Raw genomic sequence first — 144179 nt, forward strand, 5'->3', positions numbered from 1 at the left:
GCCTTCTTTTTTTTCTGTTGTTGCTGTACTTCACATTTTCATTCTACAGAGGCCTGTCAGATGATTTCCTTCACCTGAAGAGCAACACGATGAAGGGAGCTCAGTGTAACAGATGCAATCCTGCTGTGAATTATAAAAAGGTCTTGAAGTGGTCACTGAAAGCAAAACCTATAGAAAAAATATCCAATAATGAGATTTTTGGAAAATTCAAAAAGTAAGAAAAGAAAGTCATTTGGTTCTTTAGGTCGTCTATGTTGTTTTAAGAATTAGTGTGAGAGTGGAACGTAAAGTGATAGTTCAGCATATTTAACGTGGGGTTGTGTGACGACTTAGTCAGTGTACCTGTAGTAAATTCAGACAGGTGCACTCTCTCGGAGAAACAAACAAGAGAAGAAGCTGCGTGATGAAACAAAAAAAGGTGTTTTAAGCACTTAAGAAGCCCGTTGTACAGTTTAGCTCTTTCCAACAGCAGTGTATGTAATACAGTGTGCACTGTAGGTGTGCTTGTGCATAGGAATACGGTAGTTCCAACGTTGAGAAAATGAAGTTCCAGCTATCACTTTAAGGCCCGAAGATGGCCGAGAAAACAGGTTTTGGAGTACTGTACTGGAGACGTCATGGGAGATCGATCTGCATGTGTTTTAATGATTTAGACAAGACTTATGACTGTGTCCTTAAAGGTGTAATGTTGGGAATACAGAGCCATGTATAACTATAGTAAGAGCTGTGTCTGTATCCTCAGCAAAAAGTCAATCACTTTCTCAGTGGGACTTGGGTTGTGCCGCGCCAGCTTGCTTGTGATTGCTGATGCGACCCTATGGAACTTAGGGAATGTTTCTGACTTCCAATTCTGCAAAATTAGGCATTTGGTTAAAAGGATAAAGAGAGAAACGCCTAATTTCTTGTAGCTGGTTAAAGAGCAGATAGTAGACGTTAGGCCAAATATAGCCAACATGGGATTTTGGATAATAGCTTTTTTATAGGGTTTTGACAGGTAATCAAAAATAAGTAACCAGTAGGGTTTCAGTTTTAGGCAGGAGCAAAACTGGTGGATGAGTGTACCAATTCCCTTTTTACATTTCTCACAGAATGGGGACACTCCCGGCGAAATGGTAGAGTCTGGATTTGGTGTATAGTAAGTTCTATGCACAACTTTGAATTGAATTAAAGCAGCTGGGTTTCCTCCTTTGGAATTCTTCTGCAACCTTGTTTCCCCAGCGATATTCAGTCTGTTGCACAATCACCAGTCCACTCACCCGCGGGTTAAATCTTCCCACTGTTAGTTTATCAAACTAACTGTTAAATCTCTCCATTAAAAGCCAGTTAACTTCTTTAAAACAAAAGCTTGCTTTCCCATTCGCACGTGTTGCTCCTGCCACACATGAATCCAGACCAGCTCTCTCAGTGACATCGTGCTGCTCTGTTTAATGTTGGCAAGGCTCTTGTCTGTTGTACTTGGCTGCGTTTATGGAAAAAAAAAAACACCAACCACACACTAATGAGATTCAACTATTCAGTTATGAAATCCAAGAAGTATGCATTAATTAAGTGTAAGAATGCAATAACATAAAAACAAACTCTGTGCGTGGTGGGGAGGTTCCTTTGCTTCTTCCTCTGCACATTTCATAACACTGAAAGTTTGTTTTATTATTTTATGATCTACATTATATATAATAATTTTATATATATAGGATATAGATATGATCTTTTTATTTGGGATACAACAATGCATATCCAAGTGTTTACCTTCTTTTCTCTTTTTTAACAGGAACATCCCCCCAACACAGTCTCTGTATAGAAAATAACACAAATAATAAATTATAACGTATAAATAAATATATCAATTATATAGAAGATAAAACATTCAAATACTTATGAATATGAATTTGTAATAACTAATATAAATAAATAAAATGTGAAAAAAGGAAACTTATATGAAGAAACCTAAAGAGTAAATAAAGGAAAGAAAAAGAAATAAGTGGGTAAAAGAAATTTGGGCAGGGAGGGAGGGACAGTTTATCTAATGAAGCAGTTGTTGAACAATATTTAAAGGGCTCTTAGAAAGCACAAAATCTTTTGTATCAGTGTGTTAGCATGCTCTTATGTCACATATTTCTGACTAGTGTTAGAATAGAGCGAGTCATCTACATTTTAGTATTTATGTCCTCATTACATAACTGCTGCTTTTCTCTAAAACCCACTTCACGCCTTCGACAGCTCACCGGCGATAATACCTCAGCTTTTACTTTACATGTGAGACCACCTTGCCAGTAAAAACAACACCTCCAATACACAGTGGAGGAGGCCGGTGTTAAAATAATACATCACCCGCCTCCACCAGAGACATCGTTGCTGTGATTTAATTTATAACCTGTCACAGGAGAGAGAGTGTTCATACTGCAGATAGAAATAAACTTATATCTCTACACTACCTACAGTAAAATGATATGGAGAGGAATATTAAAGAAGCTGCCATAAATGTTAAAAACTACAAACTGTGGTGCCATGTTTCTTAAGGAAACTTATTCTGAAAAAACTGAAGCGGTGCAGCTGAAGTCTGGCACCTTAAATGGTCCTTTTGTACAGAACATATCTCTTACACTGAGCAGACACATTCCTTTGACAGAGGACAACCTGCCAGTGCTTTTCATATCTGCTCTAGCCGGGTTAAAACTCAAATTATTTATGTCAGGACGCTGCTGATTTACATTCTGTGATAAGGTGTATAATAGTCAGTATACATGGCAGTGATAATGTAATCATTCATCAGTCCCCCTCAGAGTGAGTCATCATCACACTTGCTTTTATTAGCAAGTGGATAAAGGCCCAAGAGTCTGTTGAGCAAACTCAGTGCCAATCATAAGTGCCTCATCTAAATTGTCTTGAGACATCCAGCTTCTCCTAAAGTCCAGACAGCTGAGTGTCACCAGCGTGAATACCTTTATATATCTATACCATTGTTTCACCTGTTCTCTACCTGTCCTCCAACCTGAGCGGCCATATTGTTTGTTTGTCCCTACCCTCAGATATGACCCATACGAGTGTCTTTTTAAATAGCGCCTCTACAGTCGCAGACGTACTGGACCTTCTTTTAAAGACTGTCCTTATTGAGAAAGCTGAACGTGGACAGATCAATGTTAAAAATGTTTTATTCATCTTTTATTGATTCAGTTTGAACTTTTGCAATGATCTGTTGTTTTAGGAACCTCAGGTTGAGGAAAATGTAGTGCCCATAGACTGTAAATAAAGACGGATGTAGCCTCTGTGATGTCACCCACAGGTTTCTGAAGAGTGGTTTTTCAAGCACAGAGTGAGCCACTCTGCTGTTGCCATCTTGGCAGTGCCTGTCTCCGCCCCTAACTCCCAACTAATCCAAAAATGGATTGGTAGTGTCATAGGAAAATGCTGTTTGAGGGCAAGATAAAGTGGTGAAAATATTAAAAATAGCCTCCAGGACTTAGCCATCTTTTGAGAATTTTGGAAATTATTTTAAAATTCATCCTCTAGTTCGGGTGATACAAAATCATTTTTCGTCATCCTTCCCATTTTGTTGTGTCAAATAAATTTGCAAAAATGTAAAATCATTACAATGTAATCAGTCAATCACTCATCATTTTGAAGATATTTATCAAACCACATGCTCACCATTGTGGATATTACCTGATACCTGCTACTGTTTTTGTTATCACCACAGAGGTTTCTAAGCGATCTGAGGCGATACTAAAACATGACATGAAAACCCTGCAGACTAGTGATTGGTCAGAGAGAATCGTAATTACTGCAGTGTGATTGTGTGAGATGAGACGTTCAGAAAACACTCGCCAAGCGACTGCACACACCTCATTAGACCCTATTACATTTCTGTTAGTTATTGTATTCTGCTTTTAGTATGGCAACCAGCAAAACCACGCCGAGGTCAGTCGAGTAGGTGCAGGTGTTTCTCTGTTTGGTATCACCTCATTGTCCTCCATTGTTCATGTGTGTGTCCCATTGAAGATGACATCATGATAACTGAGTCGGTACCGTGTGGTGGAAAAATGCTAATTACCCACGGTGCCCTGCACTGCAATATGTACTGAGTGAAACAGTTCTAGTATTTTTATAACTGTAATTTTTCCAGTTAAAAATGCTCCAGAATTTGTTCTAATTGGTCTAAAGAGGTAACAATTTATATAATTATACATTAGTTTCGACAAACATGAGACACATTAAACTTTGTATCTAATATCATTAATTCATTCTGAAGTCACAGATACCAAACATGATGTTGTGGGCATTTTCCTTTCACGCTACATTTAGTCTTTGATTCTTTTTGGAAATTATGTAAAATTGGAAGTTGAAATGAAATGATTATAACTTTGGAGAAAAACAGATGAGGTCTCAACAGATGTTCTCCTGAACTTAGGAGACTGTGCTACAGTTGGTGCTGAGAGGACTAAATCCTTGAGGAAATCCTCTCCTCCGTGCAGCACTTTTCCAGGATGATGATGCTGACCCAGAGAAAAGTGGATTCTGGCCGCTCAGCTGTTCTGCTCATCCAGTGTGTTTATAGCTAATAGAAACATGTAGCTTATCAGCACGTTATGTAAAAAGAAGAAAACCAGGGGGCTGCAGGCCTCAGAAATATGCGGTTATGTAACTGATTTACCTGCACATGCATCGGTTCAAGTTGGAATATTGTGGATTTATTATGAATTTAACCTTTTGTTAGTTCAGAATGCAGGCGCTCATTAATTGCTGCTGCCATTATGAACTGAAGCGGGGGATGATGTCTATTGTGGCTATTGTTGTTTCACTCTGTTCCGTTTGTCTTAACACTAAACCATACAGAATGGACGGCTAAAGCAATAATCCATGCTCACTTGTAACTTTATTGTCATGAACGTCTCACAAACATGTCGTACTGGCCAGCTTCACTCTTGTTCAGTGTCACACTCAAATGTGTCCCCTGGCCAACTTAAACTTGGAACAACAATCCTATTGTTACAATTGTCATGTTTCAGATGTCTATGAATTCTTCGCACTTTCCACCAAAGACACATCATCCTCTTATCTCTCACGTGGTTTCATTTCAATAATGTTTGAGGGTCAAACAGTAAAAATGAATAAATACAGCAAAACTTATTTACTTAAATTTTTTCTTCTTTCCAAATTCTTGTGACCCTGTAGGATGGGGACAACTGGACTAAAACTAGCCATTAACTAAAGCACTTAAATCAGTTCCACCTCTGAGACTCATTTTGAGACAGAGGATCTTAATTTCATACTTCCATGTTTTCCTGTTTCCGCCTCCTGAAGCGCCGCCCACCCTCCTCCCACCGCCCAGCCTGCACCCTCGGGCTGCACCGGCTCCTCCAGGCAGCTCATGGGCGCTGACCACGCTGTCTCCTCCCCGGCTCTTCACAGCATGACATCTGAGGGATATTTCCGTGGCGGACGCTAGTCTTGTTTCTACAGCGAACATGAATGACATCAAGATTGCTGTGCTGGGCAGTGAAGGTGTTGGGAAATCAGGTAGTTGAGGAGGGGACCCATGTTGTTGGACATCGGGGATAAACAAGTGTCGCTGTTCACGGAGCTCACCTGTCTGTCTGTCTGTCTCGGTCTGTCTGTCTCTCTGCAGCTCTCATCGTCCGCTTCCTCACCAGGCGCTTCATCGGGGAGTACGCCTCTTCCTCAGGTAATAATCTGTGCACGCGCCGCTTCCCTTTGTATTTTCACACTGTCCTTGAGGGGAAACAGACTTTCACTGTTAAATCCTGACTTCTACTAAACGCACTTTCCTTGGCCTTAAGTTTTCCATTCATTGAAAACACAGCTGTAAATAAACCTACATAAATCTGATTGGAGATCAGAGAAAGAAGAAGCTCCTCAGTCAGTGATCAGTGATAGTTCAGTTCATCAGTGGCTCTCAACAAACAGCAACTTAAAATAGATCATTCACTGCACTTCATTTTCCAACATGTAAACAAACACGGACTATAAAGAAAGTGGGGCTCAAGTTGAAGCCCACAACCTAACTTACTGTATCCATGGCAACATATTTCTATTTGTTGAAAAGTTTAGTTTATATCTGTTGTGTTATCAGAAGAGTTGATATCAGTGCATGTCACCTACAGCCGATCTGATGTAAACTGACAAGTTGTGTTGCTTAAAGTTTGTACTCTGCACCCATGGTTTGTACAGACTGAACCTTTGGGTGAGCTAGTCTAAAACACATGTTGGAGACTCCTGAATTAAACTTACTATTCAAACCTAAAAACATATTTCAACTTGGGGATCTCCATTAGAATTTACAATGAAATTCCACTGGTTTTAACAAAGTTTGACTCTGTTCTGTCGGATTCACTCGTGAGTCAGCTGTGAGGTCTTCCTCCTCAACCTTTATTATCAATCAGATCACATCAGTTTTGTAGCTACTGTTCCACAACTGTATGTCATTTACTTTTACACACTTCCGGAGTCAGTGCAACATTTGTGTTTCAGTTACCAGGTTCTGTCAACTACAAACATCCCATATCTAAATCCCGTATCTACAGTTCAGTTTCAACTCAAATGTGTCTGTAATCAAATATGTCACGTACCAAACATCGGGATTGAATGCCTGGTCAGATTCATAACACTGTTTACTTATCCAGGTAGTTCCTGTTTGACCTCTGCAACTTCATTTTAAGAGCAAGGCCTAAATGTTTGATCCCTCTAATGTTATTTTTTCTAAATTGTTAACCTCCATCCAGCTGTAATGATACTCTGCAGCCGGCTACCTGACCTGTATGGAGAATGACTCACATTAGTCTTAGATAGTGGCTCAATGTGCCATTGTTTTCCTGAGAATAATCTAGTTTCATCTGAGCGTTTGGCTTCTGACCAGGCCAAATCAGCGCTGCCGAGTGGAGCAGCTACATGAGCTACACTTTCCTCTGGCCTTGGTTAGATGATAAAAAATAAAACTTTCTGGCATGTGTAACCTACCTACAGTGAACTTAAGGCACAGAGGCAGTTGTAATGCCACTGTTCTAGGATCAAAGCCCAATTGTTGGTTAGACCTTAACGGCAGAATCAGACATATAAACGTGAATGTCTGTGACTGAGTGAGTGAGTGACAGAGTTGAATAATGCAGTTTCCTCATCAAAATGATTTAGTGGGAACATGCAGTGTTGTCCTAATGCAGGACATATGAAGAGGGGAGAAGGACAATGACAAAAAGCGCCACAGAGACCAGGACTAGTGGAGACCAGGATTAAAGATGTGCTTGAATGTGGGGATGAAATGTGTATATATAGATTTTTAAAAGCAGCCACACTAATTACAAGATGATTAAACCCAGAAGGAGGCAGTGATGCGACATGATGAAGGCCAACTATGGAGGAGCAGGGATTTCACTGGAAATAAACCATTTATAAATACATTTATTCATTCATAGCTAATCAATTAGCTTAGTGATTTAGCTTCTCCTTCTCCAACCAATCAGAGAGCTTGTTACATCCTATGGCCAATTGGGATTGCTTACTTACACTGAAGGCCCAGAGGGTCACAGAAAGGCTACAAGGAGATGCTAAATGACTAAGCTAATTGATTAGTTAATAGGAAAAGGAAAATCAGCTGGAAAAAGGAAAAGGAAATTGAAGAGGGAATTCAAAATTTTTAAATGCATTTACAAATAGTTTTTCAAATTCTATTACTTATTCATGAATTAATACATATATTTATAGAGCAGCAGCTTGGAAGTGACCGCTGGTCAACATTTGTCACTATTTCTGACCTGTTCCATTGTCATGACACAGAAACAGAAACAGAAAAACATACATGTGAATGAGAACAGCTTTATTGTGAATTTCGCTTTATTAAAATACTGTATATGTGAGCACAGAGAGGAGAGAAGCAAACATATAAAGAGCTGAAGCCAGCCGTTACTAGGCGGAATGCAAATAGCTGACAACCTGGTTCAGCCATATACAAGGTTGCGACCTAGTCTTGTTAAATATACATTACAGATTAGATAACAAGTTTATCTTTTACTATAATCACTGACTATTAGTATTGTGCAGTCACCAGAGCTCAGCTGGGCTCCGGTAAACCCAACCCCCACGTGTCAGCTGATCCATGCACATACATTTAACATTTGTTAATAAATATAAAACAACAGTATATATACAATTCAATCAAATATTTTCAGATATGTATATGCACAGGCAAGAAAATGTTAGTATACCTGAGAACTTGAAGTTGGAGATAAAATATGTAAAATACTGATATTTATTCAACTTGGGATGTGTTTATTTATAAAACGGTTTTATATTTGTATAAATTTGTTGGTATTTGTTTATAGATTGGAGATTGAAAATTGTGAACACTATGAATTACTCACAAATCATCATACACATCGGGAAACATTCATTTGTCACCAATACTGAGCATTTTCTGTGACTCACAGCTCATGGAGAACATTTTTTTCATATTTATAATTTTTCCAAAAACAGAAAAAGAAAAAACAGCTTGACATGTACTCTTCCTCGTGCGTTTCTACGGTTACGTATTGTGAAAAGTATAGAGACAAATGTTTAACTGAGAGTAAAAGACATTAAGGTGACACGTAGTGCTGTGATATAGGAAATGAATTGTTGCCATTTCTGTCTAAACCTATTTGTTTTCTTTCATCTCATATAAAGTACTGGAGAACTCTGACAGCCAGGTTGATTTCTCTTGTCTTCCGTCTTGTCTTCCACAGAGTGCATATACAGAAAGTGTCTGTCTGTGGATGGGAGGCAGGTTCATCTGGAGCTCTATGACCCGTGCTCTCAGGTGAGTTTACAGGTAGAGAAAGTAACATAAGAAGACATCACAGATGATCCCTGCTTGGCAACTGGGTGCACTTACCAAGCGGAGGTCAGGTCTTTGCACAGGGAATACACATGGCATCATAATCAAAATTATGTTTTGCAATTATGTAACATGATGAGGATATAGCTTTAGCTGGATCCAGTATATGGCGTCATAATACATCTTATAATGTCACATGTCACACAGTAAAGGGAATGTAAACAATACCAAATATTTAATTTCGTCATATTACATCTTAAAGATCCATATTTTCCTCTTCTCCTGTGTTTTATTTGAAGTGTTGATCCATAAGAAGATATATTTGTGGTTTAAAGAACCAAAAACCATCTCAGTGTAGTTTTACGTCTCCTCTCTCAGGCTTCTCTCTGGAGCTCTAGTAACGACACGTGGGTGAGCCAATCAGAAGAGAGGAGGCTCTGAGCCTCTCTTCTGATTGACTGACTGTTTTCTGAGTGATCCAATAAAAATAAAGCAGATTTCAGGTTCACACTCAGAGAAACCAAATCCTGCAAGGTTGGATGATGGATCCAGGTGGGCGGGGCTTGAGGCATGGCTGACAGGTGACTGCTTAGTTGTGACATCACAAAGTTAAAGTCCTGTTAAAGTGCTTTCTGAAATGTTGTTTGTGGTGTTTTGACCCCTCAGGGCTACTGTATAATTCTTTATGACTCATGGAAACATCCGAAGTTCCTAAAACTTTTGCACAGTCGTGTACATGAACCAAAATAATAGGAGATGTTTCTGCCCATGAAACTCCCGCTTTGGACTTCTTGCACTTGTGTGTTTAAGAACGGGGCCCGGTGAATCTAAAGCTAAAGCCCATTAGTATCATCCATCTTAGTTTGCAGAGCCAGTGGAGCATGTGGCTGTCCTCAGCCGAACCACTGAGTCCAGCCTGAGGATATAACAAGGATATTAAGACCATTTCCAGAGTCACCTCACAACCACAAACTCTAAACCTTATGAACTTAGTTTCATATCTTCCATCCTCTGTCACTTTGACTAATCAAACTCAACTCAAAATAACTTGATTTATTTATTAAGTCGGTTGACCTTCACCCTCCTCACTCTGTGATGTAGAGGGACAGCTGTAGGACCTATAGTCCATATAACACTTTTTTCATGCAGCCAGTTGTGTATGTGCAGTAGAAGGTAGTCTCTTATTTTTGTTAACACTGTGTAAAATAGTGTAACTTTTGTAGCTCTAGTAATATTAATATTGCTGTGATTTTTGATAATGTGTGAAAATGTTAAAACCCTGATAAATGACAAAAATGAATATAATGATAATTGGTCATGTGACCTATGCGTATATATTCATCACACCTGTGAACGCTCTGGTAATTATCACGGTTTTATCCTGGAAACAACAAGTGAATAATACGCATTTAAACATTAACATAATAACATGTCCAACACATGTTTGTCATAAGGGACCAGTAGCAGTTCTGGGTTTGCCTGCTGCCTTGGTAACAGGGCGGCCATGCATGTGCTAAGGGGTCAATCAGCTTTTATTAGTGGGTTTACCCACGTTTAAAAAAAAAACCTGCTTATACCCACTGACTTTGGTGTTAAAGGTATTAGAAGGCTGGTAGATCTCTGGAGGAGCGCTATCGCTTTCCGCCGTATTTATGACTGACACAAAACAAATGCACGTTGCGTCCGGGCGGCTGTTGCAGCGTGATGCCATACAGAACATAACGTGAGTTAAATTAACCTTAACCGTGAGGTGAAGCCCCAGGCGCAAAGCTCGACATGCCCTGCTCGGTCCTGAATGTGTCTGTATGAATTAGAATTTTTTTGATCACTAAATGTAACATTAACCTGTAATCGTCTCTGTCTTCAGGCCTGTGAGGGTAAGTCTGCTCTAAACGACCAGATCCACTGGGCCGATGGTTTCATTTTGGTCTACGACATCAGCGACCGCTCCTCCTTCCTCACTGCCAAAGCCATAGTGCACCTAATCAGAGAGCTACACCTTGGATCCGCCAAAAGGTACGGAACAAGCTCGCTTGTGCATGTAAACAGAACCGGTGAGAACCTGTGTATTTTGAATCTCACAGTCATTTTTTCACCCACAGGGACTCGCTCATCTTTTTGGTGGGCAACAAACAGGACCTGTGCCACATGAGAGAGGTGCAGCGCGAGGAGGGTCAGCGTCTGGCGGCCGAGTATCGCTGCCAGTTCTATGAGCTGTCGGTGGCGGAGCACTACCAGGAGGTGGCGTTCATATTCTCCAAGATGGTGCAGAACGCCAGCCTGGGCGGCAAAGCCAAGGAGCGCAGGAGACGCCCCAGCGGCTCCAAGTCCATGGCCAAGCTCATCAACAACGTCTTCGGCAAGAGGAGGAAATCCGTGTGAGACGAGTCAGACACCGGAACAGCTGTCAAGTCAAGGCTGGACCAATGACGTCGGACTATTCATTCCTCTTGCTTGGCTCTGTATCTTTGATTATGTTTGTGTTGCTGTTGATTAGCATTGGCCTGACATATAAATGCGTAGAAAGGTGTGATAATGCAGTAGTACACAGTACATACTGTCTGAGCCTACTTCCTGCTTCCAGCTGCTAACTCATGCTTTTCCTGTCCGAGCTTATCTAGCAGAAGTTTCACATTCCAGCGATGAAGTGTCACCAGTTTGCTTTGTGTCTTGAAATGTAGTGATTAAACAAGCTGAGTAATCAGCAGGTAGGAGGTGGGTGGGTGTCAGGTATGTGTTGGGTGACATTCAGTGTGAGAGATATGGAAGGTGCAGTTATTTCAAGGAGACATAGATCTGTCTTTCATATCTCACATTCTGTTCAAATGTGTTCTTGAGCAAAAACTACTAAATTCTGAACAGCTTCTACAGAGCTCATTATTGCTTTTTCTTTTTTAAATCAGATTCCCCTTATAAAGGATTATGAACGGTTTATACCTAATTTATTAATAAGCTTGTTAACAATTTATAGATCATTTATAAGCTGTTATAACACATTAGATAAAAAGGGCAACAGTGACCTGTTGCTTAACCAAATAGTGAGCCCACATTTATTTGTACTGGTCATATGCTGTAAATAAAGATGGATGTAGCCTCCGTGACGTCACCCACAGGTTTCTGAAAAGCAGTTTTGAATCTCAGAGTGAGCTGCTCCACCGTCGCCATCTTGGCAGTTACAGACTCCGCCCCTAACTTCTAGCTAATCCAAAAATGGGCATACGCTCACCCGCATGTCACTCAAAAGAGGCCACGCCCTCGATTCTACATAACTTCTTAATAAAATGTAAACAGGTGAATTATATAAACAGGTGTCATGAAGGAGGAAATTAGCTCTAGAGACCAAAAATGTTTTTGTACCAGGCTGTGAACATGTTTATTTCTGCTGTAAAGTTGGACATTTTAACATGGGAGTCTATGGGGATTGACTCACTGTTGGAGCCAGACTCTAGTGGTCATTAGAGGAACTGCAGCTTTTGGTTCTTCAGTTTTGGCTTCATTTTTCAGCCCAGGAGGTTTGATTCTTGGTGCTGTTCAGCCTCATATCTCATTAGTTACTGAGCTTTCTTTGTTTTCTCTATCATCAGCATTTGTACCTGCTGCTTCATCACATGTTTGTCCAGTTACTATCAATGAACCACCGTCGGCATCTTAATGCTCAGAAAGTTTCATCTGGCAGATCAAATTCTGGCAGATCACATGATCATATCACATGACCAGATTCATCCTCTGAGGCCTCGGCAGTGTTGTTGACCTCTACATGCTCTCAGCAGCCGTCCTCATTATAATCACAGCTGTTGATCAGATTGTTATCACAGTGGAGATTAACATGGAGATGCTTTCTGCTGGTCGCTCTCTTCTTTAGGACTTTAGCATTCCAGCTAGAACACAGGTGGTGACCTTCCTTTACCTGGTGAACTGCTCACCCATTCTCTCTCCCACTGTTCACATCTCTCTGATTCTCCCTCCATCATCTTCAGGTTTCTTCATCTCGTTTTTACAATCATTTATTTATCAGTTACAAACATTTATAAAAGTGTAAAACACATCATTTATTAATGAGTTACTATAAGGCTCCTTTTTCCAGTTACAAATGGTAATAACTCATTAGTAAGATTAATGAGTAGTAAGCATTAACTTCATCTTGCCAAATAGTGAGCCTGCATCAATGTATGAAAACTGTGTTTATGATTGTTTATGATTTATAAAGTGTTAACAACAGAATTAATAACCTAATTATAAACCATTATAAATCCTATATAAGGGTTGTCTTATTTTAAAGTGGTACCGATTTATTTTGCTGATTGCTGATAGTTTGAATGGGGAGCCATGTTGTTGTTGTTATTTGGAAAACTCCACTGAGGAAAACGTGCAGGTTGGATCGGGTCATGTTCCAGATTTCAGGTGGATCTGAGCTTTATTCACCAAAGTTGACCAGATAATTCAGTAAACCTGCTTCCTGGAACAAGCCCCCCCCCCCCCCTGATGAAGGGCCCTCGGTGATGTTGTTTGTCACAGCTCTTCCAGCAGCTGAGGTGGCGAGAAGACAAACAGTCCCAGCTGCAGTCTCCACAACAAGCTTCAGATCATGACCCGTGACATACAGCGCGATTCTTCCCATTGAACAGCGTTGTTTATTGTACTGACGGTGCACCAGTACAGTACAAAACATATGCACGCATGTAGGTACAATCAGAAAAGCCTGGGCTCATATCGTTTTATCTACAGAGTCCACCTTGGCATCACATTACTAAAAGCTTTTGTAATGATACAAAACTAATATATGGCAAACAAATTTAAATTTAGATGCATGAAACCGTCTTGAACTTGGTGTAGCATATCTGAATCCCGGCTGGATCCAGGATTAGGTCGGGGGCTGTGTCTGCTTCAGAGGCTAGGAATCTTTTTTGATGTAGCGAGCAGGACGGCGGCGGACACATGGCTCTGGTTAGGGCTTGTTGAGGACTCCACCGGGTCCACCAGCTGACGGCCTCCAGCCCAATCCCTCTGTGTTATGACAGTGGATTTAAAATCAGCATGGTGGTGGGTGGCTTTCTAATCCCTCCGACGTTCCCTCTCACATTACTCCGCAGATCAGCCTGACGGACGGCTCAGTGAAAAAAACACCTTGGGCTTCAGCTTCCCACGCACTCATGTTGTTCTCCCGTCCCTGCGTCCATCAGATCTTCATTGTGACTTAACTAACGTGAAAACATGAGGGGGATCTGCAAATCCTTGAAATATAATACCACCATGTGATGGTTGTGTCAACATGAACATGTCTTCAAGGAATTTAAAAAACACATCAGATCAAGTCTCTGTATTCAAACGTTTAAAAAACAAATCAGAAAATCTTGAAAATGAATTAGAATGTACGTGCATATCAATACAAGATAATAAAGTTGATTATATGGATCATTTATCAGAGTATTTATATGTTGTTTAACCTGTTTTTATGCCGCTGCGCCTCCTCCACCAACCTGCAGGAAATATGGTCGTAATCTCTCCTTCCTGAGCTACAATGTTGAATAACATTATGATGTCACAGTGAAGTTGACCTTTGACCTTTTGGATATAAAATGCCATCACTTCATTTTATCTTCATAGACATTTGAGTTAAATTGTTTCATAATTAGTGAATGAATTTGTGAGTTATGGCCAAAGGTGTGTTTCATGAGGTCACACTCTGACAGAAGTGATGAAATTCCCTCTGGGCGTTCCTGATATATTGCATTCACAAGGAAAAAGCTCAAATAAAAGGACTGATTTTATGTACCGGACGTAAAGTGCCACTTCTGAGAAACAGAATAGACAGAGTAATAAAATTAAATAAATAAAATTTGTATTATTGTAGCAATAAATGGTCAAAACCTCAACTTGAGTGTTCTCATGTACTCAGAACTACTTTCTCTTTCCCTCGCACCACCCTCAGGACAAAGTGCATGTTTCAAGCTTTCAGAAAAGTGAAAACAGACACATTTATAAACATTATTTCCTTTAACTAACTTAGGTTAGCTCTGTTGTTTTTTTTATGCCTCCGTGCCGGCGACAGTCAGAGCTGGAGGCATATTGTTTTCGGGTTGTCTCATCCTCGTGGACTCGTTATCTCAGTAACACCTCGATGGGACGTCTTCAAATCTGGCACAAACATTCACTTGGACTCAAGGATGAACTGATTAGAGTTTAGCAGCTAAATGTCAAAGGTCAAGGTCAGTGTGACCTCACAACACAGAAGATTCAAATCAGCTTCTATAGGCTAAACTCTTTAAATAAAAATGCATAATCATGTTTGTGGGCGTTGGATAGGTGCAGTGTATGATCAGTGATCAATGTCAATCGTCCCTGCTGTTGTGCAGAGTGCAGGTGGGCTCAGTGTAAAGTAGTCCTCTGCCTCCATCTTGTGTTGATAAAGCAGTACTGCAGTTTGGTGTGAGGGATCCGCTGGTCGCTCGTGCGTCTGATCCTCGGCTGTTGGAGGGGAAACTGATGAGTGTGATGAGTTTCACACAGTGTGGAAGTGACCACGTATCATCCGTCTTCTAAAATAGAACCCTAATCACTTTCTCTGCTCTGCGGTCCACATATAGAAGTGTTGAATATTTAAAATATCTTCATCAGCATTACACTGGCCCGCTACTGGAGGAGGACAAATAACCCGAGTCAGAGCCGTGATCCCGTTAAAGACACAGTTTAATATCAGACACCTTCACATTTGTGAAGCCATGTTTAAAACGTGCACCTGCTCGCTCTGCTGTCACTCACTCAGGATTGTTCGCTCGTTATTACGCTGACAAAAAGCAAAAGATGTCATGATTTAATGTGACTTTTTTTCTTTATCTTTTAGACAATACTCTGGCTTTTGTTTTGGATCCATCACTTCGATTTGAAGTGTTTATTGGCCTGTATAAAGGAGGAATGATTACAGCAAGAAAAACCTGTTCATTTAGACACATGACGGTTGTTTTAAGACAGAGTTAAACTAGAATCACCTCCTCGTGGTTGTTTCCTCCATCTACCAACCAAGCTGCAGGAAACATGGTCACAGTCTCTCCTTCCTGAGTTACAACACTGAATAATAATAAAGTGCTCTTACAGAACATTATGATGTCACAGTGAAGTTTTGTGAGGTCACAGTGTGACAGAAGTGATGAAATTCCCTCGACGTCGCATTCACAAGAGCATGAGGTCACTGTGACCTTTGACCCTACACCACCAAAATCGAATCAGTTCTTCCTTGAGTCCAAGTGAATGTCTGTGCCAAATTTGAAGAAGCTCCGTCAAGGTTTTACTGAGATATCGCGTCCACGAGAACGGGACGGACAACCTGAAAACAATATGTCTCCGGCTCTGACCATCACCGACACAGAGGCATAAGAAACGTGAAGCAGTCCTTGAACACAAATCCTTTACACTGGGTCCTGGGGACCAAACTGTCATTACCTGTGAGTAAACACAACCGACCGTGTGTGGGAATTTTTGGATTTCTCTAAGTTGAGTTTTTCATCCTACTTTGCTTTTTTCTAAGCGTCTTTTTTAAAATGCTAAACATTTTGCATTTTAAAAAAAGTCCCTGCGCTGGGTATCTATCTATTGGATGTTTGGTAAGTTGAAGAGCTGAAAAAAACACAAATACACACTGACTTATTTTAGTGTTTTATTGGGAAATTACCATAATTTCCATCCCCATTTATGATTTGTAACCAGTTTTAGCAAAAGAAAAAAAAGGTGTAAAAATATGATTTTAAAATAATCTGTAAAATACACACTCAGTGTTAGTAAAATATATGAAACAAATATCTGTGGATTTGATAAAGGATATAATTATAGGATATAATATAATAATCATCAGCATGGTGAACTTCTGTTAACCAGGTTTTCTTGCCTGGGTGTAAATCATCATAAACACAGGCTGTCATTCTCTAAAATACAGTGCAGCTGATTAAATGCACTCATTTAATTATGACGTAACAAAAGGCACATGTCACCACTGTTTGTCTCTACTGTATATTTGGTGATCAAACAATCACTCAAGTCCCACGCTACCACCACGGTCCACTTGTAATGGGTGAGGGTGATTTTTATGCTGCTTGACTTTGCCCATGTTTCTATAATTTCTTAATATCCAGATCGATTTTTCTACTTTTTTCTGTAAATGCAAAGTCAACTGCGTCTGATTGAAAAGACTAGAGGAGTAGTGGAGTGGAGCGTTCAGGTACACGCCGGGAAAAAAGACTTCCAGGGGCGAACTCATGAATACACTGCTGTATCACAGTGTTGTCTTTGCAACATTATAAGACCAGCAGCAGCAGCAGCAGCAACACACAGCTCACAGTTTAACATTCATCAGAGATTTGGTCTTTCAAAGCAGCTCAAAGATTTAAAGTTTATATTGCACAGGATGAGCAGAAGCTGAAGCTGCTGTTAGTAACAAAATAAACCTGACTTCATGCTGACACGTTAAAAAAAAAGCACACTAAAGAAATAAATGTGTGTGCCACGGTTTGGCAAAAGTGAGTGGAACGCTGAAGTCGGTCTGAAATGAAACTTTCAGACAGAACAAACAGGATCCACCGTCAGGTCAACCTGATCTCCGTCACAGGATCACACAGCCAGAGGAGGACGACTCGGCGCTGCTGGACGCAAAAAAATAAAAAGATTTCACATCACACTCAATCACAAACAAACCACGTTATTCTGAGGCGACAGTCATCACTCTGAAACACGAGCTCTGAATCTGCTGTCGATTGACCTTGTTAAATTACTTAAATATCTCCTTCTCCCTCTCCATATGCAAATAATGTTGATTTCAAACTGCTGAAAACACGTGTCCTACTTCACTGGAGAATCCTTCGTCAGTGGATTACCTGTTCACAGATTCATCTCAGAGTTGCATGTGTTGAACTGAGAGAGGAACTTTCCTCCATCGAGCCTCCTAGTGTTAAAGTGCTCGTACAGACGCTTCACGAACTGTTCAGACCCCTTCACGTTCAGCACACGTCACTGTGTGGATGTGATTTTACATGGATGAAACTGCCATTTCAGGACACTCGGAGACTCTGAAGCCACTCCAAGTTCAATTTGAGTTTTTTCAGAGCAGAGGATCTTTCCCCTCCTGCTCTCAGAGTCCTTTAAAAGCTATTTCAAGCTATTTTCTACCATGAAGACCAGATACACCAAACACAAGTCTTCTCCTTAAGGGTTCCCTTAAAATGTTCACTTAAATATTTAAGGTGTTCTCCTTATCTATTATACTTAAGAAATCACTTAAAGTCAGTCACCTTAGCGACCAAAGTAAGGAAAAAAACTAAAGGTACCTCTGACTCTGTCTTAAGTGCAACATGACAAAGTTTATGGTGATAAGTCAAGAACATGAACACATCCCAAGAGGAGTGAGAGAACCCAGTGCACACCCTTATTGATGAGGAATTAATTCTATATTACGCAAGTGATAAAGCTAACGCCAGCAATCATATGGTCTCCATGGAAACAGTACAACTTTACCACTGTTGCATCACTTTTAATGCTGTAAATTACTTAATTATTTTCCTTAACAAAAGGAAACCTTTTAAGAGATTCTGTTCAACACCCCTCAGCTAAGGAGAAATGAAACCTTAAGTGTTATACTCAAGTAGAAAACCTAAGGTGTTTTGTGGAACTGGACCCTGATTGATGAAGAGCTGCTGAGGTCGTCCTTCTAGCAGGTTCTCTCATCTCTGCATCTCCTGAAGCTGTTAGAGTGACACTGTGTTCTTTGCTCAGTTACTCCAGGAAGAATCCTGTTCTCTAAACTCCTTTTATATCCCAGTTATTGAGGTCACTGTGATCCTGGAACACTCAAAGCTTTAGAAATGGTTTTACACCTTCGCCCAGATCTACGGCTCCTCATAGTTTTATCATGGAGGTCTACAGAGAGAGCCTTGGACTTGACGTCTTGGTTTCCGTCCTGATACTCAGGTACTACGTCCACAATCAATTTTAAGCAGGAAGAAGCAGGAGCAAAGAGGCTGAATACGTTTAAGAGATTTCTGTTTGCTTTCTTATTTTTGTTAAATTGATTGTGCAAAAATTGAAGACATCTGAATACGTTATGAGGTCACTGCCCATCAGTCTGCACAGTGGACTCCAACATCCGGTAAGTAACAAAAAGAAAAACACATATTTGAGCGGAAAGGGATTTGAAAAACACCTCAAATGATCCCACCTCTGCTCTGGAGTGTCACCCTGCTTCATCCTTTTGGGGGCGCTGCTCTCCCACTCAACTGGAGGCTTGTCAGCCTGCCTGTCGCTCTCAGCGCTCACCTGAACGACAGAGGGGCAGAGACACTTTTAAAGCTTGATTATGGATCAAATAATTCTCTGCTGTGTAAAATATTAATGACTAAATAAGCAACCAGCAAACCAGCCTGTGTGTGTGTGACTCACCATGTTCCTCTTCCTGCCGGGGTTGTTGTTGCTGCTGCTGCTGCTGCTCAGTACGTTGTGGCTGTCAGCAGCAGAGTGGCTGGGTCTCTGGTGCAGCTCATCCCTGTGATGGACCACTGTCTGTTTAGATTGCAGCTTCCTGTAAAGTCAACACGAGTTCAATCATACTATACTGTTCATACTGTTTAATGACATTCAATACAACAAGCCGGTTCAGTTAGTGCTGGTGTCACACTGACCTGCTTTATTTTGAAGGGTATTTTTTAATGTTCTCTCCCTGATTTACAAGTTAAAGTTCACACTAAACTCTGAATTAAACTGAACTAAGATAAACCAATGACACCATCCACACACACATACACTACAAAAAATGTAAAATTAAAATTAGTTTTCAATCTCTCACACATCTCAAGGGAAAATCCTGCTCAGTTTTATAAGTTTACAAGCATGTCAGCGTCAGCTCTCTGTGGTGTTTTTCTAAATGACCTCAAACATACAAACATGTCTCTGATACAGTTTTGGAGACACAGACGGAGAAAGAAGACATAATGCAGTGAAATGGCACAACACCTCCATGTAGTCAGTACATTATGTGTTCCCACCTACGGACATCTTGTTATTGTCTAAAGTGCTCACTCATCTCAAAAATCCAAAACAGCTTTCAGTCGAGTTTTGCTGTTTTCACTGTGACAGACGAAACTGTTTTTTATGTCATACAGATTTAAATACACAACATAATGTATGTTTTAAAATGGAGTGTGTACGGTTACATTTATGGCTGATTCTATATTCTCCAATTTTACGTGAGGGCTGAAAGAAATGCAAAAAAACAAAACAAAACAAAATCATATTGTGATTATTGTGGCAGATATTAGGTGATACGAGTCACGATTTCAGCTGGAATAGTCATGTTTGCATTATTCACTTTGTAGCAAAGAGGAAGATTCCTATGAGTCTCTGTAGCTCCACAATGCAGTGACAGTGACACGTTTTACCTTTAAGCTTAGCTAGTTTTAATGTCGACACCTCCTTTATGAAAATGTTTTATTCTTGTTTTACTGAGTCTGTTTTAACCTTGTTTTTTTTCCTGCTGGTTCGGGTCAGTGACCCTGAGAAACAAAAAACAGGTTGGAAGGAACAGTGAGCTGGTGCAGTAAGATCACCTGGACTAATGTCGAGGAAGTCTCGGTGCTGGCAGAGTCAGAGCCATGAAAAAGGCCCAGTCAGTTCTGGCTGAGCGTCGTCACCCTCTGTTCAGTGAGTAGAAGTTCTTCCATATATATTCTGTTTGGATCCAGGACCAGCACACTCAAAAACTCTTTTGTCCCTGCTGCCATTGGTTTTTTGAATAGTCTTAAGTACCTCTTTGTCTTTTGTATAGATTGTTTGATTATTGATTATTGTATTTACTGTATTTCTTTATTGCTGACTGTGCAACGAATTAACAGTCATTTAAAAAAAATTGCAGCTGCTGAGATTCAGATATTACACTTATTGTAATTTCAATAACATTTGAATACATTTTTCAGTCCTGACTTACTACAGTTTAACATTCTGTACATTTACAGCATGCTTAATTTGACATTGTGATCCTGGTTAAAATTACTCTCCACATCACATTTAACATTTTCCGGTATGAAGATATATCAGAATATGGCAAAGTGATTTTTCTGCATTTCTCTCAGAGACCAACCAAACGTTTATATATTAAACTTACATCTGTCTGCTAATGACCCACAGCATTTAAAGATGATTTCATATGACAGTTCATTCACAACATTTATTTTTATGAAGAATTCAGATTCAGTTTCAACTGACCCCAAACCTGGAGACGGTTGTAACACAGATCTAACTCAAACACACTCAATTAACTGCTTTTTGTCTCAATAAGTAAGAAAATATTATTTATGCAATAATATTATAGTATTGATTTATTTAATAATATTTATCAAAGAACAGTTATTGAGTTTTGTTTTGCGTAGAACATACAAAACACCTTGAGTCAAAATAGGCACAATTGATTATTTTATGGCTTCTGATGAACAGAACAAGCAAACATATTATAAGAGGAGGATAGAAGAAGATATGACAGGATCAAAAAAACTTGTTTGTGTTTTCTTATGCATTAAAATGTGCAATTATTTGTGTTTCTGTTTTGCTATGGGAGAAAATTAGCTGCATATTTTTCCTATTTTGAAGTAAAATGTTGAAACACACTGTTGTGTGGTCTGTTGTGATTTGGCTGCTCAGCTTGGCCACAATTACAATAACTTGTTGCAACCGTCTCCACCCAGTAAAGTAACATGATTTCATCACACCGCACAGCTCCACTTAGAGTTAATAAATGATAATAAGGAAATGATGTCCAGCTACATGATTATGAATTTATCTTCTGAGGTCAGTCCGGGGAACCTCTCGTCCTTCTGCACATGAAAAGTAAGTAAGAGTTAAACTGTCTTTAGCCTTCACCACATCCCTGGTGGTCAGGCCTCAGCCTACCTCACCATTCACTTAGTGTCACCAAGCATTGATCTACACGCTAATTAAGTCCCTTGGCTAAGAGCTGTGTGTGTGTGTGTGTGTGTGTGTGTGTGTGTGTGTGTGTGTGTGTGTGTGTGTAGGTATTAACACGATATTTGTTTAACAAAAGGAATCTCTGCACAGAAAAAACTACAATTAAGAGTTAAAGAGTAAAAACTTGGTCACAGACAAAAGAGAGTGGTGAGTAATGTGATTGTGAATGTGAATGTGTGTGAAGAGGGTATTTTGCAATGAAAACCTTGAAACAATGCTCACAAATCTAATATGATTTAACCCCAGTAAACAATAAATGTTTGATAGTCACTGGGAGAAACATCCATTGGATTCAGAGATGTCAGTCCAGATAGTGTGTAGTCTTTGTTAAATCAATAATTCAGCCGCACACACACCCTTCAGCCCTGCACTTCTCCCCAGTGGTGTGAGAGCTGCTGACCCCTGCTCCTCTCAGCCTGTCCCCTCCTCGGTCTTCCACCACCGCTAATTACACTCCCTTCAGTTTAGAGCCATCAGCCTGCAGCCTCGGCCCCCATCTGCTGCGTCGTCTGAGCTCTTTGACAGCCTCCTCTCTCCCCTCTCTGACACAGTGATAAACTAATAAGCCTGGCCGGGCACGCCGGGGTCAGGGCCCTCGGCAGAACCGGCCCCCGCCACATAACGGGGCTGACTCGGACCCTCCTCGGGGGAGCTGGGCCCAGGCGGGCTGGGAGTGGGAGTTACTGAGGTCTGGCTGATCAATGCTGAGAGGCAGACAGGCCTGATGTACAGTATCAGTGTGTGTGAAAGTTTTATTAAGAGTCATTCTACACCGAGAGAGAGTTGAGGCAAAGCACTCTCCACTCACTGCACACTGCTCCAGAAAGGATTATTTACATTAACACAACACACAGGTGACGTTCTGAGCCACACGCTTTTCATCAGACAACGAAAAACAGGAAGACAACATCTCAAATATCCCAGAATACAAACAATAAATGTGCATCATCCAAAATCAAAAATAATGAATCAATTAAACTCTGAAGCTCTCATCGGTCAGAATTAATCCTGTGCAGCTAAAACCCATCGAAATGTATTTCAAAGGTGATATTCTGTATTTTTCTTCCTGTCAATTAAACCCATGTCCAGATCCGAACCAACACTGAACGCAACCTACTGACAAAGACTGTGCCTGTAATCAAGTCTGATACATCTTCTTCCTTTGTGACCATTGCACCAGTTGACATGTTCCTTCAGTAACATGAATGAACACACACACACACACACACACACACACACGCACTGTAGTTTATTTTGACCAAACGTGAATGAATCTGCCTCTGAAAAAACTCCCCAGAAATAAAGGAAGAAACACATTATCAGTACTTCCTTTTGCATATGCCTTTTTTTGTGTCAAAATTTATTTAAAACATTTTTTTTCACAGAGCATTTAGGTATTTCAAATATTCCATATTTTAGTAAATTTATACCTTAAAAAACCTTAAATAACTATATAAATCTGGGAGCTGTTGTTAAGATACCAAACACTGTACGTCAGGCTGAATTTAGACAACACGTATATAAAGTCATGCAAAATATATCTTCAATATTCCATTTGAATGGAAAATTGCAAACATAAAATACACGGCATCTGGGGTGTGAATGCTGCAAATCAGCTTTGCACTCTACAATAATACAGAATACAAAGTGCTGCAACGTGCTGCTGTCAGAAAGTGTAGAAGCTACTTGTGTTCTTTACATTTAAAGAACCTGGGGAATACTGAACGAGGAGATCAAGAGTTTATATTTAGACATGCATCAGCTGTTCTCAGGTGGAGCCGCCAGAGTTGAGGACCTGCCTTATGTGATATGACACCTGAAAGCAGATCCCATTGCAAAGTATGTTCCTCTTACTGTGTGTTAACATGTTTGTGTGTGTGTGTGTGTGTGTGTGTGTGTGTGTGTGTGTGTGTGTGTGTGTGTGTGTGTGTGTGTGTGTGTAGCAGGATCGTACCTGATAGCTGAGCTCAGACTTTGGTACCAGTCATTCAGATCCTCCTGGTTGCTGGACATCAGCAGGAGTTTGGCTCTGGGGAAGGTTAGCTGGAGGAAGAGGGGGGAGAGGAGAATGAGGATGTCTGTTGCTGGGGTGGACAGAAACAAAGTACATTTACTTGAGTACTGTACTTAAATATATTTTTCAGTATCAGTACTTTACTTGAGTATTATTTCTTTTTACAACCTTCCGACTTTTCCTCCACTACACTTAAAGACAAATATTGTACCTTTGACTCTACTACTTTTCTATGAAGTACTCTTACTTTGAAGCAGAGCTTTTAGTCAGAAGAATAAATCTTCTTTTATTTTGAAAATGTGACAGACCGTACACTGTATTCATCACAGGAGAAAAACTAATCACAGCCAACTACTCCACTGTCAGTCATGTTTGAACCTGTCAGTGTCCTAACGATGGCAACGTTAGATAAAGATGAGGCAGAAGATTCTTCACCAGAGACCTGATCTGATCTGAAGTCTGTGAAAGTTTAGAAATAAAGAAAGATTCATTTAGTTGGAAATGTTTGCTGTGTTTACCACGACCAGACTTTGTGTTTTTATGTCCATGTCTTCAGTCTTTGTATCATTTTCTACAGTCTTTTTATTCTAAAGGTTCTACAGTCAGTCAGTCGGTCAGTCAGTCAGTCAGTCAGTCAGTCGGTTGTTTCAGAGTCATCAGTTTCTGTAAATGTGGAACAATACAAGTTCAATCTTCAGTAATTTTAAAATCAAGTACTCCAGTAGATTTAACTAAAAATCTGACAGAACAACTTTCACTTGTATCAGTCATATCTGACCAGGAGGATCTATACTCTGACTCTGTGCCCACCTCTGGCAGTATGGGTGTGCATGATGGGAGTGAGGGACTGTATTATGATGGGTTTTGTGATAGCAGCGCAGCTTCTTCATTCATTTCAATGACAGTTATGTGTTTAAAAGAGACACAAGAAGCACAAACAGTGGATTTCTCAGTGCAGCTGCAGTAACACTATAAAAACAGTAGAGGGTAGACCAAATTAAGCAAAAAAAAAAAAAAAAAAACCTCTTCTCCCTGTCAGCTCATCACACAGCAAAACCTACTGCTGCTCCTCACTGCTCATTCATCACCCGCCAAACTTTGACATGTGAAGGTAAAGAAGGTGGAGGAAGCAGGTCAAGTAAAGAATCTGCTGCATTCAGGTCACATTTACTGCAAAAACTACAGGCGGCTGGACAGAAACCTGTTCTCAGATCTCCGGTGGGCTTGTCTCAGGTCTACGGAGTGACAGGGTCCTCTTCCTTTGAGTCAACAGTAATTATCAACTCTCTCATTCACACTGCCAAAACCAGACTCAGATTGAACTTGTCAAACAAACCAGTGGGAGATGTCTGAGCCCAAACAAAAGGGGCTTTTAGAGCAGCATAATTACACTGGGAAAGCTATTACAGAGGATCAAAATTAGCCCTTCACCATATTAAATGGCCTTTCACATTTACCTGCGGCTGCAGCCTCCACACAGGAAACCGGCTTGTTGAGCAGTGACATATTGATCATTGCCACGTGTGTGTGTGTGTGTGTGTGTGTGGACACAACTTTATGCTGGAACAGAGGAGCATATAGCTCATCAAACATAATGATGTTTTTACACACGGGGAGGGGAGTGTCTCTCATTATACATTAAATAGATTAAGATTTCAAATGTATCATCATCAAAAGTATTATCTAATTACAGAGTTCAGTGAGTGGGGCCGAATTGAGTGGCGCGTGATATTAGGCGCTCGCTACTTTGGGGGACGGCGGTTGATTTATTCACAAATACATTCCACTTCTATTGGAATGTGGTAATTAGGGATTTGTCAGGAAATCTGACCCTCTTAGGTAGAAATTACTTTGTATAATAAGAACGGCAGAGCATGGAGCCTCATCGCTGCACATAATTTAGCTTGATTATTTATACATCAAAGAGAATCTGTCAGGGATGTGGGAAAATATTCAAGTAGCGAGGGAATATTAGCAGGAGGAAGACTGCAGACAGAGAGAGAGAGAGAGAGAGAGAGAGAGAGGGGAGAGAGAGAGGGGAGAGAGAGAGGGGAGAGAATAAGGAAGGTTGAGACAGACAAAAGGAGAGAGGAGAGAAAATAAAGAGGAAAAACGGGGCGAGCCACAAGTAAAAGCCAGCGCTCGGCAAACATGGAGCAGGAGAGGGAGAAAAAAAAAAAAAAGAGAATTTTAATAAAACTGTTTTTTTTGGTTTTTTTTTCCCCCCAAACTTTGCATATAGATTGCCATGGCATTTACAGCTGTCAAATTTAATTTGGCTTTAATTCTTCATGGCCCTGGATGACGAGGGCCCTGGAGTGCTGACAGCCCTTTTCTTTGAGCTTAGGTAGGGGCCCAGGATCAATAATGTGTCCTTATGAGAAATTACATGTAATGCTATTGAGTATGCATCTGGGCCTCGGTGGGATAAGAGGCTAATGAAATGCCATTTCTGCCATTAGATAATGTGCAGCAGGCTGGTGGAGAGCGGCGACAGGCTTGAGGAAGATGTATTTACTGGAGGGCCGGAAGAGATGGATCTGCAGCCTAATCTGATCCAGCAACTGAGAGATTCTGTTGCAGCTGGCAGCCGTCACTACACTCCTCAGTTCTTCACACACATATACACACACACACACACACACACACACACACACACACACACACACTCCAAATAATACAGCGACTAATCTCCCCATCAGCAGCCTTTTCATTAGTCACTTAGGCCTGGTCATGACGATACGTCACTGGGCCTGCGAAGAGACTCGTAAATACATGCTGGACACTGTAGTCTTATACAAACTGCTGCTGCTGAACTAGGATTAACTGAACCGAATTTACCCTCCCATCTGTGTGTTGTGCTGCAGATGCGCACAACATAAATAAATCCTGTGTTTTACTCTCTACATATTCTATACCTAGACAAAATCTCTAGACTAGTGTTGCCCAATAGACCAATCTAAAAGGTATTGCAGTCTCATTAAAGATGGTATTTTCCCTATTTTATTAATGATGGTACTTTAATAATGAAAGTGTTTTAAAAAGAGCTGTATTTCCTATGAGTTGCGTCGATGTCTGACAGCGAGGCAGTGTGTGTGTCTACAGCGCACTGCTTTCACTCAGCATAAACTGAATGTAATTTATTACAACTTTTTATTATTATTATTATTATTAATTAATTAATTTATTACTTTTCCTGATGTTTAGGGTTTCAGTATCACTATCGAGACATTGAGGCTGGTATTGTTTTGAAGTCATAATTTTGGTATCGTGGCAACAGTGCTCTCGACACCACTGAGAGAATCATGAATCAGTCTGTGTGGGCAGGGAAACTAATTTGCACCAACAAGCTATGAAATGACTACACACTAAATCATTTATCATTAATTGTAAAAACAAAAGATCCATAATCAAAAATAGTAATTTGATAATTATAATTGGTTGATTTCCTGTCTAGTTTTATTTGATCACTGTGTCTCAGCCCAGCTGTAAACTACTAGTCCTGTGTGAATCAAGCTTTAGTGTAGAGACAGTTTTTTTTTGACAGACAGCGGGGTAATCAAACCTCTACAAAGCTGCTGTGCATCACAGGGAAGCACGTTACAAACACAACATAAAGAGCTCTTTGAGCAAGAGGGTATCAGCTGAAATGAATATTGATACTATGCAGCACGAGCACTAAACACTTGCAGAATAAACGCTTTGGTTACTTGCTCAATGACGCGCAACTCGTTCTTTTGAATGTTTCATGACAGCAACTGCATCATTTAGACACAATTTGTCAGCCAGCAGCTGTACTGAGACCTGGAAGACAGATCAGACTGAGAGGAAAGACACATTAAAAGTTCAACTTTTGGGCTACTTCAACAAAGGGGTTTGAAGGGATTAGGGGAGAAGAAGAGGCGAGGTAACGCGGGCCTCCTCTGACAAGCTGAACTAAATGACATTTCATTCAGCGGCTGGAAAAGGCTGGAAAACATTCAGGAAACCTTCGTTTGGCACATTATACAACAGAAAGCATCGGGGCCATAAGTAAGACAAATCAAAGCAACATACATCAAAAGTGGAAATTAAATAATGCCTACGCTAAGGATTCACTCATGTGTATACTCAAATCAATGAACAGATGTCTGCCCACCTGCTGCCCAATAAACACTCATTCGCATTTTTCTTTTTCATATTCAACTGCTCAAATTTTTCTACAGTTAGTTAACCAGGAAATCACAAATCCTCTGTCAACTACTGTAGATGGCCCTTGTCTCATAAACATAAGAAGTAACACTCTAAGGTATGGTAACCTGACTGTGGTAAATAAATACAATTTAGATAGGTGTGTTAGAATTAAAGCCGGACCAAAAGAGATGAGGCTCTACAGCATTTCATCAACTCTGAACGGTTCTCCTCGTCAGACTAGTTTCAGGTCACATCCCTGTTTATCCAGAGTCAGAGAAAATATGAACCATTTGTGTGAACTTTTGTCATAATTACTGAGGGAAGTCTTGAGTAATGGCTAAAAAGTGTTTTGTGAGGTCATCATGACCTTGACCTTTGACCATCAAAATCTAATCATCATTCCCTTGAAGAGGTCTCGAGATATCGCGTCCAGAAGGCAAAAATCATGTTTTGTGAGGTCCCTGTGACCATTACCTTTCTCCTTTAGGAAACAAAATGTAATCAGTTCATTACTGACTCCAAATGAATGTCTGTACCGAATTTGAAGAAATTCCATCAAGGCGTTACTGAGATATCATGTCCATGAGAATGGGATGGACGTACGTACAACCTGGAAAAAATATGCCTGTGGCTCTCACTCTCGCTGGCAATGAGGCGTAAAAAATGTACTGTTTTTCTTACACTCAGCACGGTAAAAAAAACAAACTTCAAAAGACTTAAAATTTAAAAACTTAAAATTCAAGAATCTAGCATCTTCTAATCAAGTTAGTGATACAATTTGTCATTTTTACTGTGATTCAGGGACCAATCACCAGACAAACATGACACTAATATAAACTACATGGACATTCTGCTGTGCTGAGGGGTTGAGGAGCTTTCACTGTAAATGTTGTGGCTGCTCTGTGACAGTCATTCCTTGTTCTGACTCATTTATTCTTTTTTGCTGCAAGGGAAAACGGTGTCTGCTCTTCAGTGGGGGGCTGTGCTGCAGCTGTAGAGGCCATAGAAGCTAAAGTAAAACAACACACTGAAAATAATATTAATTTTACTTTGTTATTCAGAATATCAAGTAAATAAATCTCTGGTCTTTTGTATTCACAGTGGACTTAACGTTTCCTGAAGGCCAACTTGTTGTTGCATTGACAGGTCACAGAATCTGATGAATGCGCTGTAACACCAGCGGGCTGAACACTTCTCCTCTCAATTTATCAAAAATGCCACCAGTTCTTACTTTAACATGTTGGACAGTAGATAAATAATTGAACATATGACTCATGCTTCCACTCGCAAATACTGCATTCTGCACTAGTTTTGTTGACTTTCCAATGTTTAAGCTGATCTGTAATGTTTGTCGTTAACAACAGCGTCACTGAGTTATCACCGGTTTATAAAGGTCATGGTAAGAGAGACTTACTAAAATTGAGCAAGCTGTCGTATCATCATTAATAACGGGCCATAAGTAGCAAGACATTAAAGTAATTGAAAGACAAAGAAAGGTGCTTGAGCTATTTTATTACCACTGCCTAGTTTGTCCAACAGAGCACTGTGAATCCACTGTTGGCAACATGGACAGATCAGCTGACTGCTGAAGAGCAGAATGTAGGCTAAACGTTAGATTCAAACACTTGGGAACAGGCAGAGATAGATGGTTAGGGTTAGAGTAAGTCAGGCCAGATATCATTAGATCAGGATGCTTGTTAGGGGAAACGCATCTCCACAGGGAAACTTCACTTCCCCCAATATCTACTTCAGAGTGTTGGAATCCAACGCCGACCCAGAGCGGAGTTGGTGCTTGTGTGAGTGGTGTAGGCAGTTGCCCGTTCACAAACTTGATGTTACCTTCATTTGTGAAACAGACGGTAAAATAGTTCTAGCGAGTAAATGAACAGAGCTATCATTGTTTCCCTCGTCACTGACAGCTACTGTAAAACATATGCTTGTGTTGCTAAATTAGCGACAAAGCTTGCCAATGCCATGGCTTGTAAGCATACGCTCTGTGACGTCACACACAGGTTTGTGAAGAGTGGTTTTGAAGGTCAGAGTGAGCTGCCCCGCCGTCGCCATCTTGGCAGTGTCTGACTCCGCCCCGAACTCCCAACTAATCCAAAAATGGGTAAAGAGGAGGGGCGTGTGTGGAGCTGAGACTTTGGTGCATGACGGTTTGTGGCGCATACTCTCACCCACCTGTCACTCAAACCAGCACACCCTCAAATCTAGATGAAATCTTGATAAAAAGTAAACAGGTGAGTTATATAACCAGTTGTCATGAAGGAGGAAATCAGGTCTAGAAACCAAAACTGCAGTACTTGAGTGACGACTGGCATCTTTCTCCAAATACATTATAATGGTAGTTTGTTTGAAAAGTTTAGAGTTTAGAATTAATGCTAACAATCGTTAATCGTAAAAATCGTTATGTTATGTTATGTTATGTTATGTTATGTGTTTCTGTTAGAAAATTAACATTGGCTGATATATCGTAAACCCTCAAAATCAAAATTGGCATTGGCCTTAAAAACCCTGTATTGCTCTAGCTAGAATAGGTAGGAAAATTATGGGTCACCAAAATAAATCATTAAATGCTACATATAACATTTGAGTTAATACATAATATATAACAATAAGGTATATAATGGATTCTTTGTACCATGTTCAATCAATGGCATGTACATTCTGTCTTCAATCAAGTTAAGGTGGTGCTGATATAAAGCTTCAGCAGTCTGAATAAGACAAATCAAGTAGGTGTCTTCGACCTGGCAGTTGTATGTAGGTTCATTGCTTGTGTTTTGTCTCATCAACAAGCCTGTTTCCAGTTTCCACCATGTATCTCACAGTCTAACACACTGACTAGCTACACACAATAGGGGATTTCATAATAAAAAAAAAACATAATTGTGAAATATGACAACTAAATTTATATCAACTAATTTATATAACTCAAGCCTCACAGCTTCAGCTCTGGAATAAATCCTTGTTCAGAATGGGATCTCTGTCTCTTACTGTGTATGTATGGAGAGGAGGAATGATGATATGGTGTAATCATTAATATGCTGCTGTTTTCCTTATGTATTGTTTCTTCTGAGTTTTCAGCTGCTGTTCATAAATAAATCAGTACTCTGTTAATTATTTTTTCCCTGATTTGTTAATGTTGTTTTTCAGCCTATTTCCCACATGACTGAGATGAACATAATCTAATAGAATATTCCACAATATCCCAGAAGCTCCCTGATCCCTCTAATGTTTTATTACATGACCAAACTCAGGTAGGCAGTTATGTGCCTTGGGAGCTGATACTCACACTGAGCAGGCCTCCTTTGCTCCTGGTGTGCCCGAACACCTTCTCCAAAGTGCAATCCTGCAAGGGGTACATGTGCTGGCCGGTGAACTTGTCTCCATTGGTGGGATGCAGTGGGCTGCAGCGCTTGGCCTGCAGCAGCATGTCAGAGAACAGGAAGAACATCTTGGGCTTAGCCTCTGCACCTTTAGGAGGAACCATGTTCAGCCAGCCCTCACGGATGTACCACCTCCCTGTGAGAAGAGGAGGGAACAGACAGAAACACAAACAGTGGTTTTAACAGGTCCATCCTTATCTGGGTTGCAGGGGAGCTAATGACTTTCCCAGCATACAGTACACTGGGACAGCGGTTACTGTTGTAGCGTATCTGTTTTATCAACGATATTTGCTTGCGCCAACTACAGCATGATGAGATACAGCGTGTTGACTTCAAAGCCACCATCTTTCCCTTAACATTAACCAAGATATCTTTCTAACCTTAAACCTTACCACAGGTAGACTGAGAGCTGGGGTTGAGCGGTTTTCAACACTCGATATAGTCCAGCCCAAATAGCGCAACATTATCGCTGCAAGCATCTAGTCTGACATCAAACTCAACGAGCAGAAGAAGGCAGGCACAGTAAACAATAACAACAATATGTGGAATGGCAGTAGCAAGTTTGGTTGCAGCAAAAGATCAGCCGCGACGGTGGAAAAAAAACGCAGCAAGATTTGTTTTATATTTCATGTGAACCAGGAACAAGTTAAAGACCGACGAAAGACAGAAGCAGTCCAATGAGAAACATCCAGATCTGTACACAGAGTTCAGGCTGAGTGAGTGTTAGTTGTTAACTTTATATTAACATGTCATCAACATGTTCATGTCCTAAAATCTTACTCTTACTGTTTGTGTAGCTGACATCTGTTGTAGCAACGCTCCACACACAGTATTCATAAAGGCTAACATTAGCTTGTTTGCGCTAATGTTAAGTTGTTTAGGCTAATTTTAGCTTGTTTAGGCTAACTTTAGCTTGTTTAGCCTTACATTAACTTGTTTAGCCTAATGTTAGCTTGTTTAGCCTAATGTTAGCTTGTTTAGGCTAACATTGCAACAGCTCATGACGTGGGCTGGGTGCTCACATTAGCGGGCTACGCTCATTACTGTTCAGTCTGTCAAACCCTAACACTGACTTTTTAAATGGACATTTTCACTCCACAGGTCTGTCACCTTGTTAGTCAATTTAAACTACTGCTTGCTGATTGACTATATGGAGGTGTGTGTGTGCGTTTATACACTTCGTGTGCAGAAGTGTTTGTTTTTTTACTGTGGTATTGATTGAAAATCACCTCTTTTTCTTAACAGGTTCCAGAAGTCTCGACTAACCAACATGATTATCGCATGGTGCAGCCAACATTTGACACCCCTTGCTGCTGTAACACTGTCTGGTCAATGTGCTTTCTGCAAACTGTTGCCTGTACACAGCAAAACTAACAGAATGGCAACTATTCTTTAGAGAGAATATCTAGCCTATGGTGTATCTGTGCATCTGTGTGTGGTGAAATTTGAGGTCCCTTGTAAAAGTTTTAACTAGTTTATCAACATTAGGTTGACGCTCAAATCTTTCTTCCATCTTAGCCAGCAAAATGTGATAAGAGATCTTTGAGCTGTAGTTACTTTTAACTTAAAGAATTTGCAAATGCTGAATCTGAACTGGATTTAAATTCACTAAGTGTTTCAAAAGGATTCAGATTCAATAAGTGGATTCAGTACTGTCTTTGGATTGAAAAATGCAGCATGTCTGTGAAAATTCACAGTCATCCAGGTCATGGTGTCTCTAAGAGCTATACGGAGGCAATTGGACTTGGCTTGAGTTGCTTGAAGATGTTTGACCTCTCATCCAAAGGCTTCTTCAGTTCCAACTGAATTTCAAACCAGCACAGGTTTAACTGATGATCACTATGTCAGTGTAACAGTGTTAATAATTGCATTAAATTGCAAAAATAATTAAACTAAGCCATGCTGAATTGAAAAGATAAATGAAGGCTATTGGTATGGATTAAAGAAGACAAGAGAAAATCTAAGACGGACTCAGTGGGAGGTAGGCATATCAGGGTGTGGCTGCAGAAGAAAGCTCTCCTCTCTCCAACCATGATTGGCAGCAGCCTGATGATAGCTAATAAGCAAGAGGCTGACATTTGGATAGATAAAATGAAAATTCAGCCTGGGTCCAGGGTGTTTTTGTAATTGCCCCAGCCAGTAGCCTGTGATTGCAGCTAGCCTGAGTGGCCGGAGCTGTGCCTCTGGGGCTTAGAGAGGACATTTTCAGCTACAGACAAGCCTACTGAGATTAAGTGGCACGGCCAGGCGGGGGTCAAATTGCTTTTAAAATGCCACGGGTCTCAAACGGAAAAACAGTTAAGAGACATGCCATGACTCTCTCAGGTGTTGTGCGGAGATTGGAGCAGTGGTTGTAATCATTCTATTAAATATGATATAAATAAAACCCTGCCTGAGCCTTATACAACCCTTTGAAGACACATTTACTCAAGAGTAAGTGGTCAATAACCACTCAGTCACACTCACTTAAGGACATTTTACATTTTTTAGGCTGAAGACAATGAGGGGGAGGGAAATGTCCTCATGAAACACAGCCCTCACACCCTTAGCTCTTCCACAATTAACCGACGGACCTGACTTTTATCATAGTGTAACTGACATGATAGCAGACTGGGCTATTTACTATTTGCAAAGATGATTTCTGACCTCATAACTGCACACAGAGGTTGTTTCGTTAAATTGAATGACATGGTTTAAGTATATTTTTTCTAAATATAATTTCTGATTTATAAAGAGGCACGAGGACTCCGCTGGGAAACACGTGGGCTGTGTTGCTGTCTTTGTTTTTGGTGTCTTTCCTCTGCAGCAGTGTACGGTGGCCATGCGAGCTCAATGCACTGCAACTTAACACGTGTAAACAGACGTGTGTTGTCAAGCTGATGAAGACGTTTTCTGAATTTGTTTGTATTTTGTTTGTTTGCACGTTGAGCTCTCAGGGCCCCCGGACCACCGCAAAGTTGGGGTACTTTCAAGAAGTAGATTTAAAGCTAAAACCACAAGTCAATTAGTTGATTGACAGAAAATAATCAGGCAATCATACTGATAATTGAGTTTAAGAAAATATGCCCAAAAAAACAAAGCACTGGTTCCATCTTAAAAATGTGATTATTTGGTTTCTTTAGAAAATTATTTTATACTAGAGCAATATTGATTGCTCTGTCAGATGGCTGATGCCACTTCTTACAGCCTAAGGAGATGTATTAAGACAACTTGGTTAAAGAAAAATTTGTGTGGTAATATAGAACAAAGGAAACACTTCCAGAGCCATTCGATTAGAATCTCGTCAGGGAAATGCCGACATCTTTCGAACTCCTCGCCCACAGTCTGCAACACAGGCTTTTTGTTGTTTTGCTATACATTTGACTTTGCAGTGCTAACCGTGAGGATGTAAATGACATGTATGTGTAAAATCAGCGGAGTGCCCCTTTAAAGAACATAATAAAAATATCATACACATCATGTCAATATGAGAGCTGCCAAAAAAACTATGAACTTTTGCACAATTGATTATATTCATGTTTGACGAATGTTCCCACACATAATTGAATTTACAATGGCAGCAGAACTTGTGTTTAGCTTACAGCTTAGACTCATACAGATTGTATTGGCGCACAGTCGTAATGAATAAAATAGGGACATTCTATGATAACGGAGTATGTGAGCTCTTTTAATTCATGCACGGGCAGTTATGTGTTACATGTTAGCTCAAGCATTGGAATGCTGCCAGTGTCCAGTGTGCTGAAACTGATGTATTTCAGCAGACATCAAGTGTGCTAATCATCCAGATGTGCTTTCAATATTCAAACTGTACGTCTGACCAGGAAATGTGCGCTGAAGGTCTTCATCTGTCCTGTGCTTTCAGTTTAGGTGGTGAGGTGCTGACATTTGTAGCTGCTACCTGTTGAACAACAGTACAATTATTTGAGTACTGTACTTTTTCCTCCACTACACTTAAAGACTGATATTGTACTTTTGACTTCATTTCTATGAAGTACTCTTACTTTGAAGCAGCTTTTAGTCAGAGGAATGAATCTTCTTTTATTTTGAAAATGTGATAGACCATACACTGAACCTGTCTGTGTCCTAATGATGGCAAGATTGGATAAAGATGAAGCAGGAGATTCTTTAAGTCCATGGTTGAAATTTTAAATTAAATACAGATTACCTACAAAAATTAGCAGTTCAACTTGAGAGAGCATGTGGAGGTTTTAAATGTTTGTTTAATTCCAGATAAACAGCTTGTAGTTGGATGTTGTTTTGTTGATTCAATTGTGTTTTTGTGTCCATGTCTTCAGTCTTTGTATCATATCCTACAAGCTTTTTATTCTACAGGTTCTACAGTCAGTCAGTCAGTCAGTCAGTTGTTTCAGAGTCAGTAGGTTCTGTGAATATGAAACAATACAACAATGTGTTGATATAAAATACAGTCAGTGTTTTTAAAGTGAAGCACTCCAGTACTTTAATTCAAGTAAAATGTGACTGAACAACTTTCCCTTGTATTGAGTCATATTTGACCAGGAGGATCTGTACTCTGACTCAAGTGATGGAGCTGTGTACTTTGTCCACCTCTGATAAGCATATATAAACATTTAATAAACTGTTATAAATAAATAAATTGTGAATCTTAATTCAGAGCAACTGTGGAAAGTTAACTATGGTTTTCCTAACCTTTAAGGCATCGCCCCTATCAGACCCCCTGTCTGATTAAGTTGACAGAGTCACAGAGGTTGGATATGCTCTGTGTGAGGAGGAGTCTCTTTGTGGACCAGGTCTCTTTTCAGACCCCCTGCCTACATCTGACCATCCACAGTGCTTTGAGGCAGCAGCAGGTTCAAAGAGCATGAGGTGCCAAGCACTCCTCTCCATGTCCAGGCCTTTCAGCTTCCCTTGTCAAAGAGCACCTCTGCTCTACTACAAAGTCTTTTGGGCTAGACCAAGTGGGGGGGTGGGGGGGGGGCTGAGGAAGGTGGGGCAGGAAATAAAGGTTGATCTACAAAGGGCCCTGTTCCTCCTGATGTGTCTGAAGCCAGAGGAATAACAGAAGCAGAGAGCAGGATGAGGACAAGTCGAGTTTGGCATTGTGGAGTTTGGAGAGTCAAAAGGCTTCTTTCACTTTTCTATGAATGTACAACACAAGACCTTTTACTATGGGTCAGAGACAAGATCCAGTGGAAAGCTGAATATTTCCGCTCTTAATGATACTAAGGAGACAGGTGAACGCAGGAGTGAAGAGGAATAAATCAGACTACATCTGCAACAACTGATGATTATCTAGGTTATCTATTCATCTGTCGATTGTAGAGGTGCAAAGGATTTACCAAACTCTCTAAAAAAAACAACCCGACAGATCCATAGGAAATACATTATTTGGATTACATTCTCTGTGATCTGAGACTCTTCTTTGTTGAGGGAAATTACTGAAGCCATATGCTGTGTTGCACCCATATAACATTATTGAAAGTACCATATTCTCAATCCTCATTGTTGATCGGTCAAAAACGCTTCCCATTGTATCACTGCCCATGTTTACTATTGTTTGTGTCTCAGTTTAAGATATATAATACATTTTTGATTTATTACTCAAATCAGAAAATAATGTTTTCCTTTATTTAAGTTACTAAAAACACATTCATGACCAAGTAATAATATCACATTTGATTGAAATCAAATCACATATAATATTCTTACAAACTACATTTTTTTAGTAATGAACTGTGGATTGTATCAGATCATCTAAGAGGGAGAGTTGCACACCCTTCGATCTGGTTATTTGACTAAAGTAAGATTTTCTTCAGTTTTGTGGCACACAAGTCATCAAGCTGCCCAGAAAGAATTAAGCTTATTGACACTTCAGTGCAGAAAGCTGGAATACCAGGTTATTCTGGATGCTTTCACCAGAGAAGCTGCGAACACAAGTTCAGCAACGAAGGAAAGGAGAGACTTGAATGTGGTATTCTTAGACTCAGCAAATGCATTCTAATATACCGGACATAGTCAAAGTCAATATTTTCTTCAGTTTCACAACTGCAGAATTCACTACAGTGTGGCAGCAGTTGGAGATCATGGGGATCTTGGCAGGATGCACAGTTTCATGGGTAGTTTTTACCATGGCAATGGAGGTTATTATTAGGGCATCTAAGATGGTTGTAGGCAGAGAAAGGATTAATGGAGGATAGCGCTAACCACCCACGAGGGCGTATATGGTAAAGTAAGAATTTTTATATACAGACAGGTGAGAAATTAAAAGAAAAACCAACATCAGGTGTCTTAGTAAAGTGTTGGGTCACCATGTGCCACCAGAACCAGAAGTCTCTGGAACTCTACAACACCGTTCTAGCAAAAGATATTCCCTCATTTGGTGTTTGGATGATGGTGTTGGAGAGCGCTGTCTAACACATCGGTTCAAAATCTCCCACTGGGATGAGATCTGGCCACAGTATATGATTCACATCATCCTCATACTCGGCAAACAATCAGTGACTAATTTTCTAAGGATGGGGGCATTGTCATCCTGGAAAAATGCACTGCGATCGCCGTAGAAATATTTCTACATAAAATAAAGGCGATCACTAAGAACTTTGTATTTGCAGTGACCATTCCCACTAAGGGGAAAAGTGGACCCAAACCATTCCCCCACAGCAGAACAGAGCCAGCTGACCCCCTCACTGGGTTCAAGCATTCAGGCCTGTACCGTTCTCTTGGTGTACACCACACATGCACTCGTCCACTTGTGGAGAATATGGTGGAGGATGACTCATCTGACCATTTTCCACATCTCTGTAGACCAGTGCCTTTGGCCTTTGCACCACTGAACTCTCAAATGTGCAATCATTTCTGTAATGAGGGGTTTATGCACTGCAACCCTACTATAATATTCCTTTCCTTGTAATTATCGACGGACACAGTCTGATCACGTCCTGGGTTGACATTCATTCACCTGAGCAAGAGTCGCTCTTCTGTTTTTCCTTAAATATTGCGCTAATGCATGAGCATCAGGTTCATCAAATGTGCTGTCAACCACAATTTCTGACCCTATTTACTGATCTGTTTCCCACAATAAAAAAATCTACTAAGCACCCGGCATTAATATGCAGTCATCTAGCATCAATTTACAGGCTGGGTCAAGCTGCTGAGTATCTGCTATTTGCTTGGGGGAGAGTTAAAAGCAGCTTAAAAGTACTTTATGTCAATTTAAAGAGCCCCTTCGATGAAAATCAAGTGTTTCACCTTGTTAACGTCCATATGATGTTTCTATATAATACAAGACATATGATGAGTGAAATAATCATCATCACCATGACTGAGTGTTTCCACCTTGAACTGCAGTGAACCGATGACAGTCTCATAACAACAGATTCAGACAGCCAGGGTTTCATACGTCACAAACCTAAGGAACCAATCCTGTCAACTTGTGGGGATGGGGGGCGGGGCTAAATAAAACTGAAACCTTGTCAGTACATAGAGAGAGAGAGTTAGCATTAGCACAACCACTAAGACTGTGTCAGCCACTGCCAGTTACAAGCTAACAAACAACATAAACAAATAAAAGATGCTAACTACGCTAACCGTTCTGATCCGTCTGCTAGTCTCTGGTTCTGGTCTCAACAGACTCCTCATCTGAGTCTGGGTCTGACTGAGGCTCAAACATGTGGCTGAGTCTCTCTGATGTTTCCTCTTCTAAAAATATCCAGACTCTCTGCTCTTTCACCTGCCCACCTAGTGTGCACAATGGTGGCGGACAAGGCCTGATCCAGATTTTTCATAGATGTGCTTACAGCCCCAGTTTTAGATTTCTTTTCATTTTTTATGTGTGAAAATCATGTCAAACAAAACATCAATCATGGCAGAGTATTTTTCATAGTTTAAAACTGGTACTAAAGGTACCTTACCACAATTTAAAGGTACTTTAGGTTAAGGCAGGAGAATGGTGTCGTCTGCCACTGGGGCCCAAAAGATTTATGATTTCACAACCTGATACCAAATGTAAGGCAAAGTAATAGGTCGAAACTACTACTACTAACTGTGTATTGACAACTGAAGATTATTTTGACGATAAAATGCCAAAACATTGCAAAAAATATCCATTACAATTCCACCGAATTCCCCAAGATGATCACCTGTCTAAAACCAAAAGATATTCATTGTGATATTCATCTTACTCACTGGTCAAAATTGCTGTCAATTGATTTTCTGTGGAATCACTGATAAATCATTTAAATGTTTCAATTAAAAAGGGAAAGAAATTTGATGGATCTGTGGCGGAGGAGAATTTTCAAAGGAAATAGAGGAAACATTTCATAATTTCTGTTTCTCTTCAAGTATTTTTTTCCCCTTAACTTAGAATAATGCTTAATTTAATGAGGTAGTCTGATTCAGCTCAAGGCACCTGAGACAAAAACGCATACATAAAAATGGCAGAGGATACAAAACACAATTATGTGCAACAGTCAGGGGTATAAAGGGACATAAATTAGAAAAATCAATGTGAGACATGATACAAAATGTGAAACATCTTTGTTTTAAATTAAAGGAACAGGCTGGCAGACACAAATATGTGGCCTCGCAGGGAAACAGGCTGACTGTCTGCTGTATCAATGTCCCATTGATTCAGGCTTTGTGTCTCACAATCGCCCCCCTCATCTCCTACAGAGCTACTTAATATGTTTGAGGGGCTCCGAGCCTCTCATCTGTAAAAGGCAGAGCTTTTCTTTTACCCACATTAGAGGTGGTGTTGGTGGGAAGGAAGTAGAATGGGTCGGCATGGGGTTGCAGGGTGGGGTGGTGCTGCTGCTGCTCTGAAGTCTGTCTGGTGGGACCGAAGCTTTATTGGCTGGAAAGGAAGCCGGCGGAGTTGCGAGGGCCTGAGAGCTTGGATGAGAGGAAGCTTTTGAAACTTCCCACATCGGCATTAGAGAGATGAGCTGCTATTCAGCGCTCGCTCCCAGCCTACACCAACACATCCATAAATACACACACACACAAAGCCTGCCTGCATATCCAAGCAAACACACATTCCTGGCTTCAGTCACACACACACACACACACACACACACACACGTGTTCGCTCATACCCAGCAAACACACTTTGGCTTCCTTTTTATCTGCTGGTCCACGAGATGAGACTGGGCTCTAATTGGTCCTGGGGGAGATTGGCAGGACGAGCGGATCAACGAGGAGGCCAGGTTCTCTGGAGATAAACAACAGGAGAGGGAGTGGCAGGAAGAAAAGGGCCACAGCTCCACAAGTAGAGAGGGAACCACAGCGGAAGAGGGGAAATAAATGAGCGGGAGGGAAGGCAGGATGAAGGGGAAAAGCACATTCACTCAGAAGAGGGACAGTTAGCGGTAACACAGCGGCCTCAGAGTGATGTGCAAGTCTTTAGTTTCCTGCAGAAGTCTGATGAATTCCATCCAGGTAAATGTCTTCTGAATATCCATATTTATACTTCGCTAATTTCACTTCAGTTTACCTACACTTCTCTTGCCCCCACCCCACCCATGTGTCCCAGAGGAGACAGAGCAATAGAGGCGGAGGGGAGGTGGGGAGGTAGATGGAGGTGGTTCTTCGAGGAGATGAAAGGAATATGTGATCAGAAGCTCTAACCTGCAGCCAGCACCTTTGTCTTTCGCCCTTTCAGCAGTTTCTGCACCCGGCAAAGCTGCAGGTGGTTCTCATGGCACCGGGTGTTGTTCTGGATACGATGGGACACCTCGCTCACCGCAGTCACCGCCTCTATAGCAAACACACACAAACATCTGTGTTACCGTACATGCGAGGACACGCACTGATGAAGTTAGTATCAATATAATATCTCTGACTATATTAGACCATTATACACAAAACTGTTAATCAACAAGCATTTGAAATAATTCAATCGTAAATAATAAATCATTAAAGTTATTACTATATCTTTTATTTGCCAAAAACAGATATTCCTTAAAAATGTATTATATCACAATATATATTGATATAGACGTGCATATGTTGCATTATGTATATGTAATACATAATGCATTACATACATGATAAAGGATTCTATCTTTGCCCCCCCAAAGAAAAAGGCCCCAGGTGATTCACGGAGACCCCCCGCTAACATTTAACGCTCCGGTATTTGAATGGTGGATGAAGTAGTTAGTGACGTCTACTAGCAGCCAGCAGGGATTGAAGAAAATACTGCATTTAACTCCTTCTATAAATGCTGCTATCTGAGCCCACCACTGATGCTCTTTGGCTGCAATGTGACAGACCCTTTACTATAAGAGGGAAGAAAGGTCCAAAACACATAAGATGTAAGTCTAAGAAGTGGGTGGCTGGAGCTATGTTTGTTTAAGGTCCTACTGATTTCCTGTTGAGGATTTACATGCCTCAGCTCCTAATGTGAGCTCCATTTGTTTACAGTGTATAGGACTTTATCACAGGTAGGTCTCACAGGAGTTTATGGATGGGTATTGTCAGGGTTTTTTTCAATATTACTCTTACCAATACTTCTCATCAAGTCAGTACTTTATTGTTACTTTTATCAGTTCTTTTCTACTACTGTACAAGAATATTTATTTCAGTACAGAATTAGAATTTATTCTTATTTCTATTTGGTAAAATATGGTTTGGAGAGCAGAAACTGTGAAAGACGAGTCATTATAGGTCAAAAATATCACCCTGGAAACAAATGTTTAATTAATTCCTAAATAAAATAATTCATATTCTTGAAATCAAATCCCTGAGTGAAGTTTAAAAAGAATACAAAACAAAGATAACAGTTGCTATTACTCATCAACCCCTGTCCTTGTCTTTGTTGTCCTCCCTCTTACTGATGATGTGGATTCACTGCTGATGGAGGTCGAGGGAGGAGGGGCAAATATAGGCCCAGCATTTGAAGATATTGCTTTTCTGAAAATGTTAGCTCGTAGAACAGGTGCTTTGACAGATTCTTCTAAATTCTAAATTATTATTAGCTTTTTACTCAAGATTTCTTTTGGAAGTATATTATATTAATCTAAATCAGATTTCTTTGAAATTACCTGCATATAAGTGAGATAAAGAATGATACAGGTTGGGGACTGAGATGTGAGCCAAAAAGAAAAAACAGAAATACCAAACTCAAGTGTGCACAATCACATAACAACAACACAAAAGACATTGAATAAAAAAACAAGGTCCAGCAACAATGAGAATGACGAATGAAGGACCAAGCTGATACTGAGAGGGACGGACCGAATGATGTGAAAACGGAGAGGACGGAGAGCAAACAGAATCAACGAGCAAACTCTCGTTCAGATGAGGCTCCTTTTAAGTCATTTTTTCTTTTTTCATTTGACAAAAACAGGGTTTATCATCCATAAATACTTTACATACCAGTCCCTGATCAGACGCTTCCACAGACTCACACATTCTTCCATATTACTTATAAGGCAATTTGTGAAGCTAGAAAAATGTAAATTATTGCATTATGTTGAGGAAAGATATGGAATGCTGGAATCTTAACAATAAGAACGACATTAACACTAATTGGTTGGCTTCAACAGTTTCTGATTAATTTCTTAATTGATTAAATGAAACATGTACAGCCAGAGGCTTTTGTTGGATTTTATTCTCCAACTCTCTATTTTCTCATTTACTGTCATGATCCCTCCACCGCTTCAAAATAAAGCAGCAGTTATATCGCGACGACAAAATATATCCGAGGATGCTGCGCTCCTCTTGCAGCCGGGCAAACGCCGCACAGGTAAACAGACACAGGCCTGTGACGCTGCTGTGGACCTTTGTTTTGGAGGCTCACTCGGCGTCAAGGCCTTGATTGTGCTTGATTTCATCAGCGAGCACTTGCAGAGACTTTATCTGAGCTGTGCAAATTGAAATATCCAGGCAGTCCTGATTGGGCCTGATGGTCCGCTGTGTGGGTCAGGCCGGGCTGTGTGTTGTGATTGAATGTGTGTGTTGGGGTTCCTGTGAACGGTGGTGTTAATTAGAGGGATGCTAGTCTTCACCGCAGGGGCACTTGTAGCTTATAATGCATGGCCCTCCTGCAAATCAGCTGAGCTGTCAGTCTGTAATTGTATGCAAACAACAGCAGCCCCCAATAAGCACAGCTCATTTGGTTAAATAAACCCATTTCCTCCACATTGTTTACGACAACATCACCGCATTCCCACCTCAGCTCCTATACAACACCCTGCTGGTTTTGGAATTGTGGATTGATCATATAAAACCGATACTGGCTAATGTTTTGTATTTACTGAATAAATAACTAAAACTTAATCCAGTTGTGGTCGATCTGATGACACCAGTGGTAACCGGTGACAACAGCAAATGCATTTTACTACAGATCCCAGATTTTGGTTTTGTTTGCAATTACATGGAAGACTTGGGGAAGCAAACACATCCTGAGCAGCTACTGCCAGAGCAGAAGAACGATTCGAGTGGCTATCTATTTAAATCAACTGCTTGTTGAAATATCTGAAACAATCGATGCTTACGATCTAATGACAAAGACATCTGTTGGCTGTGTGAATCATGACGAGGACTGAGATTTAAAAAAAGAAAAAAAAAAAAAAGAAGCTATTTTCTGTTTCAAATCAATCTTGATTTGAATGATGTGATATCAATTCATAAAATTCAGAGATCAATCTTTTAAAATGTCTCATGTGGCCAGCCTTCTAATGCAACGAGATCTGACCATGCAAGAGACAAAAAAACATGGCAGGAGCTGCTCCACTCGGACTACTTTCAGGTTACATCCCTGTTTATCCAGAATCATAGAAAATATGAACCATTTGTGCGAAATTTTGAGTGAAGTCTTGAGTAATGGCTAATAATCTCAGACCAAAACAGACGCTTCGTCAACCACAGCTCCAGCCTCGGTTTGTCTACAGTAGAGAGACTTACATGCACTAACATGTACGCACTACCAAACCAGAAACTGAGAGGGGGTGTGGCTTTGTTCTCTGCTCAGGACGCCGTTACGCCACCATATCTTTACATAGAAAATAGTAGTTTGCTGCTTTATTATTGTTTAAAATCTAATTTACAGAACCTTTAAAGTTTTCATATACAAAACTATGAACACAGTTAAGCCTGTTTTCAATAAGTACTGGTGAATAGTACCCAGCTCAACTCAATCAATCAACAATATCAAAATGGAACAATTTTCAGTGTAAATCTATCAAACTGATACAGTTCTTTTTAATGGACAAACTCTATTATCATGTATCTGTTTGTAAAGAACTCTTTCATAAACTGCCTTCCTTACTTTTTTGTACAAAGCTTTAAAATCTTTGCCCCAGAACAAATAGGCAAATCATCAAAATAGAAGCATCCAATTACTGTGTGTCAGCTATAATAATTGCTGTAAACATTTAGAACTGCATCATTAACGCGTCCAAAATAACAACAAACAGATGGATTCTAATTTCAAGCTCAACTTTCCTGCTTTTGTTCTGAGCACTGAAACTCGGCAGATGAACTTGATCCTCAGGGTGACTTGTCTACACTAAAATAATCACGGCCTAATTGGCTCGCTTAACTTCACAACAATTACAATGTAAACCAAACAAGGCATCCGTGTAGACTTTTTCCCTTTGTTGTACGTGTTTGGAATATTTTCCATTGCCTGCTTAAGAAAAACAACAGCTCCTAATTACAGTATTCTTGGACTGAGCTCTGGCTGAGACATTAATAATACATCTAGCCCATTACACATTCTGAAGTCAACTTCCTCTTCTTACAGCTCTTTATTCCTTTTATTCACTATTTAGATAGTGTTTGGTGATGGGATGAAGACTGTTCACTTTTACTGTTAAATCTCAGACAGAATCGGAAAGTTGCCTGTAGTGTGGTCAGACTCAGTTATGGTTACTACAGCGGCATTAGACTGTAATATTAAAGCTGCCTGATGGAAAAACTCCTAAAGTGATGTAATTACAGCAATTAAATCCAACCTGAAAGCACTGCAAGGGAAGCTTGGGGGAGAAGGAAGAAAGACAAAGAAGAGGCAAAGCAGAAAGGCACAACAAGAAAACAATAACAAGGAGAAAGCCTCTTGTGATTCTATTTGCTAGTTTGCTTAATCAGATACAATGTGATTTGTCTGGTATTTCTTTTTTAAATTATTCCCTTTACAATACAACCAAGCTGACTATATGAAGTTTTTCTAAACATACAAAAAAAAAGAAAAAAAAGAAACCCCAACCCCGATAAAAAGCAGCAGAGTTTAAAAAAGGATCTCTAATGAGAAGAGGAAGAGGCGATGGTGGAGCACATTTAGATATGTACCTTCATCTTAGAGTCAGGGGCTGTTTTAATTTGTAAGCAAAGGCAGCACACCAGCAATGAGATTTTAATTGATACACATAAATAATTCCTTGTGTACATCCGCACTTGAGTCAGATTTGCTGTTTATTTGACGATTGAAATTAGTCATTATCGGGACTCGTGTTGATGTTCAAGATTTTATTTATTAATATAGCTCCCGCTTAATATCCTCTGATCCGCTCCCAATTAATTATGTCAAAATCCACATCAAACTAGAACTTTACACGCATACTGAGCTTTGCCTTGCTTTCATTTCTCTACTAGCCAAGCGCTGCTGTGACAATAATAACAAATGAGGAACGAGAGGGAAAAAGAGCTCTTTCCTTTGTTCCTCAAATGAAGATAATGAGAGCTGTCTTTCACTATGAGTCTGACTGGTGCGATGAAAGTCTTCACAGGTTGTTTTTCTTTTTTTGGTTTGTTTGTTTTTCTGCCGTTGGAGTGCTAGCCTTTATTCTAAATTGCACAGCCTTGCTTAACTCTCCTGTGCTCCAAACTGCTTGTTACAGGTTGGAAGAATTCCACTGTGAGGGAGCCAGAAATCTTTGTGACTAGTGATGCAAAGCACATCATCATCATCATCATCACACACACACACACACACACACACACACACATACACACACATATACACATCACTTGTTGTTAGGTTGCCGCCACTGACAGACCCCGATCATCCTGACAGAGTGGAAGAGGTGACATCGTCAACCTCAGGCTCACACGTGCGCAAAAGTGCACGTGCAGCTCCACACTCAGCACTGTACATAATAAAAGCACTCACGGTTAACCTGCGAATATTTTCCTTGACATTAAGCAAAAATAATTATCGGAGCAGCAGCATAATCAGAGAAGAAACTTACTTGAAAGCTGCTGAAACTCTGGATTGTCTGGACTTGTGTTGGCAGTCAGGTCTTGTAAGAAATGCTTATACCTGTGAGGAAACAGAAAAATAAACATGGTCACTGTCGAAAAATATCAATGGAAAAAGGACAGAGTGTAAACTGAAAGATTTGGTAACAAGAAATGAGACAGACTTTTTATTTTCCCATTCGTTGGAAAACAGCAACAGTGTCTTACAAAATATAGAGAGGAATCTAACAGGCCAGAAAATATACACAGCGTCTGACTGAAAGTCCTGAATGATACAGATGGAGAGAGCAGGTTTTGCTTTGAAGCAGGGTTGATGGTGACAACCTCTGACAGATACAGCTGTAAGATCATGAGATGAAGATCTGCGCTGGTTTTTACTTGAGTCCTCCTCAGACACACGGCTTGGCAGAAAACAAATGAAACATTGACTATAACTGGTGAGTGAACCGAGACCAGAGACAAACCATCTAAGAAAGTCTTATTTTTAACATCTGATGAAACCAATCAAACAAAAACCTGGATGAAAATAACCTTTTCAAAAAAAAAACAATCTACATTGCAACACAGAAGTGTAATAATTTATATTTTATGAATGACTTTGATGGATAACTGTCTCTCCACTCTCTCTGCACTCACTAGGAGTGTAACAGTAAATGTATTCATCCCAAAATGTCCGGTACAAAACATTTGGTATTCAGCTTTCTTTGATTCAGTACACGCCCTACGATCCAAATGTTTGGTGCTGAATTAGCCTAATGCACTTTGAAAGAATAAAAAAATCAAAAGCCAGTTACACCCTGAAACCTTGTAGCAGCAGCGAGACAGCACCCACACAGCTCACGTAGTGTGCGGCAAACGCAGATCTCAATCACTTGACCATACCCCAATGCCAATTCTATCTATTTAGCAGTTCGAATGCTATGGTTTCCTAGTAAGTTACGGTGGCTGGGTGTCTATTGTAGTTTTGCGCAACATCCATCCATCCATCCATCTTCTTCTGCTTTTCGGGGGTCAGGTCGCAGTGGCATTAGGCTAAGCAGGTGATTCCAGACACCCCTCTCTCCAGCGTTCCCAGTCGGGTACAACGTCCGCATTACTGCTGACGCGGCACCATCCCACCCTCATTCGTGAACAACACCTTGAGATGTTTGAACTCCTTCACAATGGGCAACGACTCGTCCCCGACCCGGAGGGAGCAGTCCACCATCTTCCGGCTGAGAAACCATGGTTTCACGCTTGGAGGGTGCTGACTGTGCAACACAGAAGCGATTTTTAAGAAAAGTAAAAAAAAAAAAAAAAAAAACACAATTGCGAATGATCTGTGTTTCCACTTAGTGAATCTGTGATGTGAGAACATTTTGTTTCCACAGAGTCAGAAGACAACCTGTGTCATGGTCATAAATGGTGAACTTAGGGTTGTCTCAACTGATGCATCGAGTCAATGACTTTTAGGGAGCAGCACACTTTGTTATGTAGAAACTGAGTGAAAATAAATATACATTCAGTCTGATTAAGAGAATATAAAATAGAAAACCTTAAACTTAAGAAAAAATAACTTCCTTTACCGAAGAATTAAGGAAATACAATCTGTTTGCGGTGCAGTGAAGTAACTCATTGTGCCAATTTTAGTCTCATCTAAAGTAACAATTGTGAAGCATTAGCTTCCACAGAAATCTTTATACTTTTGACTGGGATAAAATGACCTTGAAGTGCATTGACGATTGACATTGATTTCCAGTGTCTGTCTCTGCCTTTGCAGCCCTCTGTTTGTGCAGTCTGGGCTTGTTTGAGAGACATAGTGGTGCCAGTGAGAGAGGCCATTAGTGATGCTAGCAGACTGTACACCACTGCTACTGGTCCATTTGGTGGCATGAGTGGGATGAGAGGTGTTGTGGGGTGACAACTGTGTAGTGTGATAGCGTTTGTATGTACTGTGTAGAGAATATAACACAATGACGGTTCTTCAAGCTGCACTTAGAAATGTGTTCATTACTTTATTACACAATAATCCTGTAAGTGACAGTCAAGAGACTTTTTATGACCTTACAGAATTTTGAGCATTGTGAGGACTTAAGTGTATTTTAGGGTTACAACTGATGATTATTTTCAATTAATCAAGTCATCACTTTGTCTATAAAACGCATAAGGTGGCTGCTATAATTTCCCAAAGCCCAAGATGATGCATTTAAATTGCTTGTTTTATTTAACCGACTGCTTAAAATGTTGAATTAACAGTGAGATCTAACAAATAAAAGCATCAAATCATCACACTTAAGAAGCTTTAACCAGCAAATGTTTGGAATCATTTCTTGAAAAATAAAACTAAACTAATGACTTTGATTATGATAATAGTGGCTGATTAAATTTATCAATTGACTAATAAATTCATTGACGTTTGTTAAGCTCCAAATATTAATATACAGTCACACATATGTGCTTACAATATTTTCAAACTGTTGGCATTACACTGTGTGAGAACTGTACAAGCTACCCTGTATTAGGAGGAAGTGGGAGCCTTTATTGTTGCGGGGTTGTGCTTGAGGTTCATGCTTTTCTTATCTACAGATATTTTTCATTTGAAATTAATACTCGTTCTTACTGTCGTTTTTTCATCTCTTCAATTATGAAATATATATATCATTCACTACCTCTGCCCACTTACAGTACGGCCCCCCTGCAGAGTAGGCAACCCACACTCAGCTCACGTAACAGCCTCCACGAATGCCTCTGTTCGTCATCTGTGACAATATGGTAGTGGTATGGTGGTGATATCAGATTCACACACGGTCGGAGAAATCAAACGTCTGTGTGTGTGCATGTGTGTGTGTGTGTGTGTCCTGGTTAGAGCGTCTCTCCTGCTGCTGACAGGCTGTCAGTCAAACTGGACGGCAGTAGGGGAGGTTGTACCTGCATCTGGTTCAAATGTAGTAAAGCAGCATTCAGGACCGGAGCTAACTGCGTCAGAGCAGGAAAAAAAAAAAAAAAAAGGCTATGAAGTGTGGTTGAAAGTTTGGCCTGAAATGAATCTGGTCGAGTGTGTGCTGCAGTACCATGGATTTGTTAGCACAGCGGTGGGTCTGTGGGTGGAAGAGGAGGAAGGCATTGTTCTAGTAGTCGACTACTCATTAGAAATGAAACAGAAGCCAAACAAGCTCCAATTATGCCTCCTTCAATTAAGAGACACTTAGAAAGAGAAATAATTTCACTTCTTCTTCTTCGTGTCTCATCTTGTAATAACAAATACATTACAGGTATTGTTAGCAATGGATCCCCTTTTTTCTTGTTAAGGAGTGGAGAGGGAAAATCTAATTAAAGCAACTGTGTAACAAAAAAGCAACACTGATGATCATTATTACCGCACGTTTCAAATAATGTAAACGGAACTCTCTCATTTATCTGTCCTGTCCTGCTCATTAGCAGCAAAGCAAAGAAAGGATAATGAGACAATAACGTAATCTGAACCATATTTATAACAGTTCAGATATTCTAATGAAGAATGCAGCTGTAGAAAGCATGCGCGGGTGAAGGGATGTGCCTGCCACCGCTGCAGCGGGAGCTGCTAATTCCTTTGTAATATGCAGATGATATGCAGGCTTTTTTCCCCTCTCCCTCCTGACAGACACGTCAGGTCATTTGGGCATTTGCACACACGCCGGTGAAGAAAAAAAGACATGGAGGAAATATCTGTCTAATTATTTTGCTTCCCATACATGCATTAAGGATTCAAATTTGTAATTAAGAGACAAGAGGCGCTGGCAGGCTTCTGCATGGGTTAGTGAACATGGCATGGGCTTGTGGGTAATTACTCAACTTAAAAGCTTAAAAGCAAAGGAATGCACACTTGTGGTAAATACAGAAGACGAGAGACACTCCACTGTCCAAACTTAAGCAATTAATATGTAATATGAAGTGACTGCGAAGAGCACCTTATCTCTCTCCAAAGGGGTGACTAAAGGAACTTTGTAAATGACTGAAGCTTTTGTTACTGTGTGCTGCTCTATTAGTCATCTTAAGGCCTAAATCGGCCATCCCATGTCTGCGTGTCACTAAGGGCCCATGTGATGTAAATTTCAACACCTGCCCTTGTTTTCGTGCATCATATGTATGAGCTGGTTGTTTCTCACCCTTGGTTTTATTCTCGTTAAGTGGATGTACACACAGTTTTCTCTTGTTTATGACTTTTTCATGTTGTTCAGTGAAATACAGCGAACGAAAGATACGCTTCTTGCTGTCAGGAGGTCAACCTCCTGCTCTGAGTGGCATCAGCTGATTGTAGTATGAATAGAAGTCTGTCTAATCATCATGGAGCCTCGAGTTCAGACCTGCTGTTAGGCCTGGGTAATATCCAACATTTTATATCCTGATGCGGTCCAGCCCAAATATCGCGATATAGGATATCATTGTATATATTTTATAAAACATAAATAATAATAATAATAATAATAATAATTTATGTCTCCAAGTCACCAAGCGTTTGCTCACGTTGGATCTCTGTAATAGTATTATAAAGAACAGACGGACCTGCTCTATATGAAAAGTGCCCTAGATAACTCCTGTTATGACCCCATGCTATATAAGTATAAATCGAATTGAATTGTATTGCACTGAAATGAATTGAAGTGAGTAATAATCAGGTAACTGCAAAACTAAATGTAACTAAAATTGAGAAAGATGAGAGAAGGTAGGCAGGGAAGAGTGATGTGCTCCATTGTCTGATAAATGGACGGCATAAAGCGCTTAACAATTTACTTCTCATTCACGGATGGCAGTAACCTGGCAAGGCACTTGTGTCTGTCTCAAGGTGTGACATGAGGGTGCAGAGGGGATTCAAATGGACGACCTTCTCATTCCTCTGAGCCACAGCTGCCAATTTCATCATGCTAGTGACGCTAGCGTCTTTAACTGTATCTCACTTTTATTGTAATTTCATCTTCTTCTTTTCATTTGTGATTTACCGTTTGTAAAATGCTGCATCCGACTGTGATTCAAAGCTAATTCAACACGATTTGGCCATGATTACTTTTTCAAGGATAAAAGTGTGACTAAAACAAATCCTGTATAAACTGAATGAAGAGACACATCTTTTAAGTCGGTCTGTAAGAAGAGGGAATTTTTCTCTACAATGCAGCAGACTGAGTATTTGTTCACCTGCTCCGGGGTCAGTGTCATCCTTATAGAATTGGTAGTTCAATAACTCTGTATGGGCTAATGTCCCAGTACATAAAACAGCACATGGCTTCAGTAACCAGGAAGTAGCATTTGGAAGTAGCATTAGCTGCTAACAGTAATATTACTTGTCTTGTCTCTTCTCAGTAACGTTGCTTTTAACGCACACGTCACTTTCTTAAATGTAAAGTGATCTGAAGTGCCACCTGCATATCTTATGATACCAGTGTGTATTTTGAAGGCTGCTGACAACCTTATGACGTAACCAGCTGTCTCATAGAAATCAGATTTATATACAACTAAACTGCAACTTTTATACTAAGCATGATTGCTGGTTGTGTTTTGTCTGTTTACATGTTTTTCTCAGGGACACCATAGGAAAAACATTGCTTCTGAAAAAACACCAAAATACTTCAGAAAACATCTTCATCAGTTTGAGAACATATGAGCTGCAGATAATCACAACACAACGGAAGTGTTTCCAGGGGACACAAAAAAGTGATGAACCTGGCTGGGACACACTTGCATGGATGTATTATAATACACGCACTACTATAATGCAAACATGCGCACTTGTTATTCAATGCTTTTAACTTGAAAAGTCATAAAGAATTGAAAAACAAGTGCGTCCCTGCCAGGTTCATCACTTTTTTAGTGTCCACTGGAAACACTTTAGTTGAGCTCTCAGGGCCACCGTAATTTTCATTCTTGTCTTATGACTGAATGAAGCGCTACATTTATTCACAGCAGTGGAGTCTCCAGGAGGTGGATGGTGGGCGAACAAAGAGAACACCTGCCTACAGTCCTGTCTGTGGTTTACGTAAACGCGCTGCGCGGTTTGCGACGCTCATGCACCAGAAGGTGCCGGTAATTTACAAAAAAATGCTGCCTGCCAACATCAGAAGAACTGTGTTTTTTGGGGTTTTTTTTTATACAGCAACACCCAAGGATTTACAGTACACCATCCAGTATTTGTTACAGTCAGTCCATGATCTGGTGTCTAGTGCTGGCAATTCAAACAGGGCAGCTACAGGTGCTGTTGAAGCCAGTTTCTTTGAAAATTTGAAGAACTTTTATGAACAAATCAGTGCAGATTCCAACGGGGAAAAAAAATCTCACATTTTTATGCAAATTGTGCTTGCTGAGCCTGAAAAAACAAGTCAGAAGGTCAGCCACATCAGCAATGAATTTCAGATGACACGTCGAGCTGAAGCATCTGAATAGTCTTTTGAAATATCTGCAAGTGAATGATGATCACAAGAAATCATTAAGAAAGGGTAAGACCATGAGCCAAAGTCTCCAAAGTCCCTCCACCTAAATCAAACTCACAGCATATACACATGCTACATACCAGAGCAGAAACATTGTAAATGACTGTTCACACCCTTGCCACCACCTGTTTGATCTTTCAAAACTCCACCATGTTTTGACCATGAGATTCATAGAGAGGAATCACTGACATTTTATATTAGGATTTTGTTAATGTGTATTAATGTGTGTAAAGTTATCTAATTGTTTTGTTTGTCTAAATGCAACAACCAGGAGGAGTGCTGTACACAGTACAATGACAATAAAGGCTTTCTGTTATACAGTAAAACAGTCTATACAATAATGTGGCAAAGATGGGAGCAGGGGATGGATGGCAGGAGGTCTGAAAAGAATGAACCTGAGCTAATTCATTTTTGAGATGGTGAACTTCAAATTCAAAATAGTTCACTATGAATGTGAACCAGTTCCGTTTAATCTGCGTGAACTGAACTTTGAGCTACCCGTTGTGCGGTGTGACATTGCGCAACACTCGGTCTGAAATCACTGAACTTTTTCTGTATTAAACCAGATCAGGATCTTAAACCTAAACCAAGTCCTGCGAGAGTCTAAAAAGAACCATAAAACTGTTTAATAATGCTGTAGTCACTACGAGTGGATATTGTTCTGCAAGATTAGATATTCTGCTGGAAAACAAACGTGTTGTCTGTGAACATTTTACTGATATGTTCAGCATCAACATGTTTGCGACTTGGCAAATACTTAAATTAAAAACAAATCCTGATCACGTTAAAACATAATCCAGTCGAAATTAAGTTTCCTACAAAACATATTTGCTGTTGCACTTCAGTTGTAATTAAACGTAATTTCTAGCAGACGTGGTTGGACCTGACGTACCAATTACATCTGGAAAGTCTGAAAGAGCCATTTGATCAAATTATTTTATCCCGTTCATGTGAGCCGAGAGCCAACAGGAAGTCTAGTAGACGTGTCAGACTCACATGCTCTCGCCTCTCTCTGCAGGGGAGGGTCTCTAGGGTACAACGGAGTATTATGGCCACACTGAGGGGAAAAAAAATCTGTTTTAGAGGGGAAATATCAGAGGAGCAGCAGCGTTAAGCTGCTGTAAAATAAGGAGCGTGGAGCATCCTGAGATACTCCATCTTTTGGCTCATTGTCATCATCATCAGCATCAGGACATTGAAAAGACTGTCGATAGAGTAGACTCAGTTACTAGACAAACAGCAGCTGCCAGAAGCAGCTCAGTCTGCCACTCACTGTCCTTTCACATGTTTGATTGGTTGATGTTATATTCCTAAAAATTATGTTTTGTTCTCTCGAAATTTTACATTTATAATTCTTGTAATATTCCGACTTTTTTCTCAAAATATTATGAATTTTTTTCCTTGTAATATTATGACTTTATTCTCAAAATTTCAGATTTCTTTTTTTGATCAATGTGGCCCTAACACTCCGTCGTATCTGGGCGCATTCTTTATGGGCCCGAAAACATAGGGCTGAATTGGGCGCCATCGTTGAATGGGGCGTCAAGTTCTCCTTGACACGTCCATGGAATGAACATTTTTTATTCGTCCCGACTGTCTGAGTTTTCACGTCCCAGATGATCATGAGTATTTTTGTCAAAATTGAAAAACACAAAGCTTTAAATGTTGAGCGACCCCACCCCATACCAAAAATATTGAATGCATTAATGCATCCACACATGAACAACGATTCAATAATATTCATATTCAATAATCAGAATCTTGAACTTTTCCTCTCAGCCATGAAACGTGTTCTCTGAGTTCAGGGTCAATAGAATCAACTAATGATTCACGACAAAACACTGTCGCACACCGTAATTGAGGCACTTTGTCTCACTGCAAGTCTCACTTCAAACATGGCAATGAACCACAGGGTCAACTGTCAGACAATGTAACACGAATTATTAACTGAAGTACAACTCAGTACCTTTAGAGCACAGAGCAGCCATTAAAGAAAGAGTCAATTTTTTCAGAATTCTTTCAAAGAAATTAATCAAATTTCTGACCTTGTGTTGGAGAACCTCGCTGTGTTCAGCTGATGGAGACGATGGAAGTACCTCAGCTCATAAAGCAGTTCATTTTGAAAACCCCAGCATGACAAATTAAAAACAAAATCAATCATGGTAACTACAGCACACAGCTACAAACCTCTTACTGCTTGGCAAGTATGGCAATGACCACGAGACCTTTAGAGATGTACGGCCTTTACATACAGCTTGCCAGCTCTCTACAGTGAGCCGCCCACTGGGCCATTCCCTTGTTATACTAAACGGTGCGCAGCTTAGAGCAGATATATCCCAAGGCCTCCAATTGCTGGCATCTCTATGAGAGCTGCATCTCTATTATCGACACAAACATGGCCAATACAGGCGGCGAAGGTTGCTATTCACTGCCACAATCAACTCAAGACCCCATCACTGTCATAATGGCGGGCTCAGTGGGGAGGACACCAATCCAGCCGGCTCTAGTGAATGCCACTTAATAAAGGCAATGATTTTATTCCTCCCCCGACAGCAACATAAGTATCCACACTCCAGGCCCCGCTCGCCATCCATCATTCTTGAATGGTGATAAGTGACAACAATTTCCTGCGATTCCACAGCCAATGCAGCCAGAGCAAGGTAAGGTACCAGCCGTGGATGATTATCCAGCCATGCACTTAAAATCATCATACAATTAGACACATCCCTCGAGTCTCCTGGTGAACAGATGAATCGATGATAATGATGGGAAATATAGAGAGAAAGGCAGAGTGAGAGGGGGGCTGAGCTGGAGAGGCCGACTGATTATGTGTCAGAGTCGAACACAACAGTAGTCAGCATACTCGTAAATAACATTTCCCTACTGGTTAGATAAAAATTAAACATCTCCCAGTCTTGTAAAGAACATATTTCCAGGAATTTTCAACGACCAGGGGGCCTGTTCCAGAAAGCAGGTTCAACCCTGAACTCTTTATATAGATCAGTTATAGATCAGCTCTAGATTTTTTCACTCTGAGTTAAGTGTGTGCGAGGTGGATGGAAAAAAGCCACCAACAATGGAGCTTTGATACTACAATTCACCATGGCAACAAGTAACTAAATTGAAAGAGCCGCCCTTTTAATCCGGTGGAACAATAAATATCAATGGGTGACAATGCACATTTATCTTTAAAAAACACAGAGAAAAGTCAATAGGTTCATTGCATTCTATTCAGTGTAAATTTCCTTAATTTCTGATAGTGAAGTATCGTAATCCTAAAGTATGTTTCATTACATTTATGTAACTATGTATTTATTTAGCTGCTCCATGGGGACAAAGTGCTGGTGGCAGCAAAAGATGACAGGTATAAGTGTATAGACTGGGGACTGAACGATATGCAAAAAAACAAAAGAAAATACATATTGCCATTATTTATTTTCGCAATAGTTGTCATGATTGTAGTGGCAATGGTGTTGCCAGTGATGATGTGATTTGTGCTGGGGTCTGTATTAAACAAGCACATTCAGTGACCTTTATAATTCGCCCTTGTGAAACAGTGAAATACAGCACCATTGACTTCAGACCAGATTTTTGCTGGTCATCCGCTTTCTGCTGCCTCATGATAGCAATGCCCAACGATGTGCCTGACCACACCTCACTTTAAGACCAACACACCCATGAGCGCAAGTGGATTTGCTATTTAAACAACGTGGGCGCTGGACGGGAACTTGACAACTGCATCTGTCTAAAACTAGCAAAGACACTTGCATTGCACTTGGTGCTGGGTTTAATGTTGGGCCAAAAGGCCGTTTCATTTTCATTTTCTTCCTTCGGATGCATAAGGACTGGCATTTTGCAAGTGCACTTGTTAATGTTTAATGTACTTATTATAAATGAGCATTTTCAAATATACAGAGAGGAAGAAGAACTGCTGTTTAAATTAAATTATCTGTAACCTAATTGTTTGCACAACTATAACCAGCCCTGCTGATATTCCAGCTGCTGCTGCAGCAACATACATCAGCTGCCTGTTAATTCTACCATTGACAGCATATGTTTTCTCTCTCTCTCTCTGAGACCTCTTTCTCTCTGTTTCTGCTTTTAAAGGGGATGAGAGGAGCTCGTGTAATTACTGAAGCTCACCCTGACTCCACCTGCTGATTCTGCATTCCGCCCTCTAACAATATATTCAGCATCTCTTCCACGTTGCACCGGGCTGAGCCTCGGTTGCACCTGACTTGCACCAGCGTCTTTGGTCACCACAAATTAAAAAAAAAAAAAAAATGCTGGTCATACCCATTTGTGTTTGCGCATGGCCGTATTACATGTTTGTGTCTGCCCCTTACTTCAGGAAAATGTAGTTGCTGACGTTATGACAACATGGATGCAAGTGTCTGACATAAATATGTTTCCCCTTGACATCCACACAATGAGCTGTACATTTTTTCCAAACACAGCAGAGGTATCCTATCTGAAGAGCGAAGGTTGGATCAGTGCATCACTATCATTTTCCAAGTCTTGGAAAGCTGCATTGAAGAGCTCTGCATTATCCCAGGCGTGTGGGAACGGGGAGAAAATAAGGGAAACTGATCCTTTGTTGTAGAGGAGAAAGTGAACATAAATGAGACATACAGTAAAGTGTCTCAGAAGTAAAGGCAAAGAGTCAGCCCATCTCGCAGACAACTTCTCTCTTGCGTGATGGATGGATGTAACATTTCCAGCGCTCGACTGTAGATTTGGAGAGATGAGAAGATGAGCGGGGCCCTAATTAAGATACAAGCAAGCAGCTTGATAAACCAGTGTCATGATATCTGCTGCATTGGAAAGTACGTTTCAGCCCATTTCTCTTTCTTGTTTCTACTAATTAACAAGCGAGATCAAGACCGCATGAAATTACAGCTAACACAAAACTAGCGTCTCACAAAAGAGAGTTTGACAGTTTCTGGACAGTCTGAGGACTACATGGCCGCTACATCAAATAATAATAATTACATCTGTCAGAGAGACTATACATTGTGCAACGTAGCGGGTGACTGATGAAAGGAAAACAACTAAACAGCAGAAACAGAACTCAAGCATGAAATCTGTGACCCATCTACAGCAGTGCTCTTGATGGTGGAACAGCAGCACCAGAGCTCCTCCCCAAACACTCTCTAAAGTGTGCGGAAATGATTGAGACAACTTGAGCATCAGTTGCATCCAGACAGCTGAAGGTGTACTGCAAACATTTCTGGTTGTCAAATGAAAGCTCACACCCTGTTACGCTGTAAGAGATCCTCATGTTCTCTTGCCTCTCTGTGTTTTGGGGCATTTCGTTCAGGTTCTCTGAGCGATACAGACGTGTGTGGGAAAAATAACAATGAGTGGAAGGTGACAGAGAGAACGATGAAACGTGTACGAGGCCGAGTCTCACTAATTTTTCTAAAAAACTAGAATTACTACCTGACGGTTATATTTCTCAGCCACTCAGACTAGTTTCATGTTACATCCCTGTTTATCCAGAGGCGTGAAATGTTGTCATAATTACTGCGTGAAGTCTTGAGTAATGGCTAAAAAGTGAATGTGAGGTCACACTGACTTTGACCTTTGACCACCAAATTAATCAGTTTGTCCTTGAGTCGAAGTGGACATTTGCAAAATGTGAAAGGGATTCCTTTGAAGAGTTCTGGATATATAGCATTCCCGAGGCCAAAATCATGTTTTGTAAGGTCACCGTGACCTTGACATTTAATCTTTATCCACCAAAATCGAATCAGTTCATCCTTGAGTCCAAGTGGACATTTGTGCCAAATTTGAAGAAGTTCCTTCAAGGCGCTACTGAGATATCATGTCCACGAGAATGGGACGGACAGACAACCCGAAAACCTCCAGCTGCCTCCAGCTCCGACTGTCGCCAGCGCCGAGGAATAAAAAAGTAAAATGACAGGTGATAAAAGATTATGTCAGAATTTTTATGACCTTATCCGTCATAATGATGAACAACAAGAAAGTCTAACAGAACCTCCGACTGAATACAGGGGCTGGATGTGTAAATCAGATCACACCAGATAAAATTATATTATTACAATTACATCGTCATCGTATTTATATTGTATTTCTGCAGACTATAAATATTGTTAGAAATATAGTTGGAATAATCGTGATATTATTTTTCAGGCCATTTTACATGTGCTTACAAGATGCCATAAATTCAAAATGAAGAAAATCAACTCCAACTTCTTTCACTCTTCAAGTGGTTGAAAATTGTAGCCGCATGCCATTGTTGATCAGCTTAAGATAGCACTCCACAGTGGACGTCACTCTTAGTAACCCCCCTGCGGTGTAACACTCGGTTTATACAGCCTGAGAGAAAGAGGAGTAACATGAAGCCTTCCTTCATTTCCACAGACGGCAGCAGACGGACTTACTGATCAATCCGCAGAATGGGAAGCTGCAGTAAATCCTCCAGCTTCTGGTTGTTGAACTCCGGTCGCGTTTCCTGTAGTTTCTTAAAACGTCTGAAGGCCTTGTTTTTCTTCAGCTGGATCTAAGGAAACACACGAGACATTGTGAAATTATTCTCACATTTACAAGACGCAGTTTTGTGCTTTGCAAAGAGACATTTAGTGAGGTGCAGTAAGAGCTTTCCTGTTCAGTATGTTGGGATTATACTGGAAATAAAAGCTCTGATTACCACATGCAAAATTAAAAACAGGCTGGCTTCTACAGCAGGACAATGATCCAAAGAAAACCTCAAAATCCTTAATGAACTACTTCAAGAAAAAAAAAGCTGAAGCTTCTGGAAAGGCCCCTCGCAGTCCCCTGATTTCAACATCACTGAAAATCTGTGGGAGGATCTTAAACGTGCTGCGCGTGCAAGACAGAATAAAAACATGTCAGAACCTCAAGTGATCTGCAGGGAAGATCAGTGAAAATCCCTGAATCAAGAAGAGAAAAACATTTACAGGCTGTGATATCTGCCAAAGGATGGGTTACTACTGGAAGCACTGACTCAGTCCTACTTTTGCACATGCCAAAATTACTGTTTATTTTCTATTTTCCAAGTTCATGAAACAAAAAGTAAGAGCGTATTTACATTTGAAGCAAGCCTCATGTTTGATGTCTGTTTGCTGCAGAGGCTGTAAAACATCCGTTTACTTTAACAGTCAACAAAATACATCATTTCCCCACAGGTGCATAAAAACAGTGTGTGTGTGTGTGTGTGTGTGTGTGTGTGTGTGTGTGGTGTACAGGGCTTCCATGATTGGTCGCCATAATCGATGACGTCGACGATGAAAATGCGTCCACATCAGAGTGAAGGAAGTAAAGATTACTGAAAGATTACTGGAGTTGAAGACAACTATTACTGAACTTTACTGTTAATGCAATGAAAAGTAAAAGGCCGATAATAACTTCATCAAACCACCTGTTCAACAAACAACGAACCGAAAAGAGATATTTTCATCTACTTGTCCGCTTTTTGGTGAAACTAAAACAAAGTCTAAATGATTATCTTAGTTCACCAGCCCAATCAATTCAAACCCTGTTCTGAATTTTTTTTTTTTAAATGATAATCAAAAAACAATAATTCTTTAGTAATGATTAAGACCCAGTAATAGTCTGAGCTGGATCAATAAGTGTATGGATAAGATAAAGATGATGGCTCTGACTTTGGGAGGAAGAACAGTTCAAACTCCTTCACTCTAAGTCTTGTTTATCCAGTGTTATTTTGTGATTATTATGTTTTATGGCGCACAGTGAGATCAGTCACAAACATGTGAAGGATTACTTCATGTGTAAGTGTCTGTTCATTAGTAGACAGAGCTTTTTAATATCTTCAGTCCTTGTAGCTGAAAAACACTCGAGTCACAAAGTCGTTGCTGCTGCCTGAGAATTTACACTGAATATGTGTTTGAGAAAATGTTAGAGTTAGAATCTCGATAAAATAGTTGATGGATGAATCGATAGAAAAATTGTTGTTAGTGGTGTGTGTATATAGATACATGTGTCATTTGGACCAACACATACAAATACATATACTGCATATACATAGAGACGATGATGGCCATGTCACAACCAGTGACTACATCTCATGACACTTCTAGCTGCAGACTCTGCCTGACAAACCCAAAAATCATCTCGTTGTCACTCATTATGCTGGATTGCCAGCTGAGGTGTAGGGAGGTGTAGGGAGGAGGAGACAGCCTGTAGATGTCATTAAATATGCATTTGCACATCGTATGAGCTTGAGTGTATGTCAACATTTGGATGACAAAAAGCCTTATCTTGTCATTCACGTCAATCATCAAAATAAACATTGCTGCTGTATTTAAATAGACCTGAGGAGAGCTCTGCTATTTCACAGCTTTGAAAACATCAGTGTATGCCACTTGACTTTAGATGCCAGGTGTGTGTGTGTGTGTGTGTGTGTGTGTGTGTCTCCAGTATGTATGTGTGCTGCTCACATACAGCTGTTTAGCTGGTCATTATGCCTGTGGCAGGTAGAGTTGGACATGGTAAACAGGCAGGTGGTGAGTCAGTAGATGATGGGCACAATGTGAGAGGAATCACTTATTAGGTAGAGGTGGAGTGGTGGCAGAGTGAAGCTGTAAATCAAAGCTTAAAGAGTCGACAGTGTGGATTTAGTGTTGGTGAACCTCACACTTTACAGCTCTGCATGTTGACTTGACTTTGGGAGCCGCAAATGGCAGCAAGAGATACGCTGATCAGTATTAAGAACCACACACTCAAATTACCAGTACAGCTGCAGCTCCAGCTGTTTTTTTAATAATGTTCAAAATGGATAATGACCAATTATTTTTTTCCTGAACAAAAGTAATAGTAAACAGTAATAATATAATGCAGAATTAGAGCACTTTGCTTTGAAATTGTTTGTATTAAAGTCCCCCTCGTTAACGTCCATATGATGTTTTTAGATAACATATGTGAAATAATCATCAACACCATGACTGAGTGTTTCCACCTTGAACTGCAGTGAACCAATGACAGTCTTATGGAAACAGATTCAGACAGCCAGGGTTTCATATGTCACAAACCTAAGGAACCTAAGGAACCAATCCTGTCAAATTGGGGTCAAATAAAAGATTCTAACTATGCTAACTGTTCTGATCCGTCTGCTAGTCTCTGGTTCTGGTCTCAACAGACTCCTCATCTGAGTCTGGGTCTGACTGAGGCTCAAACATGTTTCCTCCTCTGACCATCTTGATACTCTCTGCTCTTTCACCTGTCCACCTGGAGCAAGCAGGTGGTGGGTGGGGCATAAGGCCTGATCCAGAGTTCTCAACCAGGAAGTAAAAGGATATGGGCTTCTTTTTTCTTATTGTCAACAAATCCATTGTGCATACCCAAAACAATAATGAATTTCTCCTACTAACAGGGGCTATATATTCATAGCTGTTACATCTTATTTCTCTGTGCCGCTGAGCTCCCATGTTGTCCAAAAACTATTAAAAATGCATCAATGAGCCACACTGTTGCACTGGGTGAAATGTTCCTTCATTACAACACACTGTAGTTCATTTTGACTTAATCCCTCATATCCCACTGTCCTGCTGCCCCAAATATTAACTAGAGCACCATGAATAAAATTTGCCATAAATTGCAATGGCCAGCTGTTTTAGGAAATGACTGTGATTAAAAGAGATTAAAGATTTACATACATCTGATATACCAACCACAGGCAGGGGAGTCAGAGAGTATTTAGGCCCAGTTCAGACCTGGTATTAACATCCGTCTTGGGTGATCCGATCACAAGTGGTCAGCTCTAAGTTCAGGTGTGAATGCATTCAATGTGGTCCAGACCACATTCAGAGCTGGTCTGGACCACATGTGGCCACATTCCTCTCTCTCTCTCTCTCTCTCTCTCTCTCTCTCTCTCTCTCTCTCTCTCTCTCTCTCTCTCTCCTCTCTCTCTCTCTCTCTCTCTCTCTCTCTCTCTCTCTCTCTCTCTCTCTCTCTCTCTCTCTCTCTCTCTCTCTCTCTCTCTCTCTCTCTCTCTCTCTCTCTCTCTCTCTCTCTCTCTCTCTCTCTCTCTCAATGCATCAAAAATCACATAAAATCAATTCAGTGCAATGTAGTTATCTACTGTTACACATTACATGAGACCAAACTCTTCATAGATGTTAAACAGAAGCTTCAATAAGTCATTTTGTTAGTTTGCAATAAAAACATTTAAAGCACACACCACATTTTGCAGACTAATCTTTGATGTTTAATTTGAAAACTTAACCAGACATTAGAAACTCATAGGTTTCTACTGTTTAGAGGACTGATCATTGGCCACTTCAGTAACGTAGAACATCAGTCACTACAACATGTTTCCCTCTTCAGTGATTTAAAAAGGAATGTTAATCTGGAGGCAGATCAATGCAAAAGTGCAGGGCTTTGCTCCACAACCAATGCAATTAATCAGAGTTTTAACAAATGAAATGTATATTTTTGGAAATATGGTTATTTGTTGTTACCATAAAGACTGGAAGCAGCGGGGGGGGGCGGCTAGCCTAGCTCTAAAGCTGCTGTGCAAAGCTTTTAGAGACTTAGAGAAAAAGAACTGAAGCTGTAATTGCTGCCAAAGTGGCTTCTACAAAGTACTGAATTCTGAGGTCTGAATACTTTCTGAAGCTATTCTACATGAATGGGTTGCCATGGCATTACCAGCATCACTGACAGCCGGGAATTGATTGTGTCTGCAAAGAATCCAATAACCACATTTACATTTGCATGTGTATTAACTCCAATACCTGAAGAATACATTGGCCAATTTCCCCACAGGGGGTTATTAAAATCTAATCAAACCTAATGTAATAAACAGCTTGTGAAATGCTCATGAGTGCAAAAGGAATGTCTGACATGGATGTGCAACAGCCGGGTGGAAAAACAGTGTGTTCCTACCCTGAGCACTTTGCTGGCATTGTAGATGTTGTCCACGTATGTATTGTAGTGTTGCAGATGTGGACAGAACTGGTCGAAACCTCGGCCAAAGTAGCCATTCTCCAAATGGACCAACAGAGATCTGGCAAAAGAATAAAAAAAAGTTAGACATAATGAAACAGTAACATACCACTTTTCATTCATAATTTAAAATCCAAAATCATGATTTTAAATAGTGTAGTTTTCAAATCTAAAGAGCAGAGATTTTAATTAGAAATTTACATAATAAGCTGCGTCTTAACAAGTTGCAGGAGAAGAAACATTTAGGCCGACTGTAATGGCAGCTGGCAACTCAGCTGTGGTTAATTAACATTATTTTTTGTGTTTGGCCAACTCACAGAATTAAACCCTTGGCGGTTGTCTGGTTAATATGCATTCTGCATGCCACTACTTTGCCTTGGTCAAAGATGCTTTTCATCAAAGGAACACATCACTCTGAAACTGTCAGTGTGCTTTGTCTTTTTGCTGTTTAAAAACACCAACAAGCCTAGAGCTCAATAAAAGAGGGAGGGGATCACCTCATGTTAAGTTTGAACAGGTCACAGTCTGAGAAGCTAGAAAACAGCAGCTTTGGCAGTTAAAGGTCCCATATAGTATAAAGGTAGAATTTCATGTTTTAATACAAAGCAGGTCTAGGTTCTTTATTAATACGGTGAAAGCATCAAAGAGCTCAGACCACAGAGAAACTTCAGAAACTGAGCCTTAAAGCCAGCCGTCAAGCCTTCTGGAACATTGTGATGTCACAACAAAGCAGTCACTGCTCTCAGCCATGCCCCAAGCCCCGCCCACCTGGACCCACCATCCAAATCTTGCAGGATTTGGTTTCTCTGAGTGTTTACCTGAAATCTGCTATATTTTTATTGGATCACTCAGAAAACAGTCAGCTGTTACTTAACTAGTCTAATTCTGCCATAAAACAGCATAACACACTGGTCACATACTGGACAAGTTGGTGCACAGCACTGCCTGACAATGAACTGCTGCTCTGCATCAGTGGAAAGAAGCAGCTCAAATAAGGCAAGATCACATCTTAAAAACATCATTTTCAGCAAAGGCACACATGTTTAGAGAAAGTGCGGGGGTTGAGCAAAGTTCAGAGCATTGCTTCCCTGTTAATGGGAGGTTTAGCAAGCAGGGCTCTGTAGTGTCATTTGAAGGCCTCTCCCTGTGGGTGACGTATTTACTGGGACCCAGATGGTGGGTCTGTCTTCAGGGCACCCAGGGCCACTTTGTAGTGAGAACATGCCTGCTGAACTCAGGAACAAAACAACTAGATCAAGGCAGAGGCAAAGCAATCGTTCAGCCTGTCAGGCACATTACAGTAACACGGACGCAATTGGTTGGGGGTGTTGACACTTGTGAAGGAGCTTGTTATCCAAACTTAGAGGAAGTACCACACACGCACACACACACATGCGCACACACACAGTCCTACTCTCTAATGATGCTCCCAGAGACTTCTGTTCGTACATGCTGTAAAAAGGAGTACTTTGCCGCTGAAGTTGATTTAAATAGATTTTAATGAAGTTGCGTGCCAAGGTAGCCTCTGTTCATAATCAGGAGATGCAGGAGCAGCCGAGAGAGTTCTAACGAGGGCAAAGGGCGGGAAAAACTGTGTTTCCGTTTTTTTCCCCCTCACACTGCCAGAGGCTATTATGATAAATATGAAATTATGGATTACATTTTTATACTTTTTTTCACAGCAATTAAATTGTCTGGCCATCAGCAGCAGGATGGAGATAACATTAGCATTCTGTGCGTGTCACGTTAATCCACATTAATTCCGAGCAGTTGCGACATCTGGGGTGGATACAACCTTGACCGAACAATTCAGGGCGAGACGCCTTCATTTGGGGAAGGCTTGAACAGAGGAATACTAATTGTTATGACACAGTGTGAGCATCCGCTAAACATAAATTACTAATTAATGAAAAATAAACACAACCACGAATCACTGATAGGAAGCAAAGTAATAAAGCAGCATTTTGTTGCTCTCAGTGAACTGTAGGATGTGCTTCACGCTGCGTCGACACACAGCGATTCTTGTCACTCCGTGTCTGATCTACCTATCAGAATCAGACCACACCTACACTTATTATGACCTCTTCAAATCCATGGCTGATTGTTTGCTCCTTACTGGATCCACTGACAGCTCTTTCTAGTTGCTGACTCCTGTCTGTCATGTTAGCAGCGGGGAATAATTGGGGAGCTCCTTCTGCTGCCTGCTCTCTGTTCTCCATACAGTCAGAAGTAGAATAAATATGTGCATGTGTATATCATACACACACACACACACAGAGACATACAGAGACATATACACACACACACACACACACACACACACACACACACACACACACACACACACACACACATACACACACACACACACCTACGAATGCACAATACTGAAGACATCTGAACTATGAAATAAGATATATGAGAAAAAGTGTTTAAAAAAACTAAATGTTTCATATTTTAGATTCCTAAAAGTAGCATCCATTTACCTTTGTTGTTTGATGTTTAAACTATTTTTTTTAACATTGTTTTCCAACATAAAAACTGGGTCTGAAGCTCATCTCCTCTTACTTCCTAATTGAGAAATCTGGATCAGGCCTTGTGTCCCGCCCACCACCTGCCTGTTCCAGGTGGACAGGTGAAAGAGCAGAGAGTATCGAGAGGGTTATAGGAGGAAACATGTTTGCTAGTCTCTGATTCTGGTCTTAACAGACTCCTCATCCGAGTCTGGGTCTGACTGAGGCTCAGACGTATCAGAACAGTTAGCGTAGTTAGCATCTTGGCAGTAGGGTTGGGTAGCGAAACCCAGATTTAAACAGGCCCTGGGGTTAAATTCTTAAAAACCAGAGTATCGATAAGCTCCAGCATTATCAGTTCTGCTTTCGGTACTTGAGAAATTAAGAAAATAGATTTCCTGTTTACTATTGCGACATAAAAGTTCTCTTGCGCATTCTATCTCACCAACTCTGTTTCTGATTAAGACATTCGTCTATGATTGATGCATTTTCACTGTTCCCAACCCAGAGGAGAGACCTCTTTCTCTCTCTATCTCTCTCTTTCTCTCTCTCTGTGTGAGGGGCGGAGGCAGCTTTGTGTCATCCGCCGGAGCACAGCGCAGCAAAGAGACACAGACCCTGCTCTTAGTGTCAATGATAGAGAGATCTAAACGTTTTTAAGTGTGGTTCAGTCTTTTTCATGCAAGAGCGGAAAACACGCGCGATCTCTGGAAACATCCAGTGAAAGTCTATAACACGCAGAAAGAAAAATCTACAGTTTACAGTTTTCGACCGACGAGCTTGTAGCTCATCTGTCGTTGTGTAATGTGTGTTCTGTATGCTGCTGCATCATCAGCTGCTTACAACAACTGCAGGTTAATGATCAAAAGAAAGCAAAAGTCATCTGATTGTTATGGGTACGTTCTTTGTTCGTTTGTTAAGCAATGCTATGAGAAAATAAGCAATGCTAATTCTGGTCATCACAATTTGGCCCATGTCAAAGTCGCTCAGATCCTTACGCTTGCCCATTTTTCCTGCTTTTAACATGTCAACTTCAAGAAGTCACTGTTCACTTGCTGCCTAATGTATCCAAGCCTGGTGCCATCGTAACAAGACCAATCAATATTACTCACTTCACCTGTCAGTGGCTTTAACATTGTGACTGATGTATATATCAAGTATCTTTTTCTTATGTAACTCCCCAAAGCTTAATGAAGGCAGAATTCATTACCACTATTCCCACTGCGCTCAGAAGTTCAGTAAATAAAGATGGAAAGATCAGATGAATACACCTTCACGCTGCGCACACTGAAACACTTGTATTATGATCAGAGAACCATTAGGCTGTGTAGAGCTGATGAGCACAGATCTCACAGAATGTTTTCTGACATTGAAAACTGGTTTCTCGCTGCATCTTAAGTATCAGTGCCCTGCTGCAAAAAATCATCTAATGGAAATATTTTCTCTTAGTTGTTCTCTGATAAAGCTGGGCAGACTCCCTACCAAGTACGGGATTCTTCAAGAGTCAAAATCACAAGAGCAACCCTGGTTTCTAGCCTTCAAAAAGTAATATCACTTTTGCTTGAAAAAAATGATATGAGATATTTTCTGCTTGATAAATGAACAATAAAATATGACCTGGGTTAAGGTTGCATGTCTTTATATACATTTTGTCAATGTTGGGCAAGTTGCTTGAAAAAATGTAATCAATTACTCATTACATATTACTCTTTCAAAAAGTGATTATTTCTTCACTAATTGCTCAACAGCAAAGTTAATTAGTTACATTATTTTGTTAATTAGGTTTAACAAGCAGTCGGCCTTCAGTTTGGAGGAGTTTACTGACTTGATAGTTTAACATTAGCTGTGGTGACTGCACACAGCAAAGCTGCAGGTTCACACACAATCCAACCCTCCACAGTCTGTTATCAATACCGAGTTTCTGTATTGATAAAGTGTTTAACAAAACCTTTTTCTCCAAAGATCCCAATTGTTAAACATTGCTTAAACACCAAGAGCCATAAAGGAGCTTGGCCTGAATAAAAAAAAAGTATAAAATTGTCAAAAGTTCTGATTTAAATAAGCAACAATTAAGCAATCAATCAAAGAATATGAAAACAACACATTCAATACTTTCAGTACAAGATAACGTTTTGGTGGGTTTGATACCCAGACCTTGACTGAGACAGTGCGCCTGCTGGTAGAAGCAGCAACAAGCCTTTTACAGCATGTCATTTGATTGTTATGGGCCTGTTAAATGCACAAAGACTTACAGTATATAATACTTGATGTTTCATGTGTGACAGCTAGATGACGGAGTCAAACACACAATCGTCTATGGCAGCTAATTATCACCACTGTCACACAGCTATTCAACGTAAACCAAATGTCAGAGTGAAAGAAAGTGAATAATATAGGAAAATCTATAATCAAGCCCGTAACAGTTGTAAATAAGTCTGGCACTATCACACTGTCTCTCCATGGATCATTCTTTAAAATGGAGTGCTTGCCATTATGTTTCAACCATTGATTCAACAAGGGGCTCATAATGAAGATGTATGAGATCTGCATAACCATTTATCCAATACATAAGACGGTGTAATTCATACTTCAATCTTCATTGTAGCACTCTCAACAAGAAGGTCTGTCAGTCTGCGGAGGATGAGGGCCTGTGGGAACCCACACCACTCATTTTTATACCTGGAAATCAGTCACACCAATGTTTCTCATGCTGTACAGTCTCATACTGAACTGTGCGTTTGTCCATCAGACTGTGTTTAGACTGGAGACAGCAAATCTGATTGGTTCCTGGCTGAATGTCCATATTATTATCTGCATATGATTGTGTCTGACTAAATAATGAATTAATACAGTGGCTTCAGAAAGTATTCAGACCCTTTTATTATGTTGCAGATTTAATTTTAAATAGAAAATATTGATTTTAAATAATGATTTTTCTGATTGAAAAATCCATAATCACAAAGTGATAACACATTTTTACAAATTTTTGCAAAACAAGCTAACAGGAGAAGCTAAATGACTAAGCTAATCAATTAGATGGAAAAGGAACAGGAATTGGAAATTGAAGAGGGAATCCAGGAATGTATTCCCATTTTTAAAATTCCTTCTCAAATAGTTTTTCAAATTCTATCATTTATTCATGAATTAATAAGTGTATTTCTAAATTGTGTACTTCATGAGAGTTTTGTAAATCCAATTTTTAACTCTTCAGTATTTATTGATAGATTAATCGTTTATTTTTTTCTTTTTACAAATTCTTTTTACAATTCCTATTTTAATGCCTATCAAAATATGAAATTAAGGAAATGCTTTATTACTTTTCCTGTGACATCCCTGGACCTCCACAGTTTTTACCTCCCGTCTCAAACACTAATGTGACGCAGCATACTGTTATATACAGAGGGATGAAAATATGGAATGGTTTACTATCGAATATTTCACATTTAACAAGTAAAAGAGGTTCAAGAATATCTAATGTCACAGAATACCAGCCCCATGTTTTGCTACAAAATAATAATCAGTTTGACTTTGAGACAAAAATATCAGATTTGGGATCAGCTTTTAACAACCCAGGGTTACTATGAGCTGCTTTTCTTCATTGATTCATGGTTACAATAGCTGAACCTAGTGCCTCAGCATGTACACATGTACCACCTTCAAACATCAACCTTTTATTTATTGGGCTGAAGTTTATCAAGTCTCTCAAGAGCACTTGGAGATTTTTAGTTTTACAGCACAAGATCAATGTGACGCCTAGACATGGAATAAGATCAGCTTCTCTCAGCGCTGGCTTCCAATTCCCGAGATCTTCAACAGCAGGTCAGGTAGGTAACGACGATTCATTAATGTACTATGGTAACAATAATGCTCTTCACTTTGCGATATCAGCTGGAGTAATTCCACCTGATATGCAGTAATGTGTCCACCAGGGAAGAGAACACCTCCACGCTGGAACACAATATCATTGACTTCTGCTAATGGTGAAGATAAGGACTACACTTTGGCAACCTTAGAGTGTATCTTGACTGCATTTTAACACAAGAGACAACCTACTAATCCTCAGCCCTTTACATGGTCTCTCAACACCATCTCCAAAGCATAGATATTTGTTAAATTATTCAGAGGATACTTACTGGTTTACTGAATGAATGGCTTTAATTGAACTGAAGATGTTTTCTGTAATGTCCTGCCTCAGGGTTCCTTTGGCCTTCAAGATCTCAACAAAGTACTGTGAGAAACAAGAGAGAAGAGGGAGACAAAATGACATTATTTCTGCATTTGTATTAATAAGCCGGAGCTGGGCCATCTCTGATTGGATATGCCACTGATGAATGGAAATATTTCTTTGATAAGGATGTGCTTTCACTGCTGACATCTTAATTACCCTCCCAAAACAGAGAGCAAATGTAATACCAAGACCAGACTGCACAGAACATGTAAGTACTGTCTAACTACATAGCGCATAGTACAGAGGGATGTTGTTGTACAGCAGCACTCACAATGAACCGACAGCTGTGCTAGTCTCAAGTCAAATGAAATGAAAATGGGATTAGCAAATTGAATGTGCATTAGGCCTAAAATGACTCCTAACTGGAGTGAATGGGTGAAGGGTGAGTAATTGTGTAGAAATGAGTCTGCAGCGATGGGTGGGAAAAGTCTGTTCTCTCCACAGGGAGGAAAATTACCATGAACTCTACCTTGAGTCTGTTAATGTATTGAACAGTAAAAGGGCACTTCATAACGTCGCAGTGGAACACATTGTACAGAATAGCCTGTATGTTGAATCTTTTACCTCTGCAAATACTTGGCATGGAGATTTCTGTCTTCATTCAGTCAATACATTTATTAACAAACAATATTAGTCAAACACAGATGACTAAAAAACATGTTTTCTTTCCTGTAGTGCTGTCTAGACATGCAGATAATTTTAGTATCATATGCACAGGTTTTAAGATGAGATTTCTAATTTTAAAATTTAGATGTAGCATCTCTTTCTGAAACAGTGTTGTTTCTTAATCTTGATCATCCATAGACAGACTTCCCTGTAAGCAGCCAGAGCCAGAGGCACATTGGTTTTGTTTTCTCATCCTCGTTGACGCAATGTCTCAACACCTTGATGGAGCTTCTCCAAATTTGGCACATACATTCACTAGGACTCAAAGATGAACTGATTTGATTTTGGTGGTTCAAGGTAAAAGGTCATGGTGACTTCACGTTCTTGTGAATGCGATATATCAGGAACGCCCAGAGGGAATCTCGATACTTCTGTCACACTGTGACCTCACAAAACAGGTTTTTGGCCATAACTCATATTCATTCATTAATTATGACACAATTGAACTCAAATGTCTATGAGGATAAAATGAAGTGATGACATTTTATATCTCAAAGTTCAAAGGTCACTGTGACATCATAATGTTCTCTAAAAACACTTCTGGCCATTATTCAACGCTGTAACTCAGGAAGGAGAGACTGTGACCATATTTCCTGTAACTTGGTTGGTTGGTGGAGGAAACAACCACGAGGAGGTGATTCTGTTTTAAGTATTTCCTCATTAGGCTGTAGTTCCAGTGAAAACTGTCAACAGTGTGTGCTCTTCCCTTAAATAAATCTCTGATTACAAATCTTGATGCAAACAAAATGGGCCCACTGATACAAGTCAAGCTGATCAATATGAAATCAGTATGAAATCTAAAATAACTTCAAATGTGTGTCCAGCTAGTTATCAAACTGTCCTCAGTCTAACTTTGGACTGCAGTGCATCTGTGAGTTTTCTTATGTACCATATTGGACTGATTAAGCCATTTCCCTTATTTCACCCAATTCATAAAACTCTGAAGGCTTTCTATTTTTTTTTTGTGACATTGCAACAGACTGCTCTGATTTATGACCACAAAGCAAACATACCACATGCATGATCAATCATGTTGTCGAATGCTTAGTTGAATCAGACTGAAACAGACACTTCTCTTGTAATTTATTTACATGATTACATTGCCTTTGTTGTAGCAACACTATTCATTTTTCCTGACGCTTAATGTTGTATTCTTAAAAGTGTAATTATTTCTTCTGATGTTTACGGAGAGATCAGACAGACCAGGTAAACCCAAACGTGTTGTGAGGGTGAACTGTGAATGTCTCTTTCTGCAGACTCTAACTCCCACCTCAACAGGGACCTCTCATGCATCCTGAGGGAGGTAGGGGGACACGGAATACAAGAGCGCCATGTTGAAAGCCTCCATTGTCGAGGCAGCTGCTCGTAGCTGTGATCAATAGGCCATCAAAAGTCGTCACTTTCAGGCCTTGGTTCTCTGGCAGAAGTGTAAAATGGAGCATGAAGTAGAAAGGCAGCCTGGTGGAACCTCAGCAGTCATGTGAGCATTGTTCTGGACTGTTGTGGAGAAGAGGTAGCTGAGCCTGAAAGCGAAGCTCTTATCTTAACACGTGGATCTGTGCATGTTCCGACCCTCATCTACAGTCTCACGCTTTAGGTAGTGACCAAATAAAGAATGAATGGATAGCAGTAGCCAAAATGAGTTTACTATTTAGATTGGCCTGAACATTGGGAGGGAGCTGGGACTGGAAATGCTGCTCCTTTGCATCAAAAGGAGTCAGGTACGAAGTGGTTCAGGCATCCAATAAGCATGGCTCCTGAGCACCTCCCTTTTTTCCCAGGCACAACCAGCTGGTACCAGAACCTTACTTAGCCTGCTACCACTGTGACCTGGCCTCAGATAAGCAGCAGCAAATGGATGGATGGATGGAAGTGAGACAATAAATTTTGTACCTTTTTGTAATCTGAACAGAGCCTTTCAGAAGAGGTACACCTGGATCATATGAAACAGCAGAGTGGGCCAGTCCAAGATCTCAGATCAGCAGCGATCATAGAGTTACAGTCGAACTACACTGAGTGCATTTATTAAAACCATCTCGTCCGTACTCATCAGAACATTTCCAAAATAGTGCACAGGTCTATGATGCAAAAGTTACAGTATGACTGTGTCCTCTCAATCATGTGTAGCCACAGGCATGGAAGCTAGTTTGTTACTTTTGTTGGTTTGTATTTACAGAAATTTTATCTCAGTCTTTCCAAACTTAACTGGAGCAGACTAACTATAGAATGTACAGTAGTAGCAAATAATTAACGAGTTATTAAAAAACATAAAAATACAAACAAAAAACTAGAATCACCTCCTTGTGGTTGTTTCCTCCACCAACCAGCCAAGTTACAGGAAATGAGGTCACAGTTTTTCCTTCCTGAGTTACAACATTGAATAATAAGAGGTGTTTTTGCTGAACATTATGATGTCACAGTGAAGTTGACCTTTGACCTTTTGGATATAAATGTCATCACTTCATTTTATCCTTATAAACATTTGAGTTAACTTCTTTCATAATAAGTGAATGATTTTGTAAGTTATGGCCAAAGACGTATTTTGTGAGTGTGACAGAGGTGATGAAATTCCCTCTGGGCGTTCTTGATATATCGCATTCACAAGCGAGGTCACGTGAGGTCACCGTGACCTTGACCTTTGACATCTGACCACCAAAATCCAATGAGTTCATCCTTGAGTCCTAGTGAACATTTGTGCCAAATTTGAAGAAGTTCCGTCAAGGCGTCACTGAGATATCGCGTCCACGATAATGGGATGGACCGACCACCCTTAAACAGTATGCCTCCGGGTCTGAATGTCGCCGGTGGGGGGACATAATAAGTATTTTTTTAATGATCTGAGAGTTTGGTGGTATTTGCCACCTAATACAAAATATTTAGTGCCAGGAGGTTGAGAGACATAGTGTTTTTGTAAGTCTTAATTTAGTCTTTTCTTTTCAAGTTCTATAAGGATTTATTTTCTATAACACTTTTTAACACTATAATAAAATTTAAGATACATATTCCCTTAGGTGTGAGGGTCATCTGTGGTTGTGGATAAGGGTAACTCTAGTATTAAAAGTAAACTATTAAACGTATACTTTTAATACTGGTAGTATTTAAGTATTAAAAAAAAATTTGTATTAAAATAAAACATTAATAAAAATAGACCAATCACTGCTAAGTAAAGACAATGAAAGCCTCTCAGTGTTAGCTTTTTGAGGCCTTTAGTTCAGACAGACAGTGTGTAATCTCTCTGAGCAGATTAAACCAGAGCTCATGACCGCTACAGTACGTACGGTGGTGACCAGCTTCAGCTGTTGGCAGTAATGTTGTTCTGTCTGCACCAACTCTCTGGCTGTTCGGCTGCGTTTTCTCTCCCAGCGGTCCCTCTGCTCCTGGATGCTGCTGCCCAGACCAGGGACGAAACTCATGGTCGCAGTGACAAGGAGGACACTCTGCAGAGACACAAGCAGGCCTGGTTTACAGACAAGGCATTGAACCAATGATAAATTCACTTAATTTCCCCATGGGGATCAATAAAGTATTTTAATTCTGATTCATAAACAATCATTTTAACTGTACTAGTGACTCATATTGCAATCACAATATCTGCCAAAATACTCAATTAAATATATGATAAAAAATATTTTTTGCATATGGAGCAGCCCTTACCCAAATGTACATTAAAGTATTAATCACTGTAATTGTACCTTTTGTCTATACTGGTTGCAAACTAACAGATCCCTTCCTAAAGTGATGACACTGTAAGTGACAGGGGACTAAATCAATAGTCTCTGTTCTGTGCAGAATGTAATCTAGAGTTCAGCAGAAGCTAATATTCAACTTCAACAGTCTGACTTATTATATCAATTTTATATCAAGAGAGTATCCACCAAAGTTCCAGTCTTTGTAGCATGAAAATCCCTCTTTGCGCTCAGTGCAAAACAGGATTTTGGTACTAAAAGCTCTGTATCAATGCAAAGATATCAAGAAAATTATTAGTAACATTTAAAGCAAGCCTTAACTGAGGAATGAATTTGTTTTACCCTTCAATGTTACATACGTTTACATTCACTTGTACATTCCCGTCAAGGCATTATGTAGCTTTGTGTTTTCTATAGTATTCTAAATTTTCATGAGATGACTTTAGGCGAATACCAAAATCAGGCGTGGACAGTAACATAGTACATTTTCTTGAATAAGTATATTTTTCCAGTATCTGTTCTTTACTTGAGTAAAACTTCTGACTTTTCCTCCACTACACTTAAAAGACAAATAGTGTACTTTTGACTCCACTACATTTCTATGAAGTGCTCTTACTTTGAAGCAGAGCTTTTAGTCACTGGAATGAATTTCATTTTATTTTGAAAATGTGATAGACATTATACTGTGTTGATAACAGGTAAAAAAAAAACAATCACAGTGAATTCCTACAAGGATGTCTACATTTGATAAAGATAGCTGTACTTTTGTTGATTCAATTTTGTTTTTATGGCAATTTCTAAAGGCTTAGAAGCATATCCTACCTGGAAATGTCCTAAAGTATGTCCTCTATTAGTGAAACTCGGTTAACATTCTGAGCAGCAGCATATTTCATCTGCGACACTGTGACGTCAAAATAATACCAAACGTTTATATACCTTTATGTGGCCGTAATGTTAATGTTGAATAAAAGCGATAAATACTCTTTTCGTCAAAAGGATAGTATCGCTCGAATGAGGCATTATGAGGAAGCGATATAAGGAACCGTAAGAAAGTTTTCAACACATTAACCTTATTTGTTAGAGCGACATTGTTTCGTGTGAGAAACAACCCGTTGTATCGACATAAAATATCTTAATATAGCTTAGGTACCGTATGCTAAAGTAATACGTGGCTTACCTTCAGGTAACGTCTCCACTTTCAATCAAGGCGCTCTTTTCAGGTTTAGCTTCCTTCTTCCGGGCTGCGATGCTGACGGGCTGCGCTGATTGGCTCCACACCGAGACAATAACAGGAAAGACCCACCCACTCTGTGTGTACGGCCAGACCTGTTATAGAAATTATCTGCTGATACTGTACCAGATACATTCTGAACTGCATTCAGCATTTTCACTCACTGAAGACATTAATCTGTGGAATAAACCATTAATGAACAGACGCAGCAGAACTTCATCAAACTGCGCTATATTTACTTTTCATTTTTAGTAAAATGTAAAGACATTAACACATTGGAATTAACACATTGGAATTAAATGGTAGCAATGGCTCTGTATACACTGGAAAAACCTTGTGGCAACAGGGAAGTTCTGTACAATTTGTTCATACACATTTATTTTGTTGAGATCCAGAATTTTGTCAATAGGAAAATGGGTGCTAATGTCAAAGTGAATATTTCCCATGATTCAGTCACTGATAATTGTAAATACCAATCCATCATTCACTGTTTTCAGTCAAACAGTACAGCACTTTAATTACAAATGTGAAGAGCAAAAAAAGCTAAGAATAATTTCAGTATTTTAAATTAGATTTAATTTGAACTTTAAAACAAGCCCGAATGTATTGACTTTTCTGGATTTAATACAATGTTAGTACGATGGTTCCACTATGTTTTTATATGTTTTTGTTTGAAAAAAAAACTATTTCCTGTAAATAAAGAACACTGGAAAAATTGTCATGTTAACATTAACCCTCCTAATAATAAACTATTACTGTATTACTGTTTGTTTCTTTGCAACATTTAGATTTTACTAATGATATATCTGTGCTCTTAATCCTATTTTAATATTTAAAATTTCAGTGCTACTTTTCATGTTTGGAAGTATGTTCCTTTTACCATGGGTGGTTATTTGGCCTCTGAGGCAAAAATGAGCTCCTGGGCCCCAATTTACCCCCTTTTCTCTTACTTGTTATTCAATGTGTGTATGCTAGAGATGGTCCAGGTTTGCTGTGTAGTAATTTAACAAAGCTGAAATGAGGAGACAGGTCGTCAAGATTAGACATTGAAGCAGCACCCACTTTCAGGCCCTGTATTGTACTTTAATGGTATATATTCCTAAACAAATATTCTATGAAATTAGCATGAACTACTTGACACACAGACTTCCTGGAGGTTTTGGAGCCCCCTGGAGTTCTGGTAATCCAGCTTTGCTTTTCACTAAAGCTCCTAAATGTAGCCTGGAAAGGATTAAGTAATGTAAATGTTTTTTGTATGCTTGATTATGAGTGAGTTTTTCTTGTTTTCTCTGTTTTCTTTTTGTAACTTTCTCTGACTCATTCCCAGACCTTCCACAGATTTCTACTGTGAACACATAAAGTTTTATCTTTTTTACTTAAGGAAACCTTAAGGAGAAGATACAGCATAACTGGCAGCAAGTGGTGAGAGATGGTGCACTGGTTGATGTGAGAATGGCTCCAGAAGAAAGTGCAGCTCAGCAGTTTGTAGCTCATTAAAGATAAAAGTGATGCCCTCAGTAATCAGGCTGTGACGCAGGAGGCTATAGAATGAAATCCACGAGGACTGAGGACTTTCAAGTGAAGAAATAGGATGCATTTTTTTTCTGGAGCATATCCCAGGCTGCAGTTCATGTTGCCTGCAGCTCCACAGAGCAGCGAGAACACTGACATCTAGTGCTGATAGAGGCCAAGTCCTGCTGCAAGACAGGACACAAGTAAAGAAGGGGGGACACATAGTGTTTTCAAGTTTCTCATAACTTTATTGAATTCACATCTGGGTAATGGTTATTACGAAAGCAGTATTCTCTTTTTTTCAATTTAAAGAGTGATTAAGGACCAACCAGGGTTACTATATCAGCAATCATGATTTTCACACATATACCATGATTTAAGTTGTTATTTAGATGCCATGTAGGTTTAGTCTGTGTATTATTACCTGTCAATGAATTAAGGAGTAATTGCAGGTTCTAATTTCTATTGATTTTGATAATGGGGCAGTTCTTTGGTGAACATCCTGATCACAAATAAATAACTACTGACTATTTTAACTCCTTCAGATTGGATTTTTTTTTCTCTCTTCCATATACTAGACCTTTGGTTTCTTGTTCAAGGTTCATTCATTCAAGCTGTGCTACATTAATTCTAATGTGTCAATTTATTCATTCAGCCACCCTCCCCGTCACCTTCCCTTGGCCCACTCACACAATGTTCCTGTTTGTTCGCTAGCTTCCTGCCTGCTAGCCTCCAGCCAGGTTCCATTTGGCTAGCGCCGGGCTTGCTATAGTGTCAAGCCTGTTTCCCCACTCTACTTGCATTTGGCCCACTAGTCTTGGGTCTGTTTCGTAGTTGGCCTAGCATTGGGCTAGCGTCCCGCGTCGACAAGTGTCTGTATGGAAAATACAATTTTGTTGTACTTGCACTTGATGGATTTCTATCATTTGTAACTGCAATTAAAACATTACTCCGTGTGGTGCTGTATGATTATCAGCATCTGTAGTGCGTTGGGAAAGGTTCTGCCAAAACTGCCTCAGTTTTTAATTTTTCGTCCTCCAAAGAGTGTGTTTTTCACTACAGCACTACAGCAGAAGTGTGTCTGATGGCGGCACCCTGATATTTTATAGTTTGCTGTTTGGTGACACCTATTGGTGTTTTTGAGAAATACATGCTAAGTTCAAGGTCGTGTGTATTGGGATATAGATATAAATTAACTAAATAACGCTTGATACATCCCAAGCAGCAAATTACTATTTGGCTAGTTCGCAAAGAGTAGAATCATGAGGGCAAGTGAAACAGTGCAGACATCACCTGATTATTACAGGCAGTAAAATGAAATAATAATCCATGGTACTGATGAGATCAGGTAAATCTGTCAGGTGTGAAAGTAGGGAACAACCATAAGAAGTGGAAGAAGTCAGTCCGCAAGGCGAGGGTACTCATTTACCAAGTCATTAGGGGTGGATTAACCGAAGGCGACATTAAAATCATGTTAACGATTTATTCATCATCCCCAAATAGATTTTAAATTACAAATCATCCTGAGACCTGGAATAATTAAAGTTTGTGTATTTACAGATGTTATTACATAAAGATAACAATGACAAAAAAAGACATAGTAAATTAAGTCAGTAAAGTAAAAGTAAAATGGTAAAATAATCAGAGAGAATTTTCGAAAAAAAATAGAAAAGCATAAACAAAATGAAATAGAAAAAAATCATACACATTTTTCTTATTTAACTGATAAAGATTAAAAACATTCTAGAGACTCTAAAAGTGAATTTATAAATAAGGTAATTGTGATACAAAGGCAGAAAAGAAAGAAAAGATTATATTATTATTAATTGTTGATTGACCTGTTGATTATTTTTTTCAATTATGAAATTTAATGTAGTCTTTAAAATGTCATGAAATTGTGAAAAATACACAAGTTGTCATCTCGTAAACTGTCGTAGTTTATTTTTCTCCTTTTGGAAAATTTCTCAGGATTTACTAGAGCTCCCAAACTATGTTGCTTCTACAAAAACTGTTTGCTTGAGGAAGTTGAAGGCACACATGCACATGATCAGGATGTCACCATTTACGCCTCATTTTGACTCAGGAAAACCCCCCCTGGTGAGATCTCCTGGCGGATGCAGTGTGGACTCAGCCCTCCTTTGTGTCTCTGTTCCGGCTGGGAGCCGTTGCTCAAGGAGATCGGTGGGTGATCTTACCTGCTTTTGTTCCTGTACTTGCCTCCCTGCCCGTGCTGCAGATACTAATTGTAACAATACTTCATCTTATCACTCCCGGAGCTCCATGTTTTCTAAGCCAAAAATGTAAAAGTAACAGTGGTAAATATTACAGTTCAACATGATTGTCATTTTTATCAGTAATAATGATTTTTATTATGGAAGTAAGAGTTAGGTGATTGTATACAAATTATATGACTTTTTAATGTATAATCACTCAAGAAACAGAATCCATATTCTATATTTAAAACTGAGACCTGGTTTTCCCCCCCTAACTCTGATACAGCTACATATAGCAGACTGGCACTCTGAAGGCCACTGTAACGCTTCCTGTGAAGATTTATTTCCCTCCAAAACACAATGTAAACTTCCTATTTGAATTTTCAGAACTTTTATCCCATTCTTGTACCAATTTCAATGATTGAATTCTTATTGGAAATTAACTTTTATACAGATCAATGCAATGACTCAAAAGGCCCTTATGTTTTTGGCTGGACTGCAGCAGGGTCAGCCCTACTATTGCAAATGTCCGTGCCTGACTGACTGACTGAGTGACAGAGTTGAATGATCATATTTCTACCATTGGGCAGCTGAATGTCACATGGCTCAGTTGGAGTTTCCCCATTGGCTGTTGCTCTATCAATATGAATTGACCCAACAGTTTATATTATGGGGGATGTTAACAGCCTGCAGTGTTGCCAACTTTCCGCATTTGTCGCTAGATTTAGAGGTTTTTTTTTTTTTTTTTCAAAAAAGCACCCACTGACAAATCTAGTGACTTTTTGGACAAACCATAGCTACTTAGAAGAGAGTTGGCAGTAGTACCCTCTCCCACATCGACACTGTTAAGTGAGGGGCAGAGAGGCGGAGCAGCAGTTTCTTACACAGATGGATGCTGTGCGCTCTCTGGGACAAAAGATATTCTGTCATGTCTTACTTCCTCTCTCAGTGGTCATTTTACAGTGAATACAGCTGAAATCACAGCCCAGTCTGTGTCTTTAACCGATGTGCTTGGTGATTTTTTTCATCACAGTTATAAAACCTGGATTTTAGCAGCAGGGCAGAAGCTTGGAAATGGTTCGGGAGTTAACATGTATTCTTTGAGGGCCACGTTTCAGTCACTGATTCAAACTCGTTCCTTTGTCTGACAACAGAGATAGAAAAACATGTTAACGAGAACAGCTTCCACAGGTCGCCACAAAAACCTTTGAGGATGCTACTTTTAGCCACTATGCCCCAAAAACCAGGAACACTCTTGCCTGTAAATATTAGCCTTTCTGACTCAGTGGACAGTGTTAGATGACTCAAACTCAAAACATATCATTTTAATACGGCCTACAACTAACAGTTTTAATCTTCTGTAAGAAACTGTGCATGATACTATTTATAAAATAGCCTTAACACAAACACAAAACTCCTTGTCCTATGATTTTAAACCTGTGATTTTTGTTTCTTAATTGTAAAGCACCTTGAGTGGCATTCTGTGTATGAAAGGTACTATATAAATAAAGTTAATTCATTCATAAAGAATTAGGACAAGAAACTATTACCTGTGCCAACAATTTCACATGTGATAATGCAATATGATCTTCCATTCATCACCTAGAGGAAGACTGCCACGAGGATTAAGTCACTTACATTTCATATTTCTAATTCCATGTCTGTTTCATATGATATGAAAAACAATACCTTTCCATGTGCTATTTTGCACCGGTGATATTCCATATGTGAATTTTCTGTAAGGGGACTTATACTGAGGCAGAGCTGATAACCTTCCAGCAGCTCTCCACAGCCCTGGAGCACCATGTTCATGTTCTGCAGGTAATGTGGCAGAGTCTAAAGAGAGTGAGGCAAAACTCTGCAAATTGCTGAACAGATAAAATGCATCTTTAATGAGAAGATTATTAAAATGCACAATATTGGTAGACCCACTCTTTATTGTTTTCAATTTTATTGTGTTTCCAGTACATTTGGTATTATAATAATTGGCCCCAAAACAGATCGGTGCAAATTAGGCCTCTTTTGCCTCGAGGCGATGGAGGCATGAACAGTGCAGGAGACCACAGACAAAGGGTCCATTTTTTTACCTGAGGATAGGAAGAAAAAAAGTAAAAGCGTCAATAATCTACACAAGTGGAGGAACTCTCCCAAGGTTCTGGAGCCCTCCGGTGTATTATTCATACCAGCTATTGCCAGAGGACTCATAATTGACCTCTGCACTTTGTAAAAAAAAAAAAACTTCATGAGATGAAAGAATGTGATGTTTTGTAATTCAACTTTTGAATTCAACTCTCCCCAATCCAATAGTATTGGATTGTAAGACATGAATTATTCAACACTTAGGAGGCAAGGCTATCTTAGCTGGAAGATGTTATATGAAACAAGGTTTCAGGACCAAGAGATATCAAATGAGTTGGCTCTAAAAGAAAAAAAAATACAACAAATAAAAGTCACATCAAAATAAATGGAAGCACTGTTGGACAGAAATCTCCTAAGTGACTACAGGGGAAATATTACTGTCAAATACCACTTTTTTCTGCAGGATGCCAGCACGTGATGTGAACAAAATCTCTTAAGTGTTTATTGATGTGGAATCTCATTATCTACCTTTGCTGAAGGGGGGCAAAGGCTTCATTTATGTATTAATGCTTCACCGCCAGCTCTTCACTCTGCTTCTCAGTTGTAATTAACAATGTTTTTGTCAAATGGTAATCATGGCGTCAAGTGTTGACACTTGAGTCTGGGCTGTTCACAAGTACATCAATGGTAGACTTAAGTAGCAGAAACTGTAATGTGTTTGGCGTTTTTATGCAATTGTTTGAGAACTCTTTAGTAAAGTCTCTGTTATCACGAGAAAGGTGAACTCTTCAAATGAGGATAATTGTTTAAAGAGAAGCTCCGTGTTATCTTAACCAAACCTTTTCCAGATTTGCTGAGATTTAATGATTTGTAAAGCTAGGGTTGTACAAGTGTTAATAAAGCCTCAGCATGGACATTAAAATCCCAATACTTTGAATAAACAAGAAAATCCAAAAATATGTACAGAATGCAAACGCAAAAGAAAAAGTGCTTTTTAGAGATGTTCAAACGCAATTAGCTGTAATTACCCATTGTCTACCTTTAGTAGCCTTGGTAAAAACTCTCAATCAGCATGTAGAACCTTGCACTTCACATCCCAATGCTGCTTTGTGTTTTGCAGAACGGTGAGCTCATTAAAGCAAAATGACCATTTGGCCTTGAGAGAGAAAAAATAATCACATGGTAACAAACAGCTGCACAAAATTGAGTGATACTCAAGTGGTGGAGGACCATCAAAACAGCCATGTGTTTGCAAAACCCAGCGGTTTTCATGGATAATGATAAACTGTCATGCCCGCAATTACTGAAAGCACTGGATGGCAGGGTTCTTTATGTGTGACAATGAGGTCTGCTCCTAATTGACGGTCAGGGACACTAACTCACTCAAAAGCTGTCGCTCAAGCATCAGACAGACAAGGTCTGGGGGGTTGGAGAAAAACTCCAGGATATTATAACATACTATTGAACACCCTAGTACTCTGCTTCTTTTAAATCAGCACTACAAATAGCCACACAAAGGTGCCTGATACTTTGTGCAAGACAATTGTGATGGGTGTGGGCAGGGAAAAAAAATACAAGGGTCATTTCCCTCTCAACGTCATCAAAAGATACCAATAGACCTATTGTTACATTGCTACAACACAAAGAGAGTGTTTACATAAAACTGTGTCATATTGTATAATGTCTTATCCTTCAAAATATATTCAAATAAGTTTCTCTCATCTTTCTCTTCATGTTCCTGGTAACATTAATAATTCACTACTCCTTAGTTTGCGTACTTGAACTTTCACTTGTCTATGAGCAGGTCACATGACAGCAAACAACAGCAATGTTCAGCAGGTTATTATGACCCATAGTTACGTTTTGTTGTTAGGTGACATCTAGTGGTCATAGTAATTATGACAGGAGCAAAGGGAAAAGTACGCTGACGTAGTATAAAGAGAGACAGTCCTCGTCAGGAGGAGGTTATGGTGGATGGATGAATGTGACACAGGAAAGCGGTGTTCGATTTCCATGGGGACGTAGCTGTATATGTTGTTTCTATTATCCATGACCGTCTAATGTTGTGATAGAACTTCTTTTAACCCAAATCACAATATTTTCCTAAACCTAACCAAGCCCTGATCGTTATTATAGTAACGATGCGGACGAAGGTAGGTACGCCACTCTCGATACAGTCAGTGTGTTTATTATTGTAACCATGACAACTAAGGTCCAGTATGCAAGCAGCTGTAGGGGCACTATCATATCAGATGGTTAGGGGATATACTCAACCACTGCTACTCTCCCTTCCGCCTTCAAACCCTTCCTCCATCTGCCTTTTGGCAAATCTGATCACTCCTGCATCCTACCGCTGCCCTCCTGTGGACAGGAAGCTGAAATAAGCTCTGAGGACAATCTATGGCCAATCTGACCAATTGGATGCTGTATTACAACGATCACATAGACTGGAAGATGTTCTGTGATGTTTTGAAGGATTCATCTGGAAGTGTAAAGGGATGTTCTCCCTACAAAAATTGTCTGGGTGTATCTGAACCAGAAAACACAGATCAGCAGTACCATATAAGCTACTCTCACCACAAGAGACACTACCTTTGCTTCTGTAGACAAAAAGGTTGAAAAAATAGAACCTTATCATCTCTGGACAGACATCAGATCAGTCAAATGGGAATACAGCGGGAAGATCGAGATACAGCAAAGATGACCTTCCTGGAGGAGCTAAATTGTTTTTACCATTTCAAGGAAATTAACATCAGCCCTCCAGGAGAAAGCCTGTACCACCGCCGACACAATCAATGCTCTGGTCATCACTGAGACCGGTGTGTGCAAGTCGTTAGCGCACATCAACTTCCGCAAAGCAGCCAGGTCAGATGGCATCCCAGACCAGTTGATGAGAGTGGCTGCTTCAAGTCATCCGTCATTGTTTGCGGTGCTGAATGAAAGCAAGGCAGCATGCTTCAGTGACTGGTATCCTGTAGCACTCACTCCCGCAGTGTGCAAATACTTTGAGAAGCATGTTAAAGACCTAACCCTAACCCTGGATCCTCACCTACAAACAAAACAGATTGATGGGCACCGCCATAGCCACAACACTCCACACCAGCATCATCCACTTGCTGAGTAGGAATTCTTATGTGAGGATGCTGTACAGCATTCAACACCATAGTTCCCTCCAGACTCAACACCAAACTCAGCAACCTAGGACTCAACCTAAGCTTCCTGTCAGATCCTGGACTTCCTGTCGGATTCAGGCCAGTTGGTGAGGATGAACTACAAAAACTCAGCTCCTCTGACTCTCAACACAAGAGCCCCGCAGGGCCATGTCCTGAGCCCCCTCTTTTACTCCCTGGACACCAACGATGGCATGGCCTTGCACGGGTGCAACTTGGCGATTAAGTTCGCTGACAGCACAACAGCAATAGGACAACGACGGGACAGCCTACAGGAGAGAGGTCAGCAACCTGACGGAGTGGTGCCAGGAGAACAACCGCTCTCTGAACGTCAGGGGACCAAGGGGCTGATTGTGAACTACAGAAGGAAAGGAAAGATGCTGGACCCCAACATCAGCAGGTCTACAGTAGAGAGAGTCAGCAACTACAGGTTCCATATCACAGAGGACCTCCCGGGAATGTGCACACCGGCCATGTGGTGAAATAGGCAAGGCAACGCTTCTTTCACCTGAAAAGGTTTGACACGGCCCCCATGATCCTACAGGCCGTTTACAGAGAGCATCTTGACTGGAACCATCACTGCGTTGTACAGGAAAGGATCATACAGACATTCCAGCGCATCAGTGGAGGTGAGCCTCCCTCCTGCCAGGATTCATACAGCAGACAGTCAGTAAAGCCCACAGGATCATCAAAGACCCCAGCCACTCCAGTCACAGACTGTTTCAGCTGCTGCCGTCTGCAGGTCCAGGCCTTGAGGCTGGAATACAGCTTGCCAACCATGCTCATGCACAATGGACACTAACCTTGCCTGTGACACACACAAACACACACACACACACACACACACACACACACACACACACACACACACGCAAATACACACAAATATGCAGACAATGCACATTTGGACTTTACTCACACTATTAACATACATCATTTATATCATATATATTATTATTGTATTTTATTTTTTGTTATCATATTATTGTTTCAGTGTTGAGGAGCGGAAACCCAAGCATTTTACACTCTTGAATCTTCAGCTGCACCAAAATGAGAGTCTCTCGCCTAACTTCTTCTATGGTTTCATTTAAGGTATGGTTCCTGTTTGAGGACAGAGAGGTAAAATTCTCCAACAATCCACAAAAACATCAAAAATTAGGGAAAAGTCTGAAAAACTAAGCTAACCTTATGTATCTTATTTCATTTTATTCTTTCTTCTTTCCCATTAATCATCTCAGAGCCCCTTAGGTTAAATCTAGTGCTTACATACTGTGTAACTGTATAACTTCTACTTTATATAGCTACAGTTATATAAACAATCACCTTAAGGCTCTATAATAATCAGTTACTCACATTACGATTAATTAATTATAGGTGGAGCTTTGATTAGGCCTGTGGGTGGTTACTGTTGAAGTTATATTAGTGATAGTACATGGAATGATTGTATGAGGTAACTAATATACTGTTTATTACTATATGTTATATGATGTCTGCTTGTTTTGTTTGTAGAGACATCCTGAAAGCAACACTCCTCAGCATGAAGCCTTTTTAGGGAAAGGTTTTTGGTGGAATATTTCTTTAACACAGCGTGAAGTGCTATTAAGCCCCTTTTCCACTGGTCAAAAAACCTGCTAAAACAGCAGACTTTTGTGTGCAATGGAAAAGGGAACAATCAACATTCACACCCGGGTACCCGGTAAACGCATGTGATGACATCACTCCTTGCAGTTGTGTGTGTTCTCAGTTGATTTTCAGTTCAGTTTGCCATTCTGTTCAGACTTTTACCCACATTTAAAAAAATCCCACTTACACCCACTAATTTTGGTGGGAGAAGGGTATTATATTTTTACCTGCAGGTTGTAACCCTGGCTCAAAGACTGATCAGGTGTCCTGATGTAGAGTCCCACTGTTCACCCGTCAGCCAGTGTTATAAACTGTTAAAACAAAAACTGGAGGCAGATTTTATTCTAGGGGATGATACATCTTCTGTTTTTGAGGAAACAATTAAGGAGATAATCACAGAACACTGTCATTAATCAGCTATTTATTGCATTTATTGGTGAAATTGGCTCATTTGGACTTCTGACAAGCAGAGAGCTCCATGTTGAATCAATGTAAGGACTTTTTGTGTGTTTGCCACCATATGCTAAAAATGACATATCTTTGTGCCACAGTGGTGGATGATAATGTTGGTGCCATAGATGAGAAGAAGAACAATGTCACTTCTTTAAATTGAAGAATTTCTTCACTTTTCAAACATATGTTGTCACAAGAGTAATTTTAAAGGCAGCGGCCGTTATGTTGACTCGTCACAGCTGCTCTGTATTTGCTGGTTTCTGAAGACGAGGCTGGCGAATGAAGGGATTCCAGACATGAGGGTGAACTGGTGAATGTGTGGATGGAGAGGCAGAGTCGGCTCGTCTTGTCTGACGCAGGGTGCGAATGAGAAACAAATTTAGAAATCAAAATAGATTTTGAATGAAACCTTTCTGCAGCATGACAATGAACCTTATTTGTGCCAGTGGAAAACGTAAGATGAAAAGTTGGAAGTTGAAGCTTGTGAAATCAATTAATATATAATTGTGTCTCTGCGTGTACACCTTGAGGGAATTTCTCCAAATTTGGTAAAAAAAGTTCACCTGGACTCGAGAATTGATTAGATTTAGGTGGTCAAAGGTCAAAGGTCAAGGTCAGTGTGACCTCATAATCACTTTTTTTTTTTTTTTACCTTTTTCGAATTCACTCAGCAAAATTTCACATAAATGGTTCATATTTTCTATGAGTCTGGATAAACAGAGATGTAACCTGAAACTAGTCTGAGTGGAGGAGGCAGAGGAGCACGAGGAGGTGATTCTCTTTTACAATGATATCGTAAATAATAATAATAATAATAATAATAATAATATAAGAATAATAATAATGATAGGCAAATTTGTGATATTGGGCTTAACAATCTGTACAGCATTACAACACCTCTGTCCTTTATGGCTGAACAATTAGGCTAATCGAAATACCTGACCTACAGAGGTGCTCTGGCCTACATATCATACTCCCCAGACATCAGGGAACATGCTTCATCATCATCTTCTTGATTTTTATATTTTTTTCCAGTGAAAAGAAAAGAAAAAAAACACATTCTAACTAAAACTGAGACTCATATCACAATCACAATGTTTTTTTGTTTTTTTTTTGCATATCGTTCAGCTCTACACCCTCTGGGAAAGGAGCAGGATCTAAGGGTCAAGGACAAAACTCGACTGTAGACATTAATGAAGAATAAGATCTGGGAGGATATCAAGCAGCTTCCAGGTGCTGCTAAAAGATAGGACCTGAGCCACACAACCTTCTGTTCACCATGAAGACCGGGAAAGAGGACAGACTACACACACACACACACACACACACGTCGAGGAGAAGGAAACAAAACACACAGAGGGAGAGAGGAGAAGAGGAGACCAGATCCAGATCCAAAACATGAACCACTGGAGAGAGGTCTGAGGACAGCCAATGAGAGAGGGATAGGCAAACAGCCTGGACGCTCATGTGCTTGAGGGAATGAACAGAGGGTTAGAGAGATGTAGCGGTTAACAGAAAGTTTACAATAGGAGACTGAGACTGGGAGAATGTTTACAGCTACCAGGACTGAAATAATCAAAGACTGAGCTACTAACTGAAAGATGAGTTTTAAATTTGGAACAGACTCTGACAGACTGATGTCAGCAGCCACAGTGGAGTCCACTTTTCCAAATAGTCTCAGACTGTAGGTTGCTCCAGAGGAAAACTCTCTGCAGCCTGCTGACTTGTTTCTCTTGCATTTTGCTGAGTGAAGAGCACAGGATGGAGTATAAGGTTTAAGGAGACCGGACAGGTAGGAAGTCGGCTGCCAATTTAGGATTTTGTATGTCATCAAACGTCTGATCTGAGAAGTAACAGGGAGCCAGTGAAGGGAAGCTAAATTTGGTGTAAATAGTTCAAAATTTTTCTGGATTTAGTTTAAATTCAAGCTGCAGCATTCTGAGCCATTTGATGATTTTCAGTAGGAGCACAGATCGGACCAGGAAACAGGATGATACAATTGACACACATGAGGTAGGGCCTCAGCAGCTGCCACAGACACAAACAATCATTATGTGTTATCTGAGATGCTGGATGGTTTTTTGCTAGAACTTCCTTGAGGCCAACAGAAAGTCCTTCTCCACGTCCTCCCAGAACTCCTCCTTTTGAGTTGGCGAGTGCCACTGCCCCCCCCCCCCCGGCCAGCCAGCTCTGAAAAGCCTCCCTCTTCAGCTTGACGGCTTCCCCTTACAACCAGTGCTTACCAGCAATTTCTCGGGTTGGCGCCACGACATGCACCGACAACCTTCTGACCACGGCTCCTGACAGCCACGTCTACAGCGGAGGCTTTGAACATGGCTTACTCAGATTCCATGACTGCGGTCAAAAAGTCAAAATAATCTCTCTCTTTTCTAATCACTTTTCCATGACCTGAATGGAAAATGTCATCAGGTCAAGGAAAGATGTGAAGGAAGGTTCATAAGGACAACGAGAACAATGCCGCCTGTGGACGGCATTATCTCCTTTCCTTTCGTAAAAGGAAGGTCCGGTGTTTCCTGTGCTAAAGGATGTAAGATCGGAAGCATTGAAGCTCCTTTCTTTATCATTTAGAGAATTCAACTTGCTCTCATCACGGCTGCTGCTCTGATACTTCTGGGTCATTTCACTCAGTTAGGAACCTTCCTAAGCAGAAAAAGACTTTTCTACTGCAGCCCATTTCCCCAACCTCCTCCGGGATACGTGCAAAAGTATTTGTGTGAAGAATTAAAAAAAAAAACTTGAGAGGAAAATTTAAAATCATGCCTTTTTTTTCACAGCTCCACACACCTGGCCAATCACTGTGTAAAGTGAGCGTGAATGTCGGATTGCCGGTTTCAAAAACTGTTGCATGGAGCTGCCGAAGTCCAACGGCAGAAGGGTGTTGAGGGATGTGTGATCTGCTGCAGCTGTAGGAAAATGTTACAATGATAAATAAAATGTGTTAAGATGATGAAGTCTTTAAATTGATTAGTGGGTACAGTAGCTGTTACATTATGCTTGTTTGATACTTACTTATATGAAACAGAGAATATGGAGACAGACATGACGTGTATAGCCTCATTTATGCTTGACACAGCACACCCTCCATAGCATGTTTTTAATTGTGCTTTTGGGAATTTAGTGGATTAAAATTAATCAATACAAAAAAATAATAAACTCACAAAGACAGTTTAATATTAAATCAACTTTCTATTGAAGAAATAGTTCCGATGAAAACAAAATCTCAGCCATATATCTTAAAACTGACAAAATAAACCCAAAAATTGATACAAAATGGTTTTTTTGTAATTTGCCTGAGCCAGCCTTTTAAAACCTTGCATCATGACTCCCAACTATTTAGCATAACGTCCCCTCGGAATTATAAGGTTCTATCTGCGTACTGAGCGGGTTTGAGATATTGAGCTTCAAAGTTATTGCATTCCACATAGCAAAACCGACGGGAAAAGATATCTTTCATACATGAAAATGACAGACACCCTAAATGTATTCCACACATACAATATCAAAATCCTGTCAAACTTATAAATGGAGTTTTCTGGAGAAGGTCAAATGCAGGTAAAACCTTGTAATCCTGAGTGTCTACATGTATCAGTACGTTGAACAGAATGTGTTCTATGACATTTTTAGTACATTTATTTCTTGTATTATGATGAATAATTTTTTTCTTATTCAATAAAAGAATTACAGGTTATATATCAAGGTCAGTGCTAAATATTTTGTCCAGTACAAAGGTCGACTAGATATAGGAACCATTAGTTTAGGTTTCCTTTAGGTTAGACAGCAAGTCAGTGCAGCAGGTTACTGTTTTATTTTTGAGGAAAAAAATATGAAAAGGCAGATAAATTAAATAAATTAGTGTTAATTGTTTAATTAAGACCACAACAATTAAAATGTAGACTATTTATTTACCTTTAAGGAATTTGGTGGCTAGTGTGCTAGCATGCCAACAGTGAACCCCCCCCCCCCCCCCCTTAGCAAGATCTAAAACACTTGAGAAAAGACTGAACTTGCATTTGCACTGTTGTCCTTCTTATTCTTATAAACCTTGTGTTACGGGACATTTTCTCACCTCCACTGAGTTTTCTGTCTTGTCTGCCCCTTTTCCTGCTGTCACCGAACAGTAAAGCGACCTGACGGAGAAGCAGAAGCTTCTCACATAATGTTAATAGGTTGTCACAGAATAAACATATCTGAATAACTCAAAAATGTCTGAATCTTATATTCCAAGGGTCGTCCCCTTGGAATATAAGAAGTTTATGTAAGGTATAAGGCTAATGATTGGGCTGGCAAACCACACACAAATACCAGAGTCAATTTGATACAGTTTCAGCCAAACACTTGTTTCCATATGAAGTAAATCTGACCTTAAACTGCACTGTACAGCGACTGAAAAGCTTTAGCTTAAGTGAAAAGAAATCCAACGTGTGAGTTGTTGTCAGACAAGCTTGTCAGGTCAGTGCTGACTGCTTGTTTGCATCATGAAGCGCAACCCCCCCCCCCCCCCCCCCCATCCCTCGCCTAATGATTTCTCTCAGGCTCAGAGTAACTCCCCAAAGCTGGATCCCCCAATGGGCACAGTGCCTTTAAACTCAGCAGAAAACCTATTTACACGCAAATGAAAGCACTGCACTGGTGTGGCGCAGGAATCTGTACTTGCTGAAAAAACAGGGCAATTACTTGGAAAGAGTGAGGCGGGGGAATAAGCCTCATCCAGAGAGTAGGTGTGGCATGTATTCAAACTTTGTGTTTAAAGACAAACGGGGTGGTGGTGGTGGTGGAGGGTGGGTGGGGAGACGTGTTACAAGGAGAGGGGTGGGGCACACTCTAAAACTTCCTCTCTGAAAGTGAGTCAAAAGTACAGATGAAAAAAAAAAAAGATCCTAGAGTGAGGAGAGAAAAGGGAAAACCTTGCAGGTTCATTACATCATGGAGGATGGAAGATGTGTCTGTGTTTGCGTGAGTGAGTGAGTGAGTGTGAGAGGAAGCAGGAGATACTGTGCATGCATGCAGGCAAGTCTGAAATGGCCGCTTTCCAGTGGGGATTGCTTTGTTGTCTTTGATTAATGTGCAGATCGACAGTCTCAGGGGAGGGAGACGCGGGTTTGATTGGGTGTTTCTGGCTTCTCATTGCAATCCCAAAACCCCACCCCACCTATCCTCCATTCGATGTTGCACCTTTTCAAGGAAGCTTCCTAGAGATGGGATGCAAAAAAAAACTGCTTCCGATGTGCCTTCCTCCCCTTGGAAGTGTTTGCCTGTGGGGAACTCTCCAACAAGGAGGCGTCAACAGGGATACCAGTCGCTGAGGGAATGGCAGAGCCTGCTGTACTGGCTGGCTGGAAGACAGAGATGTGTTTGATAATGTTACTTTAGGTGTGTGTATGTGTGTGCATCTCATTTAGACTCCCTCCATAGCTCGAGGGCCGTAGCTACTGAGTAAGTCGGTGTGGAGCTGAGCTATGTGTAACTACCTACTGCATACTTCCTGATACATGTAATTAAACCAATCAGCTCTGGAAAACACTTTGTTGACCTCTCTAACTCTGTCAGAAAATGTCCCTTATCAGATCCTCCATATAGTTGACACCTGAACCAGAAGAACCAGAGTCTTGCTCTGTAGCTCCGCACATTACCGTACACAAGATTATGTGTAGTTACTGAGGAAAGAGTGATTAACGAGTCAGGAACGACCTGATGGTTGATGAGTCGTTAATAAGTCGTTCCTTAATGACTCTGACGCCAGGACTATGAAGTAGATAATGATGAGTTACTAGAGAACAGACAGGGAGACACTGTATTAATTAATCATGAGGTAATAAGTGGTTCATAAATATCTGTGAATCGACATACTGACCACTTTCATCATGAATCCTTCTGGATTAACGCTGAACCCACAGCTGAGCGAAACAAAACAGTAACTACTCACACATCACTGATCACTTAAACATGACTCTTTCTGCGCTAACCCTAACCCAGTCTGAAAGAAAGCTATACACCCTGTTCAGTAGTTACCAAGTTAATGAGGGACATGTTACTTCATTACCTCACCATTACCTACCCTTTTCTGGGGTTGAGGCCATGTTCAAAGCCTCCACTGTGAACGCAGTTGTCAGGAGTTGTGGTGACGGGTGTGCGCTTTGAACGCCCGCCATCCATCCCCAACCAGCTGTTAATGACTCCATTGCTGTTAATAAGCATAGTGCTTCATTCATTATTCAAAACAAGGTCCAAACCTATATGGCTAGACCAATGTTCATCCCAGACATTGGTGGTCATTTCACGTTAAATAAAGGTTAACTATTGTGGATCCCACCACAATAGTTAACCTTTATTTAATGCAAAAGACTTGTATTGGACACAGTTCTTTATTACTTATCTGTTTGATATGCAGAGTTGGTCATAGCTGAATTTTAGTACAGAGCCTCATTTTTCAGTCGCTCCCATTTGCCAAATTAAAGTTATTGCATTACATGTTACTACAAATTCCTCCTATAATTGTTTCAAATTAAAAGCTCTTTATACTGATTCAGTGGGCAGAAACCATTTATTTCTTAACAGGGCTTATATTGTTGTGCTGCAGTAAACATATTGTGTAATTTATTGTTGCTGGTGTTCCTATTGTGTACATGCTATTCATATCTGCTAGTTTCTTTAGCAGTTAGCAATGACTTCTCTCTCTCTCTCTCTCTCCCTCTACTGCTCTCTCTGCTGTGTCCTATGTTTAGTTATTCCTCTGCCTCCTTTAGTAATAATGATACATGTAATGAGAGTAGTTTATTTGCTGTAATGGAGGTGAAGCTCAGTGTATTGGAAGTACTCCTTCTCATCCCTGCAGTTCTTGAGCAGTAAGGAAACCAGATATATTGGTATAACAAGAATTGTAGTCTTGAGCCCCTGGTCAGCATCCATACATGGCCCAGACCTGAACCAGGTTCATACCCAGTCTGTTTGAAAAAAAAGTCTCTAGAGATTATCTAGAGACAATGAGCTAAGTTGGCAACACTGGAGCTGTAAACACCCCCTAATAGAACCTGTTTGAACCTGGAACTCCAATTTAGTGACGAGGTTGACCAGTGGTGAAAATATGATCAGTCAGTCAGTCAGTCAGTCAGGGGCATTCCAGTCTATAGGGCTGTTGATGGCTGACGATGTCACTAGGTATGACATTTTTATTTACACTCATTAGCAACTTTATAAGGAACACCTAGCAAAAGCTAATGTCGTCTTACACAACTTATCTGCAATAAATCCTCCTCATGAAGGTTATGATGTTCAGTTTTTGTTGAAACTTTTTTAGAGAGGTGTTGATTCAACCGTAAGATCCTCCCTGTAGACTCTAGTTTTTGGTGCTGTTGAAATGTATTGCAATATACTGACAGATGTTTCTATTATTTGTGCACCCTAGTTATATCAGTGAGGGTAGGCTAAATAATGGAAACACTTCTCTGTATAATGGATTAGTTTTAGTCTGGTAAACCTAATAAATTGTCAATTGATTGCATATGTGTTTTGACAGCAGAATCTAGTAGTATATTTATAATAACATTTTGCAATTGGTTGTTGGGGTACTGCTTACCTTGTTCAGTAAGGCAGGGCCTTATCCCAGCTTGCACTGGTTGAAATGAACGTGACCGGTGCACACTATGACTACACACAGACAAGTAAACACATTCACATGATTAGCCTTGATCACCAATGCGGAATGGGTTTCATACTGTGTTACTGCAACATCCGGAGTCATCATACCACTGTCTTTCACACATCTTTCTAAGACAATTGAATGTTCACTCCTTAGATAATTCATAGTATTTTGCTAGTTATTTATTCCAGACAAACTTGTGTTTTTTCAGAAGACTGAACAGAAACATGTTCCAGTACAGAGAGTTGCTACTATGATTAATAGATTGTTTAAGATTTCTTCATGTCTGTCTTAAAGGTCCATATAGTATAAATGCTGATGTCCATGTGTTGTTTGATTATAAAGAAGGTCTAGGTTCTATATTAATGCTGTGAAAGTACCAAAGCGCTCAGTCCACAAAGAAATGCACACAGCCTGTATTCAGAACAACTGAGCCTTAAAATGAGCTGTCACGACTTCTGTAACTTTGTGATGTCACAACAAAACGATCACTGCTCTTAGTCACGCCCCCTGGACCCACCATCCAATCTTGCACTATTTGATTTCTCTGAGTGTTTATCTGCTATATTTTTATTGGATAACTCAGAAAACAGTCAGCCAATCAGAAGAGAGGATCAGAGCCTCCTCTCTTCTGATTGGCTCACTGACCTGTTGTTACTAGAGTGCCAGAAAGAAGAGATGTAAAACTACATTGTGATGTTTTTTGGTTCTTAAAGCCACAAATATATCTTATTCTGGCTCAACACTTCAAATAAAATGCAGGAGAGAAATAAAATATGGGACCTTAATACCATAATACTAAATAATTGATAGTACTTCACCCAGGAGGTGAAATGTAAAGTTGGTTGTGGTTTGCTGGGGATGATGGAGGGGATTCTCCACCAGGATTTCTCCAAGTGCTCGTGATGGCCACTCTGATCCCATCCATACACCACCATCCTTTGGGTTAAAGAAAGATGCTCAACCTCAGGGTGTGATTTGTGAAAAAAATCAATGTCTGTGATGCAGGGTTGGGTTCATCATAGTCATCTCCAGGTGAGTGTGCTGTGCTGTGCTTACTTACTAGTGTTAACAACAGTTAGCTAACTTTGCATTAGCTGTGGTAGTTATGTACAAACTCGCCTGCATTAAAATATTTCAGATATTATGTGAGGCATGAATACAGATGCTGACAATTGTAAACTGGACCAAGTCCTGGATCCTGCTTTCACTCAAGTCAAAACTACTATTACACTATAATTATGGTATAATCAAAGTAGTTCTGGGTGGAGCCAGGCATTGTGATCATTCGGGGCTTAGCCCAAACTTAAAGGGCTGAAAATTAAACCATCACGTGTTTTGTGTCAAGCCCAAAGGCTCCCTTAGTTGTTGGGCGACCTATAGATGGTGATACTTCCTCAGTAGCTAAAAGAGCAACATTGATTTGCCGGTCCATTTAGAGAGACTGAAAGGAAATGACACCAAGTTGAATTTATATTATAAACCTTATGAAAGATTTGGGGCTTTTTGGAAAACATCCAAGGGCTGGAGCCCTATAAGCCACCTCCTCGCTACACCTATGCTTCTACTATTACATTACTTCCAAACTATTACTGCTAGTGCCAATACATCAACCACTTACACTCCGTCAACAACTGTTGCTAAACCAAGAGGAGCAGAGCAGAACGCAAATGGATCCACAAAATCAAAAATGTTTACAGAGTACGTTATGCGTATTTGCAAATTGCTCTGAATGTTTGTGGATATGATTCTATACAACACAGATAAAAAAACGTTTGTGGTTAGTTAATTTGTATAATTATATAATAATAAAGTCCAATAAAAACTTCCATATAGCTCCCATCGAGCTGGAGAAACGAGATTTCCCTAATCCCCTACCCTGATTACAGAGACCAAAATTCTTCTTCATAAAACATCTAACAAATTTTTGGCAGAAAGATGACTGTAAACATACTGATTATCTACTGGCAAAATAAGTACTTCTAAAGTACATAAAAACCTTGTCTAACATCTAATGAACAAGAAGCAAAGCTTGCCCATACAGTACAGCACTAAAAGTCTCCTCAGGACTTTCCAGTTCCTGTCATCTAATTTATCTCCATGTTCCCTCACTATTGTATTCACTAACATAAAGAGGGAGGTCATCAGAGATGCAGTAAATGCTTCACTGCTTGCATCATTGCTTTTTCCTCCCCCGTCATTGCGTTTGCATTGACTGAAATTACATATCTGCTAACCCAACTACCCCCCTTTCAGATGGCTTTTGACTGTAATAAATTGCCTCCTGAATTGCGGCTTCATAAATGGCTCTTAAATGGAGAGCAGGCATTGGTCTGATGATGTTTTAATTGTAACTTGCAGAATGTATTAGCTGTGACCTACAGGCTTTTTGTGGCAGCTTCCATTCAATATGTATGTGCGTTCAGACACCTTGGGTTTAGAAAGGTTAATTAACCTCTGGTGGTAGACCTTTCCTTTGCACTTAACTTGGTCTATGTCCTGATAGTGCCATTAACCCACGCCCTAGCCTCTTAACCTCCCCTATCATTACCCACATAAAACCCATTAAAACTTCCTATTGATTTTTCTCAACATACAACTTCTTCTTGTTCTGTTCAGCTTTGTAACATTTTTCATATTCCACATACATAAAATTAGCATTTTATGAACACGTAGTACTGCGGTTGGCAGTGGGTTCAGTTAAAGGATTCAAAGTAAATCAGCTAGTTGTGAAATAATAATATTTTTTTTTTTTTATGAATAAAATGTATTAAATGGGTTTAAGATTTTCTAAACTGAGGTGGGTGAACAATGACACTGGTGCACATTTGAACACTGTTTGACAGCGGTGAGTGTAGCCTGGTTCCAGCCTGCACATCTCAACGAAACAGGGTTTGTGATGAAATTTGAGAGAGAAAAGGACAGTGTAGCAAATTTTTATGTCGGCAAAATCCATCACAGATTGTTTGAATGAATGATAATGTAATGATCGTATTTTTATGGGCATTTGTAGGTATCTGGGGCCAGGTGCACAAACACCTTGAGTTAAGATTTTCCTTTAAGTCTGAGTTAAGGTTTCCTTAAAATAAAAACAGTTGCACAAAACACCCTTAAGTGAACATTTTAGGGAAACTTTAAGGAGAAGACTTAAGTATTTAAGGTTTTCTCCTTATCTTAGGAGTTTTTTTAAATCTTACTGCATGTAATATCTTTCACAATGCTTGCATTATGTATAATGTTGTATTTAAGCTAAATGACAGAGTCTGTGACCTCATTCCAGTTTACCATCTCTTGCATGCATACAAGACTAGAAAAAAAAGCTTCCACAGGTGTAAATGAGCCTTGATAACAGTGTAAGAACGTCACTATTTCTGTCTATTTTAGTAGCAACAGCTGCTTTAAGTTCTTTTTAAAAAGAGAGACTTTGAGCAATAATGGTTGGGGGGACAGCTACGGCATTATGTGATGATGTAGATTCTATATCGTTGCAGCCCAGCTGTCTACTACAGGAGAAAGACTAGTTCGTCGTACCCTGTGATACGTTAAAGTGTTAGCGGGTAATTATGTTTTTGTCACATTTGACACTGTCATTTCATTTATATCCAATTATACTGATAATATATAAAACTTCTAATATATATATGTATATTTGTTAAAGACACTTGCTAATTTAAAAGATTTTTCTAGTTTATTCATAGACATGTCAGCACAAACTCTTGTTAACCTCCATCCTCCCTCTGCAGCCCACAACCTCACTGTGCTGTCTGTTGATGAAACCATGACGCTGTCCGTGGTGCTGAGACGAAATTAATATATATATATATATATATATATATATATATATATATATAATATCAAGTGTTCTCAGGTCATTTTCAGAGACATATTGTAGCAATGTTCAGAGCGACCTCAGTTTTCTGTAAAAGTAAAGTAGCCATTGTTAGAGTTAAATGTTGCTTAGTGGTCTTTGATTTCCATTACTATGGCAATGCGTTGGAATGTATATGTGCGTCATAGCCATCAGTTCAACAGTTGCTGTTTAAAGTCCCTGATATGTTCAAACTTGAACTGAAAGGTTGGGGTCTACAGAATTGGTTACTCTACTGAGCTATTATTTTTGTTTACCATTCATTCCTGATTGTGTATCTTGCCTATTGAATTAATGTTTTGATTCATGGGACAGATGTTTTTGGACCATTTAGTTGTTTTTTTTTTTTAGGGTATTAAGTTTTAGGATGTAGGTATCTTATGGCTGATATTGTATTAGTACATGCAGTGACTGGGCCCTTATTCACAAGCTTCTGAAGCTTAATGGGGTGTCCCATTTTCATCCATTGCTATTATTTTGTTTGTGCTTTTACTCATATTTTAGTAGTCAGGATTATTTAACTGTTCTACCCCACCCTCCCTCAACACAGCCTTCTTGTGGAAAGGGTGGGTTGCATGGTTACTGTATTTCAAGCTGAGTTTCAGAGAACTTGAGGTTTCATTTAGTTTTTACTCTCCAGATGTTCAAAAGACACACCTCAAACAGCCCAGCATGGGGTCTTAATTAACAGTACTACATTGTGATTATCTCAGCTGGGGTTGTAAACATTTGCAAAATCATTCTCTGTAAAACTTATTAAACTACCTAACTAAATTTAAAACAAACAGTAGAGCAGAGACCGAAACCTGAACTCACCACCCTGAACCGGTAATCTGGACTGTAGCCAGAGACACAGCACAAAAGATTGGTAAACTGTTGTTTGTGAAGAAATTGTTCCAGCAGTTAACTTCCCCTTTTTTTGGGTTGTCTGTCAGTATGTCTGTTCTGTTCTTGTGAACATGAACAAATTTCTTCATATTTGGTGCAAATGTTCATGTGGAGTCAAGGATGAACTGATTTGACTTTGGTGGCCAAAGGTCAAAGTCACTGTGATCTCACAAAAAACCGTTTCAGCCTCTTGAATGTGATATCTCCAGACCACTTTTAGCTGGAACTGATTAGAATTTAGTGGTCAAAGGTCAATGGGTTTTTTTTTGGCCGTAACTCACAAATTCATACACTAACTATGGCAAATGTCATAGGACTTCATTTTATCCTTATAGACATTTTGTATCCAAAAAACCTCTGGCCATTATTCAGTGTTGTAACTCATGAAGGAGGGACTGTAACCATATTTCCTGTAAAGTCTTGGTTGCTGTATTTCTATGTATCAATGATATATTGCTTCTCATATCAATGTCATAAGGAAAATTAATTAGTAATTATCCATTTAGGGCCTGTTCTGGTGACAAATGTATGAATTTAAATGAATGAAGTGCATGTTAAATGTCAGGAGTTTTTTGCAGCACTATATAATACAGTGCACAATTTACAGTTATATAAATCAGGTACCAGTAAAATATGTAGCGATTTCTTCTGGTACTTAAATGTACGTTCAGTGGAAGAAAACAAGACTGTCAACAACAGTTGGACATTTTAGGGATAAGGAAAAAAAAATTATACTTTGTAAATACTGGTTGTCTTACAGGTTGTAGTACTGGGAAAGAAAGCAAGAAATTTTGGTCTCACTTGTTATAAATCAGAATGTGATTGGTTAATTCACCTGACACTTTCTAAATACCTATGGGGGAATCAGGCCTCGTGTTCTGGTTATGCAGTCCTAACCAACTGGGCCAGCTAACCTTTTCTTTGACTAAAAAATAAATAAATAAATAAATAAATCTGCCTAGATAACTCTATTTTCATAGTTTTAGTAACCCTTTCATTTCTGAAGTAAGCTTGATAGAAAATGGGGCTAAAATTAGAATTAGAGGAGAATAATTATTAAATGAAAAAGATTTAATATAGCATTTAAAATGCTATGTTTGGCCTTCTCTGAAGGCCAAGAAGGCCCTGAGGGTTACCCACTGGTAGGAACCAGTAAATGTTTTATAACTACCTGATTCATACAGTGAAACACCCTTAATTAGAAAGTGTAACAGACTTTTTCTCTATTAAACCTTAACCAAGTGCTGTGAGAGTCTAAATGTAACCATAAAATAAAAAAAAAAAGTTTAATAATGCTGTAGTCACTACAAGTGGATATTGTCCAGCAAGGCCAGATATTTTGCCAGTAAACAGATTTACTGTCATTGAACATTTTAGTGATATGTATCAACATTTTGTGACTTGCCAAATTTGTTATTTAACAACATTCCCTCGTTATGATAATAGAAAACCTAATCTACTCACAATTCCATTTCCTTCTAAATGTGTTTACTTTTGCAAATGAGTTATGAAGAAGCCCTCATTTTTAGGAGACAGGGCTGGATTTAGTTGTGTATTCCCAAACTAATATGCACTTAGTTAAATCACACCACCTGAACTGGTTAACCGGTGTGAACCAGGTGCAACCCCATACTAGTAAGTATGGGCTTGCAGGGTTGCAGGGCCACTGCCTGGTTGGTAATTTAGCCTTGTAATGTTTTGTGAGGTCAACAAACAAGACAAAAACGATCTAACTGATTACGTCATTCAAGTTGATTAATTATATAAAAAGGTGCACATTTTATTCATTAGATTGGTCGTCTCTGCGGACTAATTTGCCATAATTAATGTAAAACTGTTCCTTGCCACTCGAAGCTCCACAGCAGGTAGGTGAGAAGAGGCACTTCATCCTCTCTCTTTACTTTTTCTCTGTCTCTCTCTTGCATGTGTCAGTGACAATGGAGCACAATTAACAGGGACTCTACTTTGTTAATTTGACATCTCTTGAAGTGTTAATCAATGCTGTTGCTGTGGCAACCGAACAAAGTAAAAGCTACCATAAACAAGCTACTTAGAGGAGCGGTGCCTCACTTGTGATGTGCAGGTGTTACAGCAGATCAGCCTTCACGTGGGTGGAGGAGATTCTGGTCACTCTCTGGTGTCATGTGACGTTGTCAGAGTGAATGGGTTTAACTGATCACACAATTTGCTTGGTTCTCCTTGTCAGCCAGAGATACTTGTATTGTCTCTAGTGATAGGCCAGCCACCATTTCCACCACTTTCCTCTTTAAGCTAACTGTTTCAACAATTCCTCCAACCTGCACAACCACTGGTCCTTTTCTACGACCCTCTGATACGATCCATAGGAGTGTCTCCTGAAATGGCGCCCCCATGGCAGCAGGCATGCGGGACCTCGCGACAAGTGTACCGGACCTCAGTTGTCTTAGTTACAATAATAAACACGCAGACTGCACCAACAGCGCATACCTACCATTGTTACTATAATAACGGTCATGGCTTGGTTATTTAGACGCAAAAACTACTTGGTTAGTGTAGCACTGTAATTATTTACAGATAGCTAGGACCCTAATCTAGGTTCGGAGGAATAGTTAAAATGAAGAAAGCCTGGTAGACAAGGCAGGAGTCTCCGATTGTGAGGATCCCACAGGTAAGACGGGTGGGAAACTCACATAGCAACATCAGAGCTGAGGAACGCCAAACAGCCACAGGCAGACGGGAACCAGGAGGGGCACAGGCAGAATTCGTGGTTGGGATAGAAGGCTGAGGCATTTACCGGGGCAGAGACGAGGCAGGGAAGTCGGTCTGGAGATGAACGCTGGAAAGTCTTGCATAATACAGAGAACAATCTGGCAATGAGTGAGTGGACCAAGGCTGCTTAAATACTGGCTTAATTGTATATGGAGTGCAGCTGGGAGCAACAGGTGGGGACGGTGAGGCTGATGAGGAGGTGTGGCAGAGTTGAGATTGAGATGGAGGTGGGGTGAGTGGAATCAGGTAGGAGCAGAGGGGGATTGTGACAGAACCCCACCCTCTAGGGACACCTCTTGGGTTGGTCGGGGTGCTGTCGATGGAAATCCCTGATGATATGAGGGTCCAGGATGTAATGAGCAGGCTCTCATGAACAGGGTTGACCTCGGAGACGTGGAAGGTCGGATGAACCCGCATCGACCTGGGCAACTTGAGTCTCACTGCTACCGGGTTGATGATCTTTTCAATCTCGAAGGGGCTGATGAATCTGGGAGCGAGCTTTTTGGATTCGACCCGGGAGGGTAAGTCACGGGTTGAGAGCCACATTTTCTGGCCAACTTGGTTGAGGGGTCCCTGAGATCGCAACGGTTGACAGTGGTGGAGCAGCAGAACGGGTGAGGGTGGCTCGAGCTTGTATCCACGTCCGGCGGCAACGATGAATGAAGGCCTGGACAGAGGGACAGGAGGTTTCTTTCTCCAGGGCCAGAAACAGAGGATGTTGGAAGCTGCAGGCACACTGGAAGGGGGACAGCCGGGTGGCGGAGCCGGTCAGGGAGTTGTGGGCGTACTTGACCCACAGGAGCTGCTCGGCCCAGGTAGAGGGGTGCTGCGAGACCATTCAGCGGAATCTCTTGATTCTTGCGTTCCGTCTGGCCGTTGAACTGGGGGTGAAAACCAGAGGACAGGCTGGCGGTGGCCCCAATAAGCAAGCAGAATTCTCTCCAGAGGATGGAAGCAAACTGGGGACCTCAGTAGGATACCACATCCACCGGCAGAGTGAGCCATCTTGTTGAATCGATCGACCAATATGAGAATGGCAGTGTGGCCCTTGGACAGAGGCAGCCCAGTGTCAAAGTCTATGGAGATGTGAGACCAGGGGCGACGAGGGACAGGTTTGGATGCAGGAGGCCAGCCGGGGCTTGATGAGAGGTTTTTCGCTGATTACAGACGGGGTAGGCGGTGACAAGCCCTCTTGTGTCCCCATTCAGGGTGGGCCACCAGAACCGTCGTTGAAGGGCGAGGATAGAGGAAGGGGTCCAGGGCCAGGGCTGGAGAGCCATGCTTGATCTGTCCAAACCAGGAACGGGAGCTTGGGACCCTCTAACCGGTGACACCACTCCTCTGGTCCACGGGTGTAGGACTGCCCCCCCAGAGAGATCAGGTAGGAGCAGAGGCGGATTGTGACATCTTATTTATTTAGAACACAGCACCAGACATTCACAGTAATTGGTTAAAAAAAAAAAAAAAAAAAATCACAAAATACACAACTTAAAATGTATTCACACTGACTTAGCTTAGTTACTGGCAAGTGTATAATTGGCTTGAAAACAAGGAAATACCACGCTACTTAACATGGTTGAAAAATAGTTTTAACTCACCAAATCCACGCTCAAAACTCAACAAAAACAATATCCAGCACACAGACAGAAGGTGAACACAAAATTCTACAAAATTATGGGAAAAATAAAATTTTGCATGTCTCAAAACTTGCTTTTTAACACAATTTTTTCTCTCCTCACATTCCGACTCTCCGTAGCTCGTCTGTTGCGCACTGCTGTTTTTTTTTCTTTTAAGATGCCGCCACAGCTCCACTGATTGTGTACTCTGCCTTTTAACAGGTGCAGCAGTAACAGCCAAAGTAAAAATGCAATTTAACAGTGTTAACTATTATTATTGACGGTTAACATAATATTAAACATACTTAAGTAGCCTACACCAAGGTTACATTAGTTTTAGGAAAAGATCGTGATTTGGCTTAAGATAAGTACGCATACTTCCTCAACATTACACATTCTTTGTTTCCATGGTTACATATAAATAGCTGCTTTCACAAGGGAATCGAACATAATTTTCTTGTGTCAAGTTCCTGTTTTGTTGACCCATACATCCACCACAACCTCCTCCTGACGTAGACTCTGTCGCTCTTTATACTACGTCACTGCACTTTTCCCTTATCTCCTGTCATAATTACTACAACCACTAGATGTCGCCTAGCAACAAAACATAACTATGGGTCATTATAACCTACTGGATAGACAACATGGGCTCGTTATTTTTACTGAGGAGAGTCTCAACTGTTTTGGTTTTGCCTACAGGTAATCCTCAGCACTGTACGACAGTGGTTTGGCTTAAATGTTATTACTGAGCTCTGACACTGATTCCAGATCTGATATTTTAGAAAGCTGTGACCCAGGCTGAGAGCATCACTAGTGTCATATGACATTTACAGAAAGTTCCTGAAGCATCTTCCTCTCTGTCCCTCAGATACAGTTTTTAAAGGGTATACTGGACATCGAGTACCCACAAAATGGGTGAAGGAGGTGACTGTTCAGTGCAATGGCCAAACTGCTAAGCTACAAATTTATGTTAACAAAAAAACTATCCTGCTATAATGGGGCATGTGTGGCTAAAGAAAATCCAACTTCACTGGCAACAAGTAAGGAAACTGTCACACAGTTCCACTACGCTGCAGGCCATACTGGAAAAGCACAAAGAGGTTTTTCGTGAAGAATTAGGCAGCATGAAAAAAATTACAGTGAAGCTGCACATGAAACCTGGTAGTAAACCAGTGTTTATGAAAGCCAGACCAGTGCCATACGACCAGCGCCATACGCCACCCAAGGTGGAGGCTGACCTGGATGCTCTGGTCAAGAATGGTGGTCCGGAGCCTGTGACAACCAGTGAGTGGGCCACGCCCATCATTACAGTTATGGATCAAATCCTGAGTGGGTTACCAGGAATGCAGTGCTACCTGGACAATATCCTGTATACTGGAGTAAATGATGAAGGGCATCTGTGCAACTTGGATGCAACTCTTCAGAGACTAAATGAATATGGGTTTGGAATCCGTAGGGAAAAATTTGAGTTTTTCCAGTCATCTGTGGAATACTTGGGTCTGATTACAGAGCTGGGTGTTGATGTCATTTGCGCGTCCTGACAACAGCAAGTATCACAAGTCAGACGCTCACTGCAATGCCGATAGGTTATCCAGATTACTGGATCAGCTGTGCAGGTGAAAAAGGAGAACAAATTACCCTGTGTTGTCTGCGGTCATGGACTTGATTGCGTCATCACCTGCAGGGTGTCCCCAACAGTGAAACGCAGGCCATTAAAAACTCTTAAAAGGGCTGTTTCAGTGTCATTACTAACTTCTCAAATACCATTTATGTCAAGGTATGACTGCAGATGGTCCTACGACCTTTTGATAGCTGTCCAACCACAGAGCTCCCTTTTCTAAGTCAAGAGGAGCTGGGGAAGAACACAGAGTGAGTCTGATGATGCAGAGGAAGGCCCAAGTGGGGTCCAGACCCCTCGGCAGCAGCAGGCCCCTGAGCAGCAGCAACAGCAGCAGCAGGCACCTCAGCGGGAGAGTGTGGCTGAGGTGGAGGGCCTCGACGATAATGAGGAGGTGGCAGGGACAAGTGGAGGACAGAGGGAGACTGCAGGACATCCTGTTCCAGGGGAGCGGCCGGTCCTCTGGAAGCAGATACCTTATCTTCCTGATTCCGTAAGTAAGAAAAAACACAAGCGTGTGAGTGATGGTAAGGTTCTGATTAAAAACTACTTACATTTATATTTGTTTGCACAGCAAAATACATCAAGGATTTCGGTGACTTCCTGGAAGGAACCTGCCCAACTCAGAAGCACCGGGAGAATGCGTTCTCCCGTGTCGGCCGGGGGAAGTCCTTCTTATTCTTCATGGCAAGGCCAGAAAATTACAACAAGAACGATTCAAAAGAGTCATGGTCAGCCTGAGTCCCTTGGAAAAGAAATTGAGACTGGCCCAAACACTTTTGGCTCGGACCAAGAAGGCTGCTCTCAGGGTAGAGCTGAATAAAAGGCTGAGCAGAGGGGGGAGAAAGACGGGGACTGAAAGCCAACCTAAAGTCAGATTGTTCTTTTTGATGAGGCTTATGAAGAGGCACTATTGTTGCTCAGATCCTCTGGGAACGCTGGTTTGTTGAGTTGAGCTGGTTATGTTTGAGTCTGATAAATGTATACACAGAATTGGTCAACATGATTATTCTTTCTCTGTCGTTGCACAGCTAAGTCAAGAGGAGCTGGGGAGTGAGTCTGATGATGCAGAGGAAGGCCCAAGTGGGGTCCGGACCCCTCAGCAGCGGCAGGCCCCTGAGCAGCAGCAGCAACAGCAACAGCAGGCACCTCAGCGGGAGAGTGTGGCAGAGGTGGAGGGCCTCGAGGATAATGAGGAGGTGGCAGGGACAAGTGGAGGACAGAGGGAGACTGCAGGAAATCCTGTTCCAGGGGAGTGGCCGGTCCTCTGGAAGCAGAAACCTTATCTTCCTGATTCCATAAGAATAAACACAAGCTTGTGAGTGATGGTAAGGTTCTGATTAAAAGTTAATTACATTTATTTATTTGTGTTGTGTTGTGTTGTGTTGTGTTGTTGTACAGCAAAATACATCAAGGATTTCAGTGACTTCTTGGAAGGAACCTGCCCAACTCAGAAGCACCGGGAGAAGTCCTTTTTCTTCTTCATGGCATTAGGATCCCAAAAAGTGCATTCATGGCTATTTTTAGACAACATGAGGAAGATTAAGAAGTAAGTTTGGCTCTCCAAATCACCTTCTGTTATCTAAGTATGAAGCCTGTGAACAGTGGCTAAATCCAACCTTGTGCTCTTGCAGATGGGAAGGTGAAGTTATACAGTCTGGGAAGACATGTACTTGAGGAACGTTTACCAGTTCCTCAAGTACATGAAAGAGACTCCACCACACCTCTACTGCCTCTCACGGAGTCAACTGGTTGGAGTTGTCCTAGCTGTCAGAGCTGCTTTGGCTCAAATAACAGGGAAGGTCACCCTGCACCAAATTAAGGTGAAGGCGGACAAAACTGCCAGGGTCGTTTCAAGAGAGTCCCTGGCCTGGTGCAGGAGCCTTCCAAAATTGAACATCCATACCCACAGATGAGGTACTCGGAAGAAGTGACGTCGGCATCTTCGTCCCGGGCCTCAACATCCGCTTCAGCCTCCACTTCCAGTCCTACTAGGAAGTCCTGGTAGGAGTGCAGAGAAGGAGACGGCACAGAGGACAGCCAGGGGTCACACCAGGCCATGCTGATGAGGGCCTCCATGAAGAGGGTTCTCCAGGCTCCCAAAGAGAAGCGGCAGCAGTCACCAGGAAGTTCCATATCAGGAGTCTGGGGAGTCCGCCGTGGAGGAGGAGCTGGAGAATATTCAGAGGGAGCTGGCTGAGGAGGAGGAGGAGGAGGAGAGTGAGGAGGGCAGAAAAGAAGACAGCACCGAGGACAGCCAGGGGTCACACCAGGGCATGCCTGAAAGACAGAGTAAGTAAAGAAGTGCCAGATGCCTTTGTAGTACTGAAGCCTGTAAATGATGTCAACCAGGAAACTAAGTGTGTTTTTATCTTTTCTCACCAGACCCCCAGAAAATTACAACAAGAACGATTCAAAGAGTCATGGTCAGCCTGAGTCCCTTGGAAAAAAAATTGAGACCAGCCCAAACACTTTCGGCTCGGACCAAGAGGGCTGCTCTCAGGGTAGAGCTGAGGAAAAGGCTGAGCAGAGTGTGTGTGTGTTATCGTTCTTATAAAAGGATTTTAGAGTTTAGCTTTTAAAGTTTAAGTTTATTGTATCAGTGTTTGCTTGTGTGGTTTCAAGAAATATAACCACTTTTTTAAAAAAAGGTGTTCATCTATCCATTAATATTGAGACTATATTGAAACTTTTACATTTCAACTTCACCCTAATTCAGACAGCTCTTGCCTCCTATGCTGATTAAGTTCATTTTCAAATTTCAACACATACCTCATCCATCTGTACAGAAAACCGTTACTGTCATTTAACCTCGTTACAAATAATAGGTTTTAAATTGTCATATAGTTTATAGAAAGTGTTTTATTGTAGTATAGTAAATAGGATTTATTTTATTGTTTAGGAGAAAGTATTGTATTGTTGATAAAAAAAAAAAAAAAATATATATATATATATATATATATATATATATTAAATAATCTTATAATAGTAAAGGTGTGTTAGTTACTGAAGGTGTGTTAGACAAAGAACTGATAGGTGATAAAGTGTGTGAAATATTCAATAAAACACTTACTGTCAATTATGTTTGTTGCGTATTACTTATATAACACTTACAATTTGATTAATTTTCATTAATGTTACATTAACAGCAGTGCTGTGATATTACAAAAAAGTTCACTAGAGATACAAAGCATTGTGACTGGACACCAAATTCAAATGCAGAATTGGACTGTCCACTATCCTGAGCCCAATGAAAGGTATTTCAAGTGGACAGTGTCCATAATGGCAATACCTTGTAATTTAAAAAACACAAGGTATTGCCATGAATTAATACAAGGCAGACAGCACCCCTCCTTGATTGAACACTGAACAAGATAGATAACCGTAGCCGTTCAGAGACTCATAATAATATTTGCATTGTTGCACTGAAAACCTGTATAGGATTGATAAGCAGAATCGATAATGGCATTGGTATCAATAAAATCTCATCAATTCCCATCACTACACAAGCTGTGTCAAAACATTCCTCTTGTACATAGGCCGTAACCAGGCGCAGCTGTCCGACTGGCTGTTCCTTGATGACACAACCGGGATCCAAGGGTGAGTAGAATAAACACATACACAAACAATATATTCCTCATAAAGTACAGTGTTTTATCAATTTAATGTGTAAAATACTATCCCCCCTTCCCCTATTCTCTTTCATCAGCTAGTCTCGGAGTGTGGTCAGTGGGGGTATGAAGGTAACCACAGCCTTTTATCTAAATAACGCCCACAACTTTGTAACATTCCTAAAAAGGACTTGCCAGCCAGTTCCTGCAGCCTAACCAGAAGGGAGCCAATTAATACCGTCTACTGCAGAATCATTTGACCCGGAGATGAAAGCTGATTTTTTCTTGTTCCATTGCTGACAAAAGCCTCAAGTTGGCAGTTGTTAGCAGGTTTTTTGACCAGTAAGTAAGGGGATATACATTGTTTAACATTAAAAAAAATAATCAATGAGATCCAGCACTAGGTGAGACAACAAACAAGCTGACAAACAGTATTAAGGATTTACTGGTATTAATAAATGTATTGTATGACACACACTAATATATATATATATATATATATATATATATATATATATATATATATATACATATATCAAGAGTGATGTTGCCATATATTTCACCTATAAAAAACGGGGATATACTTTTAATCACATATATACATCCTCTGGTTATATAAAGAAATAAGTTCATAACATATGAAATACCCAGAGAATTTATATATGAACACACACAGACAGACATTTATGTATATATATATATATATATATATATATTATATATATATATATATAAATAAAAAATTGTAATCCTTTACATGACTGTTACCCAAAAAAAAAAAAAAAGTACATTACTGCCCAACTTTGTTTGTCACATAACACTATCATCAAACTAGGCTACATGATGCAAAACATTACTTATACACGTTGTCTTTTTTTTCCCCAATTCAATTAAAAAAAGGTACATAAAGGTTAAAGATGAAATCAAAAAGGTTAAAGAAGCTCATTTACATTAACATGATAGATGTATAGTCACTAAAAATAGCATCACCAGCACAATGTTATTACATTGGAGATTTACCATGCAATTCAATAAGGCAATAAGAAAATGAATCGTTTAATGTCGACTTTTTAAATTAATAAAAGTGCATCAAACAAAAAGGGAAGGATTCTGAAGGGTATTAAGTCATCAGATTTACTTTTATCTTGATTGCATTGTGGAAGTCGTGAATAATTAATGGAGGGAGCTTATTAGGAAAAGATGATTAGGCAAATTACACAGGTGTCGGATGCATTTTTCATGATGAATTTTGCCAGGACAATCCTGGATTTCCATCTGTTCTGCTCCTATCAGAATGTCACTCCAGGGGAAATTAATGTGACACATTAAAACGCAAATTGCAGGCTAGCAAAAAAAAAAGAAAAAGAAAATAAAAGTATAAATAAGATTTAAGGGTTTTGTGCTGAAATAAACATAAACAGGGAATTGCCATTTTTAGAAGCTTCCCAATCATCAGCAAGCTTTTGGCAATTGGGATGTAATAAGGTGATTCTTTTTAATGGACACTGGGAATTTCATTTTATGATTACACTGTGCAAGAAAACGACTTTGTCCTTCACCATTATGCATGGTCTGAGCTCATTCAGTCCTCAGTATATGTAGACCATTACTGAAGGTATAATTAAGACTCACCTTTCATTTGGTCTTATATAGTGGAAGGTTGAAAAAAAAAAGAAACTGTTTATCACCCCCCAAGCATAGCCGTCTGCTTCCTGCTTTTCACTTGAAGCATTTCTATAAAACGCTGATACTGACGCTCAGACCTTCAAATCAGTGTTTCTGACCAAGGGTTTGGCTTTTATTTGCAAGTACACTGACACAGTCTGAATAGTTTTCCACATCTGCATAAGCATAATTTTGATGCTATGAGGCAAATCAGAAATCTAGTAGCGAAGCATTTAGACTTGAAGCATTTGAACAAATTTAAACTGTTAAAGCAAACAGAACGAAGTGAGAGAAGACACTCTCAAACTTCCAACACAGAGCGCGTTTCTCTGCAGGCTCAGACCATTCTCACCTTCCTTTCCCGTGATCAAACCTCATCAGCTCCTGCATTATTGAAAGGAAAACTCTTGGCTCAATATGACCACCATGTTTTTTCTTGGTGTGGTCCTCTGCTGCTTGCCTTTATTGGGGCTCCCCAAGGAGTACTTCAAGGCCCCCTCAGATCAGGCTCAGGCAGGTGGGTTTTCACCTCTTGCACCTGTGAACTGTCTTCATAAATTCTATCCTCCCACAAGCAAATCAGCAATGCTGTTTGTGCTGCTTTCATCTCAGCCTTTTCACTTGCTGTTGGTTGCTGAGCTGTTTATTTGTCAGAGGAAGAATAAAGAGACACCTATTCACATGTGTGCATGTGCCATGGTGGTTGTTCATGTTTGTGTTTTTCTATGGATGTGTCAGTGTGTGTCACTGTGAGTTTGTATGGTTATGTGTGTACTGTATTCGTGGGCTCCAAAAAAGCGGAAACCCACAGAACTTGTGGCGACTGGCAGCTTTGTGGGGACGGAAGCTATGAGAAACCCTTGGAGGCAAAAGTTACATACAGGGCGTGAAAGACTTGGTATTAAGATTAGGGTAAGGGGCTCGGGCAGTGGTCGGCAACTGGCAGCCCACATGCTAGAAGGCCCACCATATTATTTTGTTAATCTAATGTTTTAATCTTTCAACATCTGACTGACGGTCACAGATTTAGCTATAATGTTCAATTAGAAATGCTGCTGTCGGTACAGTCTGCCTGTTTATTATTGTAACCATGACAACCAGGGTCCAGTACGCCTGCTGCCAATGGGGGCGATATTTCAGGAGACACTCCTATGGGTCGTAGTAGATGGTTGAAAAAAAACGACCTGTATGGTTGTTTAGGTTGGAGGAGTTGACAGACATACGATGTGTGATGTGAAAAAAAACGCCAGTTCAGTAAATCAGTCAAACATAATGTGTGACTGTGGCTCACAGCACCACATGTGAACAGTAACAAAGTAAATTCCAGTTGAATTTTTATCATTAATTTCCTTAATTAATCTTTGATTATATTTTGGCTGCCATCTAATGGATTAGAAAAACATTGGCCCAAGGCCAATCTCACTTGCCAACCTCTGGGCCAGGAATGCAGTATGTCAGTGATGAATATAGAAAGCCATGGATATGTGTGTGTGGGCTTGTGTGTATGTGTGTTTGGCCAATGGGGTGTCTACTGAAGGTGTCCAGGGTTCCTCTATTGATATCTTGAGGGGCCATAAAGTGAAGTGGAGGAGGATGTCTACAGCAAGTGTTTGGGTCTCTTCTGTCCCTATCTGGGGCACTATTTCATTAGTAAGAAGCTTTTCAAACCTCTACCATTCCCATGAAATGATATTTTAAGGGAACAAATGCCATTGTAAGAATGCAATAAAGAATAGTAAAATAATAATTGATATAAATACTGATAAAATAGAGGGTAATTCTTACATGTTAAAGATATGTATTTTTTAAGTTATATAAAATTGTATTCTGAATGTTTATCCAATAAGAAATGTGTGATTTAAAAAGCTATTAGACATTTAATCCTGTGGTAAAACAAATCTTCATATGCGTTTCATCCTTAAGCTGTGTTAGTGTTGATACAGGAGAAAATCAAAGTGTCAATACAGTGATCCAGAATTTCACTTCATTTTTATTCATATATTCAATATTTTCAAATCACAACACGGTACAGAATAAGGTCAACATCGACAGTATTATATAGAAACCCAACACTTCCCACCGTAAGCACCGAGCAACAGTGGAGAAGAAAAGTCCCTCTGATGTGGGGGGCCGTGTGTCTCGGCTGGTTCAGTTGAGAGATGGGGGAGAGAGAGACCAGGAACAGCTGTATATAAGTTACTGTAATGATAGCAGCACTGGTTAATACTACTACTACTAATAATAATAATAATAATAATAAAGTGAGTGAGTGAGTGAGTGAGTGAGTGAGTGAGAGGACACGAAGTTAATCACATAGAGTTGTGTGATATAAATGCATGGAAACAGAAAAAGAGAGGAAGTGCTCATTGCGTCACGGGAGTTTCCCCAGCAGCTTCAGCCTATAGCAGCATAACTAAGGGCTAGTAAAGGACTCACCTGAGCCAGCCCTAACTACAAGCTTTATGAGAGAGGAAAGTTTGAAGCCTGATCTTAAATGTAGAGAGGGAAGCTGCCTCCTGGACCCCGACTGGGAGTTGGCTCCACAGGAGAGCAGCTTGATAGCTGAAGGCTCTGCCTCCCACTTTTGTCTTAAAATGCAGGTCTACTTGTGATTTCTAAGACTAAAGTGTTCTGTTAGGATAATGGGGAACTATGAGCTCTCTAGGATACAATGGAACGTTGTCATTAATGGTTTTGTACATTGGGAGGACAATTTGAATTCTATTTAAGCAATATGACACGAGAGGGAGTGATGTACTGAATATCTGCACAGCTGTGATTCGGTAATAGGGACGAGGCTGCAGGCTGTGCTGATGATAACAGTTTTACGAGTGCCATATTAGTTAAGTAAGCAATGACAGATTATGATTTGTTAATTTCATCATTTATTTGGTTACGATTACAAATAGCTCTGCAACTGGACTGTTGCTAACAAACATTTTCCTGACCTGCACAGTGCACACTAGCTTGATACTTTGTCTACACGTTACTTCAGATGTGCGCTGAAGTATCCAGGCTTCTTTCCTTCCCCTCATCCGACGACCAGACATCATTTATTTCTGGAAATATATTCATCTTTGCAAAGTTTTTTTACAATCTAGAACAGATGACCGTTTACAAAATGCTAATTAATGATTAAGCGGAGTGATACATGTAGTTAAAAGTCCCATTGCTGTTATACTCTATATCAGCACTCAAAGAATGCCTCTTGGCCAATCAAATTACTTTGCCAGATGTTTTTAGAGGAAGCTAATGCATAGAAGCACAGGAGAAATGTGATCTATTTTTCTAGTTCTTGGATCTGAAGCCCCTTTGCATTCATCATATAATTTACTGCCCTCTTGTGGTGGCAGCAGGGTGTTGTCTCTGCAAGCTAGCTTGACTTCCAGCTGTTGTATCGATAGAATCTGTCATTTTCGTGGATTTAACCGTGTCCAGTTGACAAAGCTTTGAGCTTGTCGAGTGGAAAAGACAGCAACTTAATTCGGAGTTATGCACATTGAGGATAACCCTGGATCGATGATGAGTGATTAGCTATAGCCAAAGTGTGCTTGTGTCAAGCTGTGCTTAACTCAGTTTTTCTTCCATTCTGGGATCAGTTAAGAAATTTGACATGGACATGCGCAGAAGTGTGTGGAAACTAAACTTGCTTATTAGGCACTAAGAGGCAGCAGTAGTTAAGGTTCTTAAAAATCTCTTCATTAATTCACTGATATCTACACACACACTATTAATGTATGATCAAAAATCTGAAGGAATTATCATCATGAAGAAGCTCTATAAGTTCAGGGAGGTAAGTATAATGAGAATTTAAAATAAATGAAAATGGATTTTATTTTTGTTTGGCTTAACATTAAAAAGGTGGACATTCTAGTGCACTTTGGGTGCATTCATTTAAAATGTTAAATGTTTGCCTTTTGTTTTTTTTTCCAAAATTGTGGTTGGTTAGTTAGAGGTTGTCTAGCCTAACCCTAACCCACCTCAACTTTTATTTCCTTGATTAAAAAGGTGAAGTTTTTTTTTACGGTAAACACAAGAAACTTGTGCTACAGAAAATGGACCAGACTCAGTGAATAGTTCCCTAAGCTTAACATCCTAAGTCCTATGATAACTATTAATTTAGCTATACATACTAATGAGAAGTGATAACTACCATGTCTTTGGGGTCATCAGGTGGGAACCTCCTTTCACCAGTGTTTCGTCTAGTTGGTCCCACGACACCTAGACTAGACAGTGATCACTGGCGTCCCAGAGTCACTCCCCTAATGCCAGCCATCACTGCTCCTCACACCACAACTATTTTCTCCTTTATCTTGCCTATGCTACCACAAACAACACTATCAAGTAGGACAAAACACACTAGCAGATTCAGCAAACAAAGACTCCCCTAAACAGTTCTGTTCTGTTGTGTAGGACTAGATGTTTTTTTTTCCCCAGAAAAGTGGTGGCCAGTTTGAATGAGGGACGTAGAGTCAGGGAGAGATGCCTTGTTGGGCTAAACTCTCCCCTGCTGGATTAGGCTGTGCTCTACCCCCCCTACTCCCCCACTCTCCAAGACAATACAACTCACCTAAAACAAACAAACAAACAAACTCACCTAAACAGTCAAAGACACACTACAAACCAATCCAAAACAATACAAACAAACAATACAGGCCACCTCACCTGGACTAACCGCATGGTCTCAAAGAGGCTCACACAGGCCACACCGCTCACTTAAAAACACTTCCTCTTCCTGGATTTCTTCCTTGCTTCTCTTAAGAGCTCCCCCTGCTGGGCCCCCAGCTACCATTATTTCTTCTCAACCAAATCCACTGACTGGATCTTACTGCCTCATCTGACATGTCTTTTGCTATTTTCCCTCACACTCTGTCCACTTCCTCCTAACTCCCTCACCAAAGAGACAACAGACCTTGCTTCAAATCCTCTACCTCCTACTTCCACTGGACAAATCCTAACTTTCCATCCTTGCTGCTCTGCTTCTGCCCCTAACTCTACATACCTAAGCTTTTTCCTTTCATATGCTTCTACAACTGAAGCCTCCCACGGAACAGTCAGCTCTATGAAATATACTCTCATTCTACTCCTAGATCACAAGACTATAACAGGCCTTAGCTTTGTACTGGCTATTTCCTGGGGAACAACGAGCTTTCCTCCTAAATCTACCTGCATTTCCCAATCGCAAGCATCCTCTAAGCTGCCTTGCCTCCTTGCTGTCTTACTAAATTTCTTTCCCTCTTGAACAAACTTGATTGCAACTCTTTATTTTAGACCCTCCTAAATTTGCCTGCCTCCGTAACTCTTCAATTCCTGCAGCTAAGCTTTTTAAAACCTGGTTATGTTGCCACGTATACCTGCCTTGCGACAGACTAACCTTGCAGCCTGACAAAATGTGCTTTAAAAGTTGCAGTACCTGAACACAATGAACATAGCAGGTCTCCATTTACCCAGAGTTTTAGGTTCTGGGGAGTTGGCAATACATCATATGTTGCCCCTATCAAAAATCTAATACTACTTTCCTCCATACTCCACAGCTCTTTCCAGCTAAGCTTTTTCTTGTCTACACCTTCCCAATTCAACCACTGCCCCTGCTTAGCCTGGGCCCCTGCCTTTCCACCCCTTAATATTTCCTCCTGTCTACGAACCTGCTCCACAACTACCTTTCTCTTCTCTTTGGGACCTGCTCTACTCCACACCGGTTTGACTGGGCCAAGCCCCAAGCCTCCCCGGCCTATTTTGACATTACCCACAATTTCTGTATGCCTGAGCGTTGCTTCCGCCTCCTGCACTGCCATGATTGGATTCCATTTTCTCCCCTTGTTTGGGTTTGGAACCACCTTACTAGCTACCAGATCTTTACGTGGAAGTATAAACAATTTAATGCACAGTTTGACATAAACAGGGTCTCTTCTCTCCCAAGTATGAAAGTCATTTGAATCCGGGGAAAGAAGAAGAGGCGAGGCTGGGTGGGGCTAGTGAGTATGGCTGATCTGTTGCACGGAGAAAAAGACAGGTTCAGGCAAAGTAGATTACTAGAGTCTCCACAAAAATAGATCACAATAACAGGGAGCTGTGGTGCGACTACTGAAGGGTTCACAACGAACTGGGGAAGACTGGAGAGGAAGGCCAAGCTGGCAATCAGAGTAAATGATCCACAGGTGTGTGAGGAGCAGCAGGTGCATGAGGAGTTTGGCAGAAGAGCAGAATGTAGGTCAGCCACACCCAGCCTAAGACACACACAGACAGACAGGGGATACAAACTGGGGACAAACATTCAGCAAGAAGCGAGAGGAAAACACACCGGAGAAACAAGGGGAATAGACAAAACTGTAGATCCTAGCAGATATTCAATATATATTTAACATTGCAATATATACTATATATATATGCACACACACATTAGACCTTCTTCACTGAGAAGGAGAGGAGATGAGGTCTGTCCAAAATGTATCTGTCTCCAGCTGCTTTTATGAAAAACAGTAGCTGAATGGTTTAAAAACATGCCAGATGCCTAATGTGGGTTATTTACAATATGTGTGAAGTTATTTAGTTACTTATTTATTGTTCTTTATAATCTATACTTAGAAAATAAAAAAAGTTTTTTCGTGTTCTTTAGTAGATTTTGAAATTTTAAACATAAAAGGGAACATTTGGAATAAAAATAAAATCCAGATTTTGTACATTTTTTGATGGTGTCAGATTCTTTATTATATAATGGTGATGGCCTTTTTTGCCTAGGGCCCCAACATTCTCTAGAATCCCCACTGCCTGTCTGTGATTCCTGCCTCTATCCCAATACAATGGGGGTGACTGGATTTAAGTTCGTGGTTCTCACAACAATAAAAAATCTGCAGCGAAATTTACTAACACTGCATCACATATAACCAATTGAAATATAGTTAACGTCTATTGTGAAATGTATTAAAATTTCAGTAGGCTCCATTTGAGATGCAAATTTTTATAGTAGGTTCAACTTTTGGGATTAACTTTCATTGAAGGCTCTCCAAACACCTGGAGGGTGATAAGTTGTCAGGACTCTCTGGGCTGCCAGGTGGCTCCCTGGCTATCCCGGATCCCCTCCGAGTCACATTGTATAATGTTCCAGTTAGGATGATGATGAGGACGGTGACAGATAGCAAGAAGTTTGAAGGATGGCTGAGTGGACAGACGTTTGACCTGAGAGGAGAAATTGGATTTGGCTCCTGTCTCTTGGCGCTGGCAGAGGGTGGCGACAAGCTCGGTAAACTACCTTCTCTCTCTCTCACACACACACACACACAGACACAGGTTTTTGTGTACTACAAGGACACCTCTCCCCAAACCAGTCTGTTGGTGTATTAGAGGGACACACCTTCGCACTTACTCCACAGACATGTGGTAGATATCAAAAAAATCGAATTTCAACCGTGGAACACAGATATCGCTTCAGAGTTTGTTTACACAAAACACAACTTGAAATGTAACAACCTGACAATATACATAATTATGAGGACAATAAATAATTAGATACCTAAGCCCCTCCCATGACAAAGCCTGATATTAGAAGGACTTACACCACTTGTAAGGACAGTGGCTATACAACACACAAAAATGTCACTTAAGTGTATTAAAGGGTCAAACATGAATAATTGGAACAAGGATAAACACATATACTAAAGTGACAATATTTTGCATTAAAAGGACACACCTGTTATATAAGGACGAATTGTTCTACACAGTGCATAGTACACTAGCACTGTGCATTGTGCAATTTAAAAGAAGCTGGTATGTATAGTATTTTAGTATAGTGATTTGAAACCACATGTTTTTATGTGAAGTGACTGTTTATCTACACAATCTTTTAATAGACATCAGGACATACCACAGCATGCACAGTCAGTGAACAAGGAGAAGAGTTTTACTTGCCATTGTTTTTTGACAACATAGTGACAGTCAATTTTCCTGATAATATCAAATAACAACATACAGTTAAATTTGTCCTGTGTGTTTAAAGAAAACTAGAGATCATCTTGCGATGGGATCACATAAGCTGTGACACCAGACAGCAGGTTGAGAACTGGTTATGAACATCAATATTTACCCTTGTGAACATTTATAAACATATAAAAAGAACATAAATACACATCTAAAAGTCCATTCACATTAACGTATATGAACGTATCATTCTGCAACTGTCTTTTTTTTTTTTTTGAGCATTAAGCTCCGATTCCTGACAAAGTCTCTACTGTTTTGAACAGAGCGATTAGTCAGAGCAGGATGCTCAGCCGTCTTGCATTGTTTGTATTCAATCATAGTGACTAGTTTCCCCTTGTTGATGTGGTGACGGAAGTGTCTAATTACTGCTGCTGCCTCTTTTGAAGACCACTTCTGTTTTTGTTTCCTCCTAGGATCCTCCCTTTAAGCAGGATTTTCAAGAAACACTACAAAAGAGGAAAACAGATTTCCAAACACGGGAGTTAACACTGTACCACAGTTTGTTGTGGCGATAAAAGCTCAGGCAGGGCTCATTGTGACCTAGAGAGCAGATAGTCAAATGCAAATATGTCAAAACAAATATTTATTTAATAACCCCCCATATGCACTAGATTTGGATCTAGGTGATCTGAATATTTCCACAGGTTGCAGCAAACAACTTCATTCTAAGCTTTGTGACTGGATGTTGTGCTGATTCAACCAGGATAGTTTAATGCCAATCCAAATCATAGATGTGCTTCAACTGTCAGAAGCTAACATTGTCTAAGGGAAAAATGAATGGGAATTTAACTGCAGAAAAAAAGAGGTGCCCAAAATAGCTCCTCCCACTCTCAATGTTTCAGTTGCTGGCTCACGGGAAGACAAAACTTTGTTGACATAGTTCCTATTAAACCTGCTAGAAGTCACCACTCTCAAAACATGATTCAGTAGTAGATTCTCCTTTGTGTATGTGTATGTGTTTTTACCAGATTGTTTGCACATTTCCTTTCTGCTGTGCACTTTGTCCTCTCCATCAGTGTTTTTGTCTATTGCTGAAAAGAAAAGAAAAAATTAACTCGTCCATGTCAATCCAAGCTCTTAGGTTAATGTTTAATCTTCATTTCAATTTTTATGTCATCTACAGGATATTATCAACCTACATCTCCAGAGCAATCTAAGCTGTGTTTTAATTGCTTCAGAGCATCCCACAGCCACTGGGAGATCATACAAAATATTGTTAAAACAGTGATTATTAATGGTACTCATTTCATTTCTACATGAAATCCTTTAAACACAACTAAAAAATACATAATTTACAACAATCTTAAGTAGCAATACCTTCAATTTCAATCCCTTCAAGTGTTTTGCCCCGAAGGTTTGTGTCATGGTTTGCCATGGCGGACATTTTAGGTTTGAATTTATGTTTGGACTTTTGTAATTTCCTGTTTTATTTTGTAGTTGGTTTCCTTGTGTGTCTCTGATTTTACTTTGTGCCTTGGTCCTGCTTCTGTGTGGTGATTGTCTGCTCCGCCCTAATGTGTTTCACCTGTGTTCAATCACCCTTGCCTCCCTTGTGTCTATATAGTCTCTGTGCTCCCCTTTGTCTGGTTTGTCCTTGTGGTATCCCTGTGTCTCTGGTTGTTGTTCCTTGTGTGCCCTCGTGCTTCGGGTTCCTGTTGTGTTGGTTAACTTTAACTTTGGTTAATAAACTTTTTGCACTTCATCCCAATGTGTTTGCTGCATTTGGGTCCAGCTTTACCTGCACTGTGAAAGTTTGTAAGGGACCCTTTCTCCATGGCAAGAAGTAGTTTTGATATCTTGGCCAGCTGGCTTGTAGCCTCTGGAAGCCTGTAATATTCTCTGTGGACACGAATACCGTGGCCCAAAAAGTCAGCAACTTGGTCCAACTCGACCAATTCTTTCAGATTCAGGATCTGTGACAAAGTTGCAACATGTTTGCGCAACTGTGTCGACCTGAGGAGGTCAGAGTTTTGCGCACCACACTCATTTGCATGAATCCTCTGACAGTCCTGTCCTCTGTAAGGAGTCAAACAGTTGGGTGTTATCTTCTGGGACTCCCCACTCCTTTCTCCTTCTTGTGAGGTGTGTTAATGCATCAACCATGTCCGGAGATAAAAGCACAGCAACTTTTTGCCCCATTTTATCCCTAATTTCCACCTGACTGAAATGTGCACAAAGTTTTTGTTCAAACTTTGTGAGTCCGACTGCAACATCCTTATGTAAGTGCAGCTGTGTCCCTCTCCAGGAAGCCTTTTCGTTGCACCTTTGCAACCTCTCCTCCACGTCTTCGGTTGAACAATATTATTTTCGCCAGAGTTGCTCTGCAAAGTTCCCCATAGACTTGTGCTGATGCCATCTTTCATGTTTTCAGATGCTACACTGGCAATCTTTTCAAGATGCTGGTGAAGACATTGCACATCCTCTGTGAAAGTGAGGGTTGATGGCTTGTTAAAGTGCCCCTCATGCAAGGTAGTCAAAGCTGTGTGGGAAACAAGTTCAAGTTTTTTTTTTTTTTTTAATTCTGGGTTGACTTGATCAGCTCACTATCTTCTGCCATTAGAGCTCTGCAGTGTACGCTAAAACTCAGGCGCAAACCAAAGAAAAAGTATGGCCCAAAAGAGTCTGTGCATTGTATGTATTGCCAGGCTATGTTCCTCCGGAGAGATCTGTGGCGACACACTCGCAAATGTCTTTCAAAACCAGTGGAAGGCAATGAAGGGCCAGGAAGAACTAGGGTCTTGTCTTTGGCCACAATGTCAGAATCAGCGCTGTGTCAACAGATATCCCAGGGTGTTTGGAAGCTGTTGACTGTGATGAAAGATGATGACATCTCTGCTGCTGTGTGCAGTGACTTCTGCATCCTTCAGCTGGCCCGGTCAATAAACATAGATCCCACGATATAACTATATTCAACAGAACTTCCGAAGTTGGAAGACTTCTGCTGACAATGCGTAGAGATTTTTCAATACACACCCTTGAGGATGCTGTAAGACCTGTAGATTTTCATGTGGTTATCCAAGCTGTCAAGAAAGTGTCAGGGTTTGAAGTGACTGTTTTTAATAGCTCCATTAAAAACCAACTATATGTATCACTTTAATGCACTCTAAAGCACACAAATATTTTGGGCACAGATGCACACACTGCACCGCCACCTACACAAAGTCCTGTCCATTCCCCACAGTACACAGCATGGCACCAGTAGTTTCTTAACGTGAAGATCAATACATAAACTGAGATCCAATGTAAATGTGGAAAAGATAATACTTAACACAACACACTCTCCCCCACAATACACAGTATGACACCACACCAGCAGTAAGTATGGGGACATACAGTGACAAGACAAAGTCTGTGAATCCTTTGGAATCATCTGGTTTTACCAAGTGTAGACAAATGCAAAATGCTCAAGCTAATACCACACAAACAATCTTTCGTCTGACTGTGGCCTGATGAATATCTTAACTCTTTGAAATGACTCTGTAAGCCCTTCAGCTTTATACAAAACAACAATTCTTGATCTTAAGTATTCTGAGACCTCTCACCTCCAATCTGGTTTCATTGACTGTGTTCCAGGTCTGATAACTCCCGACTCCAGCTATTTTTATTTTTTTTATTTATTTTTTTTTTATAGCTTTTGTTCATGTCATCAGGATAGGGGTTCCCATACTTTCTACAACCAACACTAAGAATATTTTACTGCCATATTCAATATTGACAAGAACAAAACAAGGGTATGTTGTTCAATATGATGAATTAACACATGAACATCTCCACACAATTGGGAAATTTTTTAAATGAAACTGTGTATTCACTTGAATATAAATATATTAAAACGTATGAGGTACAATGTTCACTTCACAGCTCAATCTCAGATCATCTCCCTAATAACATGAAGCAGTCATCTGGAATAGCACGAATAGCTTATAGTAAATTATAAAATTTCAGATTTTTTTTTTTTATGAGACGGCTCAGAGTGGGGGGAAAAAATGACAAGCTTGATTTTTGCAGTGAAAATCACATTAAAATATATTAGGCTGGAAGTGTTAGTTCCATCAGTAAATACCTTGCCTCTCCATAGCTAGTCAGAATCTTGTATTTGTACGTGATTTCTTCCCCAGGACTGATGTCTTTCAGTGCAAATAAGCACAGATGGGGCTTTCCATCTGATTTCCAACTGATTGTTTTCATTTTGCTGTTTGGGTTCACGTGATCATTGACAAGTCTCCCTAGAGAGTCTTCTCTGGCAGCATCAATCCTGAAACGACAGGAATATAAAAATGATTACAAAGTGCAACCATATAGACACACACAGAAGCAATTAATACAAGTCTCACTGAACAATTAAAGAATCATGTTTCTGGATGGATTATTCATCTGTTTAATACTACTGTTACTTTTACAACCATGGAATAAGAAAAGACAGTATATATCTCTGGGTGACCTACAATTTAAGCACAGCAATATAGTAAATACCTGATTTTATAACTGCAATGTTGTCTGATGAAATCAACAAACATATAAATGAGAGACTGAGGTGTGATTTCAGCTGGATTTACTTATAATCACTTGGAGAGAAACTTAGGAGAGACAGACTTTTCCTTTTCATTTCAGTCATAGTACGAAAGAGACAGTTGATTGCATGCAGCAAAGTGCAAACCGGGCCCGTCGTGGTAAAAAAATTATTGCGAACTTTAACAGGTGAGCTACTGAGCAGTATGTATGTTGCACTAATAAATCCTTCCTGGCTCTTACACAGCTCCCAGTCGTCTTCTGGGATTCACAATAGTTTAGTCTTTATTTACATAACAGCCTTTTTTTATTAGAGGCAGGTCTTTATATCTAACTCCCTCTGTTTGATATGTAGAGTTGGTGAAAGCGGTTAGTATTAAGCCTCGTAACTGATGACTGCTCTCTCTGCTCGGTGTGTCTTATGTTTACTTATTCCTCTGCCTCCTTTATTAATAGTGATACATGTAATGAAAGTAGTTTACACAGAATCTCGCCTCCATTGTAATGGAAGCGCTCCTCCGCTCCCCAGCAGTAGCCTACCCGAGAGACCAGGAGTCCAGAGCTGCTCTTGCATGCTCTAAACTGGTGCTCTTAAATAAAAGACCAGGCTAGTTCATCAACTTGTCTGCAATAAAAGTTTAAGTAAAGGTAAAGTTGTGGTAGCTGAGGTTTCCTTGATAACTGACGATCAGTTAAACACAGCGGATTTGACAAAACCCTGAATTATGGGGACTTCTGTCTGTTCGACCAATGAGAAGCTGCGAATTATACACGTGTGAATATATTCATAAGGGGGTGCAGTAACACTGACCCAACTGCAGGGTCGCAGTGTCAATACACAGATTTATACACAAAAATGTTTTTTGTGAACTATAGGGACTTTTGGAGAGAATTTGAGCCCTCTCTACCTGTAGAAACACTTCCACGTTGTCGGTATTATGAGGCCACCTACCCTGTCCTCATAATACAAAATGTCCGCGTAGTGATGTGTGTATTCATATCAAATGTCCTTGTAATATATAAAAACCAACACACACACACATTCATGCACCTCCCCTCCACGCCATTTCCATTTCATTTTCCGCAAAGCATGAAATTAAAGCTATTTATAACCTGGCTGATAATTACATTATACTTATTCCATCACGATTAGGTTTCTGGTTTTTATGATACAATGTCACAGTTTTAATTAAACCATCTCTGGCAGCCTGCTTGGCCAGCCGCACTGTTTATTCACTTCTCACATGCTTCAGGAGCAACTCAGACTGAGATGACCACCTGATGACACCCTTTACAAGAGACCGCTGATTGACAGCACCGCTGCCACTTGCACCACCTGTGATTACACTGGTAATCTGTGTAATTTGACTTAGACATATCCCCATTTGATTGCGCGCCTTAAGGGTGGATGTGATGAAGTTTGACATAGACGGATCATGTCACCTTTTAAAATGTCTCTGTCTGTTTAATGGCTAATTACATTACCAAAGCAAAACCCTGACTGGTGGAAGTCCTCTGTCACCTTGGACGAATTAATGATTGAATTATGAATCAAATGTCCCCCGAGGGGAGTAAAAGAAAGTTGAGATCTAATGTTAGCAGTGATACTTTGGGAAAAAAAATGTACGTGAAAATGTACCCTGTAGGTATTGTGCACTGAGACCTAACTTACGGGTAAGAAAGAAGAAGTTAGTGAATTATTTAGCAGTGATATATACTCAATAATAAATAGGTGATAAATAAAATATACAAGCTTGTCTTGATTAAGGTGTGTGTATTCCCCTCCCCTGACGCTGACAGGCCTTTGATTCATGTATCTGTGTTTGTGCAGTCCTCCTTCCTCCTCATATTCAACATTTCCACTTTGTGAAACACACTTGAAAAGGCACTGGTTCTTGGCTGGAGGGATGTTGTATAGAAAGGAGCCAGAGGAACGCCTTGCCTATGGCATTGGCTCAGGGCATAGTTAGAAGCCAAGACCACCCTGGATGCTCATTCATGTTTCATTGTGGAGGGAGAGACTATGACTGTAAATGTGTCCCACTTGAGAGAATTGTGGATATGGCAACAGAAAATTGTGGAGACCAGTAATTAATACCTTGTGGATATTTCTTGTTTTTTTTTCTGTTGATTGATTAAATCATGCAAAACACTCCTAATTATAAGACTCCCCACAGGAAGATATGTGTCTCAGAGATGACTGCAAAATATCATGGATGAGTGTTTGTGGCACCAGCATTGACTCTTAACTCTGCTGGAGACAAATGGGAATGAACTTTGCATGCAGCTCCTATTCCAAATGAGACACCAGCCTGGCAGTCTAAACTAGTGCTGGAGCCATTTATCACCGTGCTTTCAATAAAATGCATGTAATGGCCGGTGAGCGTGGCCCACTGGAATTGATATGATAGAGGATAGGACATGACTTCACTTAACAGCTTCAGAAGTGTCAGTCTGTAAAAGATGTAATGAAACATGCTTCACTATTCATTAAAGATCAAAACTCAACAGCTAGCTTTTCTGTTCAACCCAGAAGCAACACTGTCTCTAAAAATTATTTTTATATAGTACAGATTTGCCACAGCAAATACACTTTTTGAAAGAGACATAATGCAACACGGATTACATTTTTTATCAACATAATAAGGCAACATTGGTAAAGGTTATATAGATGGGATTTTAAACATTAAATAGGAAATGGTTGTTTGCTGCTGTATTAAAGATATAATGTCTTTTTGTGTGTTGTAATCCCAGCTTCTTCTCATGGTTTGCCCTGACGGACAAGTTATGTTTGAACAATTGTTGGACTTTGTGTTTGGACTCTTTGATTTGGACTTCAGGGATTTTTCCTGTTTTATTTTGAAACTTACCTTGTGTTTGTTATGGTTATTTTACTTGTTTTTTTCCTGTTGTTCTCCTTGTTGCCATTTTGAAGTTGTCTCCTTGTGTTTTCATTTTTTGGACACAAAAAACTCAACTCATTCATTGCATTTGGTATGCACTTGGGTCCTAACTCTACGATACATAACACTTCTACATGTTGGTGACTGTGAGTCCCTCCATGTTAAATTCTTGGCCCATCCCACTTTATAAACACACAGGGACCGCCCACACTCAAGATGCAGCGTTCGGGTGAAAACGACCTCACAGAATTTGAAAAGGCCTCAGAAAAAGAGAGATGAGGCCAAAGCACAGGTGGACTGGCCATGGGGACTACCGGCTCAAGGGCCATGAAAACATCCATAAAGTTTTTACCAGCTCTGTCAGTGTCATTCATGCAGTTGGTCCCAGTGGATCAGTCCAAGGATGAATTTCATTCCTAGTCCAACCATGGAGCCAATACTGGTCTGGCTTCTCCTAGATTTAGAACCCTATGATCTGCTAAAGGGCTTCAGCTTGACTCAGAACTGGTCTCTTCTCCTCCAAAGGGTAAAAATGGTATTAGGAAAACACCTGCGTCTTCATGCAATTATCCAATTGGGCAATCATGTGGCAACAATGTAGCAAATCATGCAGATACAGGTCAGTAGCTTCAATTAATGTTCACATCAAACATCAGAATGGAGGCAAATGTGATTTCAGTGACTGTGGCGTGGATGGCAATGTTTCTGAAACTGCCGATCTCCTCCTGGATTTTCACACACAACAGCCTCTAGAGTTTTTACTCAGAATGGAGCAACAACAAAAGCATCCAGTGAGTAGCAGCTCTGTGTTGATGAGAGAGGTCAGGTGAGTGGACAGACTAGCTAGCTGACAGAAGGGTATGGTCACTCAGATAACCACTCTGAAGCTTCAGCAAGGTTGCACAGAATGAACAACATGTCCAACCTTGACGTGGATGGACTACAACAGCAAAGGGCCACGTCAGGTTCCACTTCCTGTCACCAAGAAACCTGAGGCTGATGTGGACACAGACTCGCCAATAATGGACTATTGCAGACCTGGTCTGATGGCTCTGGATTTGTGCTGAGCCAGCAGGATCATGCTCCATGTCACAAACTGGTTTCATCAACATGACAGTGAGTTCAGTCCCCCCCCCCCCCCCAAGTCTCCAGACCTGAGTTCAGTAGAACACCTCTGGGATGTGGTAGAACAGGAGATTGGCAACATGAATCTGCTCCATGTTGACATGACTGCATCACATCATTTCTGTAGTCTCAGTCTTTCTCACTCACAGAACAGATCAGTTCTTCATGTCATAGATTCCACAAGATTTCTAAGTGTTGCCACCTGGATTGAGGAGGATTAATCAATTACATTTTAATGAAACATTTAAATGAAGTGTTCATTCAAAAGCTATATTTAGGATGTTCTCATGTTTTGACTGTATGTGCTCTCAGCTGTTATATATGGACTCATAAATATGCTGGTCACACCTCCAGCTGAGGAGACAGCAAACTAAAGGGTAAATGTAAAGTGTAAATAGTACACATGGCCTTTAAAACAATGTTAAGGTGAGAGCGGTGGTGCTCCTCAATGCCAAGACACTAAAGGTTGCACACCTCTCTGTTGGCAGAGCCCTCATAGTTCTGACAGTCCCTCAACACGCCGCTTTCCCAGTGGCAAAGCAAACCACCACAAAAGGTTTGGGGAAGTGCTACGTCTGACCTTTTCCCATCTGCCCTGATACACTGTATGTGTGTATGTGTGTGTTGGCCATGTTGATTGTTGGCTGTGGGTCATAAGTACAAGTTTAAGGGTGAATGGCCCTCTGAGGCGAGGTTTTGTCGGCAGTGTTTTCTTGTGTCGACTCTGGGGTTAATTACCAACAATAGCTGTTTGACCTTCTCACAAGTCTATGTGTGAAATGCTGGAGATGTTTGCAAAGCACCCGGCAGGACTCTAGGTGCTCAGAGACCCATTTCTCGTCACCTACGACCAGTTTGCAACTATACTGAAGAGATGTTAATGGTTCAGCTGTTCTTTGTTTTACTTTTTAGATTTTTTTTTTTGGCCCTTACTGACATTTTTTGATGGTGACAGTAGAGAGTAGTAGTAGTAGTAGTAGTAGGAGTAGGAGTAGACCATGAGCGGTGTGTGAGCTGAGGACACGTGCACGCACATACACACATGCACACGCACTAAACCACTCACTCTATCACTCTCCTCCTTTCTCCAGACCAAAAAGACAAATCTGTTCTCTGCACTGTTAACTTTGACTTATTTTTCTAACATTTAAGCACAAATAATCCCTATGTTAATGTTTATCTAGCATGTAACAAATCAGTCTAATTAGAGTGCACATCATATTTTATGAGTGTGTTGCCAACGATTAAAGAGACGTATATAGTTCCTGGGCTCATTTTAATTTGTGGGACCTCAGGAGTTTCTGTATTCTGCGGGATAAATTAATGTGCACTTCATTTTCTTTCTACGTTGCCTTGAAACTAACATGAAAGGACGTGTGAATCTGCAAAATCGCCTGACCAGGGACTAGTGTGTGAAGGGTATAAGCTGAAAATAAGTCCCTGTTCGGTCTATTGTCTTTCCATTGGCTAACTAGCTCAAACATACTTTAAAAAGACCCTCACCTGAGTGCGTCTGAGTTTACTTGTTGACGGGTGAAAGGCTCTACACTCTGTTCACTGGCTCTCTGACCCGGGTCAGCAGGTTGATCCTCTCTTCTGCAGAGTCCATGCATCCTCATGCCGGCCCGACAGCCACACTCCAGACACACGAGTACCTACCTTCCTTTAAACTGTTAACCTGCCTGATGCATGAATAAAAACGGTCTTTTTAAAAAAATGTCCACATTTCTATCACTCTCTTACCAGCTGCTTTCCGGTGACTGTCAGTTCTGCCATTTTCATATCACTCCATACAGCCCTTTCAGTATCAGCTTAATCTAATTGTTGCTAGACTTTGGTTAATATTTGTTTAGTTAGTGTGTGTATATGTGTGTGTGTGTGTGTGTGTGGGTTTGGTATTTTCCAGTTTTTTTCTTTGGCTCAGATCTCAGTTCCTGACTCATGTATTCTTTTGTTCTCTCTAGTTAAGAATCATTTCTAGTTGACCAACTCTCCTGGACAAGCCACCAAAAGGTGTCAGGCGTAATACCATCATCAAAGAATTCCTGACTCTATGAAGCTGTTTAAACTGTATTGTGAGCAAAAAGACAATGCAAGAGTTTCCAGACAGCAGCACACATCTGAATCAATAGGGAAATGTTGTTAGGTAGAAGTATTGAATCTCCATTGATGTTCAATATTAAGACCAAATTGAAATCGCTCATTAGGCTTTATGGTGAATAGATATCAGATTTTCAACTGACATTGAATCAACACTTATGAGCTATCATCTAAATACCTATGATATAAAATGGTACCTAAGAGAGAATTTTAGTTTTTGATTAATTGAATCAATCTTAACTACCAGAAACCAGACATTTGAAAATATTTCTCTGCAATATTTATGTATCATCATATTGTTCTCAACATAAAAAATGAAACTTAAACATTTCCAAAAAGTGAACGACAACACAATCAATTTAAATGATTAAATGCCTTAGAATATTTATCACATTAAAGTTACAGACCAAACATATAAAGTGAAATATAATATTAGAGCATGTCCTGCAAATGAAAGTGCGTGAAATATAATATCACAACACTTTGCGTAATGAGATTACCTTTTGATTTCATAGAAATGTTATTTACCTTAAAGTAACATCCGTACAATATGTAATGAACTTGCAGTTTTTGTATTGAGCTGAATTTACATTTTTAATTAAAATCAAAATTTTATACATTATATTCAACATTTAGATTTTGTATGGAATCCCACAACAGCTCAGAATATTGACTCCTAATCAGATATGCATTAAAGGCATGTTTTACTGTAGATGTTGCATATTGTCTTTTTCATAAAAAAAAAAAAGGAAACTGCTGATGAATTGAATTTTTTAACAGCATTAATATTTAGACCCTCATGTTCTTTGTCAAAAAGGGGAAATTGAATAAGAATATAATTCAGTTGATATTAGAGCCACTAAAATTGAAATGCTTAAATCATAATCACAACATTATGTTAGACATGAAGAAAACGCTGGTAAATTGTTGGCCTGACGGATAAAGAAGGAATCTACTGAGAGGAGAACTTCTGGACCCTCTCCAGATTATGATATTAAATAATATACTTTATTTACATGTAGGTCAGTTTTACAACCAGATGTATCTTTGTGCACTTTTTATTCAGGAAAAGTGTGTGTGTTTTATCTCAACAACAAAAGCATGAATTAGATAATGAATATTACTTTAAAGCTATCATTTTCTTCTATTCTGCTACATCTTTTTGTTCATACTTGGTTAAAAAAAAAATTCACAAACAGTCTTTATTTATGACCAGAATTACCTTGTCGAAAAAAAGTGAAAAAGGTCATGTATTGTGTTCTTCCTTTTAACCAATTTCTGTTCCTTATGTGGATTATCATAGCAAAGCCTTTGATAAGGAGAAGACAGAAAAGTACTTTTTCTCAGGTCTCAATACCAAACAGGCTTTGTCCATGGTCACACATCCTCTGGTGATCCAAGAAGACATTTCAGTATTTTGTTGCATACCCAGTTATAGTCCCTCTTAATGATGACGAAGCAAAGTTTGACAGAGTAGAGTGGAGATATCTTATGTCTGTCTTGGAATGTATAACTTTGGTCCCATTTTTTTGATTATGGATTGAAATACTATATAAATCTCAGATGACCACAGACCACAGAATAATCAATATTTGGATGTTTGTCTCTAACTAAAGGAAGAAGCCTTACCTGCTCTGTTTGCCCTTGCAGTTGAACCTCTTGCTGTTATGTTTGCGTATCATCCTCTTATGAAAGCAGTAAAAAATGGGAATGACTATCATACTACTGTATATACTAACCAGTTCCATTCCACCATTACTGTTTCTTTTGGAGGGGTTAGGTAAATTTCCTGGCTTTAATGTAAACTGTTCAAAGTATGAAATGATGCTTATTTCCAAATTCCATATTGTCTAAAAGTAGATTTCTGTGTCTTCTTTGGTTATGAAGCAGCATACCTTACAGGAAATGAAAACAGCTTTTCTGGGAAAAAAAGATAAATGCAATTTGTGATCTGTTTTCTAATTTTTCCATTAAAGGTCCATAAAGTCTAAAGGTAGACTTCCATGTGTAGTTTGATTATAAAGCAGGTCTAGATTCTATATTAATACTGTGAAAATATCAAAGCGCTCAGTCCACCTTTAAAACCAGCCGTCAGGACTTCTGGAACTTTGTGATGTCACAACAAAGCAGTCACTGCAGGATTTGGTTTCTCTGAGCGTTTACCTGAAATTTGCTATATTTTTTATCAGATCCCTCAGAAAACAGTCAGCCAATCAGAGGAGAGGATATCAAAACTATGGCACCTTTTTAAATAGTTGTAATGTTTAACGTGTCAGCTGGAATACTTTGACTAACCATTAAACATAATCTGTTATCATGATTCAGCAGTTTTAGAAGGCTATTCAAAATATCAATTCTACTTGTTAATATTGTGGTAACAAATCTTGTAATAACTAATAGTCTGCAATCTTTTTCTAATGTTGCAGAGAATAAGGTTTGGCAGGTGTTTCTGACGTTGCCTGAACTCCATCGGTCAAGTAATTACTTTGATGTATAAGGTAGAAAAGTTTCAGTTTAGCTACTGTGCAAGTTTAGAAATATTGTTCCTGTGATTTGAGCTTGTAAGAAACAACAATTAGTATGCTCAGATAAAAAAGGAGCTTACGATGTGATGGTTTTGTTAACTGCTTTTTCCAATGTAAAGAATGAACTTTGAAAGTCATTATTAGATATATCTAAGTAGTTTGAAATCAAAGCCAATGTGATTAACACATTTTGTCAATATATTATAGATTTACATGACACTGTAAGAAAGATTTGAACACTATCAGGCCAACATGGTCAAAACTTTTTACATTATTGTCAACAAAGACCTTCTAATCAGTCCTTTTTTAGATTTGTATTGATTTGGGATCATTCTACTCCATGTCAATGAACGCAAATGCTGTTGAACATTGAGTTCTCATTACATTCATGTCTTTCAGTTTCCACAAGCAGTGCCTCATTGTCAATATCACATGTTCTCAATGTATTGCCCTGCACAATGATTACCTATTGACCCCTCCCCTTATGGGAATGCTTTATATGACAGGAGGTCTGGTCACATATTCAAATATCCTGTAAGCATCTCATTTCAGTAAACATTAAATCCATAACTGGATTTGGATTTCTACAGCTCTGGGAAAACGGAGAACATCAGAATACGACTGTCTCATATGACACTTTACTGCTGTAGTAGTAGACTTGTTCAGGAAAGACGTGGTGAACGCTGTTATTGTATGACAGATGGTGCTGACCATTTTTCTGGAAGTATGAAAGCCTTCTCATTGACTAAACATTTCTGCAGATTTTGGATTTGAACAGCAAATGATTCATTTATTGGTCGTCACGTAGTGTAAATGCTTTTTGTAGATCACTTCAAGATCGAAAAGGACTTTTAAGGAAGTTGATCATCAAAACCTTCATGTCTGGTTTCATGTTCTTGATTCAAACTCTTCCATGACCAAAAACCTGAGTGCCTTAAATGGTTCATTTGTTGAGAATTTCCCCTGCATCCATTTCTACACTTGGTGATTAATTTTCTCTGGCTCCTTATTCGTCCCCTAATTCTGAAAGTACTACTTGCTTTGCTTTGATTGAACTCAATAGGGTTTCAACCGTTAATCACTCCTCGGTTTGTCTACTTATAACCATGTGAACTCCTCCTGGCTCCCATTGTTTCCAGGACTTCCATAAAGATTACCAGCTCTTGCTGTAGAAATACTCCAATAAAAGATGAATGAAACAAAACTGAACACACCCCTGTGCAATAGTGTTAAAAGGTTCTATAAGTAACATTAAGAAACACTTGTTATCAATGACGCCGGTGGACGCTAAGTATAGTATAAGTATAAGTCCATAATTGCCAAAAGCTGATTACTCTTTCTGTTGTTCATTTAAATTATTGATTTGATTAACAAAATTTTTTTAACTCTGAGTTTAGTTCTGGGAGAAAAGTGGAAAATTTAGCTTATGTTGTGGATAAATAATTTAGCAATTAGAATTATGAAGTTAATTAGACACAAGCAAGTATCCTGGGTATCAGCAAAAACAGTGACATCATACTGACGGATGAGATAACTAAAGTTATTCTGTTATTATACAATCCATTTCTAAGCTAACATTAGCTAGTGTTGCACACTGTTGGAGGTTTTTTTTTTTTTTTTTTTACATAAAAATCATTCCATAAATAAGTATTTCATTTTAAATTTTAATGTGAAAAAAAAAAGATGATAGATGTGGTTTTAAGAACCAAAAATCATCTCAATGTAGTTCTGATTGTTTTCTAAGCGAGCTAATAAAAATATAGCAGATTTCAGGTAAACACTCAGAGAAACCAAATCCTACAAGGTTGGATGATGGGTTCAGGTGGGCGGGGCTTGGAGCATGGCTGAGAGGGCTAACTGCTTTGTTGTGACATCACAAAGTTCCAGAAGTCCTCACAGCTGGTTTTAATGCTCAGTGTCTGAACCTAGACCTGCACATGGAAATCTACCTTTATACAATATAGAACCTTTTAATTGAAAAATTAAAACACAGATCACAAATTGCATTTCCCTTTTTTATTGAGAAAAGCTTTTTTCATTTCCTGTAAGGTCACAATAATTACAACCAACACCTGTGAGCTCAAAGTGAACAGATGAAGATTTCACCTATCATCACTTTGCGAGGAAAACATAATTATCGTCATACAGTATATGGGCACCACTGTCTCATGCTCTATCAATTGAGTTTGGAAGTATGTGGTATTTTTAACAGTAACAAATTATTTAAATCTAAAAAACATGCTGGGTTATTTTTGATAACCAAACTGCTGGGTTATAGGTTATGTAGGTTTGACCTAACATTGTGTTAAATATTGTGACTCAGCACGATGGGTTGACGATGCACCTTAAGGTTCAACATCGCAGTTCTTTGCATATTTATGCAGTTTAGGCCACCGGAAGAAAGAGAAGAAAGAGGTATGAGAAACAAAAATTTGAAATGAATGTTGTAAATTTTTATACATTTTAAATGTACTGGAACATTAAGTTATACATGGCGATATTTTTTTGTTTTTGGAATAAAAGAATGGCCGGGAAATCATGTGCTTGTTTCATCATTTCATAACAATTTTAATTTAATTTTAACATTAACAGCCGAAGTTGACTGAAAAAATAAGTAATTTAACCTGGAATTTGGGTTGTGATTTTCAACCCACATTTTGGCTTTAATTCAATAAGTCATTTTTAGGCACTTTGGTATAGAAAACATAACAAAACATTCTGGGTCAAACCTATAACCCAACCTTGTTGTGTCCCCTTTTTGACCCACCACCCACAAATAACCCAAACTGGGGTCAGGCCACCTTTGGGTTTGAGGTTGTGAAAAATTCCTTTGACTGCTTTGCTCTATCATCATCGTGTCCCGGAAAAAAACAAAAAATCATGCCAGTCATTCCTTGTAAACCAATTACATTTCACACAATTAGTATTGGTGAATGAACTGCATCAAATTAGTGTGTGATTAAAAATGCTAGTTAAACTTAAATTTTTTTAGTTTGAGAACCACTGGAATAAGCCATGACAAATTGTGCAGTTATCTTATTTACACTGGTCATTGTGGATCATCCTGATTATTTAAAGGCAGCTTACATATATACTTAGAGGCATTATTATCAGTATTCGTTTAAAACAGTGATGTAAATGCCATATCAGAGCTGACCAGCCAATCGGAGAGGAAGATCCTCTGTTATTTTTGCTTATGATGAAGTGAAATTGTGCTGACTCATCAAACGTTGACTTGTAGCAGCGTGCCACCAGTGTTTCTGGGAAAAGCAGAGAAGTAGTGGAGAAGGACAGAGACTGCAGAACAAGGTTACAAGACCAGGGGCGACAGGATCGCAGTAGGGCGACAGAGCAGATAGTATTGATAATATGGGAAATGTGATCGCCTTTAGTCTGCGCTTTTTCATTTGGGGAGGAGAGGGCAAGGGTGATAGAGAAATCAGAGGGAAGACAGAGGGAGAGTGTGTAAGGGATCCTGCCAGTGTCTCGCTGTATCCTCCTGCAGTCTGCTGTTCTAATCAGCGAAGCAGCGACAGCCATCCTGTCTTACTGCTGCTTGGCTGCCACTCCACAGCCTATTGATGGGAGTGCGGGGCGGCCCAGCCCAGCACTTTCTCATCTGCCACTGGAGTCAGGCCGTCTGTCCGGGTTCATATCCCAAAATGGAACACCCTGACTTGAATCTGAGAAGGGGATCATGGGATCAAGTTATTTTACTTTTAATGAGGAATTGGTGAACCAGGTTTTAAACCAGTGGTGTTTAGATATTGATTTCACTGGTATTGGGGCAAATGTATTGCTTCAAAAACAGCATTTTATCTAATTTACCAAAATTCCTGTATCCTCTGCTTTACTGCAGAATCGTTAATGCAGTTTCCATGTAATGTGTAAATCAGTCTGCACCAACCAAAGCGTTAACTTTTGAGATGTGTCCAATTCAGATAATTACACAAATGACATATAGCGACTAACGGAGCAGGGACGACATTGGTGAGGCTGTTTATGGTTCCAGTGAGACAACGAAACATGATCCAGGAAGTCCTGGTGGAGTAACAGATTAATCTGTTTGTTTGTTCAGTGGTTCATAATATTCACAGACTGGATTTTACAACTCACTCTAGGAACTATTTTATCTTTCGTCACAAGATGCAAATAATAATAACATAATTGTATATAGCACATTCTAAACAGAGTTGCAGAGTGCTTAAACGCACATTCACTTCTGCCTCTAGGGGTTTCTCAAAAAAAAAACAATAACAAAAGACGGCGCTAGGTGATGTCGTGACATAGCGTGGGATGTTGTCTTCACCACCATTACCGTAAGCTCCTCCCAGTTTGGGTTCCCTCAATGTAGGTGGTTCAGGAAATCAAACGGACCTAGTGATTATAACTGTTAAAAACACTGAGTAAAGCAGTTTCACATTTAAAGTCAGTGTTTGAGCGACGCTGTAGAGGACAGAGACTCAGAACAAAGGTTAGCATCAATCTCAGCTCCAACTCTTCCATTATTGTTTCTCTGATAACTTATGAACAAGATGTTCAACAAGTTTTTACCAGCAGCTGAATTATCCACAGAGGTGTTCTCCTCTCCATAACAAACACACCGGGGGATTAAAACCAGTACAAAGGTGCTGAGCTGTCTAACGTCTCCTCAGCTTGTTTCTCTGATAACTTCAGATCCAGACGTCCGACGACTAAAATCCTTCATCTGGTTCAAATATAGAACTGAAAACCACCAAGGTGTAAAAAGTGTATGTGGCTTAAAAATAGATAAAAGTCAATGTTCTGTCAGACAAACACATTTGGGATAATATAAGAACACAACTCAACAACATATAGAACATAGGGCTAGTTGTTTTTAGACATTTTAATGTGTAAGATTATATCTTTAACAGCAAAACCAACAAAGTAAACTGAATGACTAAATGCTAAATTAATGAGATTACAAGAAGAAACAAAAGCACAGTGCAGAATGTAACAGTGAAACAATGACAGCAACAATACAGACAGATTTATGAAAAGTGGCTCAAAAGACGCCACAGCAGTGGCAAGTCCATGATACTCAGGCAGGGAGTTCCACAGCTGAGGGGCATGAACCAAAAAGGCCTGGGTGCCTTTGTGTAACAAAACGAGTGGCTGGAGCAAATATATATAGGACGCTCTGTCTGCGGTGTGGCTGAAGAGGGATTAACATATTGACAAAACAAAACAAGCCTTGAAAGTTGAAACTTGAAAAGCAATTCTAAAAATCACAGCAAGCCAGTGTAAAGATACAAGAATGGGAGCGATATGATCTGATTTGCTAGAGTTTGTTAAAAGCCTGTACATCGTAGATGAGCAAGTGACTTGGAGCTGAGGCCTTGATGAAGAGAGTTACACTCAGAGGAAATAAAGGCAAGATCTGCAGCTGTTAGAAATGAGGTGAGCGAGGTAAACAGTATAGCAATATGCTGCTCACGCTATACAGAATGTGTGTGTGCACGCATATGTCCGGCCACACCAGGTCCTCTGAGGCCCCCGAAGGGTCTCACCCCCACCGGGCCCCAGCACATCAAGCCCCCTGCAAAGCCCCTGAATGGAAGGATCAGACCTTAAGACCCAAGAGAGAGTGGACTATGATTCTCAGGCCCATGTGGTGAAGACATTAGGAAGCTGCAGGGATGCAGACCGAGCCTGGCCAGGTGAGGTCTTGCACAATATGTTGCATTCAGTAGTTGTTGTGTAATGTCAAGTTTGGAGATGGACACAAGTCCAGACATAAACCCACCAAATGTACAAAAACATACAAAGTTAAAATTTAAATTCTGCATTGGGTTCATTTTTTGTGATGTTTGGAGTTCAATGAGTGCAATAAAGATTTTGATTGTATACTGGTGTCATAGTGTTTCCTTTGGACAGTAGGTATTCACAGTGTCAACCTGAGTCTCTCATATATCTGGATTGAATATGTTGATTTTGTTTGATTGTAAAAATGTTCTATGTCGCAAATACAAAGGGTTCAATTTATGATTCAAAAATTCATGTTTGTTATGGAGATAATATTTGCTGAATTGTGGGTTGTTCCCTGTTAGTCCCTCAACCCAATTTGTAAACACTTGACTTGAAATATTGCTGAAAGTGGGCGCTATTCAGGTGGAGTTCATTTACCAAACGGTGGTACTCTCCCAGCTGTGTCCTCACTTGGCTTATGTTGTGAACCCAAGATACAAAAAAAAAAAAAAAAAAAAGGAATATCAAGTAGCGTTCTTCAGCTTGTGTCCACTGTTTAGGTTTACAGGCTGGAAATGGGGCAAAAGCTGCGGCGTCACAACCGCCACCAACACAGACAGATATTCTGAAAAACAACGCAGTGTGCTGACATTTCGTCCATGCAGGCCACTCTGGACGTCTGTATTTCAGCACAGCAATGCTATGTGCTAAATGCTAACATGCTCACAGTGACAATGTGGTGTGGTGTGGTGTGGAGTTTGCATGTTCTCCCTGGGTTCTCTCTGACTTCCTCCCACAGTCCAAACGCATTAGGTTAATTGGTTAGGTTAAGGTGGTGCCTATACGTGTGAATGTGAGCAAGACTGGTTGTTTGTCTCTGTGTGTCAGCCCTGTGATAGACTGGCGACCTTTCCAGGGCGTACCCCGCCCTCGCCCAATGTCAGCTGGGATTGGCTCCAGCCCCCCTACCACCCCATAAGGATAAGCGGTATAGATAATGGATGGATGGGTATTGGACAAAGTGAAAATGTGACTTGATAATGCCGCTAGATGAAAAACCAGGAGCTTATAATTCATTTTGAGGGAAACAGGAATCTGTGTAAATTTCATGGCCAGCAAACAGTTAAAAAGATATTTCACTCAAAACCACGAAAGTCGACCTCAAGGTGCCAGAGAAAAAGCCAGGGGATCCTCACAGACTTTTCCTCTGTTTACAATAAATATTTGTAATGGTAATCCATTCAGTAGTTGTCAAAATACTTCACTAAAAGGCCAAAAATGTCAAGCAACAAAGTCAGTGGGATTTATTGTCTGTGGACCATGAGTGTCTGACACTGTGAATTACTCCTTGACTGAAAACTGTTGTACAAAGTTTGATTCTGGACCCAAATGCAAAAGATGAAACCAGTAGGTGGCAAATAAAGAGTTATTAACAAAGAAAAAACACAAAAGCCTTAAAAATGCAGAAACAAAATCCAGTCAGGTGTGGCAAAAAAAATAAAAAATAAAAATCTGATGTTCATAATGAAGGACCAAAATTCAGGAACTGAAAGGGTAACTAACAAAAAAAATATGATGAACTAGAAATCTGAGCAGAAGCACAAAGACACACAGGGGAAAACTCATCTGACACAAACAGATGAACTGACAAAGACAGATGGGAAGACAGGGACGTAAATACACAAGGGTGGCAAGGGCAGTAGAACACAGGTGAATCACCTCAGGGCGGGGCAAAGGACAGAGACAGGAAGTAAAAACAAACTTGAGATACACAAGGTAAATACCTTCAACATAAAACTAAACAAGGAACTAAACTAAAATCCAAACAGTCCAGTCAAAGTCCAAACAAAGTGTCCAAACGCAGAAATATAAGGGAAAAATCAGGACACAGGAGCTAGTTTTAGTGCTAAAATACTAAGTCTGAGAGAAGTCAGAAGAAGACTTGCACTTAACAATGATCTAAAGTACCAGTTTAAGAGTAAAAAAGTTCTTTGCAATAGGACACATTGACTTACTCCTACATACAACGAACTGTAAAAGCAACTTTTAAGAGCAACTCACAAGTGATCGGATGATCGATCACATACTTGCTCAGAGGTGGAATAGCCGATCAGAGATATAGATTGACTCTACAGTGGTGGTATTTTATTCTGCGAGAACGTATGGATTTTTTTTCTTTTTTAAAAGTTCATTTTATTTGTGTGAAATCTCTAAATCTCTGGGTATTAGTTAACATGGGAAATTAACAACGATGCAAAGTGTAGACAATGAAGAAGCTTAGACAGTAATTGCAAATAAAATCAATGCCAGATTTATTCCTGTTGTTTGTTTGCACCCCTGATGAATGCAAAGAAAAAAATGTTCAAATAATGGACTGAAACTATTGTATTCTTAATTATACTGATTCAGCTAAAGTATTATTAGTGTTATAATTATCACAGAGGAAACAGAGGCATGCTCGGCTCTGTGTCTGTACTGCAGTCATCTAGGATCTATTCTTAACCAATTTAAAAGAAAAAAAAAAGAAAAAAAGAAACCTCTGGAGCTCTCTTACATTTAAAGGCATATTTTGATGGTGGTGAATTAATAAGGATCCAGATAAGACAGCAACAAATTTAAACAATCCAAGAAGAGCAAAGATGACAACTCTGCAGTGCTTGAGCACAGGGACAATTCAGCTTGCAGCCTATTATTCATCAGATAGACTTAATTTAGCTGGTGATATTGTACACTCATTTAATTTGTACCTTCCGATGCTGTGTATTGATAGATATTGAATTTCACACTCACTGATAAAGACTGGTCACTTGTTAACCAACCACTTTAGATATACTGAGTCGCCCATAGCAACAGGGTCAACCCTACCCCTTCTCTTCTCTTCTCTCCTCTTTGTGAAAAGCTATTCAGAGGAAACTCTTTTAGGACCATTTCGTAGGAGAGGACTATTAGTGGTAATATAAGACCCTTTTGTAAACAGGGCCCCTGAATCATTGATATTTAAAGCTGATATGATTCAGCTTTCAGATTTATAGTTATAATATGTAACTTTTCCATATTAAAATGCCTTAGAGAAATCTGTGATTTCATCATGGTAACAGCGTTATGGTTTCCTGCCAGAAGCTCAAAATTGACTTTTATCCAGTTTAAAGTCACATTTTTAAGATTCACTTGGTGGTTTCCAGCTCTATATTTGAACCAGATGAAGGATTTTAGTCGTTGGATGTCTGGATCTGAAGTTATCAGAGAAACAAGCTGTGGAAATGTTAGACGAGAAGCTCCCAGCTGCTGGAGACGTCTTGTCCTGTGTCTTTCACAGACTGTGATGAATTATTATTTTTTGGGCAGTGAGAGAGTCACAGGAAAGTTGGGGAGAGAGAGAGAGGGGATGACAGGCTGCAACAGCCATGTGTCGGACTCGAACCCATGGCCGTTGCAACCTAAGTGGTATGCGCTCTACCAGTTGAGCTACGGGAGCGACCAAATAACTGATTTTTAAAGGTAAACTGCTTTCTGGGTGTTTCTACTGGTTTGAATCCCCTGGTGTGTTTGTTGTGGAGAGGAGAACACCTCTGTGGATAATTCAGCTGCTGGTAAAAACCTGCTGAACATCCGGTTCATAAGTTATCAGAGAAACAATCAGAACAAAGGTTAGCATCAATCTCAGCTCCAACTCTTCTCTGACGTCTCTGTCCTCCGTACAGCGTCGCTCAAACACTGACTTTAAATGTCAAACTGCTTTATTCATTGTTGTTACCGGTTAGAATCACTGGGACTGTTTGATTTCCTGAACCACTGACACTGAAGGATTCCAAACCGAGAGGAGCTTACGGTAATGGTCGTATATTGTCCCTTGATCCCATGCTATTTCATGATGTCACCAAACGCCACCTTTTGTTACTGTTTTGATTGAGAGACTCCCAGAGGCTGAAGTTAAGGACTGTGTGTGTTTAATACAATTTAGTATTTTTAAAGGATATTGAGTCAAAATAAACTTCAACATCAACGATGTTATTGTATATTTAAAGAGTGTATCTAAGTGTGTGTGTGTGTGTATGTGTGTGGGGGGGAGTCAGAGAATTATCACCTGAATCTTTACAAAGCTATATAATGACCCCCAGCCCGTTAGCCTTCCGACCCATGCAGCTGTTTTCATAGAGAGAGAAACTGACTGCAAACTTCCTGCTCAGCACCAGACCACATACAGACACAGTTAGAGACTAGCTGGTGGACATAGTGAAGCGAGAGTGTTAAGAGAGAGAATAGTGGACAGCGGTGAAACTTACAAGTCTACCATATCAACTTAAAAGGTGATGATATGTCAAAGTTGTGTTCACAGCTGGTTTCTGCTGCCTCTGAGTGGCCAAAAGTCAGTTATTGCAGGTTTACCCATAACCACACTCTTCCCCTGTCCTTAACCAGGTCGGATTAAATTTCCTTAACTTGACCAAACATTAGATACAGAGGTGGCAGATAAAAAAAAAAAGGGTCACCTTTTTTTTTTTTTTTTGTCATATAGGTGTTTTCATGCTAAGTGACGTGAGGAGAAACCTTTGGAAACGGAAATGAATGAAAACCGTTAGTTGCCTTGAAGGTGAAGTAGATAAACCATGTAACGTGGTCCAGAATGTTTGAGAAAGTATTTGGTAACATTAAAAATTATACTCTAAAAGGACAAAAAAGGTTGTTTTTTTTTCACCCCAATCTTTTTTTCACTGTTGCCACGGCCGCCCTGGAAACTGAACCGCCGTGGCTTCCCTGTGTCCACAGACACAGTTAGCTCCACTTTCAACATGGCTGCACTTAAGCTTAAGTAATGAGGCCCAATTTGACTCAATTAGGTGGTGTTTGTGTTGATGGTTATTGAGTGTGTGTGTCATTGGGCTTGCTGGCCATCCCCCTGGGACTCCCCGAGGCCACAGTGTGGATAATTAGAGTTCGTGTGAGAGGGTTAACCCACCTCAGTGGGCACAGGAGAGCAAGACAGCTCACTGCTGCACCTCGCTTTTGATGTCTGGTCAGCTCTCTCTCCCTACTATCTACCTGAATGTCAACCAATTGGGACAGTGCAAGGGCTTGACATTATGTCTGCCGGTTATCATTATATGTTTTTTTTTTTTTTTTTTTTTTTCACCTGATCGATTGGCTCTGGTCTGCAGTGGTGCTTCTGGGGCTAACTGTCACTGCTAGTTAGGGATTGACCAGTGGGTATCATTAAGAGCGAGAGCGCCTGCTTGGGGGAGGCTTTGTTGTGGGGAGGGGTTGTGAAGAAGCCAAGCCTTTCTCTTTTAGCCTCCTGGACTTAGTTGACCTTTCACTTAGGGAGCAGCTGGAGCTGAGAGATATTTAATTGAATGGAGTCTTCAGATGTATTTTGGAGAGAGCAGAGGAGATACCGCCAGCTCAAGACCAGGCAAGAGAGGGGAGACAGAGACGGAGAGCGCGGGGGGAGAGAGTTTGCTTGACCTTCAAAGCCTAATTGATAGGCTTTTCATAGACCTTGTTTGAGATGTGCGTAGTCCCTGTTGTTCAGCAGACCCTTACAACTCCTGCAGAAGTACAAAGTCAACCGCAGGTAGGGAGCCCCAAGTGGCCCGCTGCAATCAATAGCAGCCGGCTCAGCTAACGAGAGCTGCAGTCACTCTCCAGCTTTCACAGGCCCCATTAACAGGCAGCGCCCGGCCTAATTCCACAGCCTGCACTCATTAATGTGGAGAAATACAGGGCAATAGCAACATTATGAAGCAGCCTGGAGAATAACTGACGCTCATATTTGGCAAAAGAAGTCAAAATAGAGCAGCAAAGTGATGCGTCTGGTGCCTGATTGATTAGGAGAAAGCCGAGTTAACAAACGAGGGGATACATCAAAACAAAAGCAGCCTTGCAGTGCTCGCCGATTCACTCTCCACCCAGTATTTCTCCTCGCCTCCATCCCTTTCTTTCTCTATCTGCCTCCCTGTTTATTTTAGCTCACTGAATTTTGATAAAACAGGGCGATGGGCAACACAGGAGGCTAAAACAGATTAATGACAATTCAATTTCCTTCACACCGCACAGCTGCAAGGTAAAAGGCTGAGGCTTAGTGTCTGTCGGCGACAGGGGAAGTTCCGGAAGAGGAGGAAGCTCTGGCCTTATTGTTTTGGAAAGTGATTTAATTGGATCTCCCTCCACCCCCTTCCCCACCATCACCTCCTCTCTGTGGAGCCAGCCAGGATACACGGCTCCGGCTCTGGCGGCGGCCTTGGACGCGTAGAAAAGATTTCTGAAGGATCATGTATGGAGATCAACTGATAAGCAGCTAATTTTGTGTACTTATGGGAGCAAACGATCGGGTATGT

At 40.2% G+C, this 144179-nt stretch overlaps 2 protein-coding genes across 3 annotated transcripts; one reads left to right on the top strand and one right to left on the bottom strand.

Moving 5' to 3' along the window:
* The first annotated feature begins 5323 nt into the window (after positions 1–5323).
* On the top strand, positions 5324–14236 carry rergla (RERG/RAS-like a). The gene is made up of 5 exons (XM_056368296.1): positions 5324–5514; positions 5624–5680; positions 8730–8803; positions 10689–10837; positions 10924–14236. Exons 1-5 carry the CDS (start codon positions 5463–5465, stop codon positions 11201–11203), a joined length of 612 nt encoding a protein of 203 aa, XP_056224271.1. The 5' UTR covers positions 5324–5462; the 3' UTR covers positions 11204–14236.
* A 2222-nt stretch (positions 14237–16458) lies between these two features.
* Positions 16459–76311, bottom strand: arhgef39 (Rho guanine nucleotide exchange factor (GEF) 39). 2 transcript variants are annotated; one of them, XM_056367086.1, is made up of 12 exons: positions 76225–76311; positions 74640–74798; positions 70601–70695; positions 63895–64015; positions 59412–59530; positions 46558–46628; positions 40994–41122; positions 31297–31526; positions 23769–23857; positions 19241–19379; positions 19020–19117; positions 16459–17451 (listed from the first exon to the last, which is right to left on the bottom strand). In XM_056367086.1, exons 2-12 carry the CDS (start codon positions 74772–74774, stop codon positions 17412–17414), a joined length of 1266 nt encoding a protein of 421 aa, XP_056223061.1. In that variant the 5' UTR covers positions 74775–74798; positions 76225–76311; the 3' UTR covers positions 16459–17411. The 2 variants fall into 2 exon arrangements, with proteins under 2 accessions (XP_056223061.1, XP_056223062.1); XM_056367087.1 differs by lacking the exon at positions 76225–76311 and having other exon boundaries at positions 16459–17448; positions 74640–74796.
* Positions 76312–144179: the final 67868 nt, after the last annotated feature.

This window comes from Seriola aureovittata, chromosome 22, assembly GCF_021018895.1.
Source record: "Seriola aureovittata isolate HTS-2021-v1 ecotype China chromosome 22, ASM2101889v1, whole genome shotgun sequence".
NCBI lineage: Eukaryota > Metazoa > Chordata > Actinopteri > Carangiformes > Carangidae > Seriola > Seriola aureovittata.

Excerpts from the sequence above, each read along its gene's own strand:
- rergla (XM_056368296.1), top strand. The coding sequence starts at position 5,463 with ATGAATGACATCAAGATTGCTGTGCTGGGCAGTGAAGGTGTTGGGAAA. Across the intron at positions 5,515-5,623 it reads TGAAGGTGTTGGGAAATCAG|CTCTCATCGTCCGCTTCCTC; the intron begins GTAGTTGAGGAG and ends GTCTCTCTGCAG. Across the intron at positions 5,681-8,729 it reads GGAGTACGCCTCTTCCTCAG|AGTGCATATACAGAAAGTGT; the intron begins GTAATAATCTGT and ends TGTCTTCCACAG.
- arhgef39 (XM_056367086.1), bottom strand. The coding sequence starts at position 74,774 with ATGAGTTTCGTCCCTGGTCTGGGCAGCAGCATCCAGGAGCAGAGGGAC. Across the intron at positions 64,016-70,600 it reads GCCATTCATTCAGTAAACCA|ATCTCTGTTGGTCCATTTGG; the intron begins GTAAGTATCCTC and ends TTCTTTTGCCAG. Across the intron at positions 19,118-19,240 it reads CCGGCAGGAAGAGGAACATG|GTGAGCGCTGAGAGCGACAG; the intron begins GTGAGTCACACA and ends TCTGTCGTTCAG.